This window comes from Mobula birostris, chromosome 6 (assembly GCF_030028105.1).
Source record: "Mobula birostris isolate sMobBir1 chromosome 6, sMobBir1.hap1, whole genome shotgun sequence".
Taxonomy (NCBI): Eukaryota; Metazoa; Chordata; class Chondrichthyes; order Myliobatiformes; family Myliobatidae; genus Mobula; species Mobula birostris.
Window position 1 is genome coordinate 110,886,490 of NC_092375.1, and position 143,794 is coordinate 111,030,283.

Consider the following 143,794-nt stretch of genomic DNA (forward strand, 5'->3'; position numbering starts at 1 on the left):
GATTTTACTGCTAATGTTGTAGGGCAGTGGTCCCCAACCTCCACGCCGCGGACCGATACCGGGCCGCAAAGCATGCGGGAGCGCAGCGGAATTAGGGGAAGGCTCTAGAGAACATTGGGCAGAGAGGTTTTGTGATGGACACTGAGGTGGGTCAAGGTCTTTTTTGATGGGAGATGGAGAGATAAGAAACTCGAAAGAACCGGCTGTAGGATTTGATCCAACTGGATTGTGCGACTCAATGGAGTCCAAGAGGGGAAATCCTGCCGGTGATTGGTGAATGGGAGTTGGCACCGTGAGTACATCGGATACATCAGCTTTTGGAAGATTTGACCTCCAACTTACGCACATTTGACTGTTTAATTATAATGGGCCCTTTTGTTTTTTTTTTCTTTTTTTTTATTTCCATGCAGTTTGATAGGGTTGTTAAGAATGTGTATGGCATGTTGGCCTTCAGTAGTCAAATTGCTGTCAAGGGCCGTGAGGTAATGTTGCAGCTCTATGAAACCGTAGTTAGACCATACTTAGAATATTGTATTCGGAGGAGATTTACCAGGATGCTGCCTGGATTAGAGAACATGTCTTATGAGGATAGATTAGTGAGCTGGGGCTTTTTTCTTTGGAGTAGAGAAGGATGAGAGGTGACAATAGAGTTGCCAACCTTTTAACCTACTCTAAAGTCAATCTGTCCCTTCTCTCCCACATAGCCCTCTGGTTTTCTGGGCCTACAGTACCTACTTTCCATGTGCCTACCTGAGAGTCTCTTAAATATCCCTATTGCATTAATCTGCCTGTACCACCACCCCTAGCAGGACGATCCAACACTCCCTGTGTAAAAAACACCTCTGACATCTCCCCATACTTTCCTCCAAACTCCTTAAAATGATGCCTCTTTGTATTAGCAATTCCCACCCTGGGAAAATGTCTCTGGCTGTCTACTCGAACTATGCCTCTTATCACCTTGTACATCTCTATAAAATTGTCTTTCATCCTCTTTCATTCCAAAGCGATAAGCCCTAGCTCGCTCAACCTATCCTTATAAGATGCGCTCTCACTTTATTTGAAGACAGCTGGCTAAGAGCTGCGTTGATATCAGGTGGGGATACTGCCAGTACAGCCTGAAGGAATGTCACACTCTCAGAGACACCATCTTCCAATGAGTCTTGAAACTGTGACCTCAACATGGGGCAGCATGGTAACATCGCGCTTAGCATAATGCTCTAACTCAGTGGTCCCCAATCTCCGGGCCGCCAAGCATGCAGGGGTGCAGTGGTAGCTGGGACGCACCCAGCACATCTTTAAGAAAAAAGCCAAAATAAACAAACTAATTAATTAGGTGCCATGAGCTTGTTCATTTGAGCTTTTTTCCTAAAGATGTGAAGATGTGCTGGGTGCGTCCCGGCTACCACTGCAAGCTTCGTGGCCCAGTATCGGTCTGCGGCCCGGAGGTTGGGGACCACTGCTCTACCTGTGTCAGCGAACCAAATTCAATTCCACTGCTGTCTGTAAGGAGTTTGCACAGTCTCCCCGCCACTGCACGGGTTTCCTCCAGATGCTCTGGTTCCTCCCACATTCCAAAAACATGCTGGTTAGTAGCTTTATTGGACACGTAGGTGTGATAGGGTGGCGTGGTCTCATTGGGCCAGAAGGGCTTGTTACCATATAATACCTTATTTATTACTCTGAGTAAATAAATAAATAACCTCCCATGTTATTTTTCATCCTGAACTTTAAACAATCAAAAGCATACTTAGAAGAAATTCCGCCAAATAATGACAATCATACGAAAAATTTACCAAGTAAGATCTGCAGTCGGAGACATTTCGAGGGGTGTGGTATGCAACTGGATGTCAGGGTGAATGAGTTATACAAAACTAATAGCTTGAATGTCTTCCTGTCAGCTTCAGATGTTTTTTAGATACGTTAAAGATTAAAGATAAGTTTCATTTATCAAATGCACATCGAAACATCAACCTATACAGTGAAATGTGCCGTTTGTGTCAAATCAAATCAGTGATGATGTGCTGGGAGCAGCCCACAAGTGTCACCACTAGCACTGATGTAGCATGCCCACAACTTCCTAAACCTAACCACACGTCTTTGGAATGTGGGAAGAAATTAGAACACCTAAGCGAAACCTACACTTGTACGTTCACAGGGAGAACGTGCAAAATCCGTACAGACAGCAGTAGGAATTAAACCCTGGTCATTTGCACTGTAAAGCGTTATGCTAACCGCTACACTCACCCTCAACAGAGAGGATACAGAGATCTGTCTCCAGTAGCAGAGGAACTCAGAATGGGGGAGCATTCTTAAAACTCAGGCAAAGGTGTTCAGGGGTGAAAGCCAAGAGCTATGTAGAAAGGAAGAATACAAGATCAGTTCATTTCACTTTGGAAGATGTACTACTGTAGAAGATCAGATTATTATTTAAACAGTGAAAGGTTTGAGCATGTTGTGACGTAGAAGGAATGGGGAGTTGTTGTCAATGAATTGTTAAAAGCTGGTTTGCAGGTGGAACAGGTTATCAAGAAGACAGATGAAATGTTAGCCTTTGTTGCTAGAGAAAATGAATTTAAGAGCAGGGAGGTTATACTGCAAGTGTACAGAGTACTGGTGAAGCCACATTTGGAGTACTGTGTGTAACTTTGGTCTTGTTACTGGAGGAAAAATATACCGACTTTGGATGTGGTGCAGAGGACGATTACAGAAATGAGGGGTTTAGGTTGGCTTCTCAGGAGAGATTGTGTCACCTGGGACAAAACTCACTGAAATTCTGAAGAATGAGAAAGTATCTTGTAAAAACATATAAAATTATGAAAGGGGCAGATCAGATAGAGGAAGGTTGTTTCCATTGGTGGCTGAAATTAGAACTTGGTGACATAGCCTCAAAATTTGGGAGAAGATCTAGGCCCGAGATAAGGAGAAACTGCGTTTCCCAGAGAGCAGTTTGTCTGTGGAATTCTCTATGACACAAAATAATCTGCAAATGCTGTTGTCAAAGGAACACTCACAATGCGCTGGAGGAACTCAGCAGGTCAGTCAGCATCAGTTGAAAAGATTAGTCGACGTTTCGGGCTGAAACCCTTCATCAGGACTGAAGGAAGGACTTTAGGGAGGGTTTGAAGAATGATGGTAGTTGAAAAAAACAGTAATTTGGAAGACAAAGGGGTCGGGGAGGGGAAGCAGGGAGGTGATTGGCAGGTGAACAATAGTAGAAGGAGGCGGAACTATGAGGGAGGTGATGTGAAATAGGAATAGAGGAAGGGAGGGGGAGGGAATTACCAGAAATTGGAAGTTGGAATTCTCTACCCAAGGAAGCAGTAGAGGCTATCTCGTTAAATATAAGCAGGGAAATTAAGGGTTATGGGGGAAGAGTCAGGTAGGTTCATGGGAGCCCACAGCAAATCAGCAATTAACTTATTGAAGGGTGGAGCAGGACTGCCAAGTCAGGTGGCCAACACCTACTCCTTTTTCTTGTGTTCTTATGTCCTTGGGGTTTGGGTGGAATCGAAAACCCTAATCTACTTCACAATGGACCTTGCACCTTTTGTCTGCATCTTGTTAATGAGAGGTCAGAGGAGAATGGCCAGACTGGTTCAAGCTGTCAGGAAGGCGACAGTAACTCAAATAACCACACATTATGACAGCATTGTGCAGAAGAGCATCCCTGAACGCATAACTCATCAAACCTTGAAGTCAATAGGCTAGAGTAACAGAAGACCACGAACATTCATTCTGTGCCCACTCTGTCGGGTGCAGGAGGTACCTAATAAAGTGGCCCCTGCTTGTATAGCACTTTATTCTGCAGTCTGTTGTCATTTTCCCTTGTTCTGCCTCACTGGATGGCATGTAAAACAAAGAGTTTTCACTGTACATTCGTTCATGTGACAATAATAAACCAATTTATCGATTTAATATGGAGATAGATTTCAATTACAGATCAGCTGTGTTCCAAGACAGACCAGGCTAAAAGATGCAAGCACAAGATGCTGGAAATCAAGAGCAACACACACAAAATGTTGGAGGAACTCAGCAGGTCAGGTAGCATCTGTGAAGGGGAATAAACAGCTGAAGTTTCAGGCCAAGACCCTTCACCAGGGCTGGAAAGGAAAGCGGAAGAAGCCAGAATAAGAAGGCAGCGGGAGGAGGAGTACAAGCTGACAGGTGATAGGTGAGTCTGGGTGGATGCATGGCCAAAGGGTCAAAGAGCAGCAGAGATCACAGAGGGCAAGCAGTGAGAGAAGGTCTCACAACTCCCAGTAAAGAAAAGATTTAAACTTCTAGGTTATATTCCTCAAAGATGCTTTGCAGTGGAGCAGCTAATTTTAAACACAAGAGATTCTGTGGACACCGGTAATCCAGAACAAGACACACAAAAACTGCTGGAGGAACTCAGCAAGCCAAAGGCAGTATCTACGGAGGATAAACAGTCCACTTTTTCAATTGAAAGGAATAACTGTGGCTTCTTGCTCTCCAGTCCTGATGAAGGATCTCGACCAGAAGCATCAAATGTTTCTTCCCTTCCATAGATGCCGCCTGACCTGCTGGGTTCCTCCAGCAATTTTCGTGTGTTTCTCTAAAAGGCATCTGCACGTGTTGATGTTCTCATTGGGGAAGAGGCTGCACAGCAAGCATGCCAGGACCACCAGGCTCATAAACAGTTCCTTCCCCTCCCAAGCCGATCAGGCTGATCAACACCCCCACCACCACTACATACAGATCACCTAGCATTGTTTTGTGTCTTCTCTGAGGATCGTTACCTTGTTTAAGTTCCTGAGACCCTGAGAGTAATGCCGTCTGGCACTCAGCTCCTGACAGGGTCACCGTTGGTGGGTAGGTCAAGGGGGATGTTCCAGACAAAGAGAGATCCAACCCAAGACCTCATCAGTGGAGCTGGTGGAAGATGATGACAAATCGCAATGACAGTGACAGAGAAAGGCTGCAGCAGTGAAAGGTCTCAGTCATCTTGTATTCCATGGCACTGGACCCTGACACTGATCTGTCAAGGACCGCATTGTGGCTGCCCATGAATCAGCTGTCCCATGTTAAACAAAGTCACATACGAGCATTCTCCATTTAGGGAACTTAGAACATCATACTCAACTTGAGTGAACACACTACCACTATTTTATGTTACATATGTAGAGAACAGTTGTATGTACATTTTGTTTTATAGTTTATCAATATATTTTATGTTTTTTTATCTTACTGCATTCTTTATGCTGCATTGGATCCAGAGTAACAATTATTTTGTTCTCCTCTACATTCACATTCTCAAATGACAATAAACAATCCTGAATCTTGAATCTTGTAGTGAACACAGATGATTACACATATGAAATTAATGTTGCCTTTTAAACCTCATCGTCTTATACAAGTTCAAATTCAAGTTTAATTGTTATTCGGCCATCCGCAAGTATACAGCTAAATGAAACAACGCTCCTCGGGGGGCAAAGATGCAAAACAGAGCACACGATATGGTTACAGTAGCACATACAGCCACCAAGTATAATAATAGCACCAGTCCCTGAGTGACATGGCCTGAAGGTTGTTGGTGCATTGGATATTGTCCTGGAGCCACGACTCTGCAGAAACAAGTATGCAGCAGTTCCTCATCTCCCACTGCGTCAGCTGCAGATGAAGGCAATCCAGCTTGTCTTCCAGGGAGCCAACAGTGGAGAGCAGCATCAACAGGAGAGCCAGCCTGCAGGGTCCAAACCCTAAACCAGCACAGATTCCAGCGCGCCCACCCACACCGCCTCCGGCGTTTCCTCCCCAAGGTGGCTGTAACAGGCACCGCTGCGGCATGAGGGACTGGTCAGCTGCCTGCCATTGGTAGGCTTTGCCAATGAGCCAATGAACCAGACATGCAGTGTGTTGTATTTATTACCAATGCCCAACAGGGTCTTGCAATGACAAGAAAAACGTTTAAGACAAACATAGTTGTATAGAACATGATGCTGTTTAATATTCACATTTACAAGCGCGTCAAGCAGTTGCTTTATACAAGGTTTAGGATACTGCAGACAAGAATCCAGAGACAGACATCAAAGAGAATAAAGCTCCAGACAGACAATGGGTGCTTTAAAGGGAAGGACACAGATTTGGTTCAAAAAGTAGAGAAGTCAGTTTGTCACCAGCCAATACCACAAGCATTTTGCAACTTCCAGAACATACATTATAAAACTGTGAGGATATAATGCTGAGGTTTTAGAGGGCTTTGGTCACGGAATACTTTGAGCAGTTTGGGGCCCCTTATGTGAAAAAGGATGAGCTGGCATTAGAGATGGTCCATAGGGAGTTCACAAGAATGATCCTGGGAATGAAAGGATTAACAAAGGGTGAACATTTGATGCCTCTATGCCTGTACTCATTGGCGCTTAGAGGAGTGAGCGAGGATCTCATTGAAACCTATCAAATATTGAAAGAGGATGATTCTTATAATGGGAGAGTGTAGGACCAGAGGGCACAGTCTCAAAATAGAAGGACTTCACTTTGGAACAGAGATGAGGAGGAATTTCTTCAATCAGAGGGTGGTGCATCTATGGAATTCATTGCCATGGACAGCCGTGGAGGCCAGGTCATTGAGTACATGTAAAGCAGAAGCTGATAGGTTCTTGATTAGCAAGGGTGATTAAGTCAGGAGAATGGGGTAGAGAGGGATAATAAATCAGCTCTGATGGAATAGCAGAGCCTATTCACTGGGCCAAAAGGCTCAATTCTGCTCCTAGGTCTTATGGATATGTGTACTCACATCTAGTTACACACACACACACACACACACACACACACACACACACACACACACACACAATTACTCATGCTCATTCACATGCTTGCTCTCAATTACACGCACACGCTTTCACATTTGCACACATCCGCACACATACATATGTACACATCTGTATTTGAGATTCTGTGACATCAGCCGGTTGTGTTTCCTTGAATGCTACATAATATAAAGCAGAAATGTAAAGATCCACAAAACACTTAAAATTCACAGTATTTGAATAAATTAAAAACATTCCCAATTCTTTCAAATCGCTTCTTTTCTTTCATTTCCAAGATACTTCATTTTTAAAGTGTCTCTTTCCTTTTTGTTCTTATTTTATACTCATTTTTTTGTCCATTAAGTCCTCAAACCAGCAGCCCTTCGTGGACCCAGAGATGTCTTCCCAAAATATAGTATATAATAATTCACATTAAATATGACAAAATAAAAAATAAATTAAATTAACTCAGTACAATATAATCTTCATGCCCAGCCAGTCCAGCATTGCCTCTCTTTTTTATTCAGTTTTCCTTTGCAGAAGTCAGAATTTTTTATTATTTCCCCTTGGCTGAATTTTAAAGAAATCTCAAACAGAGGAAGAGAGAGAGGAACAAACCAGGCAGGCACTAGGACCTATCATTTGGGCAGAGTGCACTTCTGGGAGACAGAAAGAAAGTAGGCTGTTCACGTTCATTAGGAAGTTGCACAAAGTAATTCACAAAGCCGGGGCCATTTTCACTTCCTTCCGGGTCACTTCGTCTTCTGAGCAGGAGCTGTTTGACGTGTAGCCCAGTTCTGTGTTGCACTGGAGAAATGTGGTGTGGGTGCTGAAATCCACACCCTCTGGCTCTGATCTGCTTTCGCCCCCAACTGCTTTCTCCAAGTACTTGCCACCCCGCTGTTTTTCAGCCTCCTGAGCCACCTGTTCCTTGACTTTCCGACTCCGCTTCCATTTCATCCGTCGGTTCTGGAACCAAATCTTCACCTGAGTGGAAAATGCAATTGAGAAGAGAAGGTCGTCATTGGACTGACATTCTTGTTGCTACAAAGACTTCATTTCTCATTACCACTGCAGCCCTCCTCCCTCCCCCGCATTCTTAGTGGGACCTTCCAAGAACTTTTTACATTGCAAAAATAAACTTTACTCGTCATATTAAAAAATACTGAAGAGCCAACAGTGCAAACGTTTCCATGAACACAAGAGATGCTGGAAATCCATAGCAACTCAGACAAAACGCTGGAAGAACTCAGCAGGTCAGGCAGCATCTATGGAGGGGAATAAGCAGCCAATATTTCAGGCTGGGACCCTTCATCAGGGCTGATGCTGCCTGACCTGTTCAGTTCCTCAAGCATACGTTGTGTGTTACTCAGAATTACAATCAGGTTATTATCATCGATCTATATCATGAAACTTGTCATTTTGTGGCAGCAGTACAGAGCAATACATAAAAAAATATTACTGTAGGGTCAGAACGTTGACTGTTTATTCCTCTCCATAGCTACTGCCTGACCTGCTGAATTCCTCCAGCATTTTATGTGTGTTAAACAAAACTTTTGCATTCATCATTATTACATTCCATAATGTCAACTTGTTTTTTTTATATCAAAATAAACTTACCTGTGTTACCTACAAAATTATTTACAAAAGTAAACCTTGCAGCCTTTTCATCCTTACAATCATAGCCAAAGCATTAAGTTGTGCTCTATTATATTCCTTACAACAAATAGCATTGTTGCCACTCATGTGGCCCCCAGAGCTGTTACACTACTACAGTAACTGAGGGGCTTCCTCACCCAATGTGGCCCCTCGCTGTCTAGCAGTGGAAGAACCCTATACCTTTGTCCTTCCCCTCCAAGCCCTTGTAGTGACTTAACTTAGTTTTAAAGACCATAGCATCTTTAACCATTCATGGTCTCCTGGGTGATTCATCCTTTCAGGATATAAGGGGGTCCCCACCTGCCTCAGCCTTCCATGTGTGGTAGTGGAAGGAGCCCCTGCAGAACCTTTCCGTTGTCTGCACCAAGACTCAGTGCATTGCTCAGCATGTCCTCCTGCAGCCTGACTGTGCCAGTCAGCGGCCTTCCTCCATGGACACCTCACTGTGCAGGATGGTCATAGAAACATAGAAATCTACAGCACATTACAGACCCTTCAGCCCACAATGTTGTGCCGACCATGTAACCTACTCTAGAAGGTGCTTAGAATTTCCCTACCGTATAACCCTCTATTTTTTCTAAGCGCCATGTACCTATCTAAGAGTCTCTTAAAAGACCCTATTATACCCACCACCACCACCATCACTGGCAGTGCATTCCACACACCCAGCACTCTCTGTGTGAAAAACGTACCTCTGACATCCCCCTTGTACCTACTTCCAAGTACCTTTAAACTATAACCCTTTGTGTTAGCCATTTCAACCCGGGGGAAAAGCCCCAGGCTATCCACACATCCCTTATCATCTTATATACCTCTGTCGGGTCACCTCTCATCCTCTGTCGCTCCAAGGAGAAAAGACCAAGTTCACTCAACCTATTCTCATAAGACATGCTCCCAATCCAGGCAACATCCTTGTAAATCTCCTCTGCACTCTCTCTATAGTATCCACATCCTTCCTGTAGTGAGGTGACCAGAACTGAACACAGTTCTCCAAGTGGGGTCTAGTCAAGGTCTCATATAAATGTAACATTACCTCACGGCTCTTGAACTCAATCCCACAGTTGATGAATGCCAACACAACATACACCTTCTTAACAACACTGTCAACCTGCACAACAGCTTTGAGTGTCCCATGGATATGGACCCTAAGATCCCTCTGATTCTCCATAGTGCTATGAGTCTTATCATTAATATTATATTCTGTCTTCAAATTTGACCTACCGAAGTAAACTACTTCACACTTATCTGGGTTGAACACTATCTGCCACTTCTCAGCCTAGTTCTGTATCCTATCAATGTCCCGCTGTAACTTCTGACAACCCTCCAGACTATACACAACACCCCCAACTTTTGTGTCATCAGCAAACTTACTAACCCAGCCTTCTACTTCCTCATCTAGGTCATTTATAAAAATCACAAAAAAGAGGGGTCCCAGAACAGATCCTTGCAGAACACCACTTGTCACCATCCTCCATGCAGAATACAAACCATCCACAACCACTCTTTGCCTTCTGTGGTCAAGCCAATTCTGGGTCCACAAAGCAAGGTCTGCTTGGATCCATCCTCAATACTTTCTGAATGAGCCTAGCATGAGGAACCTTATCAAATGCCTTACTGAAATCCATATACACTACATCTACTGCTCTACCTTCATCAATGTGTTTTGTTACATCCTCAAAGAATTCAATCAGGTTCATAAGACATGACCTGCCCTTGACAAAGCCATGCTGACTATCCCTAATCAGGTTATGTCTCTCCAAATGCTCATAAATCCTGCCCCTCAGGATCTTCTCCAATAACTTGCCCACCACTGGAAGGGAGGTTGTCCATTGCAAAGTTCAAAGTAAATTTATTATCAACGTACACACATGTTGCCAGATATGAGATTGAGATACGTTTTTACAGACATTTACAATGAATAAAAGAAATACTGTACAATAGAATTTGTGCAAGGCTTTGGAGAAGGTACAGAAAATGTTCACCAGGATGCTTCCTGGGTTAGAGAGTATGGGCTATAAGGAGAGGCTGGACAAACTTGGATGGTTTCTGCTGGAGCATCAGAGACTGAGAGACACCCTGACAGAAGTTTTTAAAATGATGAGAGGTGTAGACAGTCAAGGTGGAAGTGTTAAATACAAGGGGACATAACTTTAAGGTGAGAGGTTGAAAAATTCAAAGGAGCTCTACAAGGGTGGAAAATGTTTAGTATTTCACCAGGGGTGCCTGGCATCCTGACCATTCCTTTCTCTATCCTCTGCCTTCTGGAAGAAGATACGAGCTTGGTACCTCAATGACCAGACTCGTGAACATCTTCTTCCACACTGCTGTCAAATCCCTAAACCAGTCAGCTCTCTCATATCCCCTTCCTAATGGTGTTGCAACATTCTCATGCCCCTTGTAATTCTACATCTTCTGCCCAAAGGAAGGTGGGGAGAGTTGGTGGAGGAGAACACGTTCTATGTTCTGTTAAACAGCCAATAAAATCAAAGACCCTCCCTCCATCTGGACATTTTCTCTTCTCTCCCATCAACTCCATCCACCGTCCGTTGGGCAGAAGAAGTAGAATTACAAGGGTCTGCAAACATACAGAACAGAACAGGTCCTTCAGCCCACAATGTTGTGCTAACCTTTTAACCTACACCAAGATCAAGCTAGCACTTTCTACCCACATAGCCATAATCAGAATCAGGTTTAATATCGCAGGGATATGTCATGAAATTTGTTGTAATGCAGCAGCAGTACATTCAAATACATAATAATAAAAAAACTGTAAATTACTATATATAAGTTTCAAAAAGAGAGGAATAAATACTGAGGTAGTGTACATGGGTCCATTGTCCTTTCAGAAATCTGATGGCCGAGGGGAAGAAGCTGTTCCTGAAGCATTGAGAGTGTGTCTCATGTCAGATGAAGGTTTTTACACAGAGAATGATGGGGTGCATGGACTGCACTGCTGGGGGAAGGTGATAAAGGCAGATGCGTTAGGGAGATTTAAAAAAAATAGATTCTGCAGAGGCTCAAAATCTTGAGCAACCAACAGAAAACGCTGGAGAAGCTCAACAGGTCAGGCAGCATCTACAGAGAGGAGAAACAGTCAACATTTCTGTTATGTTTGTTCTTAATAAAGACAAACCACATGGGCAAAAATGTTAACCATAGAAACCATAGAAACTACAGCACAGAAACAGGCCTTTTGGCCCTTCTTGGCTGTGCCGAACCATTTTCTGCCTAGTCCCACTGACCTGCACACGGACCATATCCCTCCATGCACCTCCCATCCATGTATCTGTCCAATTTATCCTTAAATGTTAAAAAAGAACCCGCATTTACCACCTCGTCTGGCAGCTCATTCCATACTCCCACCACTCTCTGTGTGAAGAAGCCCCCCCTAATGTTCCCTTTAAACTTTTCCCCCCTCACCCTAAACCCATGTCCGCTGGTTTTTTTCTCCCCTTGCCTCAGTGGAAAAAGCCTGCTTGCATTCACTCTATCTATACCCATCATAATTTTATATACCTCTATCAAATCTCCCCTCATTCTTCTACACTCCAGGGAATAAAGTCCCAACCTATTCAATCTTTCTCTGTAACTGAGTTTCTCAAGTCCCGGCAACATCCTTGTAAACCTTCTCTGCACTCTTTCAACCTTATTTATATCCGTCCTGTAATTTGGTGACCAAAACTGAACACAATACTCCAGATTTGGCCTCACCAATGCCTTATACAACCTCATCATAACATTCCAGCTCTTATACTCAATACTTTGATTAATAAAGGCCAATGTACCAAAAGCTCTCTTTACGACCCTACCTGTGACGCCACTTTTAGGGAATTTTGTATCTGTATTCCCAGATCCCTCTGTTCCACTGCACTCCTCAGTGCCTTACCATTAACCCTGTATGTTCTACCTTGGTTTGTCCTTCCAACGTGCAATACCTCACACTTGTCAGTATTAAAATCCATCTGCCATTTTTTAGCCCATTTTTCCAGCTGGTCCAAGTCCCTCTGCAGGCTCTGAAAACCTTCCTCACTGTCTACTACACCTCCAATCTTTGTATCATCAGCAAACTTGCTGATCCAATTTACCACATTATCATCCAGATCATTGATATAGATGACAAATAACAATGGACCCAGCACTGATCCCTGTGGCACACCACTAGTCACAGGCCTCCACTCAGAGAAGCAATTCTCTACCACCACTCTCTGGCTTCTTCCATCGAGCCAATGTCTAATCCAATTTACCACCTCTCCATGTATACCTAGCGACTGAATTTTCCTAACTAACCTCCCATGCGGGACCTTGTCAAAGGCCTTACTGAAGTCCATGTAGACAATATCCACCGCCTTCCCTTCATCCACTTTCCTGGTAACCTCCTCGAAAAACTCCAATAGATTGGTCAAACATGACCTACCACGCACAAAGCCATGTTGACTCTCCCTTACAAGTCCCAGTCTATCCAAATGCTTGTAGATTCTGTCTCTTAGCACTCCCTCCAATAACTTACCTACTACCGACGTTAAACTTACTGGCCTATAATTTCCCGGATTACTTTTCGATCCTTTTTTAAACAACGGAACAACATGAGCCACTCTCCAATCTCCGGCACCTCACCTGTAGACAGCGACATTTTAAATATTTCAGCCAGGGCCCCTGCAATTTCAACACTAGTCTCCTTCAAGGTCCGAGGGAATACCCTGTCAGGTCCCGGGGATTTATCCACTTTAATTTTCCTCAAGACAGCAAGGACCTCCTCCTTTTCGATCTGTACAGTTTCCATGATCTCACTACTTGTTTCCCCTAATTCCATAGACTTCATGCCAGTTTCCTTAGTAAACACAGACGCAAAAAACCTATTTAAGATCTCCCCCATTTCCTTTGGTTCCGCACATAGCCGACCACTCTGATCTTCAAGAGGACCAATTTTATCCCTTACAATCCTTTTGCTCTTAATATACCTGTAAAAGCTCTTTGGATTATCCTTCACTTTGACTGCCAAGGCAACCTCATGTCTTCTTTTAGCCCTCCTGATTTCTTTCTTAAGTATTTTCTTGCACTTCTTATACTCCTCAAGCACCTTATTTACTCCCTGCTTCCTATACACGTCATACACTCCCTCTTCTTCTTTATCAGAGTTGCAATATCCCTTGAGAACCAAGGTTCCTTATTCCTATTCACCTTGCCTTTAATCCTGACAGGAACATACAAATTCCGCACTCTCAAAATTTCTGCTTTGAAGGCTTCCCACCTACCGATCACATCCATGCCAGAGAACAACCTGTCCCAATCCATGCATTTTAGATCCTTTCTCATTTCTTCAAATTTGGCCTTCTCCCAGTTAAGAACCTCAACCCTAGGACCAGATCTATCCTTGTCCATGATCAAGTTGAAACTAATGGTGTTATGATCACTGGAACCAAAGTGCTCCCCTACACAGATTTCTGTCACTTGTCCTAACTCATTTCCTAACAGAAGATCCAATATTGCATCCCCTCTAGTTGGTCCCTCCATATATTGATTTAGAAAACTTTCCTGAACACATTTTACAGACTCTAAACCATCTAGACCCCTAACAGTATGGGAGACCCAATCAATATATGGAAAATTAAAATCCCCTACCACCACAACTTTATGTTTCCTGCAGTTGCCTGCTATCTCTCTGCAGATTTGCACTTCTAATTCTCTTTGACTATTGGGTGGTCTGTAATACAGTCCCACTAAAGTGGCCATACCTTTCCTGTTTCTCAGCTCCATCCACAAGGAACAGTACAGCATGTATTTATTTACTGTAAAACGGCTCTAGCTCCAGACAATTGTTTTCGACCAGCTCGCTCTCACTTCCCTTCCGGTTCTGGGTGAACAGCCCGCATTGCACATTGGGAATTGAAGTTTTTAAAATTATGTACACATATAACACAGTTTTGAAGCGAACCCATCATTAGAAAGAAAGTTAGAAAGATTAGCTTTAATTGTCACATGTACAGTACATCAAAACATCGAAGCAAAGTGTGAAATGCAGCATTTGTGTCAACCAACACAGTACGAGTATGTGGTGGGAGCAGACTGCCAACACAGCATGCCCACAACTTACTAACCCTAACCCTTACGTCTAAGGAGTGTGGTGGGAAACCGGAGCACCCGGAGGAGAGTCGTGGATTACAAAATCCTTACAGACAGCAGCGGGAATTGAACTCTGAACACTGACCACACCCCTGGGTAGGAAAGAAAGGGGGCGGAGGGGGAATACAAGCTGGCGGGTGATAGGTGAGACTCGATGAGGAGGGAGGTGTGTGGAGGGTGATGTAGTAAGAAGCTTTTGAGGTGATAGGTGGAAGTGACTCTTAGATAATGGAGGGTTATGTGCTGTTTAGGAAGGAAGGGTAGGACTGATTGTGGAGTAGTTTTATATAGATTGGCACAACATTGCTGTACTGTTCCACGTTCTCTGTTTCCAATCATTTTTATTTAGTGAGTGGATTAACGTTGAGAATGCACCACCAGGGGGAGAAGTGGAGACAGATTCAATTATCGCACCCTGAGGAGGTACCTGAATATGTCACAGGATTTGGGGAGAGGGTGGGAAATGGGATAAGCTGGAATGTTCTTACATGTTGCTAGTATGGACTTGAAGGTCAAATAGCCTTAAGATGGAAGGCCACAAGTAAGCTAGCCAATAATATTAAAGAGGATACCAAAAGTTTCTTCAGATACTTAAAGTGTAAAAGAGAGGTGAGAATGGATATCGGACCGTTGGAAGACAATGCCAGAGAGGTAGCAATGGGGGACAACGAAATGGTGGATGAACTGAGTAAGTATTTTGTATCAGTCTTCACTGTGGAAGACACTAGCAGTACGGTGGAGTTCCAGGTGTTGGGGGCATAGTCTGTGAAGTTACCATAACTAGAGAGAAGGTTCTTGGGAAACTGAAAGATCTAAAGGTAGATAATTCACCTAAACCAGATGGTGCACGCACCAGGGTTCTGAAAGAGGTGGCTGAAGAGATTGAGGAGGCATTAGTAATGATCTTTCAAGAATCACTGGATTCTGGGATGGTCCTGGAATACTGGAATACTGCTAATTTTACTCCACTCTTCAAAAGGGGAGAGAGGCAGAAAAAAGGAAACTATAGGCCAGTTAGTCTAACCTCAGTGGTTGAGAAGGTGTTGGAATCGATTATTAAGGATGAGGTTTCAGGGTACTTGGAAGCACATAATAAAATAGGCTTTAGTCACCATGGTTTCCTCAGGGGAAAATGGTGCCTGACACATCTGTTGGAATTCTTTGAAGAAGTAACAAGCAGGATAAACAAAGGAAAATCTGTTGATGTGTTGGATTTCCAGAAGGCATTTGACAAGGTGCCACACATGAAACTGCTTAACAAGCTATGAGCCCACGGTATTGCAGGAAAGATTCTAGCATGGATAAATCAGTGGCTGATTGGCAGGAGGCAAAGAGTGAAAATAAAGGGAGCCTTTTCTGGCTGGCTACTGGTGACTAGTGGTGTTCTGCAGGGGTCTGTATTAGGACCAATCCTTTTTATGTTATATGTCAATGGTTTGGATGATGGAATTGATGGCTTTGTGGCCAAGTTTGCAGACAATATGAAGATAGGTGGAGGGGCAGGTAGTTTTGAGGAAGTAGGGAAGCCACAGAAGGACCTAGACAGATTAGGAGAATGGGCAAAGAAATGGCAGATGGAATACAGTGTCGGGAAGTGTATGGTCATGCATTTTGGTAGAAGAAATGAAAGAGTTCACTATTTTCTAAAAAGAGATAAAATACAAATAACTGAGGTGCAAAGGGACTTGGAAGTCCTTGTGCATGGCTCCCTAAAGCTTAAATTGTAGGTTGAGTGTCTGGTGAGGAAGGTAAATGCAATGTTATCATTCATTTCAAGAGGACTAGAATATAAAAGCAAGGATGTAATGTTGAGACTTTATAAAAAACTGGCGAGGCCTTACTTGGCAGTTTTTGGCCTCTTATCTTAGAAAGGATGTGCTAAAACTGGAGAGGGTTCAAAGGAGGTTCACCAAAATGTTTCCTGGATTAAATGGCTTGTCATATGAAGAGTGTTTGATGGCTCTAGGCCTGTTTTCACTAGAATTCAAAGAATGAGGGGTGACCTCATTGAAACCTATCAAGTGGTGAAAGGCCTTGATAGAGTGAATGTGGAGAGAATGTTTCCTGAGGTGGGAGAGTCTAAGATCAGAGGACACAGTTTCAGAAGAAAGAAGTGTCTTTTTAGAATAGAGATGAGGAGGAATTTCTTTAGCTAGAGAGTGGTGAATCTGTGGAATTATTTGCCATAGGTAGCTGTGGAGGCCAAGTCTTTATGTATATTTAAGGCAGAGGCTGATATATTCCTGATTGGTCAGGGCATGAAGAGATAGAGGGAGAAGGTAGGAAATTGGGGCTGAGAGAAAATTTGGATCAGCCATGATGAAATGGCGCAGCAGACTCTATGAGCCAAATAGCCTAACTCTGCTCTTATATGTTATGGTCTTATAGCCACTGCCTGTGTTTTAACCATTCAGTTATTGCAGAGAAGTGCGAGATATTTTACTTTTGGAGGTCATGTAAGACCATTAGATACAGGAACAGAATTAGGCCACTCGGACCATTGAGTCTGCTCTGCCATTTCATCACGGCTGATTTATTACCCTTCTCAACTCCAGTCTCCTGCCTTCTCCCCATAATTTTTGATGCTCTTACTAATCAAGAACCTGTCAATCTTCAATTTAAATATACACAATGGCTTGGCTGCACAACCATCTGTGACAATGGATTCCACGGATTCACCACCCTCTGACAAAAGAAACCTCTCCTCATATCTGTTCTGAGGGGCTGTTCTTTTGTTCTGAGGGTGATTAGATTAGATTAGATTATGAGGACACTCAGTCCTCGTTTATTGTCATTTAGAAATGCATGCATTAAAAAATGATACAATGTTCCTCCAGTATGATATCACAGAAACACAAGACAGACCAAGACTAAAACTGACAAAAACTACATAATTATAACATATAGTTACAACAGTGCAAAGCAATACTATAATTTGATAAAAGCAGACCATGGGCACGGTAAAAAAAGAGTCTCAAAGTCCTGATAGCCCCAACATCTCACGCAGATGGTAGAAGGGGGAAACTCTCCCTGCCATGAGCTTCCAGCGCCGCAAACTTGCCGATGCAGCATCCTGGAAGCACCCGACCACAGCCGACTCTTGAGTCCGTCTGAAAACTTCGAGCCTCTGACCAGCCCTCCGACACCGAGCACCATCTCTGCCGAACGCTTTGACCCCGCCCCGGCCGCCGAGCAACAAGCAAAGCCGAGGACTCGGGGCCTCCCCCTCCAGAGATTCCTGATCACACAGTAGCAGCAGCAGCGAAACAGGCATTTCAGAAGTTTCACCAGATGTTCCTCCGTGCTCTCACGTCTGCCTCCATCAAATCAGAATTGTGCACAGCACCCTACTTGACAGATAACAGATGTTCATCACCGGAGAGGCCACGCGCGCTGCGTCGCGCCGCTATCTTCTCCTCCTCCTGATGTACAGTAAAGGGCAGGACCCTTAGGACTACTAACGCATCAGTGCTGGGGTGCAAGTGCACAGCTCCCTGATAGTGGCAAGGCAAGGACACAGGATGGTCAGGAATGCGTATATTGTGTTTGTCTTCATCAGTCAGGGAAATTTGGGCTGCAGCTGTATAAAACATTGGCTAGGCCATGCTTGGAGTATTGCATGCAGTTCTGGTCATCCCCATTATAGAAACGATGTGGAGTCATTGGACATGGTGCAGCAGAGTTTCAGGAGCATACTTCTTGGATCAGATTCGGATCCATCTAATTATTTATCATGTGCATATTGAAACAGACAGTGAAATGTGTTGTTTACATTCACAAGCAGCACAGCTTAAGGAGAATTATGAGGAATTAGAGGAAGGATGTGGAAACTTTAGAAAGAGTGCAAAGGAGATTTACCAGGATGCTATCTAGGTAGGAGAGTGTGTCTTATGAGAACAGGTTGAGCGAGCTCGGGCTTTTCTCTTTGGAATCAAAGAGGATGGGAGGTGATTTGATCAAGTTTGCATTGCTCTCGCTAATGCACCTATGAATGACTATAGGGAGCTTGTTAAAATGACTAACAATCTACACTCAGCCAGGCAGAGTTGCATCATTCCACCTCCTTTCCCTGTCTCAATAAACCCGGTCAACAGGCCATCCAACATACACACACAGCCACGACTGCAAAACAGACAACGTCAGGTCTGTGCTTTTATCACGCTTGCTTTGGTGCGAATGCCAGGAAGTGCCACTGCCTTGCAGCTTCGACCGTGCCAGCATGTCGGGACACCAGAGGTCTGTGAACACCATGGGCTTCTGTTGACCTTTATTCCACCTCATTCGTTCTGTCTGCCATGATGCATTCCTACATCCCCTCATGCATTTTGGAATGAAGAGAAATGACTTATCATAGAGAGGAGAGATAAACCTGAGTGTATTTTAGTAGATCACCTTACACCGGCCCACCAAGATTTGGAGGGTTCCGCTGCTATGCCCCTGGCATCATGACGTGACCATGAGCATGTCAACATACCTCTGGGACAAGCCAGAGGCCTCTGTTGTTACTCCATCCATAGAACATGGGACCCAAGCTCCAGACAGGCTCACAATGCCAGGTTTGGTGAATTCTGGGGGGAGGGGGGTCTGCATAGCGTAATGTAATGGGTGGAAACAAGCATAATTCACATTGAGTTGGGGGTCACTTTAAGAGGCTGGCCTAACATGATGATGTGATTATATAAAGTGCTTTTACCACGCTCTATGTTCTGTGTTTGGTCAACAATAAAGTGAATTGTTACTGTTTCCCTGTAAAACGCCTCTGCCACTTTACTTATGAAAACCTGCAATATGTTAACCCTTTCATTCCCAGGATCATTCTTGTGAACTCAAAAGATCTGCAGTTGTTGGAAGTCCAGAGTAACTCACACAAAATGCCGGAAGAACTCAGCAGTTCAGGCAGCATCAATGGAGAGGACTAAAGGGTTGATGTTTCAGGCCAAGACCCTTCATATCTGGACCCTCTCCTATGCCAGCATTTAGACATGGGGCCCAAAGCTGCTCACAATAACAGAATGTAGAATAAAGTATTACAGTGCAAGCAGGCAATAAGGTGCCATGTTGCCCTCCCCATCCTGAAGGTTTCACAGCCTCCTTCTTACCTGGGTCTCTGTCAACATGAGGGACGTGGCAACCTCGAAGCGCTTTGGCCTGGAGAGGTACTTGTTGAGCTTGAACTGGTTCTCCAACTCTAGGAGCTGCTGGCTGGTGAAGGCCGTCCGTGGCCGCCGACACTTCCCCATCAGACCTGACTGAGGCTGGCCTGGAATGGTACACGCAGAGCAGGTTATTGACCACACCAGCTTACCGGGAGGAAAAGCCATCAAAAAAGTAACGTTATACAGCCCGGTCACTCGCAGGAAAAGCCCCCCCTCAATGAGTATATCTACATGGAGCAGCATCCAACATCAGAAAGTTTCTGAAAAGAACAGACCGTTTGGCCCAACAAAGCTTGCCAAATTCCTATTCACATAGTGTGTTGAAATAACTATTGCCTTTAGATTTGAAAGTTTCTAAGGTACTACTCTCAACTACAAACTAGGTAGCTTGTTCCAAGTGCCCACAATTCGCTGTGTAAAAGAAATGCTTCCTCACGTTAGTCTGAAATCTCCCCTTAACCAGTCTCCACCTATGGCCCTGTGTCTTTAACAATGGATTAACTTTGAAGTAGCAGCCTTACTTATACCCTTAATGATTTTGAACACTCCTACCATGTTTCCTCTCATTCTACACCTACGAAGGTTAAAAGGATTTAATTCCTTCAATCCTTCTTCATAGCTCATACCCTGCAGAGCTGAAATGAGTCTCAACACCCTTCTCTGAACCCTCTCCAGTGCCTTCACAACCCTTACATAACATGGAGACCAAAATTGTACGGAGTACTCAAGATGTGGCCTCACAAGCACATTATAAAGCTTAAAGAGAATATCTCTAGGCTTGAGCTCCACTGAGCGCATTATCCAGCCCTACATTCCATTGGCCTTCCTAGTCACTTCTGTGCATTGTCTAGATGTTGATGGTGATGAGTCTACCAGGACACCCAAATCCTTCTCACACAGTGCACTTTCTAACTCAAGACCCCCACACTGTATAGCTAATATTTCTACTTCTTATATGTAATACTTTACATTTACTTACATTAAATTTCATCTACCATTTATCTGCCTACATCTGGATTTTGTTTAAATCTATCTGTATTGATTCTGCTGCATGAATGTTATCAGCCCGTCCCCTCGATTTTGTGTCATCTGCAAACTCTACTAATTTATTTGTTATGTGCTTATCCAAATCATTAATGTAAATTAAAAATAGCAGTGACCCCAAACTGATCCTTGTGGAACCCCACTTTTAGAGCATCTTCTGGGTGTTCTTCTTACTCTATTACTGATGTTTTTCTTCCTATTTTGACCCAGTTTTATATTTTTGAAGCTTATAATTAGTTTATGTCCTAATACGTTATTCTCCACTAAGGTGTTTAAACAGTTGAGCCCGGTCTGTTCTAAGTTCCCTTCCTCCAACCCCCCCACCCCCTCAGTTCCCTAGGTTAAACAGTCCTTAACTAACTGAAGCATATGCCTGCCCAGTACATGAGTTCCCCTCCAGTTCAAATGTAACCCATCCCAGCAGTACAGGTTCCATCTGCCCCAAAAGGCGCCTGAATGCCCCATAAACCTACGTCCCTTTAACCTACACCATTATCAAGGACCCCTACCACCCAGGTCATTTCTCTTCTCACTGCTGCCATCAGGAAGGAGGTACAGAAGGTCCCACACCAGCAGGTTCAGGAATAGTAATTACCCTTTAACCAGCAGGCTCCTGAATCAGAGTGGATAACTTCACCCATCACAACTCTGAACTGATTCCGCAACCAATGGACTCGATTTCAAGGACTCTACAAATCATATTAGAAACATAGAAAACCTACAGCACAATACAGGCCCTTCGGCCCACAATGCTGTGCCAAACATGTACTTACTTTAGAAATTAGCTAGGGTTTCCCATAGCCCTCTATTTTCTAATACACACACACAATCCTGGTGGAACACAGCAGGTCAGGCAGTATCTATTGAGGGAAATGAATAGTCGATGTTTTGGGTGAACAAACTCCCCTCTATTATCACCCCAAGCTTTGTTTTCCTTCATTCTGGTGTCCCTCTCACACATTCTCCTCCCCTGGGCTCATGGCCTGTCCATCTTCTCACACTTGCTTCCCTTATTCTGTTGTCCACTGTCTTCTATCAGGGCTCTCCTTTAGCCCGTTACCTCCTGCACCCAGCTTCACACATCATTTCCTTCCACCCTCCTTCCCTCACTTACCTTCTCCCCCATCCTTCCCCTGGACCCACCTTGAGCTGCCAATCTGTGCTCACCCCACTCCCCGCGCCCCCCACCACCTTTTTATTCTGGATTCTGACTCGTTCCTTTCCTGTCCTATGAAGTCGAAGCAGTCAAAGTAAACGTGTCACCAAAGTACTTCACGTTACTATAGATTACCTTGAGATTCAGTTTCTTGCAGGCATTTACAAAAAAAAATACATATTCTCAATATAATCTATTTACTTATTTTTGTTTATTGTATTTGTGCTTTTTAATTGCACAACGGGTCTTCCAATGCATATTGGTTGTCTGTTCATTTTTGTGCGTAGTTTTTTATTGATTCCATTGTATTTATTATTCAAACACGTGTAGGTGTACGTCATCATATCAGGGCAGGATATGGCAACATACACGTACTTGAATAATAAATTTACTTTGCACTTCGGAAGGCCTGCAATTCTATAGCACCTTACAGCACCGTACCTTATTGCCTGCTGCCTGGATTGGAGGACAGGTTAGACCACACAGGAGCGTGAGCCTGGTGTCTGTGCTTGGGATTCTGCAGTGGGGCTCAAATCCTCAATCTTCTGGTAAGTGGAAAAACAGACTACTGACCCCAGTTTATCAGCTTAAATAAAGCATTGGATCAAATCTGTAATACATTACTCATCTGAGCACCAGGTGGCGCCAAATGCTTATCCTAGACGATCAGAAACAGAATCAGGTTTATAATTGACATATGTCATGAAATTTTTTGTTTTGCAGCAGTAGAACAGTGCAGTGCATAAAATATACAATAAATTACAATAATGCATACACTGTATACAAATAAAAGTAGTGCAAAAAAAGAGAACAAAACTTAGCAATACTCACAACAGGTTGGAGGAACTCAGCGGGTCAGGCAGCATCTGTGGAAAAGACTGGTCGATGTTTTGGGCCGGAACCCTTCGTCAGGACTGTAGAGGGATGGGGCAGAGGCCCTATAAGGAAGGTGGGGGGAGGGTGGGAAGGAGAAGGCTGGTAGGTTCCAGGTGAAAAACCAGTAAGGGGAAAGATAAAGGGGTGGGGGAGGGGAAGCAGGGAGGTGATAGGCAGGAAAGGTGAAGAAGGAATAGGGGAAAACACAATGGGTAGTAGAAGGAGGCGGAACCATGAGGGAGGTGATAGGCAACTGGGGGAGGGGGCAGAGTGAAACTGGGATAGGGGAGGGGAAGAGGAGAGAATTACCGGAAGTTGGAGAATTCGATATTCATACCAAGGGGCTGGAGACTACCCAGATGGTATATAAGATGTTGCTCCTCCAACCTGAGTTTAGCCTCATCATGGCGGTAGAGGAGGCCATGTATGGACATATCCGAATGGGAATGTCCCCCACCCCTTTATCTTTCCCCTTACTGGTTTTTCACCTGGAACCTTCCAGCCTTCTCCTTCCCACCCTCCCCCCACCTTCCTTATAGGGCCTCTGCCCCTTCCCTCTACAGTCCTGACGAAGGGATCCAGCCCGAAACGTTGACTGATCGTTTCCACGGATGCTGCCCAACCTGCTGAGTTCCTCCAGCGTGTTGTGAGTATTGCTTTGACCCAGCATCTGCAGCGTATTTTGTGTAGAACAAAAATTAGTCCCTTGAAGCAACTTACAGAATAAGAAAACCAGCAGCAGGACATTCATAGTGATTAGTCCAACACCATTAGAGCATCAACGACCTGGGTTCAATTCCCACTGCTGCTTGTAAGGAGTGTGTATGTTCTCCCTGTGACTGTGTGAATTTCCTCCGGGTGCTCCGGTTTCCTCCCACATTTCAAAGATATTTGGGTTACCGGTAATGCAACCCACGCCCCACCTGCCCTTCACCATTTTCCATCCCCTTTCCCTCTCTCACCTTATCTCCTTACCTGCCAATCACCTCCCTCTGGTGCTCCTCCCCCCTTTTCTTTCTTCCATGGCCTCCTGTCCTCTCCTATTAGATGCCCCCTTCTCCAGCCCAGTATCTCTTTCACCAATCGACCTGCCAGCTCTTTACTTCACCCTCCCCCCAGTTTCACCTATCACCTTATATTTCTTCCTCCCCCCAGCTTCTAACTCTGACTCCTCATCTTTTTCTCTCCAGTCCTGATGAAGGGTCTTGGCCTGAAATGTCAACTCTACTCTTTTCCATAGATGCTGCCTAGCCAGCTGAGTTCCTCCAGCATTTTGTGTGTGTTGTCGGATTTCCAGCATCTGCAGATTTTCTCTAGTTTGTGATTGGGTTAGCAGGTTAATTGGTCACACAGGTGTAATTGGACACACGGGTGTCATTGGTCAGATGGGTGTGATTGGTCAGATGGGTGTAATTGGTCACATGGGTGTAACTGGTCAGATGGGTGTAACTGGTCACACAGGTGTAATTGGTCAGATGGGTGTGATTGGTCAGATGGGTGTGAATGGTCACACAGGTGTAATTGGTCACATGGGTGTAATTGGTCACACGGGTGTAATTGGTCAGATGGGTGTGATTGGTCACACAGGTGTAATTGGTCACACGGGTGTAATTGGTCACATGGGTGTGATTGGTCAGATGGGTGTAACTGGTCAGATGGGTGTGATTGGTCACATGGGTGTAATTGGTCAGATGGGTGTGATTGGTCACATGGGTGTAATTGGTCAGATGGGTGTAATTGGTCACATGGGCGTAATTGGTCACATGGGTGTAATTGGTCAGCTGGGTGTAATTGGTCAGATGGGTGTGATTGGTCAGATAGGTGTAATTGGTCACATGGGTGTAATTGGACAGATGGGTGTAATTGGTCACATGGGTGTAATTGGTCACATGGGTGTAATTGGTCAGATAGGTGTGATTGGTCACATGGGTGTAATTGGTCAGATGGGTGTAATTGGTCACATGGTTGTAATTTGTCACATGGGTGTAATTGGACACACAGGTGTAATTGGTCACGTGGGTGTAATTGGTCACATGGGTGTAATTGGTCAGGTGGGTGTAATTGGTCACATAGGTGTAATTGGTCAGATGGGTGTGATTGGTCAGATGGGTGTGATTGGTCAGATAGGTGTAATTGGTCACGTGGGTGTAATTGGTCAGATGGGTGTAATTGGTCACGTAGGTGTATTTGGTCACATGGGTGTAATTGGGTGGCGTGGGCTGGTTGGGTTGGAAGGGCCTGTTACTGTGCTGCATCTCTAAATAAAAATGAAATATTACTGACCAACCCTGCCCGATTGTGTTATTTTGTAATGAAATAGGGAGATGTTAGCCACACAAGGGATTCTTCAGATGCTGGAAATCTTGAGCAACACACGCACAAACTGTTAAAGGAACTTAGCAGGTCAGGCAGCATTTGTGGAGGGAAATTAACAGACGGCAGCTCAGATCGAGGCCCTTCATCTGGGCTGAAAGGTAGAATGGAGATGGACTGAATGTCCATTTCCCCACCACAGATAGTGTCTGACCTGTTGAGTTCCCCTAGCATTTTCTTTGTTGGTAAATGGTTCAGGATCTACAGTCTCTCCAGTCTTGACTTAAACTCAAATATCTGCCTGTATTCTGGGTCCAGACCTTTAAAACATGTTTAGCTGATTGGAACCAGTTTTATATTAATGTCACAGTGTACACAATGTTACAAACTTGAGTTTTTCCTTTTTTTTTTGCTCTTTTTCAAAGGTTTTAAAGATTCAAAGTACATTTATTATCAAAGTATGTGTACAGTATACAACCCTGTGATTTATCTTCCCACAGACAGCCATGAAACAAGAAGAGGCATGGAACCCGTTCCAGTCCTGCACCCAGGCCATAGTCCTCCGTACCTCTCTCTTTCATGTACGTACCTGTTCAGACTTCTCTTACATGTTACAATCAAACCTGAATCCACCACCTCCACACTCTGTGTCAAGAAGTTCTCCCCTCAAGTTCCCCTTAAACCTTTTACCATTAACCTATCACCTTCAGTTCTAGTCTCACCCAATCTCAGTGGAAATAACCTACTTCTATTTATCCTATCTGTATTCTTCATAATTTCATACACCTCTTATAAACTCCCCTTCATTCTCCTATGCTCCAGGAAATAAAGTCTTAACCTATAACTCAGGTCCTCAAGACCCAGTAACATCCTTGTAAATTTTCTCTGTACTCTTGCAAACTTACTTTCTTTTCTTTCTTTATTAATTTTTTTATTGATTTGGATAGAGCACATATACAAACAAGAGGAGAATTATCTCAAATATATCAGTAACAATACAAACAGAAAGTGAAAATAGACATTATCAAAGTCATACATAGTATTAAGTAAATATGTAATACATAATAAAAAAAAGACAGACAACTAATTTTCCTCTTATCAATTGGTAGAAAGAAAAAAAAACTTTAAATTTTTAAAATGAGAAGAAGCCCCCCCCCCAGTACATGATAAGAAAAGAAAGGGAAAAAATGGGACTGGGCTGTCCATTCTGAGGATACAACTTTCTGATCAAATCTAAAATTTCAAAAAGAAATAATTGGAAGAGTAATAAATCAAATCAAATGAAAATATTGAATAAAAGGTGGCCAGATTTGCTCAAATTTAAAGGATGTATCAGATGTCTCTAAACTTAAAGCAAATTTTCCAGTAGGTAGGTGACATGGACAGAATAAACAGAGTGAGCAGGGTAAGATATATCATTTGAAGTTAATGGACAAATTTTAATGACTTTTAGGGATACTTAACTCTTTGCAAATTCAGTGAGACTGATTTGTAGCCTTCAGAGAGGGATTACTTTGTTGGAGATTTAGGATTAAACTCAATAAACAGAGTGGTTTGTGAAGGTAAGATTAAAAGTAAAAACACATTTAAAATGTGCAAAAGTGGTTTAGGACCAGAATAATTTGAGTTTCCACTCTGTGGCATATAGGGATAGGTTAGCAGTCTCTGTCAAGTGATTAGAAATCCTGGAGCCTAGTTAAAGAAGAGTAGAGGAGTTTCCATGTACCAACCATTGCACAGAGAGTTGTCGAGGCAGCTCAGCATATCACAGAAACCATGGACTCTGTCTACACCCCTCACTACCTCAGTAAAGCAGCCAACATCATCAAAGACCCTCCCATTGGGCAGAAGGTACAAAAACCTGAAAGCACATGCTACCAGGCTCAAGGTCACTTTTTACTGCATGGTAATAAGACAATTGAATGGTCCCCTAGTACAATAAGATAGACTCTTGACCTCACAATCTACCTTGCTATGATCTTGTATTTTGTTGTCTACTGCACTGCATTTTTTCTTGTTCTGCATTCTGTTACTCTTTCCCTTTGTTCTACCTCAATGCACTGATGTAATGATCCGATCTGTATGAACAGTATGCAAGTCAAGCTTTTCACTATATCCCAGTACATGCGACAATAATAAACCAATTCCAGTTCACCTAAGTATAGCGATAGGATTGGTTTATTATTGTCTCCTGCACCAAGATACAGTGAAAAGGTTTTGTGAAAGCCATTCAGAGAGATCATGCCACACATATTTATATCTAAAGAGGTAAAAAGAATACCAGGATGTAGAATATAGTGTTACAATTACAGAGAAAGTGAGGTGCAGGTAGACAAATAATGTGAAAAGGCCACAATGTGGCAGATTGAGAGATCAAGAATTCATTGTTAATGTAAGAGAGGTCCATACCAAACTCTGATTAAAGTGGGATAGAAGCTGTCTTTGAGCCTAGTGCTATCTGCTCTTAAGCGATGTACCTTCTACGCAATGGGAGGGGAGAGAAAAGAAATGACTATGTTGGCTGTTCTACCAAGGCAAAGGGAAGTGTAGAGTCCATGGAGGGGAGGCTGGACTGCCTCTGTTCTCAACTGTCTGTAGTTTCTTGTGGGCTTGGAAGAGCAGTTGCCTTAGTACCACTAAAATCAAATGAATGTATCATATACTGCATTACTGTTTCTGGGCAAAATAGCCACTTTACTGTGTTTCCCAAACTAATAATGATAGAACATAGAACATTACAGCACAATACAGGCCTTCAGCCCATGATGTTTTGCCAACCTGTTAACCTCCTCAGAGATCAATCTAACTCTTCCCTCCCTCATAGCCCTCAATTATTCTGTCGTTTATGTGCCTGTCTTTAATATCCCAAATGTATCTGCCTCTACTACCATCCCTGGAAGAGCGTTCCACACACCCACCACTCTCTGTGCTTCTGACATCCTCCCTATACTTTCCTCCAGTCACATTAAAATGGTGCCCCTATATTTATGCTTTCACTTTAATACTGCAGCCTTTGTTGTGAATTGCCACAACAGAAAATCATGAAAAGTTTTCCTGTTCTGTGATTTCCTTCCTTTGACCCCAATGGTCCTTTGAACAATGCCACCCACAGCATGGCTATTTGACACATTAGGCCCATGCCAGCTTGTTCCAATCAGTCTCTCTCCCCTAATGCCCTGAAAATTATTTCTCTCCAAGTATTTATTTACTTAGAGATAAAGTGTGGAACAGGCCCTTTGGGCTTTTGAGCCACACTGCCAGCAACACCCAATTTAATCTTAGTCCAGTCACAGGATCATTTACAATGTCCAATTAACCTACTGAGCAGTACACCTTTGGACTGTGGGAGGAGACTAAAGCATCCGGGGGAAACCTGTGCAGTCACACGGAGGATGTACAAAATCCTTACAGAGGACACCGGGATTAAACTCCAAACTCCAAAACCTGAGATGTAATAGCGTCGCGAAAACCACTACACTACCCTCCAAATGGAAAGTGTTTCTCTCCGATATAGAAAGGATGTGGGAGCTATAGAGAGGGTGCAGAGGAGATTTACTAGGATGCTGCCTGGATTAGAGAGTGTGTCTTATGAGGATAGGTTGATGGAACTAGGAGGGAAGAGGATTGGAGAAGACTTGATCGAGATCTACAAGATAATAAGAGGCATAGGTAGAGTAGAAAGGCAGAGACTTTTTTCCCAGAGTGGAAATGGCTAACAAGAGAGGAGATAATTTGAAGGTGATTGGAGGAAAATATAGGAGGAATGTCAGAGAAAAGTTTTTTTATACAGAGAGTGGTGGGTGCATGGAACACTGCCAGAGATGGTGGTAGAGGCAGATGCAATAAGGACATTTAGGAAAATCTTAGATAGACACATGGATGATAGAAAAATAAAGGGCAATGTAGGAGAGAAGGGTTAGATTGATCGTAGAATAGGTTAACAGGTCAGTACAACACTGTGGACCAGAGGGCCCGTATTGTGCTGTAACATTCTATGTTCTAAGTTATGTTATTTCCCTTGGGAACTATGTTCATCAAGTTGTTTTAGGCAGTGCATAAAGATAAGATTAGCCTTATTTGTCACATGTACATCGAAACATCAAAACGTACAGTAAAATGCCTCAATGACCAATACAGTCTGAGGTGACGGAGACAGTCTGAGGTGACAGAGACAGTCTGAGGCGATGGAGACAGTCTGAGCTGCCGGAGACAGTCTGAGGTGACAGAGACAGTCTGAGCTGCCGGAGACAGTCTGAGGTGACAGAGACAGTCTGAGCTGCCGGAGACAGTCTGAGGCGATGGAGACAGTCTGAGGCGACGGAGACAGTCTGAGGTGACAGAGACAGTCTGAGCTGACAGAGACAGTCTGAGCTGCCGGAGACAGTCTGAGGCGACGGAGACAGTCTGAGGCGAGGAGACAGTCTGAGGTGCCGGAGACAGTCTGAGGCGAGGAGACAGTCTGAGGTGCCGGAGGCAGTCTGAGGTGACAGAGACAGTCTGAGGTGCCGGAGGCAGTCTGAGGTTGTTGCTGGAGACAGTCTGAGGTTGTTGCTGGAGACAGTCTGAGGCTCCGGAGACAGTCTGAGGTGACAGAGACAGTCTGAGGTGACGGAGACAGTCTGAGGTGCCGGAGGCAGTCTGAGGTTGTTGCTGGAGACAGTCTGAGGCGCCGGAGACAGTCTGAGATGTCGCTACACTTCTGATGCCAACATAGCATGCCCACAATTCAGTTACCATAGCTGGTATGTCTTTGGAATGTGGGAGGAAACTGCAGCTCCGCGGGGAATCCATGCAGTCATGGGAGGTACATAAAAACTCCCAGCAGGCACTGAACCTAATCACAGTTGCTGGTGCTGTAAAGCATTACACTAATGGTTACGTTACTATGCTAAACTAATTAACTTCAGAGTTAATTTGTCACAAGGCACTGTTGTGAAAATTCAAGTTTCACTTTTATTTTCCTCCCAGTCCTAAGGAAATTTTCATGACGTGCTCAAAGAAAGTCTAGGTGCTGTTTAACACAGCAATTATACAGCCACTGCATGATTTTATTCACCCACTTAAAAGAGAAAACTGCCATTAAGTTTGTGTGCTAAAATGGACAGTAAAACTCTAATAGGTCAATTATAATGTAATTGAGTCCACCAATTGGATTTGGAGTATTATTATATTGCATTGGCAACCTCATTAGCTGTAAAGGGCATACTCGCACTGAGGGCTGATTAACAGATGGCAAAATAAGCAGCAAAGTCACCCTTGAACCTCCAGTAAATAGCTGGACTGGTGGCATCGTGAAGCTGAGGCTTAATAAGGTATTGGTCAGACTTCAATTTGAATATGGTGAGCAGTTTTGGGTCCTTTATCTAAAAAAGGATGTGTTGACATTGGAGAGTGTCCAGAGGAGATGCATGAGAATGATACTGGGAATAAAAGGGTTAACATATGAGGAGTGCTTGATGACTCTGGACCTGTACTCACTGCAGTTTAGGAAAATGAGGGGGATCTCACTGAAATTTATTGAATATTGAAAGGTCGAGACAGAGTGGAGGTGGAGAGGATGTTTCCTATAGTGGGGGAGTCTGGATCCAGAGACCACAGCCTCAGAGAATAATTATTTTCTTTAGGAAAGAGAGGAGAAGGAATTTCTTTAGCGAGAGGGTGGTGAGTCTGTGAAATTCATTGCCACGGATGGCTGTGGAGGCCAAGTCATTGGGTATATTTAAAGTGGAGGTTGATGGTTCTTGATTAGTGAAGGCATCAAAGGTAACAGGGAGAAGAAAGGAAAGTGTGGTTGAGAGGGATATTAAAACAGACATGCTGAAATGGCAGAGCAAAATTGATGGGCCGAATGGCCCAACTCTGCTCCTATGGTCTTACAGTCATTGTGGAGACCTGTGATTGGCTGAAATTAACAAAACTTTTAAAGTGTTAATTTGTAATTGACACCAAGGCAAGCAACCATATCAACTATTTATCTAGAATATTCATGGCAGAATAAATGATTGTAGGAGGAGACTATGGTCTCTTCATATTAAGGGCTACAGAGCAACTTAATTATTTTTAAAAATATACATTCAGTGACCACTGTATCAGGTACACCTGTATACCTGCCCGTTAATGCAAATATCTAATCAGCCAATCATGTGGCAGCAAATCAATGCATAAAAGCTTGCAGACATGGTCAAGAGGTTCAGTTGTTCAGAATGGGGGAGAAATGTGATCTAAGTGACTTTGACCATGGAATGATTGTTGGTGCTAGATGGGGTGGTTTGAGTATCTCAGAAACTGCTGATCTCCTGGGATTTTCACACACAACAGACCCTAGAATTTACAGAGAATGGTGTGAAAAACAAGAAAAAACATCTGGTGAGTAGCAGTTCTGTGGGTGAAAATGCCTTGTCAATGAGGGAGATCAGAGAAGAATAGCCAGATTAGTTCAAGCTGACAGCATGTTAACCGTAACTGCGTAACTTGCACTGCGGACCGGTTTAATATTGACAATATTCTTGCGGACCGGCCGACCCGGGGGGGTGGGTGGGTAGGGTAGCCAACGGACAAGAGTAGCAGTCAAATATGTTGTGTTTACCCCGAGAAAGACTACCATGACCATGAAGCCTTGCGCGGGCACCAGTGCGCATGCATGTATGTGCGGATTTTTTTCTACAAATGGTTTTTGGCGATTCTTTTGGGGGGGGGGATGTTAACCACGACCAGAATATCGGTGATAAGTGGCTAATACACTCAATTTTGTTTCTAAAAGGATTTATCTAACGAATTTAATATTAAACACACAGTGCATATCTTCCTCACATGAATATAGTGATAAGTCAATTATCAGGGGAGGACAGGGGAGCTTGAAGTAAGTGTTGAACGAACTTCCAGCAGAAGTGGTAGAGGCAGATTCAATATTATCATTTAACGAAAAATTTGGCAGCTATATGGACAGGAAAGGAATGGAGGGTTATGGGCTGAGTGCAGGTCAGTGGGACAGGGTGAGAGTAGCATTCGGCACGGACTAGAAGGGCAGGGATGACCTGTTTCTGTGCTGTAATTGTTATAAGTGTAAGGGGGTTTCGACTTTTATGTTATATAAATCACTTATAAGTCAATAGCATCATAACATTTTAAGTAACGTTTGGATATTAAACACACAGCACATATTTTCTTTGGATGAACATATAAAATCATTGCAACACACCAATATCGCCGAATCAGTGGGAGCCCTGGGCTTGTTTCCCTGTAACAAGATGGTCCCATCGAGGGGTGATGGGAGACAGCGATACTCAAAGGGGGTTCCTTATGTCCAGTGTATTCCCAAATTAATTTTCGTTGCATTCATTGCAGAGAAATGTTGGAAATGGAAGCAATGTTTTCAGTGCTTTTGTGGCTATCTCAGGATATTCAGCCTTGACTTTGATCCAGAATGCCGGCAGAGACGTTATGTCAGACATACTTTACAGCCCGTCATCATTTGCAAGCTCGAGGAGCTGATCTCTTTCCCGCGCTGACATGGATGACGCGCGGGTAATGATCTTGTGTACGTTCAAGCTCAACAGTGGGCGTGACAGGGAATGAGGAAAGGTGCAGCTGACTCATATCGTTTCCTCGTGGCCCGGTGGTTGGGGACCGCTGGGCTACAACAGCAGAAGACCAAAAAAGTACATGCAGTAGCCATTTTCTTGGGTACAGCAGGCAGGTAGTAAGTGCAGAGATGACAGTTTAGCAATAGCCTATGATTTTTCAATCAACGATCTGTTAACACAATCCATTCAGAAAGAGGTTGGACAGGCCAGAATGTTATTCCTTAGAGCATAGGAGGCTGAGAGGTGATCCCATAGAGGTGTATAAAATCACAAGGGGCATAGATAGGAAAAAATACACTCAGTCTTTTTCCCAGGGTTGGATAATTAAGATTTAAAGGGCGTAGAAGGAATGAGTTAATAAGAATTTGAGAGGCAGCCTTTTTTACACGAAGGGTGGTATCGATTGGGATGGTTATAGAGCTATTGAGTCATAGAGCACTACAGAATAGAAACAGGCCCTTTGATCCATCCAGTCCGTGCTGAACTGTTGTTCTGCCTTCACCTGCACCATAGCCCTCTGTATCCCTCTGATCCATGTGCTTATCCAGCAGGGATACAGGCTTTTCTGACCCAGCAAGCCCACACCGCTCAATTATACCCATGTGACCAATTAACTTACTAGCCCATAGGCCTTTGTTTTGGAATGTGGGAGGAAACTGGAGCACATGGAGGAAACGCACGTGGTCACAGTGAGAACGTACAAACTCCTTACAGACAGCAGGTGGCAGGAATTGAACCTGGCTGACTGGCACAGTAAAGCATCATGCTAACCGCTACACTCCCGTGTCACCGTGAACATTCTCTTAAATGTTGCAATCGAACTCACATCCACCACTTCCACTGGCAGCTTGTTCCACACTCTCGCCACCCACTGAGTAATGAAGTTACCTCTCAGGTTCCCCTTAAATATTTCACCTTTCACACTTAACCCATGACCTTTAGTACCACTCTCACCCAACCTCAGTGAAAGAGGCCTGTTTTCATTAATCATATCTGTGTTGTTGTCGCTGAGTGTCATCGAGTCATCATCAATTCATGGTGACCCTATGGACAGTGCAGTTATCCATAGGGTTTTCGTGGTAAGATACGGAAGTAGATTTCCAGGCCTTTCTTCCATATAGGTCCTGCTGCTGCCCAGGTGGGGACCTAGCTGGATTCGAATTCAGGACAATCGACCTCAAAGTCCAGTGCTGATGCCACTACACTATTGGCTGGCCCAAACCATATCCATACCCCTCATAAATTTGTATTTATGTACTTCGTTGAGGCAGGTATGTGGATTGGAAGGGTTTATTTATGGGCCAAATACTGGAAATAGGACTAACTTGGATGCGGCACCTGGGTCAGCATAGACCAGTTGGGCTGATAGGTCTCTTTATGTGCCCCATGATTCTATGACTCTACGTGAACATAAACAAGTCTAAGACGCTAACATTTAGATTGTCAAAGATTACACAATCATTGAATAGGTAGGCACTTGCTATTACATAGGAATTAAAGTTCATCTCTATTATACGTATACAGATTCTGTTTAAAAAACATATTACAGGCACTATTGCGTAATTAGATTGCCATTATTATGTAGAAACTTGATTAGAACTACAATACAAAGATTAGATTGTTTCTTCTACCAGAGACAAATAATATTGTATTCAGATCAAATACTGATTATAATACAAAGATTAGATAATCTCTGTGATAAAGAGACTAATGCGGTGGCAGTATTTTATGGAGTTTCTGTCATCTTTACTTAAATATTATTTTATTTTATTTATTATTTATTTAGAGATACAGCACGGAACAGGCCCTTCTGGTCCAATGAGCCGCACCCCCAGCAACCCATCCATTTAACCCTACCCTGATCACAGGAGAATTTACAATGACCAATTAACTTACTAACTGGTACGTCTGTGGATTGTGGGAGGAAACCGGAGCACCTGGAGGAAACCCATGTGGTTCATGTGACAACATGCAAACGCTTACAGACGGTGCTGGAATTGAAGTCTGAACTCTGGCACGCTTTGAGCTGTAATAGCGTTGCGTTAACTGCTGTACTACCGTGGTGCCCAGTACGCACAGGATAACATTGGATCAATGGTACTAGACCGTAAAACCATAAGATAGAAGAGTAGAATTAGGCCATTTGGCCCATCAAGTCTGCTCCGCCATTCTGTCATGGTTGATTTATTATCCCTCTCAACTCCATACTCCTGTCTTCTCTCCGTAACCTTTGACATCCTTACTTATCAAGAACCTGCCTTAAATGCAGGAAATGACAACATCCACAGCCATTCATATTAATTAATTACACAAATTTGCCACCCTCTGGCTGAAGAAATTACTCTTTATATCTGTTCTAAAAGGATGTCATCTTGTTCTGAGCCTGTGGCCTCTAGCCCTAGACTTGCCTCACTTTTGAAAACATCCTCTCCATATCCGGTCTATCTCGACTTCTCAATATTTGCTGGGTTGCTGTGACATTATCCCTCATTCTTCTAATCTCCAATGAATGCAGGCTAGGTTGCTGTGAAGATGCCTCTTAGAATTTGGGTTTAGCCAAAGGGAATAACGTAGCCATGAACCATTGGATCACTGGGTATGTGAGGAGGCACGAGATACACAAGGCAAATCATAGAAGCTAGCCTCCCCTCTATGGACTCTGTCTACACTTCTCACTGACTCAGTAGAACAGGCAGGACAATCAAAGACCCCACCCACCTTGAATATTGTCCCTCTCCCCTCTTCCATCAGGCAAAAGATGCAAAAGCTTGAAGGCACGTGCCACCAGGCTCAAGGACAGCTTCTCCCCCTCTGTATGACTATTAAATAGTCCCCTAGCTTAGCTAGCTTGAGATCAGCTTTTAGCTGTTTTTTGTCACATGTACATCAAAACAGTAAAATGTATCACTTGCATCAATGACCAGCACCATCCAAGCTGTACTGCGGGGCAGGCCGCAAGTGTTGCCATGTCTCCGGCACCAACATGGCGTACCCACTACTTACTAACCCTAACCCTAACCTGTAGGTCATTGGAATGAGGGAGGAAACTGGAGCACCTGGAGGAAACCCACACTATGGGGAGAACATGTAGACCACAGTGGGAATTTAACCCCCAATTGCTGATCACTGGCTCTGTGAAGCACTGTACTAAGTTTGATGGTTGACCTCACAATCTACCTCATTATGATCTTGTACCTTATTGCTTACCTGCACTGCACTTTTTCCTGTAGCTGTTACACTTTATTCTGTTATTGATTCAGAATCAGAACCTACCTCAATGCAAACATGAGGAAACCTGCAGATGCTGGAACTTCAAACAACACACATAAAAGTTGCTGGTGAACGCAGCAGGCGAAGGTCCTGATGAAGGGTCCCGGCCCAAAACATCGATTGTACCTATTCCTATAGATGCTGTCTGGCCTGATGTGTGTTGCTCTACCTCAGTGCACTGTGTAGTGATCTGATCTGTATGATCAGTGTGCAAGACATGTTTTTCACTGTATCTTGGTACGTGTGACAATATTAAACCAAACAGTATCCTTGCCGCTATCGAACATCCAATTACACTGATCCCATTTTTTTTAACCATCCTCAAATTCCCATGTCCTCAAATCCTACCACTCTCCTCCATACTAGGAGCAATTTGTAGTGGTCAGTTAAAGCTACATGTCTTGGGATGTGGAAGGAAACCGGAACACCTGGGAGAAACCCAAATGGACACAGGGAGAACGTGCAAACTCCACACAGATAGCACCAGAGGTCCAAGATTCCAGCTGGGTCTCTGGTGCTGAGAGGCCGCGGCTCTACCTACCACACCATTATGTCCATTGCCCGTGTATTTGCAGAAATGGAGGAGAACAATGATGTGCAGTGATTACGGACCAAAGTGTACTGGCTCCCCTTAGGTTGTTCCTGCCTCTGTCTGCTGTAGCAATATTCACCAACAGGTGCACTCGCTAAGGAGGCTGAAGAGAGCTGGACTATGCACATCTACAGTATACTCATGTCCTTCTGCAGATGCACAGTAGAGAGCATCCTAACACACTGCATCACTGCAATGTGCGGAAACTATCCTGTGGCGGACAGGAAGGCACTGTAACGTGCAGTCAAAACCGCCCACCACGTCACAGGCACTAATCTACCAGTCATCAAGGACGTGCAGTCAAAACCGCCCACCACGTCACAGGCACTAATCTACCAGTCATCAAGGATGTCCAGTATATACAGGAAGGTGCCAGAAAAGGGCCAGTAACATCATGAAGGATCCCACCCACCCTGCTCATGGACGGTTTATCCTACTCCCATCAGGGAGGAGGCTACGTAACAATCTTCTCCTCCCTGGAGGGGAGGAGAAGATGGCGGTGTGACGCAGCACGGGCGGCCGCTCCAAAATGATATCGTATTTGTTAAGTAGGGGTCATGCACAAATCTGATTTGATGGAGACAGACGTGAGAAGCACAGAGGAACATCTGGAGAAACTTCTGAAATGCCTGCTTCGCTTGCCGCTGCTACTGTGCGATCGAGAATCTCCGGAGGGGAAGGCCCCAGATCCTCGGCTTTGGGTATCACCTGTTGCCAGGGCCGAGGTCGAAGCACTCAGCAGAGATGGTGCTCGGTGTCAGAGAGCTGGTCGGAGGATCGAAGTTTTTGGACGGACTCAAGAGTCCGCTGTGGTCGGGTGCTTCCAGGGTTCTGCATCGGCAAGTTTGCGGCGCTGGAAGCTCATGGCAGGGAGAGTTTCCCCCTTCTACCGTCTGCGTGAGATGATGAGACTTTCGGGAGACTTTGGGACTTATTTTACCGTGCCCATGGTCTGCTCTTTATCAAATTAGAGTATCGCTTTGCACTGTTGTAACTGGATGTTATAATTATGTGGTTTTTGTCCGTTTTTTTAGTCTTGGTTTGTCTTGTGTTTCTGTGATATCATTCTGGAGGAATATTGTATCATTTCTTAAGACATGCATTACTAAATGACAATAAAACAGGACTGCGTGTCCTCATAATCCAAATCTAAAAATAGTTCTTTTCTTGAAGCAGTAAGGCTGATCAACACTCTGCTCACTAACCACCCCCCCCACCACATCCACACCAGCACTACTTTATCATTTCCTGCCAGTCACCTTATGTACAGACACACCTGTACCTACACTTTATGGACATGCAAATAATCTATGTATATACAGTAAGCTGTCTTATGTATTTATATTCATTGTGTTTTTTGTGCTGCATCGGATCCCGAGTAACAACTATTTCATTCTCCTTTACACTTGTTTACTGGAAATGACATTAAACAATCTTGAAATTTGTGAAAAGTGTTGACAATGCGAAACTAATTGGCCGCAGCATTAGGCTTCCCTCAGTAGACATTGCCATCCCTTTCATCCAGCTCCTTGTAAAATTTCCTTTATCTTTCATTAAGGCCGAAATCAACAGTAATTTGTAGCAACAGACACAATGACGGAGCTGAGTGATTTGTGGTGGCAGCTGATAAATTATGGCTCAGAGTTGTTCAGCAAGCGCAGTCACTGGGCCTTTCTTTTAATGTGGCGTTTCGGGACCCAAGCCAAGCTATGGAAATGGGCTGCAGCGTGTTAGAGCACTCACAGCGACATTACCCCATTGATTTGACTGCCTCATCTTGCTGAGTGGACCATCAACTAACACATTGTAAGCTATTTCGTATCCCTACAAAGTGTCATCGGAACAGGAGAAGGCCTTCTGGTTTCTGTCATTCAAATAGCTGATAGAGTCGTGAAATTAATCTGGTCATTTAGACCATAAATCCAGAAGGCGTAGGAGCAGAATTAGGACATTTCGTCCATCGAGTCATTTCCTTCATCCATCATGGCTCCATGATTAATCTAACCATTCCCTGCTACACAGCCCTTACCACTCCACTTTTCCTTCATCCCTGTGCCTATTTACGAGTCCCCTGAGTTCCGAATGCATCTGCCTCTGCCACAACCCCGGGCACCCACCACTCTCTGGGTGAAACAACTTACCTCTAACATCCCCCCTATACGTTCCTCCACTCAACTTTAAACAATGTCCCCTGGTATTAGTCATTGCTGCCCTGGGAAAAGTCTCTGGCTGTCCACTCTATAAGACCAAAAAATACAGGAGCAAAATTAGGTCATTTGGGCCATCAAGTCTGCCCCACCATTTCACCATGGCTGATTTATTATCCATCTCAACTCCATTCTCCTTACCTTCTCCCTGTAACCTTTGACACCCTTACTAATCAAGAAGCTATCGACCTCCACTTTAAATACACCCAATGACTTGGCATCCACAGCTGTCTGTAGCAATGAATTCCACAGATTCACCACCCTCTGCCTAAAGAAATTCCTCCCCATCTCTGTTCTAAGGAGGCATCCTTTTATTTTGAGGCTATGCCGTCTAGTCCTAGACTCTCCCACACCCACCTCATATCCACTCTATCTAGTCATTTCAATATTCGATAGATTTCAAAATGATCCCCCTATCCATTCTTCTAAACTCCAGTAAGTACAGGCTCAGAGCTGTTAAACATTCCTCATACATTAACCCTTTCATTCCTGGGATCATTCTCATAAACCTCATCTCTAGCCTCTCCCATGCCAGCACATTCCTTCTTAGATAAGAGACCCAAAACTGCTCACAATACTCCAAAAGTGTTCCAAATAATTTCTGAATTCACTCTTAGTGTAGAAAATTGTCTACACCCTTATTCCTTCTACCAAAGTGCATGACCATACATTTCCCTACACTATATTCCATCTGCCACTTCTTTATCCTTTCTCCTAATCTGTCTAAGTCCTTCTGCAGACTTTCTACTTCCTCAACACTACCTGCCACTCCACCTATCATTGATTAATTTGCAAACTTGGCACAAAGCTATCAATTCCATCAAAAAGATCATTGACATACACTGTGAAAAAAGCAGTCCCAACATCAACCCCTACAGAATACCTGCTAGTCACCAGCAGCCAACCAGAAAAGGACCCCTTTCTTCCCACACTTTGCCTCTGACCTGTCAGTCAATCTTCTATTTATACTGATATCTTTCCTGCAATACCATTGGCTCATATCTTGTTTAGCAGCCTCACGTGTGACACCTTGTCAAAGGCTTTCTGCAGACCCAAGTATACAACATCCGCTAGGTCTCCTTTGTCTATCTTGCCTGATGTTTCCTCAAATAACTCCAGTAGTCTTGTTTGGCAAAATTTCCCCTTTAGAGAACCATGCTGACTTCGGACTATTTTATTGTGTGCCTCCAAGTACCCCAAAACTTCATACTAGTTAATGAAGTCTAACATTTTGCCAATCACGAAAGTTGGGCTAACTGACCTATAATTTTCTGTTTTTTTTGCCTCCCTCCCTTCTTAAAAAGTGAACTGACATTTGCAATTTTTTAGTCCTCTGGAATCATTTCACGATCAAGTGACTCTTGAAAAATTACTACTAATGCCCTTACAGTCTCTTCAGCTACCTTCGTATTAGCAACTACACGCACTTCTGCCTCCCAATCCTCCACAATTTATGCAGTACTGCTGTTGACTTCCTGACACAAAATACTTATTTTATTCATCCACCATTTCTTTGTTCCTAATTACTACCTCTCCAGTGTCATTTTCCAGTGACACACTATCCATTCTTGCCTCTCTTTTTACTCCTTTTACATCTGAAACTCTTTTGATATCCTCTTTTATATTATTGGCTAGCTTATCTTCATATTACATATGAGAGTGAGATTAGTACAAGAGCAAAAAACCATTAAAAAGAGCATGTCTCGATTCGTGTGAACCAGTGAAAAGAAGTAAGCTGTAAGTGCAGTGGCCAGAGTTAAAGTGGGGGACATGAGATTTGACTCAGGGCCCGTAGGCTAGAAAGGGCAGAGCCCAAGGTCCTTGAGGGGAGAGAAGAGAAGTGATGAGACAAGATAAGAGGAGCGACCCTTTGGGCATAGGTGTGACACTTAGCCTGGTTGTAGGGTTAAGGGTCAAGGGTCAGCAGGGAAATCGGTGGGGAAGAATAAATGGACCAAAGGAACTGTATAGAGAGCCATCCCCACAGAAAGCGGAAAGGGGAGGGGAGGAGAACCTATGGTAGGATGCCATTTTTTATAAATCAAAACAAACTGTTTTCATAACAAAAAAAAACTATTTAAAAGAATAAACTGGGCACTTATCCTGAGAGCAGATGCAGCAGAGCCTGGAGTAACTGAGAGAAGAGAATTGCAGTTTTGAGTAGCATACACAAAATGCTGGAGAAACTCAGCAGGTCAGGCAGCATCGAACTGAGATTCTTCAACGGGACTGAAAAAGAAGGGTGAAGAAGCAGGATAAGAAGGTGGAGGAAGGGAAGGAGTACAAGCTGCCAGGTGACAGGTGAAACCAGGTGAGGAGGAAGGTAGGTGGGTGGGTGAGGTGTGATTAACCTGGGAGTTGAATGGTGGAAAAGCTGAAGGGTTGAAGAAGGAGGAATCTGATGGGAGAGTAGAATAGATCATGGGAGAGTAGAGTGGACCATGGGAGAGTACAGCGGACCATGGGAGAGTAGAATGGACCATGGGAGAGTAGAATGGATCATGGGAGAGTAGAGTGGGCCATGGGAGAGTAGAATGGACCATGGGAGAGTAGAATGGACCATGGGAGAGTAGAATCAATCATGGAAGAGTAGAGTGGATCATGGGAGAGTAGAGTGGACCATGGGAGAGTAGAGTGGACCATGGGAGAGTAGAATAGACCATGGGAGAGTAAAATGGACCATGGGAGATCAGGAAACAATAGAGGCACCAGAGGGAGTTATAGGCAAGTGAGGAGATGGAAAGGAGTAAGAGGGAACTAGAATGGAGAGTGCAAAAAGTGAGAAGAGTGAGGGGAAGAAAATACAGGAAGCCAGAGAAATCGATGTTCATGCCATCAGATTGGAGACTATCCAGATAGACCGACATGTCCGTTACAAGAGACAGGGTAAGAAGAGGTCTTGTCAATATGTCCCCATTCTGCATTCTATTTTCTTTTCACTACATCTGTATGGCATTTTTTGGATAGCATGTAAAGGTTTATCATTCTCCTCGAGACATGTGACAACAAAAACCAATAGCGACATATCAGAAGTGTCAGTGGTGATTTCATCCCCTTTTGGATGCTGTGTCCCTGGAAGGATTACACTGGGCGTCCAGTTACGCCGCAACATACCGCTTTTTACCCTTGATCTCAGGAATGAAAGCTTTAACATATTTGGAGTGTTTAATGGCTCTGGGCTGTACTCGCTTCTGTTTAGAAGGGCTCTTCATTGAAAAGCCGAGGTAGAATGATGGTAGAGAGCATGTTTCAATAGTGGGAGAGTCTGGCACCACGGGGAAAAGAAAATACAAGGAAATCACTTCAGAACAACGATGAGAAGGAATTGCTTCCCCAGAGACTGGTGAATCTGTGGAATTCATCACCGCAGATGGCTGCGGAGGCCAAGTCAGTGGGTATATTTAATATGGAGGTAGAAAAGTTCCTGAACAGTAAGGATATCAAAGGTTATGAGGAGAAGTTAGGAGAAAGGGGTTGGGAGGGATAATAAATCAGCCATGGTTGAATGGCGGAACAAGCTCGATGGGCCGAGTGGCCTAATTCTGCGCCTATGACATGATCTTATGGTGCTGTTCAAAGTGCAAATGAGTTAAGTACAGATAACGCACACACACAGGCGGACAGATAACATTTTATTATTTAAGACGAAATCCCGACCAGTTGGCCTGAGGATGGCATTTTCGCAGACTGCTAGGCACTGCAATATTGAAGCACCTTGATTCAAGAGGTCAACAGGGTGAAATACAGTGCGTATTGCGATGAAAATTTAGGTTAGATATTATTTTACAGATCTACTGTTGTGTGATTATCTTTCCCACCACCTGCCCAAAACCAGCCAGGGCCCGGTTGTCTTCAAGATTCAAGATTGTTCAATGTCATTCCCAGTACAGTACACATGTGTAAAGAGAATTAAATCATTGTTAACATGAGGAAATCTGCAGATGCTGGAATTTGAAGCAACACACATCAAAGTTGCTGGTGAACGCAGCAGGCCAGGCAGCATCTCTTGGCAGAGGTACAGTCGACGTTTCGGGCCTGGCCTGCTGCGTTTACCAGCAACTCTTATGCAAATCATTGCTACTCCGAACCCGGTGCAGCACAGAAAAAAACCCCAATAAATATAAATAGGTAAGATAGCTTATGTACGGATTAATTGTAAAGTGATGCTAGGTACAGGAATGCCTGTCCCTAAGGTGGCTGCAGGAAATGATAAACTAGTGAACACAAAATAACCTGCAGATGCTGTTGTCAAAGGAACACTCACAATGCGCTGGAGGAACTCAGCAGGTCAGTCAGCATCAGTTGAAAAGATTAGTCGACGTTTCGGGCCGAAACCCTTCGTCAGGACTGAAGGAAGAACTTTGGGGAGGGTTTGAAGAATGCTGGTAGTTGAAAAAAACAGTAATTTGAAAGACAAAGAGGTGGGGGAGGGGAAGCAGAGGGGTGATTGGCAGGAGAACAATGCGCAGTAGTAGAAGGAGGCGGAACTATGAGGGAGGTGATGTGAAATAAGGATAGAGGAAGGGAGGGGGAGGGAATTACCAGAAGTTGGAGAATTCTATGTTCATACCAAGGGGCTGGAGACTACCTAGACGGTATATGAGGTGTTGCTCCTCCAACCTGAGTTTAGCCTCATCATGGCAGTAGAGGAGGCCATGTATGGACATATCTGAATGGGAGTGGGAAGCAGAGTTGAAGTGGGTGGCTACCCAGAGATCCTGCCTGTTGTGGCGGGCGGAGTGGAGGTGCTCGACGAAGCGGTCCCCCAATCTGCGTCGGGTTTCACCGATGTAGAGGAGGCCACACCGGGAGCACCGGATGCAATAGATGACCCCAACAGATTCGCAAATGAAGTGTTGCCTCACCTGGAAGGACTATTTGGGGCCCTGAATGGTGACAAGAGAGGAGGTGTAGGGACAGGTGTAGTACTTACGCTTACAGGGATAAGTGCCCGGTGGGAGATCCGTGGGGATGGTCATGCGGATAAGTGAGTCACGGAGGGATCGATCCCTGTGGAAAGCGGAGAGGGGTGGAGAGGGAAAGATGTGCTTAGTGGTGGGGTCCTGTTGAAGGTGGCGGAAGTTGCGGAGGATAATGTGCTGGATCTGGAGGCTGGTGGGGTGGTAGGTGAGGACAAGGGGAACTTTGTCCCTGTTGTGGTGGTGGGAGGATGGGGTGAGGGCCGAAGTGCAGGAAATGGAGGAGATGCGGCTGAGGGCATCATTGATGACAGCAGAAGGGAAACCACGATCCTTAAAGAAAGAGGACATTTGAGATGTCCTGGAACGGAAAACCTCATCCTAGGGAATGGCATTTTTGCATGTGGCGAGGTGGGAAGAGGTATAGTCGAGGTTAAACTAGTGATTGGGGAGCGGGGGAGGGCGTGTGGAGGAGTGGATTATGGGTGGTGGTGTTGATCAGCCCTACGGCCTGGGGAAAGTAGCTGTGCTCGAGTCTGGTGGTGCTAGCGTGGATGCTACATAAAATCCTCCTTGTGGGAGAGTGAGAGAGTGAGTGAGTGAGTGTGAGAGCGAGAGAGCGAGTGAGAGAAAGTGAGAGCGAGAGTGAGTGTGTGTGTGTGAGTGTGTGTGTGTGTGTGTGTGTGTGTGTGTGTGTGTGTCTATATGTAAAATGCACGTATGATTGTGCCCATGTTTATTTATATAGAGAGTCAGAGACACTACAGCACGGAAACAGGCCCTTCGGGTCATCAAGTCCATGCTGAACTATTCTGCTGCCTAGTCCCTTCGACCTGCATCTGGACCATAGCTCTCCAACCCCGTGCATCTATATATCTGCGCATCTGTGTCTGTCTCTCTGAATAAGCATCTGTCTCTGCATGTGTGTGTGAGGGGCAGCGAAATCAGAAAAATACAGTCAAAGCACGTAAATATTACTACATACTGCCTTGAGGTTCACCTTCTATCAGACATTCGCGGAAAAATAAATACAATAGCATGCCTACAAGAAAATGAATCGGTTACAACATAGGATGAGGACAGAAATAGGGGAGAGAAAACTGGAGGCGGGAGAATCGATGAGACAAAGTTGTCTGTAGTAGCGACAGAGTGAAAGAAAGCGGGATTGCATCGGAGTGCTTGTGTTTACTGTTTATGCTTGTAGATGTGTATGAAAATAAATCCGACTGTATGTGTTTGCGTGCGTATGTCTGTGTCTGTTTCTATGTTTGCATACTTGTGCGTCTGTGTGTGAGCGTACCGGTATCTGTGAGTGTGAGTGTGCACACTTGTATCTGTGTGTGTGTCTTCTCGCCCTTAATTTGTTTCCGCCTGTCCCCCGTTCCAGTCCCACCGATTCTTCTCTCTCTCTCTCTCTCCCCCACCCCGTTTCTTCATTCGATTTTACTGAATCACTCGACTGATCTCCAAACAGTTTCGCGAGTTTTAACTGTGTGAAAGACATTAAAGTATGGGAAAGATTTTAAAACACTTCAGGGGCCTCGCGCTTAACGAAAGACTCCTTCATATTAACCACAAAGAGAATTTGTTTCCGACGGGAATCAACAGTAACTATCAAAGCGAAAAAAAGACGAAATTAAATTAGCTTTCTTTAATGCCAGCAACGGTTTTAATTTCCAACTCCGCGGGCCGGTGAAAGCATAGAGCCGATTATGGAACTTGTTTGAAATTGTTTCATTTTACTCCGCTCCCTGGCCGCAGAAATCCTGGGCCTGTCAACGCGATTCATCAGAACCAGATCGGCTTCTAAACAGCACTTGGAGGCAAAGAAAAATCTGCAGTTGGGACTCGGAGACGCCTGTGCGATTTGAATACAAGTCAAAACTTGGTCGATATTTATTTTGCAAAATAATTTATTTATAAATATAGGCTGTAATTAAATAATTTGTTTAATATATACCACGTGCTATAATGCTAATTCTATTACCATACTTGCTTTGTCAGAATCTGAATAAGAATCATTACCCACATATCTCGTGAAATTTGTTGTTTTGCTGCAGCAGTACAGTGCAATACACAAAAAACTGTAAAGTCCAATTTTATATATATATATAAATTATATATATATATATATTCATTAAGTAATGCAAAAAGAGAGGGAAATATTGCATAGTTTCATTGTCCGTTCAGAAATCTGATGGCGGAGGGGAAGAAGCTGCTCCTGAAACGCTGAGTGAGTGAGTGAGTGTGCATGTGTGTGCGAGAGAGAGTGTGTGTGTGTGTGTGTGTGTGTGTGTAATTAAAGTTCAATATTTGTAAACGCTACGTCTTAACGATATTTAATACACCTACCCCTGTTAAATTACAATGTTAACACTGTCACTGATTTAAATAAAACAAAGGGTAACAAAGGAAACGCGTAGAAACTAATTACATAAATTGACGCCTTTGGCTATGAACCGTGAAAGTTAAGCATGCTGTGTAAACAGAACAATAGCGTTAATACTTGGTTTGGATCCAGACGTGAGTGGGAGTCTTAATTTGAAAATCTACGATAGTTACATTAGTCAGTATTTGAACTTTTTGATGTAAGAAATACAAATTTTGAAAGGAAAACCTCGTTCTTTTCTCCTCCGGCGTCTGCAAGGTTTTTACGAGATAGATAGATGTGTGTTATTATTTACCTTTTACTATCTTCACTAGTGTTAACGGGGTAAATCACATTGTGTCGAGAGGTGCTGTCAACTACTTGAGAACGTGGACATGTTTTGTGTAAATTGGTGTATTGTTGTCGCATGTATCGAGCTACAGTGGGAAAACTTGTACAACTCTACACGTAGAGTTTTAGATGTAGGTTTTAGGCGTCTTCACCGTCAGGTTCAGGATTAAAGGTCTCGGCCTTATAAATGCCGCCTGACCTGCTGAGTTCCTCCAGCATTTTGTGTGTGTTGCTTCCGGCGTTAGTATTACGCTGGGAGTGTACACGTGTACACAGGGACTACATTTTGTCCGCGCGAGTTCAACACTAGTGCACAAATTAATCCAGTGTGGATTCTTATTCCAAAAACTGGAAGAGTGTGTAGGATGGGATTCCGGTTCAAATTCCTCCAACTCTTCGGAGAGTTTAGGGTTGGAGTTTATGCGGTGGAAGCTCTAATACAGTAGACATTGATGAGTTGGACCAAATGGTCTGCATCTAATACAAAGTTCCCCATACGTTGTAGATTAGCGGGACATGTTTATAAACTACCTGATGGCACCCTGAACTAAATTTAAATGCATTACGCAATACATTATTTGCCCGTTTTGTGAACCCTGTTTATATCACCCGGACGACTCCTGGTAATAATGTAACAAAAGCAGCAACCCCCGCTGTCTTTTTCTACCTCTCTACTGCCTACACATTCCAAACTAGTTAACAATTTTGATTTGATCCTTTAAAGTTCAAATTTACAATCTATAATATTTCATTGATAAATATATACGTATTTAATGTGCTAAAACAATGTTTATTAAAACATTATACGAAGAAATAAATGTTAATGTATATGTATATATTCTTTCTGACTCATGAAAGTGTAATGTGTAATCTGTAGTCGTTCATTAATAATAGGTACATATGGAATTTACTAAAATAAATATGAAGAATTAATCAAAACATATTCTTCACAACACAACGAAAGAGTAATTTTGTCATCTATAATTTTTCGTTGATAAATACCAAGTATCTATGAAATTTACTGAAACAATATATATTAAAGCAATATGTTAAGAAATAATTTTAAATGATCCTTTTAAAATATTGAAACTACATTTCTAATCTATAGTATTTCTTGACGTACAGAGTTTGCACATATACACATTTTTTTTAAAAAAACCCTCCAATTCAATGAAAGACTTGGTGTTAGAGGGCGTATTTATGATTTGTTCCATACAAATATACATATGTTTATACATAACGAAGTATATACTTTATAATTGAATGATCATAGATTATCAAATTAAACCTACACTTTTAAAAAAAGGAAGCGCTTTAACAAAATAATTATCAATGTAATAACGTTATTTTTTACCCAATACATCTTAATCAATACTATATTCTGGCGGGACTTGCATTACTTAATTGTGTTCCTACTCAATAGTTTCACGTTAAATTCAGCTCAAATATTTCAGATGCCATGATTCTATTTTGCTATTGTATGTTCAAGTTTAGTTTGACCGTTTGTAAATGTAAAGGGAACCTGGTGATAACGCAATGAAGAGAATGAAGAAGATTCAAGATTATATTATGTCATTCCCAGTATACATGTGTAAACGAAATAATTGTCACTTCAGATCCGATGCAACACAACAAAACAGTAAGATCAAGAACACAGTTATAAAACACAATAAATATAAATGCATAAAATGGCTTATATACATAGATTGATTGTATGTCCATAAAGTGGATTTATCCGCGCTGATCATACTGTGGCTGAGAAATTCGACTCGCCGACTGTTAAAGCAAATTATTAGCATGATGTTATTGCGAGGGAATGCGGGACATCATCATGAAATGCTCTCCGAAAGAGAATCTTACAGAATATCTTCTTACATTGCGACGGTGTCGCCTCCGTTCTTGTACCCTCTCTCTCTCACACACTTCATTTTATAATTTCTAATTACGATATAGAAAGTTTTCCCGTTCCACTGCGGCACAGCAGTAGAAATCCAGTCACACAGTATACTTGTCAGCAGTTGTGGGTAAAGGTGAATACAGAAAGGGTCGCTTGCTAAGTCTATGTCGATTGCACACTTCGTTCGGCCTCGAATTTCGCCTGTTCGCGGTTTGAACGACTATTCCCTCCACACACATCAAGCAACCAGAGAAATAAGATTAGCATTCACATAAACAAACAGTATCACACCAACAGCATGATTACAGCAACACAATACAGGGTCATATTATATACGCAGACAACTACCACAATAACCTCTCACTCAACATCAGGAAAACCCATTTCTGAGTATTGAAGAAGGAAATTGGAGGTCCACGACCCTGTCCTTATCTGGGGATCAGAGGTGGAGAGAGCAAGCAACTTTAAATTCCTCGGCATTATCATTTCAAAGGATCTGTACTGGGCCCAGCATGCAACTGAAGGCAGGACCACGCTTCTACCTTCATGCGCGATGCGGCATGTAATCTAAAACTTGGACAAACTTCTATAGATGCGCGGCGGAGAGTATGGTAACTGGTGCATCACGGCCCGGTATGGCAATGCTAAGGCTTGAACGCGAAAAAAAAACAGAAAGTAGTAGATACTGCTTAGTCCACCACAGGTAAAGCCTTAAAACGAGCAAATCTGCAGCTGCTGGAAATGCAAGAAACATACACAAAATGCTGGAAGAACTCAGCAGGCCAGGCAGCATCTATGGAAAAGAGTGGACGATTCGGGCCGAGACCCCGGGCCCTCGGCCTGGCCTGCTGAGCTACTCCATCATTTTGTGTGTGTCGCACAGGTAAAGCCCTCCCCACGGCTGAACGGTTTGACAGGGAGCGCTGTCGCGGAAAAGCAGCATCCACCTATCCACCTTCAAAGACCCCCACGATACAGGCCACGCTCCGTTCTCAGCCTCAAATCCCACATAACCAGGTTCAGGAACAACTATTACCCCTCAGCCACCAGGCTCTTGAACCGAAAGGCATAATTTCACTCACTCACGCCAAGACTGAACTGATTCTCTAACACTTTTAAGGATTCTACAACTCGTGTTCTCGATATTCATTGCGTATTAAGCAATTAATTAATATTATTACTTTCTTTTAGTATTTACGCTATTTGTTGTTTTTTGCTTGTCGACTTTTCGTAGATTCCATTGTGTTTCTTTCTATTTACCATGACTGCCCGCAAGAAAATGAATCTCACGGCAGTCTATGATGACATATACATACTTTGATATTAAATTTACTTTGAACTTTGGCTGTTCCAAACACACAAGTTCACATAGTAGCATGCGTATAGTTCTACACAATATTATTCAGATATCCATATTTCCTTTGATACATACATTAATAGAGTAACACACACATGAAATGCTGGAGGAACTCAGCAGGTCAAGCGGCATCTCGCAGGGGTTCCCAACCTGGGATCTACGGACCGCCTGCTTAATGGTATTGATCCGTGGCATAAAAAAAAGGCTGGGAACATCTGAAGGACAGAAATAAAGAGTCGACTTTTCGGGCCGAGACCTTTCATCATACCCCTCATCAGTCCCTTCCCTGATGAAAGGTCTTGACCCGAAACGTCGACTCTTTATTCCTCTCCACAGGTGCTGCCTGACCCGCCGACTTCCTCCAGCATGGTGTGCGTGTGTGTTGCTTGGATTTCTTGTATCCGCAGATTTTCTCTTGTTTGTGAGGTTACGAGTTTATCTTATTGTGCTAGAGGACCGTTTAATATTTTGCGTTTTCCGAAGGTTGGGGGAGGGGGTGCATAATTGGATCTAGTCTCACCATTACACATTGCACATCAAAAATGCTGGGGGAACTTATCATTACTTGTGACTTTTTGAAATAAGTTAGCGTCCCTGCCGGGGAAGAAATTCAAGAAACACAAGAGATTCTGCGGATGCTGGAAATTCATTGAAACATTTTAAGTTACCCTGCTGTAGCCTTGCACCTTGCTGGCTGCCTGTCTGCACTTCACCTCAACCGTAATACTTTATTCTGCGTCTTGTTATTTACCCCTTGCACGCACCATTCTAATGAAATTAACTGTACCAAGGGCATGCGAGGCAAGTTTTTCACTGCAGCTTGGCATGTGTGACAATAATAAACCAATTTACCGATTTAAAAGCATTCCAAAAGAGAGCAAACTATTTCGTTAAAAACAGTCAACTGAAGAAATGTTCGGCTGTACGTAAAATCTCACGACAGACGGGACGATTCCGCGGTAGTTTAGACGAGTGTCGATATTCATATAAGGGCCTGATACAAGAGATGTCCTCGTAATTCAACTACCTCAACGATTATATCATTATTTCTTTGTTTTGGGATTATTTATTTATTTGGAATAGTAATTTTACGTCTTTGCATTGGTAGTATAGCGGTTGGCAGAATCGCTTCCCAGCACCGGCGATCACCGATCGGGGTTTGATCCCCGCCGCTCTCTGTCCGATCTCACCGTGGCCATGTTGGCGTTCTCGGGGTGCGGGCGGGTTAGGGGTAGTCAGCTGTGGGCATGCTATGTTGGCGTGGAAGCGTGGCGACACCTGTAGCCACGTTAACCTAAAACCAAACACGTCACGGTATGTTTCGATATGCGTGTGACAAATTAAACTGAATCTTTAATGAAGTTAATTTTAACCGTAGTGCTGCCACAGAACAACAAATTTCACAATATACAAGACTGATAATAAATCTGATTCTGATGTGAAAATGATACTTAGCTAACGAACATTGACTGAAAATTCTGTTGGCACCCTGCAAAAATAATAATATAATCTTGATCGGATTGACAAACAACCGAAGATCTGCAGAAGCTGGAAATCCGAGCAACACACATAAAATGCAGGAGGAACTCGGCACGACGGTTCCATGGATGTTGCCCGGACTGCTGCGTTCCTCCTGCATTTTGTGCCTGTGTTGATCGCACTTACCGGGTAGATTAGAAACAGGGGTCTACCATACAAACATAGAACATAGAAATCTACAGCACATTACAGGCCCTTCGGCCCACAATGTTGTGCCGACCATGTAACCTACTCTAGAAGCTGGCTAGAATTTCCCTACTGCATATTTCCTTCTATTTTTCGAAGCTCCGTGCACCTGTCTAAGAGTCTCTTAAAAGACACTATTATATCTGCCTCTATCACCTTTGCTGACAAGGCCTTCCACGTACTCACCAATCTCTGCATGGAAAACTTATCTCTGATATCCCCCTTGTACCTACTTCAGTGCTGCCAGGATAATCAAGGACACAACCCACCCAGCCAACACACTTTTCGTCCCTCTTCCCTCTGGGAGAAGGCTCAGGAGCTTGAAGACTCATACGGCCAGATTTGGGAACAGCTTCTTTCCAACTGTGATAAGACTGCTGAACGGATCCTGACCCGGATCTGGGCCGTACCCTCCAAATACCCGGACCTGCCTCTCAGTTTTTCTGGACTACTTTACTTTCCATTTTTTCTATTTTCTATTTATGATTTATAATTTAAATTTGTAATAGTTAGTAATTTTTACTATTTTTTAATATTTAATATTTATAATCAAGGGAGAGGAAAGCGCAGAATCAAATATCGCTGTGATGATTGTACGTTCTAGCATCAATTGTTTGGCAACAATAAAGTATAAAGTCTAAAGTATAAACACTGTGCCTCCTCGTGTTAGCCATTTCAGCCCCGGGGAAAAGCCTCTGGCTATCCATACAATCAATGCCTCTCATCATCTTATACACCTCTATCAGGTCACCTCTCATCCTCCGTCGCTCCAAGGAGAAGAGGCCAAGTTCAACGCATTCTCATAAGATATGCTCTCCAAGCCAGGCAACATCCTTGTAATTCTCCTCTGCACTCCTTCTTGTAATGAGGTGACCAGAACTGAACACAGTACTCCAAGTGGGGTCTAACTATAGCTGTAACATTACCGCACGGCTCATGAACTCGTTCCAACGGTTGCTGAATGCCAACACACTATACACACCTTCTTAACAACACTGTCAACATGCGCAGCAGCTTTGAGTGTCCTATCGAAATGGACCCCAGGATCTCACTGATCCTCCACACTGCCAAGAGTCTTAGCATTAATATTATATCGTCTCTTCAAATTTGACCTACCGAAATGAACCACTTCACGCTTATCTGGGTTGAAATCCATCTGCCACTTCTCAGCTCAGTTCTGCATCCTATCTATGTCACTTTTGTTTCATCAGCAAACTTAGTCAGTGAATCGAGTCAGGCATTGCTTGGAGTAAACCTGATTGCATTGTAAGTCTGCTTCAAGATTCAAGATTCAAGTTTAATTATTACACGTACTTCAAAACATGCAGTGAAATGTGTCATTTGCATTAGCAACCAACACACTCGAAGGTGCCACCTGCAAGTGTCACCACACAATCTGGCACCAACATAGCAAGGTCACAATGTTTGGCAGAGCAACAGAACTCAACAAACAGAACAGAACAAGCAGCAAAACAACAACAGGAAAACAAGCCACATTCCTCCCTCCCACCCGAGCACAAACACAGTCTGGTAACCCCAAGACAGGCCATCTTTTTCAGTCTCCAGCCTTCAGATTCAGACTGGGACATGCAGGCATTGGGCTATTTTAGATTACTCAGCCAAATTATACTTAATTTTAGCAGGAGAGCCATTGGATGTTGTTTACTTGTAATTTCATAAGGTCTTTAACAAGGTGCCACACATGAAGCTGCTTAACAAGATAAGAACCTATGGTATTACAGGAAAGATTCTCGCATGGATAGAAGATTGACTGAGTGGCAGGAGACAAAGAGCGGGAATGAAAGAGGCCTTTTGTGTTTGGCTGCAGTGACTAGTGATGTTCCGCAGGTGACAGTGTTGGGACCACTTCTTTTTATGCTATATGTAAATGATTTGGATGATGGAATAGATGGCTTTGTGGCCAAGTTGCGGATGATATGAAGATAGGTGGAGGGGCAGGTAGTTTCGAGGAAGCAGAACGCCTACAGAAGGACTCAGATTAGGAGAATGGGTAACAAAGAAGTGGTAATTGGAATATAGTGTAGGGAGGTGTATGGTCATGCACTTTGTTAGAAGGAATAAAACCAGTAGACTGGGAGAAAATGCAACAATTAGAAGTGGGAAAGGCATTTTGGAGTCCTTGTGCAAGATTCCCTGCAAGCTAACTTATACATTGAGTTGATAGCTAGGAAGGCAAATGCAATATTAGCATTTATTTCGAGAGGACTTGAATGTAAATGCAAGGATTGAAGACATTGGCCAGTCCGCATTTGGAGTATTGTGAGCAGTTTTGAGCCCTTTATCTAAGGCTTTGGAAAAGTTCCAGAGGAGGTTCACGAGACTGATTCCAAAAATGAAATGGTTAATGTAAGCAGAGTGTTTGAAGGTTCTAGGCCTATACTTGCTAGAGTGTAGAAGAATGGGGGCGTCCTCGTTTAACTCTATCAAATATTGAAAGGCCTAGATGGAGTGGGCGTGGAGAGGATCTTTCCTATGGTGGGAGAGTCTAGGATGAGAGGACACAGCTTCAGAATATAAGACGTTCATTTAGAGAGAGATAAGAAGGAATTTCTTTAACCGGCGGGTAGCGAAACTGTGGGATTCATTGTCATAGGCGGCTGTGGAGTCCGAGACACTGAGTATATTAAAGCAACATTGATAGGTTCTTGATTAGTAAGGGCGTCAAAGGTTAACGGGGAAAACGCAGGAGAAAGGTGTTGAGAGGGATTATAAATCAGCCATGATGGAATGACAGAGCACACTTGATGGGCCGAGTGGCCTAGTTCTGCTCCTATGTCTCATAGTCTAATGGGAACTACGCAGAGAACATAGAAGATTCATGGCTGGGGGAATGAGCAGGCTTCGAGGACATTTCAAAGTGGGATAATTTTGAAGTCAGCACTCTGATTTAATGTCGCTTATACAGCGGCATGCAAAAGTTTGGGCACCCCGGTCACAATTTCTGTTACTTCATTTTAACTTCGTCAGTCCACAGGACTTGTTTCCAAAATGCATCAGGCTTGTTTAGATGTTCCTTTGAACCTTCTGAATGGAACTTTTTGGCCGCAATGAGCAAAGGTATGTTTGGAGAAAAAAGGGTGCAGAATTTCATGAAAAGAACGCCTCTCCAACTGTTAAGCACGGGGGTGGATCGATCATGCTTTGGGCTTGTGTTGCAGCCAGTGGCACGGGGAACATTTCACTGGTAGAGGGAAGAATGAATTCAATTAAATACCAGCAAATTCTGGAAACGAACATCACACCGTCTGTAAAAAAATCCGAAGATGAAAAGAGGATGGTTTCTACAACAGGATAATGATCCGAAACACACCTCAAAATCCACAATGGACTACCTCAGGAGGCGCAAGCTGAAGGTTTTGCCATGACCCTCACAGTCCCCCGACCGAAACATCATCGAAAATCTGTGGATAAGACCTCAAAAGAGCAGTGCATGCAAGACGGCCGAAGAATCTCTCAGAACTAGAAGCCTTTTGCAAGGAAGGATGAGTGAAAATCCCCCAAACAAGAATTAAAAGACTCTTAGCTGGCTACAAAAAGTGTTTACAAGCTGTGAAACTTGCCAAAGAGGGTGTTACCAAGTACTGCCATGCAGGGTACCCAAACTTTTGCTTCGGGCCCTTTTCCGTTTTTGTTATTTTGAAACTGTAAAAGATGGAAATAAAAAAAGTTTTCTTGCTTAATATATGAAAGAAATGTGTCATCTTTAACTTCATGCCTTTTGGAAGTCAGTTCATCCTTTACTCGCTTAGTTATTCACAGTAACAGAAGTTTTGACCGCGGTGCCCAAAGTTCTGCATGCCGCTGTATTTCGCACATTCTTCATTACATCGTTAGGCGCCCTTGAACAGCCACAAGGGCGCGGGAGTAATACAACCTTCCAATACACGTCCCCGCGTTGCTTACTTAACTTCATTCGAAAAGAATAAAACCGAGCCCCTGAGATTATATTGTAATAACTGAAGCGAGCGCGACGGATTCCGATTTTCTGCTCGATCGGTTAACAGAAAGCGCCTGTAACCAGCTGTTGCTGTGAACAGGTGGGCGGCCCCTGACCAGTTAGAAGTGACTCGCGGGAGCAACGAGGATCGAGAGGAGAGAAACTGATGGGAATGTGAAAGGATTTCACGGCAGCAGGGGGAGGGGATGTGGATTTAGTACATCAGCTAAATAACGGCTTTCCCGCCTCTTCTGAAAAAGTTCTGTCGCTAAGCAGAAATCAAATCCATTTCAAATCAAAGTCTCTACATTCTTAATAAGGGAGATAGATGATCGCATGTGAGTTACTGCCTACCGAGCGATCGGCAGTGAAATTACTACTTGGGCGGGGGGAGGGGAGAATGAGTGGAGTTTCTGCAGATTTCTGAACAGCGACAGTACGCTGTCAGGAGAGGTAATTATACCCTCCCCAACCCCACCTACAAACACACACCCACTCACCCCAACACACACACACACACACACACACACACACACACCTATTCACCCCAACATACACACACACCCATTCACCCCAACATACACACACACACATATACACACAAACACACACCCATTCACCCCAACACACACACACATGCATATCATCATCATTAGTGATCACTCGTAGTCAAGTATGATTCTTCTCCTGGTGGTTGATCTGGTCACTTGTGGGCCTTGAGATGACTGAAGAGGCTGATCCATAATCCGCAAGTCCTATTGTGGTGTTGGCAGGTGTAGGTCATTGAGGTGGTGGTGGATGTACCTGGTTGGGCCTTTCCCAGTCTCTCCTCACATTGAATCAGCTTAGTCTCAGCAGCACAGTGGAGACATTATTCGAGCTGTGCAATCCCCTCACAGACAGTCCTTCTCGAGCTTTCCCTAAGCTGCGCTAATTTCTCCCGTTCCCTCAGGTCAGGTTGATGTGGCACTTCCTCAGGTGGGTCTTGATATTGTCCTTGAACCACTTTTTCTGCCCTCCAGGAGTGCACTTTGCATCTTTGAGTTGGCTGAACAGTTGTTTTGGGAGGTAGGAGTCAGGGATACGGATAATGTGGTCGACCCATCACAATTGGTGTCGAGTCACGATTATGGCTATGGAGTTAATGTTAGCTTCCTCCAGGATGATGGAGTTAGTATGCCTGTTCTTCCAGCTAACTCTCAGAATCTTTCAGAGGCATGTTTAATGGTAAGTTTCTCGGGAGTTTATGTGCCTGCTGTATGTTGTCCATGACTCCACTCCATATAGCAAGGAGGGGAGGTCTATAGCTTTATAAACCAGAAGCTTAGTGTTGGTCTTGATATCCCGATATTCAAAGACCCTCTTCTCAGCCCGGCAAAAGTTCCACTCACGCAGCCTATTCTGTGATTTATTTCAAGGTCAATGTTGGCTCTTGAGGAAAGAAGGCTGCCAAGATGTGGGACATGACAAGTGTCCTCCAGAGGGATGTTGTCAGCTTGGATGGTTGCAAGTTTAGGAGCTTGATCTGGAGCAGGTTGGTGCAGGACTTGGGTTTTCTTGATGTTCAGATCAAGTCCCAGGAGCTTGTATGCTCTGGCAAAAACATCTATTAGGTAGATCCTCTTCAGAGTGAGCTGCGATGGTGGTGTCATCTGCATATTGGAGCTCCATGATGGAAGCAGTGGACACCTTGCTCTTTGCCTTGAACCTGTTAAGATTAAAGAGCCACCCCCCCCCCCCCCCACCTGTCCTATAGAGATTCTGGACTCCTTGTGGGAGGTCTTAGCCTGTGAGGTAAAGAGTGGTTGCAGTGAAAAGGACAAACAGAGTTGGGGAAGTGATGCACCCCTGTCTGACCCTGATCTCAAACCTTAAAAGGTGCTGTTTCAGAGCCGCTTTTGCTGATGACTGTTGCACTTATACCATTGTGTAAGAGCTGCAGGATCTTCATGTATTTCTCTGGACACCCAACTTTTGACAGTAAACACAAAATAATCTGCAGATGCTGGGGTCAAAGCAACACTCACAACACGCTGGAGGAAATCAGCAGGTCGGGCAGCATCAGAGAAATAAACAGTTGACGTTTCGGGCCGGAACCCTTTGTGACGAAGGGTTCCAGCCTGAAACGTCAACTGTTCATTTCTCTGATGCTGCCTGACCTGCTGAGTTCCTCCAGCGTGTTGTGAGTGCAACTTTTGACAGTAGCTGCCAAAGGTTAGGATGATGTACAGAGTCAAATGCTTTTGTAAGGTCTATAACCGCCATATAAAGCGGGAGATTTTGTTCCTACAATTGACATGCTGTAAAAATCATGTCAGACGTCCCTCTGGCTGGACGGAAGCCACACTGAGACTCAGGCAGATCTTCTGCCAGAAGTGAAAGCCGGTCACTTAAAATTCAGGTGAGTACCTTTCCTGTTGTAGAGAGGAGGGAGTTGCTTCTATAATTTCCGCAGTCACTTTTGTCACCCTTTTTTGAAGAGTGTGACAATCAGGGCTGGAATCTTCTCCTGGTCCCATATCTTGACAACAGGTCACAAATTTGATTTTAAAAAAAGTTCTGTGCCACCTTCCCTGAGGATTTCTGCTGGAATTCTATCAGTCCCAGTGGGAAGCCATCCACACTTCTTTGATATTAGGAAGCTTACTCAAGTCCTCCTTCATGAGTCGTTGTGGGAGCTTGTTGATGACTTCAGTGTCAACAGTGGTGTTACGATTAACTAGTTCCTGAAAGTGTTCTTTCCATTGAGAATTGATGTCATCATTGTCCTTTAGCAGACTTCGTTCATCTTTGGAGTAAAGGGGGTTTAGGCCACGATGATTTGGGCCATACACTGTTTTGGTGGCAATAAAGTAACCCCTGATACCACCAGAGTCAGCGAGCTGCTGCATTTCTAGGGTCCTCTCAGTCCACCGCTGATTCTTTATTTCCCTTACTCTAAGCTGGACTACAGTCTCAGCTTTAGATTGGGCTTTTCTTTTTGCCTTGCAATTGATGTCCTCCGCCAGGCACAAAAAGCTTCCCTTTTGTTGTTGATTAGCTCTTCTACTTCATTGTCATTTTCATCAAACCAATCTTTGTTTTTCCTGGTCTTGTATCCAGTGATGTTTTTACAAGTATCAAGGATGGTGGTCTTCAGTGCGATCCAGTGCACTTCAATGTCCTCAGATACTGCTTTGGGTTTCTTTCAGAAAGGGCAGCCTGGGGATGATGTACCGTCACTGTGTCCTTTAGGCTTTCGATGGCTCAGCTTCTTTTGCACTCTACTCCTCCGTATGATTTTGATGGTCATTTGTGAGCGAATAAGCTGGTGGTCTGTCCCACCATCATCAGCTCTGATCATGGGTCTTGTATTCTTTACACCTCTGCGAGCCCTCCTCCAAACAATGATGTGATCTATAAGATGCCAAGTCTTTGAATGGGGATACCGTCATGAAGTTTTCACCTTATTTCTCTGGTGAAGCAGGGTGTTGGTAATGGTCAGGTCACGTTCAGTGCGCGAGGTCGTTCAACGTGGGGAGACTGATGCACAAGCAGCCACCACATGATCCTTGACAGAGAAAGGGCCAAACTCCAATGGCATGGAGAACTAGACGACTGGTTTCAGATACTCCAGATAGCATTGCTCTCAGGATCACACAAGCCTCTTCTGCTGCAGCCTTCCTCTGCCTTTGCAGCCGTTGTGGTGGTCCTCATAGTTCCGAGAATCTGGAGACTCTAATTTGCCACCATCTTCCACCTGCTCCACCGTTGAGCTCTTGGTTGGACCCCTCCCTTGACGTTACTACTATGGGTGATCCTACCAGGAGCTGAGCTCCAGATGGCATTGCTCTCAGGATCACAACAAGGTGGCAGTGCCCTGGAGAGGAGACACAGACACGCGCGCGCGCACACACACACACACACACACACACACACACACACGCATACAACTATACACTAACACACACAAACTCTATGTACACAAGGGTGTGCTCACAATATTTGTACAAGTGTTGTTTGTATTTAGTTTGTAGTTTATTTTGCAGAGGTATATGTCCTGTATAGTTTATGCTAAATTATGTTCGTTATCTTATGTTTATTCTCATCCTGTAGTGTACTGTGCTGCCACAAAAGCTAATTTTCTATGATATTCATACCCTGTGTACATATGCCTCTGACAACGACAGACTTGAATCTGCTGTAGAAACAGAAATGTGAATATAAATGGTTCAGTGCCTGTTAAGAATCAAATATGTAAATATGTGTATATGTGTGTGTGTGTGTGTATGTGTGTAAGACTGTGTTTGTATGTGGCTGTGTATGTGTAAGTGTGACTGTGTGCGAGCGTGTGTGTGCACATGTATGTGTGCGCAAGACTATATGTATGTGACTGCATGACTTTGCATGTTTGTAAGAAAATGCATATTAGCGTAATTGTGTGGGTCTGTTTTGTGAGGGTAGGTTGATACACATATACATCAAGCAGAGTGGACATGGACTGAAAGTATCTTACAGAGGGCAAGTCCTGAACCAGAGGACACAGCCTCAGAATAGAAGGATGCCCCTTTCGAACATGATGAGGAGGAAATTCTTTTGCCAGAGGATGGTGAATCTGTGGAATTCATTGCCACAGATGGTTGTGGAAGCCAAGTCATTAGTTATATTTAAAGCAGAGTTTAATAGGTTCTTGATTAGGCAAGGCATCAAAGGTTATGGGGTGAAGGCAGGAGAATGGGGATTGGGAAGGATAATAAGTCAGCCATGATGGAGTGGTGGAGCAAACTCAACAGGCCAAATGGCTAAATTCTGCTCCCATGCCTTCTGGTCTTATACACACATTTGTTCTTTAGTGCGTGGAATATGCAGTATATAGATGCATTAGGAGATTCAGATTTGTTATCTTTAGCTTATATAACATGAAATTTGTTATTTTGTAGCAGCAATACAGTGCAAAAACATGAAGCTACTATAAATTACAAAAATTAATAGTGCAGAAAAAGGGGACAATGAGGTAGTGTTCATGGGTTCATAGACTGTTCAGGAACATGATGGTGGAGGGAAGGAAGCCATTTCTGAATCATTGAGTGTGGGTCTCCAGGCATTTGCTCTTATTCTCACATTTGTGAATAGATATTTCCATGCAAAAAAGTTGAGGGCTTTAGGGATGCATTAACTGGACAGCTTTCCATCCATTAAAAATGAAATATTCATAGTCAGGAAGATCTGGATTTTACACAATGGTCAACTAAACTTGTCCGCATATGCATGCTTACATACAAATGGGGCAAAGTCCATCTGATTTACCCTCATTCGTCTGTGGTAATGGATGGAAAGCAAGTCCTGATAAATCAATGCGAGGATATTTGAATAGGAACATACCATGGGGTTGTAATCTGTGCTTGCTCACTGAAAGAGCTGCCCAGTTGAAGTGATATTTTCAGGTACACAAGAGATCCCGCGGTTGCCAGAAATCCAGGGTAACACCTACAAAGAACAGAGGAACTCAGCAGGTCATCCAGTGCTATGGAGGGGAATAATCAGTTGATGTTTGAGGACAGGTCCTGATGAAAGATTTCAGCCCAAAGCATCAACTGGTCATTCCCCTCCATAGACGCTACCTGACCTGCTGAGTTCCTCTAACACTTTTTGTGTGTGTGACATTTTCAGGTTCTGTACTTCAGGTAATAGATACTTCGTTAAAAAAATAAGATTAGCTTTATTTGTCACATGTACAACAAAATATTGCCGGATATAGCAAAATGTGTCATTATTGCGTCAATGACCACACAGTCTGAGATGTGCTGGGAGCAAGTACCAGCAGGATAGCATGCCCACAACCTGCTAACCTCAACCTGTACATCTTCAGAAAGTGGGAGGAAACTCACCTGGTCACAAGTAGAAATTACAAACTCCTTACACACAGCGATGGGAATTGAACCCTGAACTTAGCATGTTATGAAGTGTGCTTGCATAATGTCTACAGGATAGAAATAAGCCCTTTGACCAAGAAATCTGTGTAAGTGTTTACATTCTACTATGACATAAAATCTCATCTGTTGATAATTCACTCATTCAATGTGTATTCCTTTCCACCTAATTGATATTTTTTTAGTTTAGAGATACAGCAAGGAGTGAGCCATTCCCACCTAATGAGCAAACTACTTATTTGTTGTTCTTCCTTTCCACGCCCTGTGGCGCATCGGGCAGCAATCTTGCCATTTCTTTAGCAGTTTTGTCTGTTTTTTTACGAGCTCGAGTTGCTAGCTCGACGATCGACCCAGCACGGAAGGAAAGCTGGCGAGGAGCCGGCCGGATTCGAACCTGGGACAGCTTGGCTCGAAGTCCGGTGTGGATGTTGCTACAGCACCAGTCAGCTTAACCTATTTATTTAACTCTAACAAATCACAGGTCGGTTTACAATGACTAATTAAACTACCAACTGTACATCTATGGACTGTGGGAGGAAACCGGGGCACCCGGAGGAAACGCACACAGTCAGAGGGAGAACAAACAAACTCTTTACAAAAGGCAGCAGAAATAAGCTCCCAGCTGTAATGGTGTTACAGCCCAATTTAGATATCTTATTTCTTGTTCAAAGTAGAAGCACTTTACCTCAATGTTCCACAATGACTACGTAAGGTATTTTTCCCCGATTACACAATGGATTTATTAGTGACTGTTTTATGTTCTATGTCGTATGCTGCATATACAGAATCTACTTCATTAAGCCCTGGCAACTTATTGCTCTCTTCCCATTACTAACTACAGTGAGGGGTACAGGAGGCTGCAGACACACTTCTTCCCCTCTACCTTTAGGTTTCTGAATGGACAATGAAACCATGTACATTCTCACTACTTTTTTCTGCTCTCTTTTTGCACTATTTATTATATATAATCGTAATTTATGGGTTTTATTACTACGTATTGCACTATATTGCTGCGGTAAAACAACAAGTTTCACAACATATATCAGTGATAATGAAACCTGACTCTGATCTACCTGCACTCTGTAACTGTTACATTTTATTCTGCGTTCTGTTTGTTTTCCCTTGTACTACTTTGATGCACCATGTAATGATCTGATCTGAATAAACAGACAATTTTTTCACTGTACCTCAGTGCTTATGACGATAATAAACCAGTTCCAATTCTGGGCCACAGAAATCTCCCCTGATCTCGAGAGACCGCTTATGATGAAGAACTTTTTGGGTGGAGAATTTCAAAGTTATGCAACTCTTATTTCAGTAGTTTGCCTAATTTACACAGAATAATCAGAAGGTAAACCACTCAGCTGGTTTTTACACTCAGTACATCCAGGATTATGAAAGGAATAATTGATTCTATCATGGGCACTATCCTCCCCACCATGGAGGACATGTTCAGTAGACAATGTCTCAAGAAGGCAGCATCCAACATTAAGGACCCCCATAATTCGGGACGTGGCCTCTTCTCTTTGCTACCATCAGGGAGGAGGTAGAGGAGCCTGATGGCACACACTCAATGACTTACTAACAGCTGCTTCCCCTCTGACTTCAGAATTCTGAATAGACCATGAACTTTTCCCTCTCCTTTTACATTACTTATTTATTTTAAGCATACTTCTTATTGCAACTTGCGGTAATTTTTACATATTGCACTGCACTTCTGCTGCAAAACACCAAAGTTCATGGCACATTAATTATCATTGTATGTGTACAATATTCAACCTAGAGATTTGCCTTTTTGCAGGCAGCCACAGAACAAAGGAACACAACAGAATCCACAAAAAGAAATACACAAAGACCTGCAAACATCCAACGTGTGAGAAAAGAACAAAGCGCACAAACAATACAAAAAGTAAACAAACCCCACACAGAACATGAACCTCTGAGCCCCTGAAAGTGAGTCCACGGCCATGACATTGGTCAGTGAATAACTCTTCCAGTTACACTGTCCCTTCATATTTTTATCAGTGAGGCGGCATGTGTTCCTTTTAAAAAGGCCTCCCCTTAACCATTTGTTTAAATAGATTAGAGATCTGTGTCATTTCTTGAATCTTAAATCTCCTTCCAGCTAATTCCCAACAAGATAAATCAATGCTTGGGCAGCTCAACGTGCACTGATCCCATCAGGATTGGTGGCTGTTAAGCCTCTTGCTTTGTGTAGAAGTGCTTCTCCATTCACTGGGAGGCCATTAAGCCGCTGTACAAAGACAGAGCAATGCTCATTTTTTTCTCTGCTTCACTGGAGTGAATGATCTGAAGTGGTGTTCCCTTTTGTCTTGTGTATCAAGTGCTTAACTAGCTCATAAAACCCGCTATGATTTCTTTATATCCTATTTATTGGCCTCTGCTGCATTCCATGGCCTTTTCTTCTTTACAGCCAGGCAATTTAGGAGCTATGACCAGCTGCAGAAGCCTTGAAGGTCCCAGTTACTCTGGAACTCTTGCAACTAATGACATTATGACCACTAGATGCAAAATGTTCCTCTACACAAGTCTTAGTATTGGGCCATAGACCATAAGACATAACAGCAAAATTAGGCTACTTGGCCCATCGAGTCTGCTCATGGCTGATTCAGTTTCAACAAGGCTCCTGGAACAGCACCTGCCAAACTAACTGATGTCCATAAGACATGAGCAGAACTGGGCTACTCAGTCCACTGAGTCTGCTCTGCTATTCCATCATGGCTGATTAATAATCTCTTTCAACCCCGCACTCCTACTTTCTCCTCCTTTGATACCCTTACTAATCAAGAACCTATCAACCACCACTTTAAGTATACTCTATGACATCCTCCACAGCCATCTGTGGCAAGGAATTCTGCAGATCCTCAACCCTCTGGCCAAAGAAAATCCTCCTCATCTCTGTTGTAAAGGGACATTTTTGAACTGAACGGTTACCCTCTGGTTTTAGACACCTCCATTATTGAAAACATCCTCTGCATGTCCATTTTATCTAGGCTTTTCAATATTTGGTAGGTTTCAATGAGAAACCTATCAAATAAATGCATTCTAAACTGGTCAGATCTCCAGGTGGTCCATATCCCTCTATAGGCCTGCCTGCTCATGCACCTACACTTCACTGTTGTAACGTATGGTTATTTGGGTTACTATCACCTTCTTGTCAGTTTGAAACAGTCTGACCATTCTGCTCTGACCTCTCTCACTAACAAGGCATTTTCACCCACAGAACTGCCGCTTACTGGATGATTTGTTTTATTTTTCCACACCATTCTCTGTAAACTTTAGAGACTGTTGTGCATGAAAATACCAGGAGATCAGCAGTTTCTGATATACTCAAACCTCCCCATCTGGCACCAACGGTCAAAGTCACTTAGATCACATTTCTTCCCCATTCTGATGTTTGGTCTGAACAACAACTGAAGGTCTTGACCGTGCCTGCATGCTTTTATGTGCAAGGGGTTTCTCAAACAGCAGCTACCGAGCGAGGGAATGAGGAAGAATACGATTCAAAGGATGATGTGCTGGACATGTGCCTTTTGCTAACTTCCCCATGATTGAGGAAGAGACCTTTGGCCCTTCTCCCACTGAGTCAGGTGAGTGGGGAGAGCTAGCTGTGGGCAGTCTCGGTTACAGCAGGACCAGGAAGGAAAAGAAACAGGGCCCCAGACACGGGACAGGGGCCTCCAAGTTGTAGTGGTGACATGAGTGAGAGAGGAGTTGGCAAGTAGACCAAGGTTATCCCTAGTAGTGTCCGAACCTTTAGGGTTTAGGTGAGGGGGTATGGAGGTCTCGGAGGATTAGGAAGCTCCTAGATAGGTTGGCTTATGTAGCGCCCGTGGACGGGCAGAAGATCCACTGATTGGGGAACAATGTCACTGTGTGTATCTGGATGGGTTTTTGTGTCTGTAGGACTGGTTGGCGTGCTATTTAGAAGTCATGAGGACATCACTTTATTTGGTAGGGGGAGAGTGTAAGAGGTTTCTTCTTTTAGGTTACTGCGTAGTCTAATTAAAATGGCTTCTTTGTTATGTTACAATTGAAATGGCTTCTTTGTTATATTAACTGCTGAGAAAGTCCTCCCGCTAGCAGTTTGTTTGGATCATGTTACTAATAAGAGGATATTACGAACCAATTGGGATAGTTGTTATGCTTTCTGTGTGTCTGTAAGATATTGTGATGCGCGGATATTTGGGGAGAAGGCGGGAGAGAGAGACAGAGGATGGACCAGGTGCTGTGAGTCTGCTAACAGGGTCGGACCCCGAGCAGGAGTCCGAGGTCCAGGGTGTTCAGCAAGGAGAGGAGATGGAGACGGACTCGTGTGGAGCGTCTGGTCGACCACTGTTGTTGGTCCCAGGTGGCAGGTCGAGTTGGTCCGAGGGGATCGCAACGTGAAGAAGGAGGGTCCTGAGCTCCAACTGTTTGTGCACGAAGAGATTGAACTTTGATAAGTGTGGCGCCTTTTATTTTCCTTTTATATTTTATTCTCTATTAATTATATAGTTCCAGAAATACCTATAAACTGTAAATCATGTAATCGTATCTGGTGTATTGTCTGTTATTTGGGCGGGGTGGGGTACATCACACAGCATCCACACAAACTATTACCCAGCTTGGCAGGGCCGAGGGCTGTTTCCCTAGACGACAGCGAGCTGAGCGACCCTGAGGCCGGCCAGGGGGGCTACATATGCATTCACATGACTAGTGGATTATAAAGTATATAATCTAATCAAATATCTATTTGTACTAACAAGAAGATATATGGGTGTACCTAATAAAGTGACCACTGAGTGTACGATTTGGGGGTCTTCGATGGTGAATGCTGCTCTGTTGTGGCATTATACCAGGAGAGCAAGCGGATGCAGAAAGTGTGGCCACCAGCTGCCTCACTGAGTGAGCAACCACGCTCGGCTGACCCAGTTCTGCCTGGCTCACCTGTTGAGGCTCAAGAGGAGTGGTTGGAGAGTTTGGAGGTATTGGATGAGAAGGTAGGGAGAAGTGTCCTGTTCCTACCTGGCAGAAGGTGCCTGTGGCCCCACAGTGGCTGGCAAATTCATCCCCGTCCATCCCACCGGCCTGCTAAACACCTGTTCGGACACTCAGAGGCCACTTTATTAGGCATACTTATGCACCTGCTCGTTAATGTAAGTATTTAATCAGCCAATCATGTGGCAGGAACTCAATACATAAAAGAATGTAGACATGGTCAGGAGGTTCAGTTTTTGTTCAGACCAAACATTAAAATGGGGAAGAAATGTAATCTAAGTGACTTTGACTTGGACGGGATGGTTTGAGTATCTCAGAAACTACTAATCTCCTGGGATTTTCACGCAGTAGCCTTTACCGTTTACGGAGAGTGGTCTACAGGAGGTACCTAATAAAGTGGGTAGAATGTATATGCAAAATGCCCATTAATTGTGTGTCTATAACCCAGGGAAGAACTGTACCCAACTGTAGACTGGCACTGAACTAAATAAACTAGAGGTACAGCCGACGTTTCGGGCCGAGACCCTTCGTCAGGACTAACTGAAGGAAGAGTTAGTAAGAGATTTGAAAGTGGGAGGGGGAGGGGGAGATCCAAAATGATAGGAGAAGACAGGAGGGGGAGGGATGGAGCCAAGAGCTGGACAGGTGATTGGCAAAAGGGTAATGAGAGGATCATGGGACAGGAGGCCGAGGGAGAAAGAAAAGGGGGAGGGGGGGAAACCCAGAGGATGGGCAAGGGGTATATTCAGAAGGACAGAGGGAGAAAAAGGTCCCCCTCATACCCCATCCGTTATTTATTTATATACTCCCCCTCGTACCCCATCAGTTATTTATTTATTTATATACACACATTATTTTTCTCTCTCTCCTTTTTTTCCCTCTGTCCCTCTCACTATACCCCTTGCCCATCCTCTGGGCTTTTTTCCCCCCTCCCCCTTTTCTTTCTCAATAGACAATAGACAATAGGTGCAGGACTAGGCCATTCAGCCCTTTGAGCCAGCACCACCATTGACTGTGATCATGGCTGATCATCCACAATCAGTATCCAGTTCCTGCCTTATCCCCATAACCTTTGATTCCGCTATCTTTAAGGGCTCTATCCATCTGTTTCTTGAAAGCATCCAGAGACTTGGCCTCCGCAGCCTTCTGAGGCAGAGCATTCCATATATCCACCACTCTCTGGGTGAAAAAGTTTTTCCTCAACTCCATTCTAAATGTCCTACCCCTTATTCTTAAACTGTGGCCTCTGGTTCTGGACTCACCAATCAGTGGGAACATGCTTCCTGCCTCCAGCATGTCCAATCCCTTAATAATCTTGATTGTTTCAATGAGATCCCCTCTCAGCCTTCTAAATTCCAGAGTATACAAGCCTAGTCGCTCCAATCTTTCGACATATAACAGTCCCGCCATCCTGGGAATTAACCTTGTGAACCTACGCTGCACTCCCTCAATAGCAAGAATATCCTTCCTCAAATTTGGAGACCTAGGTCTCCTGTCCCATGATCCTCTCATATCCCTTTTGCCAATCAACTGCTCAGCTCTTGGCTCCATCCCTCCCCCCTCCTGTCTTCTCCTATCATTTTGGATCTCCCCCTCCCCCTCCCACTTTCAAATCTCTTACTAGCTCTTCTTTCAGTTAGTCCTGATGAAGGGTCTTGGCCCGAAATGTCGACTGTACCTCTTCCTAGAGATGCTGCCTGGCCTGCTGCGTTCACCAGCAACTTTGACGTGTGTTGCTTGAAATTCCAGCATCTGCAGATTTCCTCGTGTTTGCGTAAATAAATTAGATTAGCTTTATTAGTCACGTGCATATCAAAACATACAGTGAGATGCATCATTTGTGTTAACAACCAACACACCCAAGGATGTGCTGGGGTCAGTTTGCAAGTGCCGGCACACATTCCTACACCAACATAGCATGCTCACAATGTTCAGCTGAACAACACAAACAGCAACAAACAACAACAGCAAAACAAGACCCTTCATCACCCTCACATGCATGTATTTGCATAATATTGTGTATTGTTCCCTAGTTCTGTAACCCTGAGAGGCCATCGTAGTCCTTTTTTTAAATGCTGTATTTATCTAATTACTACATCCAAGGGAGTAAAAATCTTCTGTTGCATCTCTGTCACAATGTACAAGCAACAAAGAGGGGAAATGTGGGAGGATTGCCAAACGCTAAAATTGTATACGTAATTGCTTTGGATACACGTGTGTACAGTCAGATGTACTTACAGCTAGTTCTAGCAATGATCAAATTTGGCTCCAACCAAATCTGCTCTGCTGTTATTTTTGCACACACATTGTTAATAGGAGCTGCCTAAAAATATCCACGTGGGAATGCAGTATGGGTGCCACAGAACAAATGGAACACCCACCTACCTCAAGAACATAGAAACGCAGAACAGTACAGCACGATGGTGAGCAATGTCTGTGCCGAGCATGATGCCAAAGTAAACCAAACCCCTTCTGCCTGCATATGATCCATATCCCTCTGTTCACTGCATAGTAGAGTCATGGACTCATAAAGCATGATTAGGTTCAAAGCTCAAAGTAAATCTATTATCAAAGTTATTAATTTTCTTGAAGGCATTCACAGTAGAACGAAGAACTACAATTGAATCAATAAAAACTGCACTTAAAGACTGACAAATAACCAATGTGGCAAAGAAGGCAAACTGTGCAAGTATAAAATATTAAAAAAGAAGTGAGCACATTTTGTGCACCACAGTCTCGAGGAGACACTGGATTGCTTGGTAGGAGAGAGAGCCTTGAGTAGACATTGGATTGTGCATAATTCGGCACTTGGCAAGGAATATAGACATGCTCGACCTTTCAATTCCTGACTTTGTATGACAACATCTTTCTCCACAACCACTACACTATCTGTTCTCGCACTCTGCTTCCCAACCCCCTGCAACTCCAGTTTAAACTCCTCTGTGCAGCATTAGCAAACCTTCCTGCGAAGGAATTGAACCTGCATCTCTGACACTATAATAGCATTACACTAAACGTCCTAGATTAATCTCTGCTATAAATACACCCTATGACTTGGCTTCCATCTGTGGCAATGAATTCCAAAGATTTATCAACTTCAGGCTAAAGAAACTCCTCTTCATTTCCATTTGAACGAGACTTCCTTCTATTTTGAGGCTGTGTTCTTTGGTCCTAGACTTCCCAACGTTAGACACACTGACTAATCAAGAACTAATTAACCACCACTTAAATGACTTGAGTATATCGGACTTCCAATTGCACACATTTTCGTCTCAGCCTGCCTTGCTTCATTGCTCCTGCACTGTAAATTGTCCAGCATGTACCATGCCTTACATGATTCAGTAAAAACATTTAATCCCACTGCACTGTTATCATTCTAGCTCCTGGAGAGCATCCAGGGCATGCTCTCTTCTTACTCTTGCCATTAGACAAGTAGTACAGGATCTTTAGGTCCCACACCACCAGGTTCAGGAACAATTACTACCTTGGGCTCCTGAACCAACATGGATAACTTCACTCACCTCAGCAATGAACTGATTCCACATCCTACAGACTCACTTTCAACTTAGGTTCTCAGTATTATATATTTATTTATTTTGCATTTGCTCAGCTTGTCTTCTTTTGCACATTGGTTGTTTGTCAGTGTTTGTCTGTGTCGTGTTATTCATAGATTCTATTTGTTTTCTTTGTTCTACACAGGAAAGCAGCAGTCATCATCAAGGACCCCCACCACCCAGGTCATGCTCTCTTCTCACTGCTGCCATCAGGAAGAAGGTACTCAACTTCACTTGCTGCATCATTGAAGTGTCCCCATGACCTATGGACTCACCTTCAAGGACTCCTTATATCATGTTCTGGATAATTATTGTTATTTATTTATTATTATTATTATTTCTTTCTCTTTGTACTTGCACAGTTTGTTGTCTCTTGCACTCTCGTTGAACACCCATGTCGGTGAGGTCTTTCACTGATTCTATTATAGTTATTATTCTATTATGGATCTGTTGAGCATGCCTGCAAGAAAATGTATTTCCAGGTTGTATATGATGACACGTACGTATTTTACTTTGAGAACTTCAAACTGTGAAGGAAGGTAAAGTGCACCAGGGCAGGTTAGCTTTTGTCCCCATTGAACACTGGAGCAGACTTCATCCTGTTCTCCTGTTTCTAATAACATCACATAGAACAGAGAACAACTCTGCCATGGACGGTCCCAAGTCCGGCTGCAACAGGAGGAGGATTGGGCATAAGGCTAGCAACCCCATCCCATAAAAACCCAGTGCTACAGAAACGCCAGCAGAAGTTCACCCTTGGGAGAAGGAGGATCTTCGACGGGCTACACCTTGAAAGACTGAAAGTCTGGCTCAGGACAGAGTACTCTGGAGAGCTGCTCTCGGAGGCCCATGCCCCAGTAAGGTGATGGGCTGAAGAGGAAGATTGAACAGCACAGCACAGTACAGGCCTTTTAGTGCATGATGTTGTGCTGACCTTCTAACTCACTCAAAGGTCAATTTGACTATTTCCTCACACATAGCTCTCTATTTCTCTGTCATCCATGTGCCTCTCTAAGAGACTCCTAAATGACCTGAATGTATCTGCTTCTGCCACCACCCCTGGCAGTGCCTTCCACGCAACCACCACTCTCTGTGTAAAAAAACCTACTGCTGACATCCCCCCCCCATACTTTACTCCACTCACCTTAAAATTAAAACCCCTTGGAGTTTCCATTTCCACCCTGGGAAAAATTCTTTTGCTGTCCACTCGATCTATAATTCTTATCATCATGTACATTTCTATCAAGTCATCTTTCATCCTAACTCGCTCCAAAGAGAAAAGCCCTGGGCCATTCATCCTCTCCTCATAAGACACCCAGGCAGCGTGCAATGTTCATCAGTTCTAGTGGGAAACTAAGGAGACACCCTTCTCTTTTGAGGTTGTGGTCATACTACATTAGGGCACCACGGTTAGTGAGACACTATTACAGCTTTGAGTTTAGAGTTCAATTCCAGCACCATCTGTAAGGAGTTAGTACGTTCTCTGGTAAACAGGTGAGTTGCTGGCTGGCACAACTCGCTGGACAGAAGGGCTGGTTCTGCACTGTATCTCTAAATAATTAAAATAAATACTCTACTATGTCCTAGAGCCAAGTTCTAACCGAGCAACATGACTCTCCTTATGTTGGTAATAGGAAGATCCAACTGGCTTTAGATGATCTGAGTCTGGTTTTGACCACATGTGGATATTTTAGAACGTGGAACAATACAGCCCAGGTTAGGCCCTTTGGCCCACAATGTTATGCTGATCTATATAAACCTACCTTATGATCAATCTCACTCTTCTCTCCCACATAGCCCAATAATTTTGCACATGTCTCACGGAGAGGGTCCATAAATATGACACATGAAATGGCAATATGTTCCAGTGTCTTGTCAACAATTAATAGTAGTCTGTCAGCAAAACCATCTTAGAGGCTGAACGAAATTTGGCATCTCACTCAATACATCTACAGATTTACGGCTGAAAGCATCCCGACTGACGGCTGAATTCAGTGATTCCAACACCCAATTATCTACACAGAAGGCTGCAGGGTGTGGTGGACACATTACTGACAGCATCTACTAGAGGTGCTGCCTCAGAAAGGTGGCTTCTAGCATCATGGATCCCCACCATCGGACAGGAGGTACAGAAGCCCGAAGTCCCACACAGCCAGGTTCAGGATCATCTATCGCCCTTTAACCTTTGGGGTCTTGGACTGAACTGCACAGCTCTAACCCTGCTCAGCAACAGAACACTAGTGCGTTCTGTTTGCAAAGTAAGACAATGGCAATTTTTCTATCCCAAATTTATTATCAGGTCATCTATAGTGTTGTCAGCAGCAGATAAATGTTTTGAAGGATCAAGAAACGAAGGGCTCTGGAGAACTAGCAGGGAGGAAGAGCTGAAGTCTGGGTTGACCAGGCATGATCGTTATCAGATGATCTGTCCTGGGAAGGCACATCAGCGTCTTTACTTTCTAAGGATGTTAAGGAGGTCTGGCATATCATCAAACACACCAAAGTTCTACAGATGTACTGTTGTACAGTAGTGTAGCCATTAGTGCAATGCTTTGCAGCACCAGCGATCAGTGAGCGAGGTTTAAGTGCCACAGTTGTCTGTAAGGAGTTTGTATGTTCTCCCCTTCACAGCGTGCTTTTCCTCCAGGTGCTCTGCTTCCCCCACACATTTCAAAAACACGTGGGCGAGGGCACGCTTTGTCGGCACTGGAAGCATGGTGACACATGCTGGCTGCCTCCCCAACACATCCTCAGAATGGGCTGGTCATTGAAGCAAATGACCCATTTCACTGTATTCTTTGATGCTTTGATGTACATGTGATAAAACAAAGTTAAATGTCCTGAGTGGTTGCATCATGGTCTCAAACAGCAGTCTGAATTCAGAGGAGTGCAAGAAGCTGCTCAGAGTTTTGGAGTCAGCCCGATACATCATGGGCACATCCCTTCCCACCACTGGTAGTGTTTACAGGAGGCACCTCTTCAAGAAAACAATATCCCCACCACCCAGGCAATGCTGTCTTCTTGCAGCTTCCATCGGGCAGGAGATACAGCAGCCTGAAGTCCCACACCACCACGTTCCAGAGCAGCTTCTGCCCTTCAAACCAGTCACTTCCTGAACCAACTGGCACAACCTTAATCACCACCTCAGTATAGCAACACTACGACCACTTTACACTAACGTCGACTTTTATTTGCTCCAATTGGTGTTTTCTTATAAATTTGTGTATAATTTACATTGAATTTGTTTTTCTTACGAATGCTGCTTATCTGATGCAGTGCCTGTGATGCTGCTGCAAGTAATTTTTTTTATTCTGTTTTATCTGGCCCAATAAGCCCACAGTGCCCAATTACACCCATGTGACCAACTAACCTGTTAACCAGTACATCTTTGGTATGTGGGAAGAGACCGGAGAACCTGGAGGAAACCCAACGGTTACGGGGAGAGCGTACAAACTCCTTATAGGTGGCAGTGGGAAATGACCCCAGGTCACTGGCGTAGCAATACATCATGCTACATCCTACCCACTTGTGCATATGTACTTTGTTACATTTAGTCAAGATTGACTAAACTGGTAACCAGGTTAACAATAGCTGTAATTATACTGATGCAATATGATTGCAGTATCTGTGTATGGCGGCTTACACGTCTGCTGCTAATTAACATTGAGCTCCAAGGAGGCACAGAGACACACTGTATCTCTGCAGGTGCTGGGATCTGCAGCAACACAAATTCTGCAGGAGGATTTGAGCAGGTCTATAGACATTGGAGGGTGAAACCCTGCATCAGGATTGAGAATGGAGAGATGAGAGAGGCAGTCTAAAGAGGAGAGGGGAGCAATGAGACTATTTTGGTGGATTGAAAGTTCAAAGTTCAAAATTAAATGTATTATCAATATATGTGATATACAATATTGACATTCATTTCCTTGCAATCAGTTACAGCAAAGTAAAGAAATCCAATAGAATTTATGAAAAAACTATACGTAAACAATATCCTGATGAAGGGTCTCAGCCTGAAACTTCCACAGTTTATTCCCCTCCATAGAAGCAACCTGACTTGCTGAGTTCCTCCAGCACTTTGTGTGTGCTCTGATATATAAACAAGGACTGACGAACAATTAATGTGCAAAAGAAGATAAATTGTGCAAATAACAATAAATAATGTTGAGAACATGAGGTTTAGCCTCCTTGAAAGTGAGTCTGTAGGTAGTGGAATGAGTTGTGCTGAGATGAGTGGAGCTATCCACGCTGCTTCAGGAGCCTGATGTCTGAAGAGCGATAACTGCTCCTGAACCTGGTGGTGTGGGACACAAGACCTCTGTCAAGCAGCTTGTGCTGGGCAGGGGAGGAGAGCGAAGGAGCGCAGGGCTGGACATGCTGGGTGGGGGTGGACAGTGAAGGTGGGTAGGGGTGGAGGACGAAGGTGGGTGGGGGTGGGGTTGCTGGGTGGGAGTGGACAGTGAAGGTGGGTGGGGGAGGATGGTGAAGGTGGGTAAGGGTGGGGCAGGAGGGTGAAGGTGGGTGGGGGTGGACAGTGAAGGTGGGTGGGGATGGGGTGAAGTTGCTGGGTGGGGGTGAACAGTGAAGGTGGGTGGAGGTGGGGTTGCTGGGTGGGGAGGAGGGTGAAGATGGGTAGGGGTGGGGTTGCTGGGTGGGGCAGGAGGGTGAAGGTGGGTGGGCGTGGAGGGGGATAGTGAAGGTGAGTAGGGGAAGAGTTGCTGGGTGGGGCAGGAGGGTGAAAGTGGGTGGGGGTGGAGGGGGATAGTGAAGGTGAGTAGGGGAAGAGTTGTAGCAGGTGAATGACAGAGGAGAGAGAGATAGGAAAAATGAAAACTAAATACAGATGAAGCAATTAGAATTGGAAATAAAGTGAAACTAATATCTAAGTCATGGTGATTTCTTTTCGAGATACAACACGGTAACCGCCCTGTCCAGCCCAACGAGTCCGCACTGCCCACTCACGCAAGTGTGACCAATTGACCTATTAACCCAATGTCTTTGGGATGTGGGAGGAAACCGGAACACGTGGAGGAAACTTTACGGGAAGAGTGTACAAACTCCTGACAGGCAGTGGCGGGCGGTGATCGTGTTACACTAACTGCCACAGTACTTTGCGTTCCCAATTCATCTCAGTACTAGAGGATCACACACAAAAGGCCGGATGAAACAAAATGTCGATGTTTCAGGCCGAAGACCCTTCATCAGGACTGGAAAGGAAGGGGGCAGGATCTGGAATAAGGTGGTGGGGGAAGGGTAATGAGAACAAGCTGGCAGGTGATAGCGAAACAGCTGGGGGGATGCGGAAGGAGGACGGGGTGAGGTAGATGAAATGAGAAGCTGGGGGGGGTGAAGATAAAGGGCGGAAGAAGAAGGAATCGATCTAAATACTAAATCTAGTGTAATAGAAAGATTAGTTATAATCACCTGAACACTAACTGTCAGACAAAAGCCTCTCAAACTGTCTTTTCCACCAAGCACGCTTTGAATTACTAAACCACTTAGAAAGCCAATCAACCATCAGCCCTCAAGTCTAGTCAATCACCCAGTAAACGCCTGGGTTTTATCGGGAATGAGAATGCAGGGAATTGGCTTCATTTTACACCTTACAAATCGCCAATAAGCACACATACAAAAAGGTGTAAACACATTCCCCTGTGCTGTTGATGCTATCAGTGAATATCTTTGCACAGGTGAAGGGCAATTGTTGAGGCGGAACTGATTGCATCTCCTGAGAGGAAAGTTGTTAAGTAATTGATTTGACTCGGGCAAAGCTGGGAAGAGGGTCAGTGGAATTCATTGTTACAGCAAAGAGTCCTGTGATACTCTGAATTGTTTATCCTCTGATATCGGTATGCTGATTTACTAAAACCATAAGGTATAGGAGCAGAATTAGGCCACTTAGCCCATCAAGTAACCACCCCCCCAACCCTATGATCAATAGTTCAAATCCTGGACCTCATTTTTCCCAGTTTTCAGTGCTGTTAGAGAACTCTCTTACCATCCAGACCCTGTCTTTCATGAAACACCACACCTGTGTTAACCGAATTTTTCAAAATACAGTACAGAAACAGGCCATTTGGCCCAACACATCCATGCCATCCAAGATGCCTATCTAAGCTACACCCATTTCAAGGTTCAAAGGTCAAAGTGATTTATTAGCACATGGATGGGAGGAATATGGAAGGCTATGGTTTAGGTGCAAGTCAATGGGACAAGGCAGAATAATAGTTCAGTACAGACTAGATGGGCCAAAGGGCTTTTTTCTGTGTGGTGGTGCACTATCACTATTATCAAAGTATGTACTGTATATGCTACCATGTAAGTATGCAAATCTTAGCTTGCAAGTCCATTGCAGGATGTAGGCTGGAGGTGATCTGTCCTAGGGCCTGTCTTTGTGTGTGGGTGAGAAATGGGCTCGTTATGATATTGTTGTTTTGCTTTGTCCTGTAGTTGTTGTTCTTCTTGTTGCTTGTGTTGCTTTGCTGAACCCTGTGGACACGCCATGTTGTTACCGGAATGTGTGACAACACTTGCGGCTGCTCCCAGCACATCCTTTGGTTGTAAACACAGATGGTGCATTTGACCATATGTCTTGCTATGTGTGTGATAAATAAATAAATCAGATTCAAATCGACAGGGGCCAATGGAAGTGGAGCCTATGCAGGAAATCAAAGAGACAAGAGACTGCAGATGAAGAGAATTGGCACATTGATCTTCATAAATCGGAGCATTGAGTACAGGAGGTGGGATGTTATGCTGATGTTATGTTGAAGTTGTATAAGACATTGGTGAGGCCTAATTTGGAGTATTGTGCACAGTTCTAGTCACCTACCTACAGGAAACATGTAAGTAAGATTGAAAGAGTACAAAGAAAGTTTACAGGAAGTTGCCAGGACTGTTAGTTGATTAGTTAGACTTGATCCTCTGGAGCGTAGGAGAATCAGGGATGATTTGATAGAGGTATACAGAATTATAAGGGATACGGACAAGGTAAATGTAAGCAAGCTTTTTCCATTGGAGTTGGGCGAGACCAGAACTAGAGATTATAGGTTAAGGGTGAAAGGTGAGGTGTTTAAGGGGAACCCGAGGGGGAAATTGTTCACTCAGATTGTGGAACGAGCTGCCAGAGGAAGTGGTGGATGCAGGTTCGATTGCACTATTGATGAGAAGTTTGGATAAGTACATGGATGGGAGAGGTATGGAGAGCCATGGACCTGGTGGATGAGGCAGAATAACAGGACTAGATGGGCCCAAGGAGCTGTTTCTATGCTTTATGACTCTATGTTGGAATCAGGAGCAGCAACTTGCTGAAGTAACTCCACAGATCAAGCAGGGCCTCCTCCAGGTGTAGAGGTGTTATAGGCAAATGGAGAAGGGGAGGGGAGGGGAGAAAGGATGCATTTTATTGTATACTTCAGTGAATATATCACAAATTGTCAGCACTGCTTAAATGTCCATCTGAGTGAAGGGATATGGGGAGAAGGCAGGAAAAGGGTACTGATTGTGAATGATCAGCCATGATCACAGTGAATGGTGGTGCTGGCACAAAGGGCTGAATGGCCTACTCCTGCACCTATTGTCTACTGTCTGAGATATTTATCAGAAGCACTGCATATGCAGGGACCATAGTAATGTCAATGATCCCTCCCATCCGTCCAACAATCTCTTTGACACCTTACCATGAGGCAGAAGGTACTATAGCTGTAAGACAAGGATGGGAAACAGCTCCTTTCCCCAAGCCGTGAGACTACTGAACTCCCTGGCACCACCAAGATGTCATCACTTTTGACGCACCAGTACCATTATACTGTTAACTTATTAACTTGCGTTGTAAATGCACCTTATGCTAAATGTCAATCTTCTGGAATAAATTTCATTATTTGTGGCAATATTACTTTGTGTTGTGTGTGAGTTACATTGTACTGTATTTTATGCCTTGGTCCAGAGGAACGTTATTTTGTTCGGCGGTATAAATTTATATGGTTGAACGACAGTAAACTTAAAGTTGAACTTGATAAAATAAATGAATCTGAATCTGAGTGGAATCTGGAGGTCTGGAAGGCATTGATACTGGCACATATTGGCACATACACACACATATATTGTCACATATACCGAGCTACAGTGAAAAGCTTATCTTGCATACTGTTCACACAGATCAGATCATTGCACAGTGCATTGAGACAGAATGCAGAACAAAGTGTAAAAGTTATCGAAAAGGGCCAGTTCAGGTAAACGATAAAGTGCAAGACTGGGTAGATTTTGAGACCAAGACTCCATTTTATCATACAAGAGGTCTTAAGAAGAGTCTGACACCAGTGGGATAAAGCTGTGTTTGAACCTGGTGACAGGTGGGGTTAACAGATGATGGAAGGTCATGAGTGGAACTAAATAAGGGAGGTGGGATGTGCGAATTATTACAGTAGGGAAGGGCACAGTGGCATGGTGATGGGTAAATGGAATACATAGAACATTACAGCACAATACACATCGTCCCCTCAACATTCAGCCTACTCATGTTCGCCATTCCCGCTCTGGAAAAAAGTCACTGACTATCAACTTGATCTACACTCACTGGCCACTTTATTAGGTATTTGTGGTCTTCTGTTGCTGCAATACAATCGCTTCAAGATTTGATGTGCTGTGCATTCAGAGACACTCCTCTGCACACCACTGTTGTAACACGTGGGTACTTGAGTTACTGTTGCCTGCCTGCAGCTTGAACCAATTGGCCATCCTCCTCTGACCTCTCTCATTAACAAGGCTTTTGCCCACAGAACTGCCACTCACTGGATATTTTTTGCACTATTCACTGTAAACTATAGAGACCTACGTAAACACTGTAAACACCTACGCTCTGTCTGCCAGAGGAAGCAGGATCTCCCAGTGGCCACACATTTTAATTCCACGTCCCATTCCCATTCTGATATGTCTATCCACGGCCTCCTCTACTGTAAAGATGAAGTCACGCTCAGGTTGGAGGAACAACACCTTATATTCCGTCTGGGTAGCCTCCAATCTGATGGCATGAACATTGACTTCTCAAACTTCAGCTAATGCCCCACCTCCCCCTTGTACCCCATCTGTTATTTATTTATATACACACATTCTTTTTCTCACTCTCCTTTTTCTCCCTCTGTCCATCTGACTATACCCCTTGCCCATCTTCTGGGTTTTCCCCCCCTTCCCCTTTTCTTTCTCCCTCGGCCTCCTGCACCATGATCCTCTCATATCCCTTTCGCCAATCACCTGTCCAGCTCTTGGCTCCATCCCTCCCCCTCCTATCTTCTCCTATCATTTTGGATCTCCCCCTCCCCCTCCCACTTTCAAATCTCTTACTACCTCTTCTTTCAGTTAGTCCTGATGAAGGGTCTCGGCCCGAAACGTTGACTGTACCTCTTCCTAGAGATGCTGCCTGGCCTGCTGCGTTCACCAGCAACTTTGATGTGTGTTGCTTGAATTTCCAGCATCTGCAGAATTCCTCGTGTTTGTGAAACTATAGAGACCGTTGTGCTTGAAAATCCCAGAAGATCAGCAGTTTCTGAGATATTTAAACCTCGCCATCTGGCACCAACAATTAATCCATGGTCAAAGTCACTTAGATTGCGTTTCTTCCCCATTGTGATGTTTGGTCTGAACAACAACTGAACCTCTTGACCATGTCTGCATGCTTTTATGCATTGAGTTGCTGCCACATGATTTACTGATTAGATATTTGCACTAATGAGCAGTGGTACCTAATAAGGTGGCCACTGAGTATATGCCTCAAGATATATCATCTTGTAGACAGCTGTCGATCCCGGGGATCATGGGTTTGCTCCTCTGCTGGACCGTGTCCTCTCTAAGGCGCAAGTCTGGGTGGGAAGATTTGAAGAACTGGCTGTTGCCCATGCAGCAGGTGCCCCCTCTCCACATCACTGACGTAGTCCAGGGGTAAGGCAAATACCAATCCAGCTTGGCACCAGTGTCATCACAGAGGTTGCCAGAGTTGTAAACATCTAACTGCCTTAGGAAACCCGGCTCTGGATTTCTTCCTCGGGGTTTACTGATGAAGCTTTTCCCATCGGTGGGTATAGTCGCAAGGCAGCGGAGGTTTAAAATCAGAGTTTTCCTTCTCCCAGGCAGGCTGCTGTCCAAGGCTGATGAGCCCCACCTGCCGAATATCATCTCGTACACCTCTAACAAGTCACCGCTCATCCTCCTTTGTTCCTAGATCGCTCAGCTTATCATAGTAAGACATACTCTGTGGACTGGGCAGGACCCTGGTAAATTTCTTCCACCTCTCTCAAACCTTCACATCCTTCCTGTAATGAGGCGACCAGAACTGAACAGTGTGGAGGGGAGGTGAAGGAACAGCGTGATGAGAGAATGGAAAAACAGTGAACTGGAAACGAGGAGTTTGCTCTGCTGAGTGCCAGCGTGGACCCGATGGGGCAAGAAAAAGAAAGATTAAAAGCAGGACGCTTCATACGTCCGCAGAGATCAACCCAGGAGTAACTGTAAGACATAGGAGCAGAATTAGGCTATTATGTCCACTGAGTCTGCTCCATCATTCATCATCCTTCTCAAACACATTATCCCTACCTTCTCCCCATAATCATTTAATGCCCTTACTAACCAAGGACCTATCAACTCTGCCTTAAATATACTTGGACTGCTCAGCTGTCTTTGGCAATGAATTCCACAAACTCACCACCCTAAGGCCAAACAAAATTCCTCCTTAAAGTTCAAAGTTTAAGTAAATTTATCTCAAAGTACATATACAGTATGTCACCATATACTACCCTGGGATTCACTTACTTGCGGGCATTCACAATAGATATTACAGAGAAACACAATAGAATCAATGAAAATGCACACTACAAATACAAACAACCAAAGTACAAAAGACAACAAACTTTGCAAATACTAAGAAGAGGGGAAAAATTTATAAATAGATAGATAGATAAGTATCAAGAACATGAGTTGTAGAATCCTTAAAAGTGAGTCCATAGGTTGTGAAATCAGTTGTGTTGGGTGAGTGAAGTGATCCCCTCTGTTTCAAGAGCCTGATGGCTGAGGGGTAATAGCTGTTCCTGAACCTGGTGGTGTGGGATTTGAGGCTCCTGTACAGGCTTCCTGATAGAAGCAGTGAGAAGAGAGCTCAAGCAACACACATCAAAGTTGCTGGTGAACGCAGCAGTTCTTCGTCCTGATGAAGGGTCTCGGCCCGAAACGTCGACTGTACCTCTTCCTAGAGATGCTGCCTGGTCTGCTGCGTTCACCAGCAACTTTGATGTGTGTTGCTTGAATTTCCAGCATCTGCAGAATTCCTCGTATTTATGAGAAGAGAGCTCATCTCAGTTCTAAAAGGATGTCCTTTTATTCTGAGGCTGTGCCCTCTGATCCTAGGCTCCCCCATGAAGGGAAACATTGGCTCCACATCCACTCTATCTAGGCCTTTCAATATTTGATAGCTTTCATTCTTCTAAACTCTAGTGAGTACAGACTCAAAGCCATTAAACATTCCTTATATGTTATTCCCTCAGACCCCCTTTGCTTGCGATAAGTTTAACCGACTGTTTTGAGTTGTTAAAGCCTCAGTCCTGCGTAAATCTTCCGCTTTCTCACTGGATCGTCCAACACCTGTGTTTGTATTACTTTTTGATTATGTTAACCTCAGAGGGAGGGGGAGAAAAGCAACCAAAATAAAGGATTAAGGTGTGTCTGGTGCTGAAACACATTTCCAGTAGAAGCTTGTGACCATAGTAATGAGTGAAGGATGGGTTTAGTTTAATGGATCTTTCTGTGTCAAGACTCCCTTCACTCAACTAGAATGGGCTGTTTAATTTTTGTCCCCCAAATTCTGGCTTCTGTTATCGTCACTTCAGCATTTTCATTTTGCACTACCTCAGTTTGCATACTTTTGGACCATTTTGTGCTTCGAACATAAAACAGTTCAGCACAGTATAGACCCTTTGACCCACAATGAGGTGGACAGATGGTGGTGTGTTTGGACGCAGCAGCCTCTCGGGGGCCATCCATAGGTATTTTTGTCTTTTTTATGATTACAGAAACATCAGGTACTGCAGTTCTATCCCATCAACGAGCCGCTCGTTAGCAGAGAATCTGGACGTGGTGCCAATCATGCTACTGCTTGCCACAGGAAGGCATTGGAGTCGGTGTGTGCAGGTGGTATGCAGTGACATTTCTCTTGTGTTTGCCAGACCCTGTTGGACATTGATAATGTAAAATGCTGCAAGTCCATTTCCATTCTTTATGAGACAGACAGCGGGGGACATGCGTGGCGAGGACTAGGGCTCATGCTGTGGGCTTGCCTGTTGCAGCAGTCCAGGAGAAGGGATGCTAGAAGTGGTGTAGCACAGTGTCCATGCTGGGATGAGGGCTGCTCTAACCCCACCCTCACCCACCCTCATCAGTGTTGCCTTCCAGTGTTCGATTTGTGGAATGACAAGCTGGATTGTGTACATGCATATGTTCATCTGCAGTCTGCTGAGAACTGCTTGGTCTTGCCAATAACACCATGTACTATCAATTTATAGGACATGTCACTCAAGGGTTTGGGGTATACAGATGTACAGTATTTTTTGCATAACTGTATGTTTGCTTGCTATCTTATATGTGCTATATGTAACTTGTGCTGTGTATGAATGTTGGTTCTGTGTTTTGTACCTTGGCCCTGGAGGAACACTGCTTCATTTGGCTGTATTCATGGGTATTTATGTATGGTTGAATGATAATTAAACTTGAACTTTAATGTTTTACTGATCTTTTAACCTACTCTTAGATCAATCTCCGCTTCCCTTCCACATAACCCTCCATTTTTCTATCATCCATGTGCTTCTCTAAGGGCATCTTAAATGCCCCTAATACGTTTGCCTCTAACACCACCCCTGGCGGTGTGTTCTACACACATGCCACTTCTGATCCCTCCCCCCCAGTACTTTTCTCCAATCACCTTACAATTATGACCCCTTGTATGGCTATTCACTCAATCTATGCCTCTTATCATCTCGTAAACCTCTGTGGTCACCTCTCATCCTCCTTCACTCCAAAGAGAAAAGCCCTACATCACTCAAATACTCTTCATAAGGCATGTTCTGTAATCCAGGCAGCCTCCTAGTAAATCTCCTTTGTACAGTCTCTGTCTTGTCACAGTATTCATTGCTGTATTTGTTATTTCCAGTATATGGAATGAGCTGTCAGAGGTAGTGGTTGAGGCAGGTACATTAACAACATTTAAAAGGTACTTGGACAGGTTCACAGACAGGTTTAGAGCAATATGGGCCAAATGCAGGCAACTGGGGCAAGCTTAGACGGAAATCTTGGTCAGCTGGAGGGCCTGTTTCTGTGCTGTATGACTATGTTTATTTTAAATCTGGATTAAAATGCCAATATTCACCTCTCCAAGTATCACTGCAAATTCAAAATGCACCCAGTTTAATCACCTGTTTCAGTCTACAAGGCCTCAAGATAGGACATGGTGCAGTGGTGGGTGAGAGGGGTTAGATCACAGACCATCTCAGGGATAGGATATGTTTCTCTTCCCTCCCAATGTCGATACAAACATGGATCAAAATACAGTACCTCAAGAAGGATCCTCACTATCCAGGACATGCCCTCTTCTCGTTCTTACCCTCAGGGAGCCTGGAGGCACACACTCAATATTCTATCCTTCCACCATCAGATTTCTGAGCAGTCCATGAACACAACCTCACTATCTCACTCACCTTATATTCTTTATTTTGAGATCCAGCACAGTAGCAGATCCTTCTGGCCCAGTGAACCCATACCACCCAATTACACCCATGTAAACAATTAACCCACTAACCTGAATGTCTTTGCAACGTGGGATGAACCCAAGGCACCTGAAAGAAACTCACTCAAATTGCACAGTTTTTATTATTTATCTATCCTTACTTTTAGTATTTTAATATTGCACTATACTGCTGCTGCAAAACAACAAATTTCACAACATATGTCAGGATACATGGTTCTGGTTCTGAAATTCAACTCAGCTGTGGTTTCCAGATATCACAGCTCGTTCTTTTGGCAACCTCTCCTGGTCCCTCCACATGGATGCAGTGATCAGGAAGTCACATCAGCACATGTAATTTCTTAGGCAGCTGAGAAGATTTGGCTTGCCCTTGAGGATTCTCTCGAACGTCCAGAGATTCTCGATGGAAAGTACCCTGATGGATTATATCTCAGCCTGTTATGGCAACTGCTCTGGGCCAGACCATGCAGAAAGTGGTAAACACTGCCCAGTCTGTCACAGGCTCATCATTTCTTTCTGTCCAGTCCATTTTCATGGTGTGTTGCTTCAGGAAGGCTAACAGTATCATTAAGACTGTCTGCCACCCGAGCCATTCACTTTTCTCTCTTCTACCTTCTAGCAGAAGATACAGTAGCTTGAAAACGTGGACAAAAGAACACTTCTTCCGCACTGCTGTCAGATTCCTGAACCAGTCACCTCTCTCACATCCCCTTCCCAGTGGTGCTGCCACGCTCTTGAAACCTTAATTTTACCTCTCTTGGCGTTGTCACTTCAGCATTTAATTTTACACTGCCCCAGTTTGCACCACAGTACATTGCACCAGCCTGTTGTTTTGTACAATTTGCTATGCTCATTATTGTATTTATTATTATTGGTTTCACTGTTTAAAGCAATATGTTTTTGGGTAACTTATGGTGTGTGTGAGTGAGTGTGAGTGTGTGTGTGGGCGTGTGCGTGCGCATGCACGTGTGTAAGGTTGGATGGATGTGTAAGAGGGTGGCTGGGTGTGTGTGTGCCTGAACAGATTAGATATGACAAAGTTATTTCCTATCATAGGGGAGTCCAGGACAAGAGGGCAGGACTTCGGGATTGCAGGACGTCCATTTAGAACAGAGATGCGGAGAAATTACTTTAGTCAGAGGGTAGTAAATCTGTGGAATTTGTTGCCACTAGTGGCTGTGGAGGCCAAGTCATTGAGTGTATTTAAGGCAGAGATAGATAGGTTTTTGATTAGCCAGGGCATCAAAGGGTATGGGGTGAAGGCAGGGGAGTGGGGATGACTGGAAGAATTGGATCAACCCATGATTGAACGGCAGAGCAGACTCAATGGGCCAAATGGCCTACTTCTGCTCCTATATCTTATGGTCTTATGTGTGCACAGGTGTGTGTGTGTGTGTGTGTGTATACATAAGAGAGCAAGTGTGGATGTGTATGTGTGTAAGGGCAGTTGGGTATGTGTATGAGAGTAGGTGTGTCAGTGTGTGGGGGTGGAGGTGGATGTATGTGGGTATGTAGGGGTGTGTGTGTGTGTGTGTGTGTGTGTGTGTGAGACAGTGATAGAGAGAGAGATTTTTCTTCAATTCACAGACAGCTGCTGCTTCATAGCTCACTCCACAATAAACACAGACAGCCTCACACAAAACATCACAAGTTCAAACCGTCTTCCCTTCTCAGTTTCTGTAGGTTTGATGGGAGGCTTCTGTGGAGTCATAGAGCACTCCAGCACAGAAACAGGCCCTTTGACCCATTTAGTCCATACTGACTATGCCTTCTGCCTAATCTCATCGGCCTGCATTTGGACCACATCCCTCCATACGCCTCCCATCCATGTACTTATCCAAACTTATCTTAAATTTTGCAGTCGCACTTTGCTGACAGCTCATTCCACACTTGCACCAACCCAAATTTCCCCTTAAGTATTTGACCTTTCACCATTTGTTCTAATCTCAATGAACCTCAGTGGAAAACCTGCTTAGATTTACCCTATCTGTTCCCCTCAATTTTATCATAAGACCACCTCTATAAAACTAGAGGGGGAAAAAGGAAGAGGTCCATGAGCTAGTCCTTATCAGGGGAATGGAGGTGAATGGAGGGCAACATTAAATTCCTTGGCAGTACCATTTCACAGATTCTGTCCTGGCACCTGCACTTAAGTGCCATTACAAAGACAGCAGAGCAGCACCTCTATTTTTTTCAAAGTGTGCACAGATTCAACGTCACCTAAAAATCTGACAAACTTCGTTAGTTGCACAGTGCAGAGTGGCTCCATGACCTGGTATGGAAATACCAAAGCCCAGGAATGGAATAGCCGACAAGAAGTGATGATTTCACCCCAGTCCATTGCAGGGAAAGCCCTCTCCACCACTGAGTGTATCTACAAGGAGCACTGCCACAAGAAAGCAGCACCCATCATCAAGGATACCCCACCTTCCAGGCCGTGCTGTCTTTTCACTGCTGCCTCCGGGAAGGAGGTACAGGAGCCTTAGGTTCCACACCACCAGGTCAATAAAAGTTATTACCCTTCACCTGTCAGGCTCCTGAACCAAAGTGGATAACTTCACTCACCTCAACACTGAACTGATCACCGAACACAATCTACCGACTCCTTGAGAGGACTCTACAACTCATGTTCTCTGTATGTACATGTGTACAAGTGTATGTATGAATGTATGCATGTACGTATGCATTTTGTATTTGCTCAGTTTGTCTTTCTTTGTCAGTCTTCATGCATAGCTTTTCATTGATTCTATTGTATTTCTTTTTCTCTCTGTGAATGTCTGCAAGAACCCCAGGGTAGTATTCAGTGACATATACATACTTCGATAATAAATTACTTTGAACTTTGAAGATCTCCCCTCGTTCTCCTGCGCTCCAAAGTCATTTCAGATGTGATGATTTATGCTGTGTGATGGTATGAAAGACAAGTTTTTCACCATATCTCAGTTCCTGTGACGATAATAAACTCATTCCTATCATATTTATGAACGGTTCATGAATCCTCTCTCTCTCTCTCTCTATTTCTGTCTACCTCTCGTTCTATTTTAGTTTCTCCCTGTAACCCTATCCGACTTTCAATTTTCCCTCTCGCATTTCTCTCTGACTGAACACGATGTGATTTCCTGTATAAATATTGTACGTGTGCGAGGTGTGAAGTCTCCCGCTTTGTGCTTCTGTTGTTGGCGTGCGCAATGCATCTGATCTCATCTGTACCCTACACACAACGATCTCTTCTTCATTGTGGCTAATGGGCCGTGAAACAGCCCTGGATCCAACTGCAAATTGATCCAATTATTTCAACAAGCAATTAGATTGAACGACAACTTCCTTTAACAACTTGACCTCCACACACAACCCGAGATCCCAATGAACCCCACAGAGAAAACTTAGTACCTATCGCCGAGTGCATTAGCGGGCCTAAATCTGGAGATCTTCATTTTGCATCAGAAAGCTGTTACGTGCAATATATAACGTGGTTATTTATTTATACAACGTATATGTATATGATACTAGCGCGTGATCTCCCTCTAAACCTCTCTCCACAACCCGCCCCCCGCACACATTCGCGCGCACACACACACACACACACACACTCACTCCCAAGAATAAGGTAATGACCATACAACTATTAGAAAAGACTGCAGGGGAGACTGATGTAACGAACATTTCCTACACGCCTGTAATATACATATATATAGCTGACGCGTAGATGAATAATTGGTAAATCGGTAAATTGGTTTATTATTGACACCTGCAGCTAGGTATAGTGAAAAAGTTTGTTTTGCACGCTATCCATGGAGATCAGTTCATTACAACAATGCATTGAGGTAGCACAAGAGGAAACCACAAGATTGTAGAATGAAGTGTTATAGTTACGGAGAAAGTGCAGTGCACACACACGCACACCGAGACACAATCCCCAGGATTCAAAACACTTCAGGGTACAGTATTTTGATGTAGTGACAATTTCTTTTTACGCCTGCAGTATATATATAACTCGTGCTTAGAAGAATAATACTCTCCTCTTTCCCTCTTTCATTCACCTTTTCTTCTCTCCCCCCTTCAGTCACTTTCTCTTTCTTTTCCTCTCCCTTCTATCTTCCCGTTTTACACACACACACAATCGCAGAGAGACACACGCATAGACAATTCTTAAAATGAAGATCATGATCGCACTCAAACCATTTTAGGGTATCCTAATGGAGTGATAATTTCCTCTCCATAGTTCATGCTTAGGTGGATATAAACAGATAGATAGATAGATAAATAGATAGATACATAGATAGATAGATAGATAATATTTATATAAAAGTGTCCTTCCACCCCACAGGAAACGAAAGAGAGCGGCATTTGCCATCGACCGATCCACGACAACTACTTCGGACCCAGAGAGGCTTACTGGCTTAATCCCGCTTCAGTCTCAGGGGCGAGTGACAAAGGGGATTTGCACTGTATCCTGGACTCAAACATTCCGACGAACTGCACAACACACAACTGTTCCTTCTCAAACATGGAACAGATGCCACGACAGAACAAAGCCGCACCGATATTCAGAAGAATCCTTTATTTTGTAACGACATTTGGAATTTATTACCCAATGAGCAGTTTCAACTGGACGTCCGGCCCTTGTCAAAACAGCCGCCACACTGAACGAACAATAAAACACGCTTTGAGGATGTCCTAGTGATAATTCAGTTAAAATATGAACTCTTAACAACTCTTCTGAATAACCTCCATTTTAAACTTAACTCTGGGATTTATTTTTCCTTATCTAGGTATCTTAGGGAACGATTATTCCCTCATAATGTTCCCAGGAAACAGAGTGAGATGCACACCACAACAGGGGAAAAACAGCAAGCGCAAACACGAAAAATATGAACAGCTTTTCTTTCTATTATGTTTTCAAAAGAAAGGTAACCTGTCCTGTATGTCAAGATTTGAGGAGCTGAGTTACAGGGAAAGGTTGAATAGGCTAGGACTAGTTATAGCAAAATTTATAGTTGTTATAGTTACAGGACTTCATTCCCTGGAGCGACGGGGATTTGATAGAGATATACAAAATTATGCAAGCAGGCTGGATGAGTCTGGAACTAGAAGGCATGAATTAAGGACGAAAGGTGAAATGCTTAAGGAAAACTTCTTCACTCAGAGTGCTGAAAGTATGGAACGAGCTGTCAGCGCAAGTGGCGGATTTCCACATTTGAGAAGTTTGGATAGGTGCAGGGATGGGAGGGGTGTGGAGAGCTATGGTCTGGGTGCAAGTCGATGAGTCTAGGCAGATTAATAGTTCGGCACGGACTAGAACACAGAATAGTACAGCACAGTACAGGCCCTTCGGCCCACAATGTTGTGCCGACCCTCAAACCCTGCCTCCCATATAAGCCCCCGCCTTAAATTCCTCCATATACCTGTCTAGATGGGCCGAACAGATTGTTTCCGATCTGTAGTTCTCCGTGACTCTCTATATACCGGACAACACGCCCACAAATGCTGGATTAACTCAGCAGATCAGGCAGCGTTTATGGATCGGAATAAACAGTGGACGTTTCGGACCGAGGCCCTTTATCTGGAATTATATGCATATATATTTATGCAACATTAAAGACACACACAGAACAAATAAGGGGACCGTTTGGTCAGTCATTCTCGCATAGATCTGGGAAAGAGTTATTCGGTTAGCCATAGAAGAGTGCTGCACAGAAACAAGCCAATCGGCCCATCTAGTCCACGCTGAACTCTTATTCTGCGTACAGTAGTCCCATCGACTAGCACCCTCCCATCCACGTACCTATCCAAACCTGATTAATGTTGACATCCTGTTCACTGTGGAGCCTGCAGATGCTGGAATCTAGAACAATAGCATGAAAAGGTCGTTGGCAAATCTCAGCGGGTCAGACAGCATCTGTGGAGGCAAACGGTGCAGCGTCATTTTAGGTCGAAGTACTGTACTTCAACAGAAATGATGTGGTGTCTCCACGGATGCTGGTCGACCAGTTGACTTGTCGAGTTCTTTTGCCTCTTTAACAACATCACTGTAGGAGCGGAAATGAAGCCCTCTTACAAAGTTCAAGGTAAATTTATTATGTACATGCAGTTTATGTTAGCCGGCCTGTGGTGGCATCAGCATCGGACTTCGAGGCGAGTGGTCCTGGGGTCGAATTCGGCCGGCTCCTGGCGCGCTGTCCATCCGTGCTGGGTTGAGCGTCCAGCTAGCAACTCTGCCTCGTAAAAAAACATAAAATGCTAAAAGAACGACAAGTTTGTCGCCCTACGGGCCACAAGGCGCGGAGAGGAACAACAATAGTATATATTACTATATACAATCTTGAGATTCGTTTTCTTGCGGGCATTCGCAGTAGATACAAAGGAACACAATAGAATCCACGAAAAACTGCACACGAAGGACAAGAAACCAATGTGCAAAAGATGGCAAACTGCAAATACAAAACCAATAACAACAGCAACAGATAGATACATACATACAAAGAGACAGACAGATAGATCCCCCCTCTAATGAGGTGACCTCAACTGAATACGCTACTCCAAGGGTGGTCTAACCAGTTTTCTACGTTCATCAGATAGATTCCTGAATTTAAAGTAAAATACTGTACACAAAATGCTGGGTGATCTCAGAGGGTCAGGCAGCATCTGTGCAGGGGAGTGGACGGCCTGCAGACGCTCTCTCTCCTGCTGAGTTCGTCCAACAGGTTGCTTCTGTATTTGTTCCAGAATCCAGCACCCGCGGTCTCCGGTGTTTCCGGCCCGTCACGTGGACAGAATTTAAACAGAGAGGAGCTATATTGTCCTGAGTCAAGAAGAGAATGAGGCGATCTCAGTGAAGCGTATAACACTTCTGTTGGGCTAAATAAAGTAGATGCAGTTTTGGTTATATTTCTGTCTGGACTACCGATGGCTCACAGCACGAAGTTCCGCGCAGAGTTGAGAAGAAATGTCTTTACCCCGAGTGTGGCGAATCTTTGGAATTTCTGGGAAGGGGTTGGGCGGGGGGTGGCTCGCAAAGTTTATTCAAGACAGCAATAGGTGCATTATTGGATACTTAGGAAACAATGGACGCCGGTTTAATACGGGATAATGGCACGAGGGTAATCGATCAGCTGTGATCTTATTGGCGGAGGAAGCGCAAGGGTACTATTCATTTCATAATTATACTTATATTTTTCATAGTTTTACCGAGGAAGAGTATTCAAAGTTCAAAGTAAATTTATTATCAAAGTACGTACTGTATACTATTCTGAGATCCATTTTCTTACAGGCATTCAGAATAAATGCAAAGGAAAACAACGAATTGTGGAAATGGAAAAAAGAAAATAACAATTGAACCTGCGCTGGCCCCCATACGATGCCATCAGCACTGCTCGCCCTCCTGTTGCACTGGAACCCACACTCCCTCTCTCAATGTCAAATCTATTACAAACTCTCCCACCCCAAATCTCTTACCGCTTCACCCACCCGTACTAGTGGTCAGTTACAGTGGTCAATTAACGTGGTTCTATGCTTTCAGTATTACTCCACAAGAAATATTACACTATTTATTATAATTTATAGTTTTCCATGTATTTCATTACTATTACCACAAAACAATAAATTTCACGACATATGTCGGTGATATCAAACATGATTCTGATTTTGGTAAATCTTTATCAAATGCTTCATATTGGAACAACTATTCTCAACTTCTCATGAACATAGATATGGAACAGAGAACAGTGCTGCTCAGGAACGGGTCATTGGGCCCACGACTTGTGTTGAACTAATTGCACTAGTAATCAAAAGTCCAACTGAACTAACCCCTTCTGCCTATATCATTCCATTGTCACCACATTCATGTATCTGTCCAAGAGCCTCTTCAACATCTCTGTCGTATTTGCCTCCACCATCACCCCTGGCAGGGAATTTCAGGCACCCACCCACCACTCTCTGTGTCAAAAACTTGCCCCGAACATCTCCACTGAACTTACCCCCTTTCACCTTAAGTGCATGGTATTAGTCATTTAACCCAGGGGAAAAGATGCCGTCCGTCTACGCGATCTACGCCTCTCATAATCTTATAAACATCTATCAGAACACCCCCCCCACCCCAGCCTCCGCCACTTCAGCGAAACCAAGTCAAGTCTCTTGTTACCGCACCCGCCCTCTGATCTAGACAGCATCCTAGTAAACCCTTTACTGCACCCTTTCCAAAGCCTCGAAATCCTTTCATTATACTGCAGACCAAAACTGAGAGCAGCTGAACTTCCCTAAACTGCACCGAGTAGTCTTTTTAGTAAGTTTCTAAGCATTACTTTTCTAGATTGTGAGGATTTTTTTCTCTAAAAATGGGAGTTTGCGTGACACATTTGGACTACAGTCAATAAATGCGAGTTCAGGCTGGGGGAATATTTTGCCCGGGGTGTAGGAGGCATAGGAGTGACCGTATAGAGGTCTATAAAACAGTTTTTTCCCCCCAGGGTAGGGGAGTCTCAAGCTAGAGGACAGGTTTAAAGTGAGAGTGGAAAGATTTAAAGGGGCCACGTTTACATTGAACGCGCTGCCAGAGGAAGTGGTCGGGGCAGGTACAATTCGGGTCAATTTTGGCCACTGCGTCCATGCCGACCATGGTGTCAGTCTTATTTGCCCGCGTTGGCTTCCTATCTCTTTCAACCCCTCAAATGTTTGAACAAGTACGCGAACAGGTAAGGGACATGGGACCCACGCCGCGAGGCATCTTGGTCGGCACGGACGAGTTGGGCCGAAGGGCCTTTTTCTGTTCTAGGTCGACGAAAGGCTGTAATTTCACAAATATTGACACAGGTTCACCGATTGTTATGAGCTATACAAAACTGTACACTTGTTAATGAAGTCAGGTACTCACTGTTGTAGTCGGGTAGTCTAGGTATCATCATGCCGGCGGCTTGAGCCCGGAGCCAGTGATCGAGCTGGAAAGAGCCCGCGGCGGCGGCCGCCTTGAGGTGTTCGGGGTGTGGCTGAGCGAGCTGCGGGAAAGGCCCGTACGATAGAGCTGGGTGGTGGGCTCCCAATGCCGGATAGGTGTAGACGGGATGCCCGTACATGGCGGGCAAACCGGAGTGGGACAGAGAGCCAAGTGCTGCAGGTTGCAGGTTGAGTAGACCCGGCTTGGGGATGATCCCACTAGCCAGAGATACGGCGCCCACCGTTCCCCGGGGAGACGGTGTGTCGGTGCGGATACAGGAGCCCGGGCTCCCCGCTGAACTCTCGGGCATCGAGTTGGGACTCAGCACCGGAGGAGAAGAGCTCGGCACCGCCCGGGCAGGCTCTTCGGCTAACAGAGCGTCGATTCTGAAGTTCTTAGACTTCTCCATGTTCCTGGAGTGACAAGTGCAGAAATTTGGAGATCTGGGGAGGTCCCTCTCACTGTGAGAAGAGCTCTCTCTACAATTCCTGGCCGGACGACCGCGTAGGACGGCACTGCCAGCCTATTACAGAGCCACCTGTAGATCACCTCAACTCCCCTCGCAGTTTCCAGGGAACTCTCGGCAGTAACACTCACTTTAGACTCACTCTCTAAAGGATTCTCCCTAGCTTGGGGGACAGGCGAGCAAGACCTGAGTGTCCCACAATTAAAAGCGTCCCCGTTTCTAATTACCTCTTCGGATCATTTTACAGTCTATGTCACTTTCTATCCTTCCGTCTTTACGAGTTTTGGTTCCGCTCCTGTTCTCTGTCTGTCTGTCTCTCCTGTCTTTCTCTTTTGCTATCGAAGTCTTCTCTGAGCACTCGGCCCCTCCTTTTTTTTCATTTATTGTGTCTACCCTTCTATTCTTTCCTATCTTTTGTCCCCGCTTCCTCTCCACTCTTTTTCTACCTTCGCCCACGTTTTCATGTGCCGCTGTTCCTGGAATCCCCCAACTTTCCCTGTGCCCGCTGAGCCTCACTCTCACCGCATTCCTTGGCGCACGGGTCTGTATGTGTGTGTGTGTGTGTGTATATATATTTTGGTCCCACAATGGGCTGCCGGTCCCTTGGCCCACGACTGCGCCGTTAGAGTGTCCGCCTTTCTAGGCGAGGGAGGAGCACCGTCTCTGTACCCGCCCCTCTCGACACTCTTCCCCCCCGGGGACGAAGAGTCTTTTCAAATGCAGTTTCGTTAACTAACTATCCCCTTACTGCCATGAAACTCCGCCAAGAAGGGACAGAGAAAACGCTGAAAGGGTTATCGGACCCCCGAGTCACGGGGAGCGCACGAAAGCCGGGCGGAATTGTTCAGTTTGGAGCCGGTTCTGCGCTTGTGATAATGGAGGGAACTGACATTAATTTCTCGTTCCAAGTTAGGGAATATGAGCGAAGCAGAAATCAAAATTCAAAGTGAATTTATGATCAAAGTACTTGTGTGTCGCCATGAGATCCATATAATGAAAAACTACACACAGACGAAGACAAACAACCAATGTCCAAAAGGCATATTGAACAAATACAAAAACACAAACACTGTAATAATAATAATAAACAAGCACATAATACTAAGAACATGAGCCGTAGAGACTTGAAATCACGGAACGAGTTCAATGTTGAGAAATGTGAGGTTCTCTCTTGTTATCGCCCATTTCGTTCGCTCGCTCTTCATCAGGAAATAGTTGTTTAGAAGCACGTTTTCGTTTCCGATTTTCAGGGTTTCAGGAGCATTAGCAACGCTGTCCATACACTTAAAGCCATCTCTTTCTCTCTACTGTTCCAGGACAAATCACTCACTCTCAGTCACAAGTTCTCGTTCATATTAAAATTACGGTATAGATCAACCGATTCATGGCGGCGATCTTCAATAACTACGGGGCGGGGGGGTGGGTGCGGGTGGTGCGGTTTATAGCAGAGGAAATATTGCAGGTCCTTTGAGCACAGCAAGATCCCAGGGTCAATAAAGCGTCTCAGGTAGACAGAGAAGTAAAGAGAGCTTGTGGCAGATAGGCCTTAATAAATCAGACTACTACTGTGTGAGTACAGAAATTCATGCAGAAGTTGTATAAGACGCTGGCGAGGCCAAGTTTGGAGTTTTATTTGCAGCTCTGATCACCTACCTACAGAAAAGATGGCAATAAGATTAAAAGAGTGCACAGAAAATTTACAAGGATGTTGCCAGGACTTGAGGACCTGAGTTATAGGGAAAGGTTGAATAAACTAGGATTTTATTCCCTGCAGTGTAAGAAAATGAGAGGAAATTTGCCAGAGGTATACTAAATTATGAGAGTAAATGCAGGCAGGCTTTGTCCACTGAGGATTGGTGAGACCAGAACTAGAGGTCATAGGTTAAAGTTGAAAAGTGAAATATATAAGGGAAACCTGAGGGTGAACTTCTTCATTCAGAGGGTGGTGAGAGTGTGGAACAAGCTGGCAGCAGAACTGGTGGTTGTGGGTTCAATTGCAACATTTAAGAGAAGTTTGGATAAATACACCGAGGGGAGGGAAGGGGTATCGAATGCAGATGGATGGGACTAGGAAGAATAGTAGTGCACTAACTGTGTGGTAGTGTTCTATGACTCTATAACACTGGGGGAGGGGGCAGATGTGGGCTTTTGGAGAAAGACCCTTCCCCATTCACTCAGCCCCTCACTCACAGGACAGGAGAGAAAAAAGCTACAGAGCAACAAACTATCTGCTGGAAGAACTCAACAGGTCGAGCAGCTTCTTGGAGAAGGGAGATTGTGATGGGAATTTTGATGTTTCAAATCAAAAACAGCATCAGTTCCTCTGGTGGATTGTTTGTTGCTCCAGATTCCAGATTCCAGCATCTGCAGCCTCTTGTGTCTCTATGCAGAATTTTTCAATTGCCATGACCACTCAATGGCCACATTATTAGACACACCAGTACATCTGCTTGTTCATGCAGATATCTAGTCAGCTAATCACGTGGAAGCAACTCAATGCATAAAAGCATGCAGACATGGTCAAGAGGTTCACTTGTTATTCAGACCAAACATGAGAATGGGGAAGAAATGTGATCCAAGTGACTTTTTTCCATGGAGTGATTGTTGATGTCAGGTCTTGGTCTTATGGTCTTATTAGGTTCTTGATTCATCAGGACATCAAAAGTTATGGGGGGAAGGCAGGAGAATGGGGTTGAGAGGGATAATAATTCAGTCCTGATGGAAAGGCAGAGAGATTCGATGGGACCAATGGCCTAATTCTGCTCCTATGTTAAATTGTCTTATGATTTTAGATGCTGCTGATCTCCTGGGTTTGCACGTACAACATTCTCTAGAATCTACAGAGCATGATGCAAAAAACAAAACAAAAGAAGCAAAAAAAATCTAGTGAGTCGCAGCTCTGTGGGTGAAAATGCCTTGTTAATGACAATGTCATGGTCTGGTCCGTAATTCCTTATTTCAGGGTTTCTCGTTTTCCCCAGTTTCTGTTGTAGGCACATGATTCACGTTTTGGGGCTGAGACATAAATACCTCTGCAAACCAGAGATTCCCTGCCTGACTGTCTGTTCCCCTCTTTCTCTTTTCCCCCTTGTCTGACTCTCTGCCTGGATACCTCGTCTGACTCTCTGCCTGCTCACCTAGCCTGGATACCCTGCCTGTATCACTGAAGTTTTACCACCGGAGCAAGATCGGAGCCTTGTTAGGTCAAGGTAAGGAACTGCCTTTCGTTGTGTGGAGTTGTCTCTCTGTGTCCACACCTTTGCTAGGTAGGTCTGGTCGTTTGGTCCTACCTAGTGTTAGGAACTGTCTCTGTGTCCTCGCCTTCGCTAGGTGGGTCTGGCCATTTGCCACCACCTTGGGTTGGGATCCATCTCTTCATGTTCAGCATTCTGTGTATGAGTCTCTGCCCTACATCCTGTTCCCAAGGAGGGGTCCAGGCTCTGTGTTATGTGTATGAGTCCTGGCCCTACATCCTGCTCCCAAGGAGGGGTCCCAGCTCTGTGTTCTGTGCCACAGTCTCTTCTATTCCAAGGCTCCGGGCTCCCGTCTCTTCTAATCCAAGGCTCCGTGCTCCTGAAGGCCCTCGTTCAGTCCGTGCCTAGTCCAGTCCTATCCGGGTCCTGACCATGTGCCTTTACCTGTCCTTGTGTCTCGTCCTACCAAGGAGTTACTCACCCAAGCCATGTCCAGTCCTGTAGCTTCATCTTCTCATTGCCTAGTTCGGGAGTCTGAGCCGAGTCAACTCCCAAGTTCTGGGTCCTTGCCCAGTCTCTGGCTTGCGGTCCATACCCAATCCTCGAAGTACCCTAGACCAAAGACCCAAGACTCCAAGCCTGTCTCCAAGCCTCAAGCCTCAAGACCCCAAGCCTTAAACCTCAAGACCCCAAGCCTATCTCAAGCCTCAAGCCTCAAGACCCCGAGCCTGTCTCCAAAACTCAAGCCTCAAGACCCCGAGCCTGTCTCCAAGCCTCAAGCCTCAAGACACCTAGCCTGTCTACAAGCCTCAAGCCTCAAGACCCCAAGCCTGTGTCCAAGCCTGAAGCCTCACGACCCCTAGCTTGTCTCCAAGCTCAAGCCTCAAGACCCCTAGCCTGTCTCCAAGCCTCAAGCCTCACGACCCCAAGCCTGTCTCCAAGTCTCAAGCCTCAAGACCCCAAGCCTGTCTCCAAGCCTCAAGCCTCAAGACCCCAAGCTCATCTCCAAGCTCCAAGCCTCACAACCCCAAGCCTGTCTCCAAGCCTCAAGCCTCACGACCCCAAGCCTGTCTCCAAGCCTCAAACCTCACGATCCCACGCCTGTCTCCAAGCCTCAAGCCTCAAGACCCCTAGACTGTCTCCAAGCCTCAAGCCTCACGAACCTCAAGCCCATCTCCAAGCCTCAAGCCTCATGACCCCAAGCCTGTCTCCAAGTCTCAATCTTCATGACCCCAAGCCTCAAGCCTCAAGCTCGCAAGCCCATCTCCAAGCCTCAAGACTCATGATACCTAGCCTGTCTCCAAGCCTCAAGCCTCAAGATCCCTAGCCTGTCTGCAAGCCAAAAGCCTGAGAACCCCTAGCCTGTCTCCAAGCCTCAAGCCTCAAGACCCCTAGCCCATCTGCAAGCCTCAAGCCTCACCCCTAGCCTGTCTCCAAGCCTCAAGCCTCAAGACCCCAAGCTCATCTCCAAGCTCCAAGCCTCACGACCCCAAGCCTGTCTCCAAGCCTCAAACCTCATGACCCCAAGCCTGTCTCCAAGCCTCAAGCCTCATCACCTCAAGCCTGTCTCCAAGCCTCAAGCCTCATGACACCTAGCCTGTCTCCAAGCCTCAAACCTCACGACCCCAAGCCTCTCTCCAAGCCTCAAGCCTCACGACCCCAAGCCTGTCTCCAAGCCTCAAACCTCACGACCCCAAGCCTGTCTCCAAGCCTCAAGCCTCACGACCCCAAGCCTGTCTCCAAGCCTCAAACCTCACGATCCCACGCCTGTCTCCAAGCCTCAAGCCTCAAGACCCCAAGCCTGTCTCCAAGCGTCAAGCCTCAAGACCCCTAGACTGTCTCCAAGCCTCGAGCCTCAGGACCCCTAGTCTGTCTCCAAGGCTCAAGCCTCAAGACCCCAAGCTCACCTCCAAACTCCAAGCCTCACGACCCCAAGCCTGTCTCCAAACCTCAAGCCTCGACCCCTAGGTTGTCTCCAATCCACAAGCCGCGCGACCCCAGGCCTGTCTCCAAGCCCCAAGCCTCAAGACCCGTAGCATGTCTCCATGCCTCAAGCTTCAAGACACCTAGACTGTCTCCAAGCCTCAAGCTTCAAGACCCCTCGCCTGTCTCCAAGCCTCAAGCCTCAAGACACCTAGACTGTCTCCAAGCTTCAAGCCTCAAGACCCCTAGCCAGACTCCAAGTCTCAAGCCTCAAGACATCTAGACTATCTCCAAGCTTCAAGCCTCAACTCCCCTATTGTGTCTCCAAGCCTCTAGCCTCAAGACCCCTAGCCTGTCTCGAAGCCTCAAGCCTCAAGTCCCGTAACCTGTCTCCAACCCTCAAGCCTCAAGACCCCTAGCCTGTCTCCAAGCCTCAAGCCTCACTCCTAACCTGTCTCCAAGCCTCAAGCCTCATGACCCCAAGCCTGTCTCCAAGCCTCAAGCCTCAAGACCCCTAGCCTGTCTCCAAGCCTCAAGCCGCACGACCCCAAGTCCGTCTCCAAGCCTCAAGCCTCGACGCCTAGCCTGTCTCCAAGTCTCAAGCCTGAGGACCCCTAGCCTGTCTCCAAGCCTCAAGCCTCAAGCCTCACGACCCCCAAGCCCATCTCCAAGCCTCAAGCCTCATGACCCCAAGCCTGTCTCCAAGTCTCAATCCTCATGACCCCAAGCCTCAAGCCTCAAGACCCCAAGCCCATCTCCAAACCTCAAGAATCATGACCCCTAGCCTGTCTCCAAGCATCAAGCCTCAAGATCTCTAGCCTGTCTGCAAGCCTCAAGCCTGAGGACCCCTAGCCTGTCTCCAAGCCTCAAGCCTCAAAACCCCTAGCCCATCTCCAAGCCTCAAGCCTCAAGATCCCAAGCTCAACTCCTAGCTCCAAGCCTCACGACCCCAAGCCTGTCTCCAAGCCTCAAGCCTCACGACCCCTAGCCTGTCTCCAAGCCTCAAACCTCACGACCCCAAGCTTGTCTCCAAGCCTCAAGCCTCAAGCCTCACGACCCCAAGGCTGACTCCAAGCCTCAAACCTCACGATCCCATGCCTGTCTCCAAGCCTCAAACCTCAAGACCCCTAGCCTGTCTCCAAGCGTCAAGCCTCAAGACCCCTAGCCTGTCTCCAAGCCTCGAGCCTCAGGACCCCTAGTCTGTCTCCAAGCTTCGAGCCTCAAGACCCCTAGCCTGTCTCCAAGCCTCAAGCCTCACGACCCCAAGCCTGTCACCAAGCCTCAAGCCTCAAGACCTCAAGCCAGTCTCCAAGCCTCAAACCTCAAGACGCCTAGCCTGTCTCCAAGCCTCAAGCCTCAAGACACCTAGCCTGTCTCCAAGCCTCAAGTTTCACGACCCCAAGCCTGTCTCCAAGCCTCAAGCCTCGACCTCTAGCCTGTCTCCAAGCCAAAAGCCTCACGACCCCAAGCCTGTCTCCAAACCTCAAGCCTCAAGACCCCTAGCCTGTCTCCAAGCCTCAAGCCTGAGGACCCCTAGCCTGTCTCCAAGCCTCAAGCCTCACGACCCCCAAGCCCATCTCCAAGCCTCAAGCCTCATGACCCCAAGCCTGTCTCCAAGTCTCAACACTCATGACCCCAAACCTCAAGCCTCAAGACCCCAAGCCCATCTCCAAGCCTCAAGATTCATGACCCCTAGCCTGTCTCCAAGCCTCAAGCCTCAAGATCCCTAGCCTGTCGGCAAGCCTCTAGCCTGAGGACCCCTAGCCTGTCTCCAAGCCTCAAGCCTCACGACCCCAAACCCGTCTCCAAGCCTCAAACCTCAAGACACCTAGCCTGTCACCAAGCCTCAAGCCTCAAGACCCTTAGCCTGTCTCCAAGCCACAAGTTTCACGACCCCAAGCCTGTCTCAAAGCCTCAAGCATCGACCCCTAGGCTATCTCCAAGCCAAAAGCCTCAGGACCCCAAGCCTGTCTCCAAGCCCCAAGCCTCAAGACCCGTAGCCTACCTCCAAGCCTCAAGCCTCAAGGCGCCTAATCTGTCTCCAAGCCTCAAGCCTCACGACCCCAAGCCTGTCTCCAAGTCTCAAGCCTCAAGACCCCTAGCCTGTCTCCAAGCCTCAAGGATCAAGACCACTAGCCTATCTCCAAGCCTCAAGCCTGAGGACCTTTAGCCTGTCTCCAAGCCTCAAGCCTCACGACCCCCAAGCCCATCTCCAAGCCTCAAGCCTCATGACCCCAAGCCTGTATCCAAGTCTCAATCCTCATGATCCCAAGCCTCAAGCCTCAAGACCCCAAGCCCATCTCCAAGCCTCAAGAATCATGACCCCAAGCCTGTCTCCAAGCCTGAAGCCTCACGACTCCAAGCCTGTCTCCAAGCCTCAAACCTCACGATCCCAAGCCCATCTCCAAGCCTCAAGAATCATGACCCCAAGCCTGTCTCCAAGCCTCAAACCTCACGATCCCACGCCTGTCGCCAAGCCTCAAGCCTCAAGACCCCTAGCCTGTCTCCAAGCCTCAAACCTCAAGACGCCTAGCCTGTCTCCAAGCCTCAAGCCTCAAGACACCTAGCCTGTCTCCAAGCCTCAAGCCTCAAAACCCCTAGCCCATCTCCAAGCCTCAAGCCTCAAGATCCCAAGCTCAACTCCTAGCTCCAAGCCTCACGACCCCAAGCCTGTCTCCAAGCCTCAAGCCTCACGACCCCTAGCCTGTCTCCAAGCCTCAAACCTCACGACCCCAAGCTTGTCTCCAAGCCTCAAGCCTCAAGCCTCACGACCCCAAGGCTGACTCCAAGCCTCAAACCTCACGATCCCATGCCTGTCTCCAAGCCTCAAACCTCAAGACCCCTAGCCTGTCTCCAAGCGTCAAGCCTCAAGACCCCTAGCCTGTCTCCAAGCCTCGAGCCTCAGGACCCCTAGTCTGTCTCCAAGCTTCGAGCCTCAAGACCCCTAGCCTGTCTCCAAGCCTCAAGCCTCACGACCCCAAGCCTGTCACCAAGCCTCAAGCCTCAAGACCTCAAGCCAGTCTCCAAGCCTCAAACCTCAAGACGCCTAGCCTGTCTCCAAGCCTCAAGCCTCAAGACACCTAGCCTGTCTCCAAGCCTCAAGTTTCACGACCCCAAGCCTGTCTCCAAGCCTCAAGCCTCGACCTCTAGCCTGTCTCCAAGCCAAAAGCCTCACGACCCCAAGCCTGTCTCCAAACCTCAAGCCTCAAGACCCCTAGCCTGTCTCCAAGCCTCAAGCCTGAGGACCCCTAGCCTGTCTCCAAGCCTCAAGCCTCACGACCCCCAAGCCCATCTCCAAGCCTCAAGCCTCATGACCCCAAGCCTGTCTCCAAGTCTCAACACTCATGACCCCAAACCTCAAGCCTCAAGACCCCAAGCCCATCTCCAAGCCTCAAGATTCATGACCCCTAGCCTGTCTCCAAGCCTCAAGCCTCAAGATCCCTAGCCTGTCGGCAAGCCTCTAGCCTGAGGACCCCTAGCCTGTCTCCAAGCCTCAAGCCTCACGACCCCAAACCCGTCTCCAAGCCTCAAACCTCAAGACACCTAGCCTGTCACCAAGCCTCAAGCCTCAAGACCCTTAGCCTGTCTCCAAGCCTCAAGTTTCACGACCCCAAGCCTGTCTCAAAGCCTCAAGCATCGACCCCTAGGCTATCTCCAAGCCAAAAGCCTCAGGACCCCAAGCCTGTCTCCAAGCCCCAAGCCTCAAGACCCGTAGCCTACCTCCAAGCCTCAAGCCTCAAGGCGCCTAATCTGTCTCCAAGCCTCAAGCCTCACGACCCCAAGCCTGTCTCCAAGTCTCAAGCCTCAAGACCCCTAGCCTGTCTCCAAGCCTCAAGGATCAAGACCACTAGCCTATCTCCAAGCCTCAAGCCTGAGGACCTTTAGCCTGTCTCCAAGCCTCAAGCCTCACGACCCCCAAGCCCATCTCCAAGCCTCAAGCCTCATGACCCCAAGCCTGTATCCAAGTCTCAATCCTCATGATCCCAAGCCTCAAGCCTCAAGACCCCAAGCCCATCTCCAAGCCTCAAGAATCATGACCCCAAGCCTGTCTCCAAGCCTGAAGCCTCACGACTCCAAGCCTGTCTCCAAGCCTCAAACCTCACGATCCCAAGCCCATCTCCAAGCCTCAAGAATCATGACCCCAAGCCTGTCTCCAAGCCTCAAACCTCACGATCCCACGCCTGTCGCCAAGCCTCAAGCCTCAAGACCCCTAGCCTGTCTCCAAGCCTCAAACCTCAAGACGCCTAGCCTGTCTCCAAGCCTCAAGCCTCAAGACACCTAGCCTGTCTCCAAGCCTCAAGCCTCAAAACCCCTAGCCCATCTCCAAGCCTCAAGCCTCAAGATCCCAAGCTCAACTCCTAGCTCCAAGCCTCACGACCCCAAGCCTGTCTCCAAGCCTCAAGCCTCACGACCCCTAGCCTGTCTCCAAGCCTCAAGCCTCACGACCCCAAGCCTGTCACCAAGCCTCAAGCCTCAAGACCCCAAGCCCGTCTCCAAGCCTCAAACCTCAAGACGCCTAGCCTGTCTCCAAGTCTCAAGCCTCAAGACCCCTAGCCTGTCTCCAAGCCTCAAGCCTCACGACCCCAAGCCTGTCTCCAAGTCTCAAGCCTCGACCCCTAGGCTGTCTCCAAGCCAAAAGCCTCACGACCCCAAGCCTGTCTCCTAGCCCCAAGCCTCAAGACCCGTAGCCTGCCTCCAAGCCTCAAGCCTCAAGACCCCAAGCTCACCTCCAAACTCCAAGCCTCACGACCCCAAGCCTGTCTCCAAGCATCAAGCCTCGACCCCCAGGCTGTCTCCAAGCCAATATCCTCACGACCCCAAGCCTGTCTCCAAGCCCCAAGCCTCAAGACCCGTAGCCTGCCTCCAAGCCTCAAGCTTCAGGACGCCTAATCTGTCTCCAAGCCTCAAGACTCACGAACCCAAGCCTGTCTCCAAGCCTCAAGCCTCGACCCCTAGGTTGTCTCCAAGCCACAAGCCTTACGACCCCAAGCCTGTCTCCCAGCCCCAAGCCTCAAGACCCGTAGCATGTCTCCAAGCCTCAAGCTTCAAGACACCTAGACTGTCTCCAAGCCTCAAGCTTCAAGACCCCTCGCCTGTCTCCAAGCCTCAAGCCTCAAGACACCTAGACTGTCTCCAAGCTTCAAGCCTCAAGACCCCTAGCCAGTCTCCAAGCCTCAAGCCTCAAGACATCTAGACTATCTCCAAGCTTCAAGCCACAACTCCCCTATCGTGTCTCCAAGCCTCTAGCCTCAAGACCCCTAACCTGTCTCGAAGCCTCAAGCCTCAAGTCCCGTAGCCTGTCTCCAAGCCTCAAGCCTCAAGACCCCTAGCCTGTCTCCAAGCCTCAAGCCTCACTCCTAACCTGTCTCCAAGCCTCAAGCCTCATGACCCCAAGCCTATCTCCAAGCCTCAAGCCTCAAGACCCCAAGCCTGTCTCCAAGCCTCAAGCCGCACGACCCCAAATCCGTCTCCAAGCCTCAAGCCTCGACGCCTAGCCTGTCTCCAAGCCTCAAGCCTGAGGACCCCTAGCCTGTCTCCAAGCCTCAAGCCTCAAGCCTCACGACCCCCAAGCCCATCTCCAAGCCTCAAGTCTCATAACCCCTAGCCTGTCTCCAAGCATCAAGCCTCAAGATCCCTAGCCTGTCTGCAAGCCTCAAGCCTGAGGACCCCTAGCCTGTCTCCAAGCCTCAAGCCTCAAGACCCCTAGCCCATCTCCAAGCCTCAAACCTCACCCCTAGCCTGTCTCCAAGCCTCAAGCCTCAAGATCCCAAGCTCATCTCCTAGCTCCAAGCCTCACGACCCCAACCCTGTCTCCAAGCCTCAAACCTCACGACCCCAAGCCTGTCTCCAAGCCTCAAGCCTCACTACCCCAAGGCTGCCTCCAAGCCGCAAACCTCACGATCCCACGCCTGTCTCCAAGCCTCAAGCCTCAAGACCCCTAGCCTGTCTCCAAGCCTCAAGCCTCGACCCCTAGGCTGTCTCCAAGCCAAAAGCCTCAAGACCCCTAGCCCATCTCCAAGCCTCAAGCCTCAAGACCCCAAACCCGTCTCCAAGCCTCAAACCTCAAGACACCTAGCCTGTCACCAAGCCTCAAGCCTCAAGACCCCTAGCCTGTCTCCAAGCCTCAAGCCTCAAGACCCCTAGCCTGTCTCCAAGCCAAAAGCCTCACGACCCCGAGACTGTCTCCAAGCCCCAAGCCTCAAGACCCGTAGCTTGCCTCCAAGCCTCAAGCCTCAAGGCGCCTAATCTGTCTCCAAGCCTCAAGCCTCACGACCCCAAGCCTGTCTCCAAGTCTCAAGCCTCAAGACCCCTAGCCTGTCTCCAAGCCTCAAGGCTCAAGACCATTAGCCTGTCTCCAAGCCAAAAGCCTCACGACCCCGAGACTGTCTCCAAGCCCCAAGCCTCAAGACCCGTAGCTTGCCTCCAAGCCTCAAGCCTCAAGGCGCCTAATCTGTTTCCAAGCCTCAAGCCTCACGACCCCAAGCCTGTCTCCAAGTCTCAAGCCTCAAGACCCCTAGCCTGTCTCCAAGCCTCAAGGCTCAAGACCATTAGCCTATCTCCAAGCCTCAAGCCTGAGGACCCCTAGCCTGTCTCCAAGACTCAAGCCTCACGACCCACAAGGATCTCCAAGCCTCAAGACTCATGACCCCAAGCCTGTCTCCAAGTCTCAATCCTCATGATCCAAAGACTCAAGCCTCAAGACCCCAAGCCCATCTCCAAGCCTCAAGAATCATTACCCCTAGCCTGTCTCCAAGCCTCAAGCCTCAAGATCCCTAGCCTGTCTGCAAGCCTCTAGCCTGAGGACTCCTAGCCTGTCTCTAAGCCTCAAGCCTCAAGACCCCTAACCCATCTGCAAGCCTCAAGCCTCACCCCTAGCCTGTCTCCAAGCCCCAAGCCTCAAGACCCAAAGCTCATCTCCAAGCTCCAAGCCTCACGACCCCAAGCCTGTCTCCAAGCCTCAAGCCTCACGACTCCTAGCCTGTCTCCAAGCCTCAAACCTCACGATCCCAAGCCTGTCTCCAAGCCTCAAACCTCACGATCCCAAGCCTGTCTCCAAGCCTCAAGCCTCACGACCCCATGCCTGTCTCCAAGCCTCAAACCTCACGATCCCACGCCTGTCTCCAAGCCTCAAGCCTCAAGACCCCTAGCCTGTCTCCAAGCATCAAGCCTCAAGACCCGTAGCCTGCCTCCAAGCCTCAAGCCTCAAGACGCCTAATCTGTCTCCAATCCTCAAGCCTCACGACCCCAAGCCTGTCTCCAAGTCTCAAGCCTCAAGACCCCTAGCCTGTCTCCAAGCCTCAAGCCTCAAGACCCCTAGCCTGTCTCCAAGCCTCAAGCCTCACGACCCCAAGCCTGTCTCCAAGTCTCAAGCCTCAAGTCCCCTAGCCTGTCTCCAAGCCTCAAGTTTCACGACCCCAAGCCTGTCTCCAAGCCTCAAGCCTCGACTCCTAGGCTGTCTCCAAGCCAAAAGCCTCATGACCCCAAGCCTCAAGCCTCAAGACCCCAAGCCCATCTCCAAGCCTCAAGACTCATGACCCCTAGCCTGTCTCCAAGCCTCAAGCCTCAAGATCCCTAGCCTGTCTGCAAGCCTCTAGCCTGAGGATCCCTAGCCTGTCTCCAAGCCTCAAGCCTCAAGAACCCTAGCCCATCTGCAAGCCTCAAGCCTCACCCCTAGCCTGTCTCTAAGCTTCAAACCTCACGATCCCACGCCTGTCTCCAAGCCTCAAGCCTCAAGACCCCTAGCCTGTCTCCAAGCATCAAACCTCAAGACCCCAAGCCCGTCTCGAAGCCTCAAACCTCAAGACGCCTAGCCTGTCTCCAAGCCTCAAGCCTCAAGACGCCTAATCTGTCTCCAAGCCTCAAGCCTCACGACCCCAAGCCTGTCTCCAGGTCACAAGCCTCAAGACCCCTAGCCTGTCTCCAAGCCTCAAGCCTCAAGACCCCAAGCCTATCTCCAAGCCTCAAGCCTGAGGACCCCTAGCCTGTCTCCAAGCCTCAAGCCTCAAGACCCCTAGCCTGTCTCCAAGCCTCAAGCCTCAAGACCCCTAGCCTGTCTCCAAGCCTCAAGCCTGACGACCCCAAGCCTGTCTCCAAGTCTCAAGCCTCAAGACCCCTAGCCTGTCTCCAAGCCTCAAGCCTCACGAACCCAAGCCTGTCACCAAGCCCCAAGCCTGTCTCCAAGCCTCAAGCCTCGACCCCTAGGCTGTCTCCAAGCCAAAAGCCTCAGACACCCCAAGCCTGTCTCCAAGCCCCAAGCCTCAAGACCCGTAGCCTGTGTCCAAGCCTCAAGCCTCAAGACCCCAAGCTCACCTCCAAACTCCAAGCCTCACGACCCCAAGCCTGACTCCAAGCCTCCAGCCTCGACACCTAGGCTGTCTCCAAGCCAATATCCTCACGACGCCAAGCCTGTCTCCAAGCCTCAAGCCTCAAGAGCCCTAGCCTGTCTCCAAGCCTCAAGCCTCACGACCCCAAGCCTGTCTCCAACTCTCAAGCCTCAAGACCCCCAGCCTGTCTCCAAGCCTCAAGTTTCACGACCCCAAGCCTGTCTCCAAGCCTCAAGCCTCGACTCCTAGGCTGTCTCCAAGCCAAAAGCCTCATGACCCCAAGCCTCAAGCCTCAAGACCCCAAGCCCATCTCCAAGCCTCAAGACTCATGACCCCTAGCCCATCTGCAAGCCTCAAGCCTCACCCCTAGCCTGTCTCCAAGCTTCAAACCACACGATCCCACGCCTGTCTCCAAGCCTCAAGCCTCAAGACCCCTAGCCTGTCTCCAAGCATCAAGCCTCAAGACCCTTAGCCTGTCTCGAAGCCTCGAGCCTGAGGACCCCTAGTCTGTCTGCAAGTCTCAAGCCTCAAGACCCCTAGCCTGTCTCCAAGCCTCAAGCCTCACGACCCCAAGCCTGTCACCAAGCCTCAAGCCTCAAGACCCCAAGCCCGTCTCGAAGCCTCAAACCTCAAGGTGCCTAGCCTGTCTCCAAGCCTCAAGCCTCAAGACCCCTAATCTGTCTCCAAGCCTCAAGCCTCACGACACCAAGCCTGTCTCCAAGTCTGAAGCCTCAAGACCCCTAGCCTGTCTCCAAGCCTCAAGCCTCAAGACCCCAAGCCTATCTCCAAGCCTCAAGCCTGAGGACCCCTAGCCTGTCTCCAAGCCTCAAGCCTCTAGACCCCTAGCCTGTCTCCAAGCCTCAAGCCTCGACCCCTAGGCTGTCTCCAAGCCTCAAGCCTCATGACCCCAAGCCTGTCTACAAGCCTCAAGCCTCAAGACCACTAACCTGTCACCAAGCCTCAAGCCTCAAGACCCCAAGCCCGTCTCCAAGCCTCAAACCTCAAGACGCCTAGCCTGTCTCCAAGCCTCAAGCCTCAAGACCCCTAGCCTGTCTCCAAGCCCCAAGTCTCACGACCCCAAGCCTGTCTCCACGTCTCAAGCCTCGACCCCTAGGCTGTCTCCAAGCCAAAAGCCTCACGACCCCAAGCCTGTCTCCAAGCCCCAAGCCTCAAGACCCGTAGCCTGCCTCCAAGCCTCAAGCCTCAAGACGCCTAATCTGTCTCCAAGCCTCAAGCCTCACGACCCCAAGCCTGTCTCCAAGTCTCAAGCCTCAAGACCCCTAGCCTGTCGCCAAGCCTCAAGTTTCACGACCCCAAGCCTGTCTCCAAGCCTCAAGCCTCGACTCCTAGGCTGTCTCCAAGCCAAAAGCCTCATGACCCCAAGCCTCAAGACCCCAAGCCCATCTCCAAGCCTCAAGGCTCATGACCCCTAGCCTGTCTCCAAGCCTCAAGCCTCAAGATCCCTAGCCTGTCTGCAAGCCTCTAGCCTGAGGACCCCAAGCCTGTCACCAAGCCTCAAGCCTCAAGACCCCTAGCCCATCTGCAAGCCTCAAGCCTCTCCCCTAGCCTGTCTCCAAGCTTCAAACCTCACGATCCCACGCCTGTCTCCAAGCCTCAAGCCTCAAGACCCCTAGCCTGTCTCCAAGCATCAAGCCTCAAGACCCTTAGCCTGTCTCGAAGCCTCGAGCCTCAGGACCCCTAGTCTGCCTCCAAGTCTCAAGCCTCAAGACCCCTAGCCTGTCTCCAAGCCTCAAGCCTCACGACCCCAAGCCTGTCACCAAGCCTCAAGCCTCAAGACCCCAAGCCCGTCTCGAAGCCTCAAACCTCAAGACGCTCGCCTGTCTCCAAGCCTCAAGCCACAAGACGCCTAATCTGTCTCCAAGCCTCAAGCCTCACGACCCCAAGCCTGTCTCCAGGTCTCAAGCCTCAAGACCCCTAGCCTGTCTCCAAGCCTCAAGCCTCAAGACCCCAAGCCTATCTCCAAGCCTCAAGCCTGAGGATCCCTAGCCTGTCTCCAAGCCTCAAGCCTCAAGACCCCTAGCCTGTCTCCAAGCCTCAAGCCTCAAGACACCTAGCCTGTCTCCAAGCCTCAAGCCTCACTACCCCAAGCCTGTCTCCAAGTCTCAAGCCTCAAGACCCCTAGCCTGTCTCCAAGCCTCAAACCTCACGACCCCAAGCCTGTCACCAAGCCCCAAGCCTGTCTCCAAGCCTCAAGCCTCAAGACCCCTAGCCTGTCTCCAAGCCAAAAGCCTCACGACCCCAAGCCTGTCTCCAAGCCCCAAGCCTCAAGACCCGTCGCCTGCCTCCAAGCCTCCAGCCTCAAGACGCCTAATCTGTCTCCAAGCCTCAAGCCTCACGACCCCAAGCCTGTCTCCAAGTCTCAAGCCTCAAGACACCTAGCCTGTCTCCAAGCCTCAAGGCTCAAGACCACTAGCCTATCTCCAAGCCTCAAGCCTGAGGACCCCTAGCCTGTCTCCAAGCCTCAAGCCTCACGACCCCCAAGCCCATCTCCAAGCCTCAAGCCTCATGACCCCAAGCCTGTCTCCAAGCCTCAAGCCTCACGACCCCAAGCCTGTCACCAAGCCCCAAGCCTGTCTCCAAGCCTCAAGCCTCGACCCCTAGGCTGTCTCCAAGCCAAAAGCCTCACGACCCCAAGCCTGTCTCCAAGGCCCAAGCCTCAAGACCCGTAGCCTGCCTCCAAGCCTCAAGCCTCAAGACGCCTAATCTGTCTCCAAGCCTCAAGCCTCACGACCCCAAGCCTGTCTCCAAGTCTCAAGCCTCAAGATCCCTAGCCTGTCTCCAAGCCTCAAGGCTCAAGACCACTAGCCTATCTCCAAGCCTCAAGCCTGAGGACCCCTAGCCTGTCTCCAAGCCTCAAGCCTCACGACCCCCAAGCCCATCTCCAAACCTCAAGCCTCATGACCCCAAGCCTGTCTCCAAGTCTCAATCCTCATGACCCCAAGCCTCAAGCCTCAAGACCCCTAGCCCTTCTGCAACCCTCAAGCCTCACCCCTAGCCTGTCTCCAAGTCTCAAGCCTCAAGACCCCTAGCCTGTCTCCAAGCCATAAGCCTCACGACCCCAAGCCTGTCTCCAAGCCACAAGCCTCAAGACCCGTAGCCTGCCTCCAAGCCTCAACCCTCAAGACGCCTAATCTGTCTCCAAGCCTCAAGCCTCACGACCCCAAGCCTGTCTCCAAGCCTCAAGCCTCGACTCCTAGGCTGTCTCCAAGCCAAAAGCCTCATGACCCCAAGCCTCAAGCCTCAAGACCCCAAGCCCATCTCCAAGCCTCAAGACTCATGACCCCTAGCCTGTCTCCAAGACTCAAGCCTCAAGATCCCTAGCCTGTCTGCAAGCCTCTCGCCTGAGGACCCCTAGCCTTTCTCCAAGCCTCAAGCCTCAAGACCCCTAGCCCATCTGCAAGCCACAAGCCTCACCCCTAGCCTGTCTCCAAGCTTCAAACCTCACGATCCCACGCCTGTCTCCAAGCCTCAAGCCTCAAGACCCCTAGCCTGTCTGCAAGCATCAAGCCTCAAGACCCTTAGCCTGTCTCGAAGCCTCGAGCCTGAGGACCCCTAGTCTGTCTGCAAGTCTCAAGCCTCAAGACCCCTAGCCTGTCTCCAAGCCTCAAGCCTCACGACTCCAAGCCTGTCATCAAACCTCAAGCCTCAAGACCCCAAGCCCGTCTCGAAGCCTCAAACCTCAAGACGCCTAGCCTGTCTCCAAGCCTCAAGCCTCAAGACCCCTAATCTGTCTCCAAGCCTCAAGCCTCACGACACCAAGCCTGTCTCCAAGTCTGAAGCCTCAAGACCCCTAGCCTGTCTCCAAGCCTCAAGCCTCAAGACCCCAAGCCTATCTCCAAGCCTCAAGCCTGAGGACCCCTAGCCTGTCTCCAAGCCTCAAGCCTCAAGACCCCTAGCCTGTCTCCAAGCCTCAAGCCTCGACTCCTAGGCTGTCTCCAAGCCTCAAGCCTCATGACCCCAAGCCTGTCTACAAGCCTCAAGCCTCAAGACCACTAACCTGTCACCATGCCTCAAGCCTCAAGACCCCAAGCCCGTCTCCAAGCCTCAAGCCTCAAGACCCCTAGCCTGTCTCCAAGCCTCAAGTCTCACGACCCCAAGCCTGTCTCCAAGTCTCAAGCCTCGACCCCTAGGCTGTCTCCAAGCCAAAAGCCTCACGACCCCAAGCCTGTCTCCAAGCCCCAAGCCTCAAGACCCGTAGCCTGCCTCCAAGCCTCAAGCCTCAAGACGCCTAATCTGTCTCCAAGCCTCAAGCCTCACGACCCCAAGCCTGTCTCAAAGTCTCAAGCCTCAAGACCCCTAGCCTGTCGCCAAGCCTCAAGTTTCACGACCCCAAGCCTGTCTCCAAGCCTCAAGCCTCGACTCCTAGGCTGTCTCCAAGCCAAAAGCCTCATGACCCCAAGCCTCAAGCCTCAAGACCCCAAGGCCATCTCCAAGCCTCAAGACTCATGACCCCTAGCCTGTCTCCAAGCCTCAAGCCTCAAGATCCCTAGCCTGTCTGCAAGCCTCTAGCCTGAGGACCCCTAGCCTGTCTCCAAGCCTCAAGCCTCAAGACCCCTAGCCCATCTGCAAGCCTCAAGCCTCTCCCCTAGCCAGTCTCCATGCTTCAAACCTCATGATCCCACGCCTGTCTCCAAGCCTCAAGCCTCAAGACGCCTAGCCTGTCTCCAAGCATTAAGCCTCAAGACCCTTAGCCTGTCTCGAAGCCTCGAGCCTCAGGACCCCTAGTCTGTCTCCAAGTCTCAAGCCTCAAGACCCCTAGCCTGTCTCCAAGCCTCAAGCCTCACGACCCCAAGCCTGTCACCAAGCCTCAAGCCTAAAGACCCCAAGCACGTCTCGAAGCCTCAAACCTCAAGACACCTCGCCTGTCTCCAAGCCTCAAGCCTCAAGACGCCTAATCTGTCTCCAAGCCTCAAGCCTCACGACCCCAAGCCTGTCTCCAGGTCTCAAGCCTCAAGACCCCTAGCCTGTCTCCAAGCCTCAAGCCTCAAGACCCCAAGCCTATCTCCAAGCCTCAAGCCTGAGGACCCCTAGCCTGTCTCCAAGCCTCAAGCCTCAAGACCCCTAGCCTGTCTCCAAGCCTCAAGCCTCAAGACACCTAGCCTGTCTCCAAACCTCAAGCCTCACGACCCCAAGCCTGTCTCCAAGTCTCAAGCCTCAAGACCCCTAGCCTGTCTCCAAGCCTCAAGCCTCACGACCCCAAGCCTGTCACCAAGCCCCAAGCCTGTCTCCAAGCCTCAAGCCTCGACCCCTAGGCTGTCTCCAAGCCAAAAGCCTCACGACCCCAAGCCTGTCCCCAAGCCCCAAGCCTCAAGACCCGTCGCCTGCCTCCAAGCCTCAAGCCTCAAGACGCCTAATCTGTCTCCAAGCCTCAAGCCTCACGACCCCAAGCCTGTCTCCAACTCTCATGCCTCAAGACCCCTAGCCTGTCTCCAAGCCTCAAGGCTCAAGACCACTAGCCTATCTCCAAGCCTCAAGCCTGAAGACCTCTTGCCTGTCTCCAAGCCTCAAGCCTCACGAGCCTTAAGCCCATCTCCAAGCCTCAAGCCTCATGACCCCAAGCCTGTCTCCAAGTCTCAATCCTCATGACCCCAAGCCTCAAGCCCCCAAGCCCATCTCCAAGCCTCAAGAATCATGACCCCTAGCCTGTCTCCAAGCCTCAAGCCTCAATATCCCTAGCCTGTCTGCAAGCCTCGAGCCTTAGGACCCCTAGCCTGTCTCCAAGCCTCAAGCTTCAAGACCCCGAGCCCATCTGCAAGCCTCAACCCTCACCCCTAGCCTGTCTGCAAGCCTCAAGCCTCAAGACCCCTAGCCTGTCTCCAAGCCTCAAGCCTCACGACCACAAGCCTGTCTCCAAGCCTCAAGCCTCAAGACAGATAGCCTGTCTCCAAGCCTCAAGTTTCATGACCCCAAGCCTGTCTCCAAGCCACAAGCCTCGACCCCTAGGCTATCTCCAAGCCAAAAGCCTCACGACCCCATGCCTGTCTCCAAGCCCCAAGCCTCAAGACCCGTAGCCTGCCTCCAAGCCTCAAGCCTCAAGACGCCTAATCTGTCTCCAAGCCTCAAGCCTCACGACCCCAAGCCTATCTCCAAGTCTCAAGCCTCAAGACCCCTAGCCTGTCTCCAAGCCTCAAGCCTCAAGACCCCTAGCCTGTCTCCAAGCCTCAAGCCTCAAGACCCCTAGCCTGTCTCCAAGCTTCAAACCTCACGATCCCACGCCTGTCTCCAAGCCTCAAGCCTCAAGACCCCTAGCCTGTCTGCAAGCATCAAGCCTCAAGACCCTTAGCCTGTCTCGAAGCCTCGAGCCTGAGGACCCCTAGTCTGTCTGCAAGTCTCAAGCCTCAAGACCCCTAGCCTGTCTCCAAGCCTCAAGCCTCACGACTCCAAGCCTGTCATCAAACCTCAAGCCTCAAGACCCCAAGCCCGTCTCGAAGCCTCAAACCTCAAGACGCCTAGCCTGTCTCCAAGCCTCAAGCCTCAAGACCCCTAATCTGTCTCCAAGCCTCAAGCCTCACGACACCAAGCCTGTCTCCAAGTCTGAAGCCTCAAGACCCCTAGCCTGTCTCCAAGCCTCAAGCCTCAAGACCCCAAGCCTATCTCCAAGCCTCAAGCCTGAGGACCCCTAGCCTGTCTCCAAGCCTCAAGCCTCAAGACCCCTAGCCTGTCTCCAAGCCTCAAGCCTCGACTCCTAGGCTGTCTCCAAGCCTCAAGCCTCATGACCCCAAGCCTGTCTACAAGCCTCAAGCCTCAAGACCACTAACCTGTCACCATGCCTCAAGCCTCAAGACCCCAAGCCCGTCTCCAAGCCTCAAGCCTCAAGACCCCTAGCCTGTCTCCAAGCCTCAAGTCTCACGACCCCAAGCCTGTCTCCAAGTCTCAAGCCTCGACCCCTAGGCTGTCTCCAAGCCAAAAGCCTCACGACCCCAAGCCTGTCTCCAAGCCCCAAGCCTCAAGACCCGTAGCCTGCCTCCAAGCCTCAAGCCTCAAGACGCCTAATCTGTCTCCAAGCCTCAAGCCTCACGACCCCAAGCCTGTCTCAAAGTCTCAAGCCTCAAGACCCCTAGCCTGTCGCCAAGCCTCAAGTTTCACGACCCCAAGCCTGTCTCCAAGCCTCAAGCCTCGACTCCTAGGCTGTCTCCAAGCCAAAAGCCTCATGACCCCAAGCCTCAAGCCTCAAGACCCCAAGGCCATCTCCAAGCCTCAAGACTCATGACCCCTAGCCTGTCTCCAAGCCTCAAGCCTCAAGATCCCTAGCCTGTCTGCAAGCCTCTAGCCTGAGGACCCCTAGCCTGTCTCCAAGCCTCAAGCCTCAAGACCCCTAGCCCATCTGCAAGCCTCAAGCCTCTCCCCTAGCCAGTCTCCATGCTTCAAACCTCATGATCCCACGCCTGTCTCCAAGCCTCAAGCCTCAAGACCCCTAGCCTGTCTCCAAGCATTAAGCCTCAAGACCCTTAGCCTGTCTCGAAGCCTCGAGCCTCAGGACCCCTAGTCTGTCTCCAAGTCTCAAGCCTCAAGACCCCTAGCCTGTCTCCAAGCCTCAAGCCTCACGACCCCAAGCCTGTCACCAAGCCTCAAGCCTAAAGACCCCAAGCACGTCTCGAAGCCTCAAACCTCAAGACACCTCGCCTGTCTCCAAGCCTCAAGCCTCAAGACGCCTAATCTGTCTCCAAGCCTCAAGCCTCACGACCCCAAGCCTGTCTCCAGGTCTCAAGCCTCAAGACCCCTAGCCTGTCTCCAAGCCTCAAGCCTCAAGACCCCAAGCCTATCTCCAAGCCTCAAGCCTGAGGACCCCTAGCCTGTCTCCAAGCCTCAAGCCTCAAGACCCCTAGCCTGTCTCCAAGCCTCAAGCCTCAAGACACCTAGCCTGTCTCCAAACCTCAAGCCTCACGACCCCAAGCCTGTCTCCAAGTCTCAAGCCTCAAGACCCCTAGCCTGTCTCCAAGCCTCAAGCCTCACGACCCCAAGCCTGTCACCAAGCCCCAAGCCTGTCTCCAAGCCTCAAGCCTCGACCCCTAGGCTGTCTCCAAGCCAAAAGCCTCACGACCCCAAGCCTGTCCCCAAGCCCCAAGCCTCAAGACCCGTCGCCTGCCTCCAAGCCTCAAGCCTCAAGACGCCTAATCTGTCTCCAAGCCTCAAGCCTCACGACCCCAAGCCTGTCTCCAACTCTCATGCCTCAAGACCCCTAGCCTGTCTCCAAGCCTCAAGGCTCAAGACCACTAGCCTATCTCCAAGCCTCAAGCCTGAAGACCTCTTGCCTGTCTCCAAGCCTCAAGCCTCACGAGCCTTAAGCCCATCTCCAAGCCTCAAGCCTCATGACCCCAAGCCTGTCTCCAAGTCTCAATCCTCATGACCCCAAGCCTCAAGCCCCCAAGCCCATCTCCAAGCCTCAAGAATCATGACCCCTAGCCTGTCTCCAAGCCTCAAGCCTCAATATCCCTAGCCTGTCTGCAAGCCTCGAGCCTTAGGACCCCTAGCCTGTCTCCAAGCCTCAAGCTTCAAGACCCCTAGCCCATCTGCAAGCCTCAACCCTCACCCCTAGCCTGTCTGCAAGCCTCAAGCCTCAAGACCCCTAGCCTGTCTCCAAGCCTCAAGCCTCACGACCACAAGCCTGTCTCCAAGCCTCAAGCCTCAAGACACCTAGCCTGTCTCCAAGCCTCAAGTTTCATGACCCCAAGCCTGTCTCCAAGCCACAAGCCTCGACCCCTAGGCTATCTCCAAGCCAAAAGCCTCACGACCCCATGCCTGTCTCCAAGCCCCAAGCCTCAAGACCCGTAGCCTGCCTCCAAGCCTCAAGCCTCAAGACGCCTAATCTGTCTCCAAGCCTCAAGCCTCACGACCCCAAGCCTATCTCCAAGTCTCAAGCCTCAAGACCCCTAGCCTGTCTCCAAGCCTCAAGCCTCAAGACCCCTAGCCTGTCTCCAAGCCTCAAGCCTCAAGACCCCTAGCCTGTCTCCAAGCCTCAAGCCTCACGACCCCAAGCCTGTCTCCAAGTCTCAAGCCTCAAGACCCCTAGCCTGTCTCCAAGCCTCAAGTTTCACGACCCCAAGCCTGTCTCCAAGCCTCAAGCCTCGACTCCTAGGCTGTCTCCAAGCCAAAAGCCTCATGACCCCAAGCCTGTCTCCAAGTCTCAATCCTCATGACCCCAAGCCTCAAGCCTCAAGACCCCAAGCCCATCTCCAAGCCTCAAGACTCATGACCCCTAGCCTGTCTCCAAGCCTCAAGCCTCAAGATCCCTAGCCTATCTGCAAGCCTCTAGCGTGAGGACCCCTAGCCTGTCTCCAAGCCTCAAACCTCAAGACCCCTAGCCCATCTGCAACCCTCAAGCCTCACCCCTAGCCTGTCTCCAAGCCTCAAACCTCACGATCCCACGCCTGTATCCAAGCCTCAAGCCTCAAGACCCCTAGCCTGTCTCCAAGCATCAAGCCTCAAGACCCTTAGCCTGTCTCGAAGCCTCGAGCCTCAGGACCCCTAGTCTGTCTCCAAGTCTCAAGCCTCAAGACCCCTAGCCTGTCACCAAGCCTCAAGCCTCACGACCCCAAGCCTGTCACCAAGCCTCAAGCCTCAAAACCCCAAGCCCGTCTCGAAGCCTCAAACCTCAAGACGCCTAGCCTGTCTCCAAGCCTCAAGCCTCAAGACGCCTAATCTGTCTCCAAGCCTCAAGCCTCACGACCCCAAGCCTGTCTCCAAGTCTCAAGCCTCAAGACCCCTAACCTGTCTCCAAGCATCAATCCTCAAGACCCCAAGCCTATCTCCAAGCCTCAAGCCTGAGGACCCCTAGCCTGTCTCCAAGCCTCAATCCTCAAGACCCCTAGCCTGTCTCCAAGCCTCAAGCCTCGACCCCTAGGCTGTCTCCAAGCCTCAAGCCTCATGACCCCAAGCCTGTCTCCAAGCCTCAAGCCTCAAGACCACTAGCCTGATTCCAAGCCTCAAGCCTCACGACCCCAAGCCTGTCTCCAAGCCTCAAGCCTCAAGACTACTAGCCTGTCTCCATGCCTCAAGCCTCACGACCCCAAGCCCGTCTCCAAGCCTCAAGCTTCAAGACACCTAGACTGTCTCCAAGCCTCAAGCTTCAAGACCCCTCGCCTGTCTAAACTCTCAAGCCTCAAGCCACCTAGACTGTCTCCAAGCTTCAAGCCTGAAGACCCCTAGCCTGTCTCCAAGTCTCAAGCCACAAGACCCCTAGCCTGTCTCCAAGCCTCAAGCCTCACGACCCCAAGCCTGTCACCAAGCCCCAAGCCTGTCTCCAAGCCTCAAGCCTCGACCCCTAGGCTGTCTCCAAGCCAATATCCTCACGACCCCAAGCCTGTCTCCAAGCCCCAAGCCTCAAGACCCGTAGCCTGCCTCCAAGCCTCAAGCTTCAGGACGCCTAATCTGTCTCCAAGCCTCAAGTCTCACGACCCCAAGCCTGTCTCCAAGCCTCAAGCCTCACTCCTAACCTGTCCCCAAGCCTCAAGCCTCATGACCCCAAGCCTGTCTCCAAGCCTCAAGCCTCAAGACCCCTAGCCTGTCTCCAAGCCTCAAGCCGCACGACCCCAAGTCCGTCTCCAAGCCTCAAGCCTCGACGCCTAGCCTGTCTCCAAGCCTCAAGCCTGAGGACCCCTAGCCTGTCTCCAAGCCTCAAGCCTCAAGCCTCACGACCCCCAAGCCCATCTCCAAGCCTCAAGACTCATGACCCCTAGCCTGTCTCCAAGCATCAAGCCTCAAGTTCCCTAGCCTGTCTGCAAGCCTCAAGCCTGAGGACCCCTAGCCTGTCTCCAAGCCTCAAGCCTCAAGCCTCACGACCCCCAAGCCCATCTCCAAGCCTCAAGACTCATGACCCCTAGCCTGTCTCCAAGCCTCAAGCCTCGACGCCTAGCCTGTCTCCAAGCCTCAAGCCTGAGGACCCCTAGCCTGTCTCCAAGCCTCAAGCCTCAAGCCTCACGACCCCCAAGCCCATCTCCAAGCCTCAAGCCTCAAGATCCCAAGCTCATCTCCTAGCTCCAAGCCTCACGACCCCAAGCCTGTCTCCAAGCCTCAAGCCTCACGACCCCTAGCCTGTCTCCAAGCCTCAAACCTCACGACCCCAAGCTTGTCTCCAAGCCTCAAGCCTCACGACCCTCAAGGCTGTCTCCAAGCCTCAAACCTCACGATCCCATGCCTGTCTCCAAGCCTCAAGCCTCAAGACCCCTAGCCTGTCTCCAAGCGTCAAGCCTCAAGACGCCTAGCCTGTCTCCAAGCCTCAAGCCTCAATACGCCTAGCCTGTCTCCAAGTCTCAAGCCTCAAGAACCCTAGCCTGTCTCCAAGCCTCAAGTTTCACGACCCCAAGCCTGTCTCCAAGCCTCAAGCCTCGACCCCTAGGCTGTCTCCAAGCCAAAAGCCTCACGACCCCAAGCCTGTCTCCAAACCTCAAGCCTCAAGACCCCAAGCCTGTCTCCAAGCCCCAAGCCTCGAACCCTAGGCTGTCTCCAAGCCAAAAGCCTCACGACCCCAAGCCTGTCTCCAAGCACCAAGCCTCAACACCCGTAGCCTGCCTCCAAGCCTCAAGCCTCAAGACGCCTAATCTGTCTCCAAGCCTCAAGCCTCACGACCCCAAGCCTGTCTCCAAGTCTCAAGCCTCAAGACCCCTCGCCTGTCTCCAAGCCTCAAGCCTCAAAACCCCTAGCCCATCTCAAGCCTCAAGCCTCACCCCTAGCCTGTCTCCAAGCCTAAAGCCTCAAGATCCCAAGCTCATCTCCTAGCTCCAAGCCTCACGACCCCAAGCCTGTCTCCAAGCCTCAAGCCTCACGACCCCTAGCCTGTCTCCAAGCCTCAAACCTCACGACCCCAAGCTTGTCTCCAAGCCTCAAGCCTCACGACCCTCAAGGCTGTCTCCAAGCCTCAAACCTCACGATCCCATGCCTGTCTCCAAGCCTCAAGCATCAAGACCCCTAGCCTGTCACCAAGCCTCAAGCCTCAAAACCCCAAGCCCGTCTCGAAGCCTCAAACCTCAAGACGCCTAGCCTGTCTCCAAGCCTCAAGCCTCAAGACGCCTAATCTGTCTCCAAGCCTCAAGCCTCACGACCCCAAGCCTGTCTCCAAGTCTCAAGCCTCAAGACCCCTAACCTGTCTCCAAGCATCAATCCTCAAGACCCCAAGCCTATCTCCAAGCCTCAAGCCTGAGGACCCCTAGCCTGTCTCCAAGCCTCAATCCTCAAGACCCCTAGCCTGTCTCCAAGCCTCAAGCCTCGACCCCTAGGCTGTCTCCAAGCCTCAAGCCTCATGACCCCAAGCCTGTCTCCAAGCCTCAAGCCTCAAGACCACTAGCCTGATTCCAAGCCTCAAGCCTCACGACCCCAAGCCTGTCTCCAAGCCTCAAGCCTCAAGACTACTAGCCTGTCTCCATGCCTCAAGCCTCACGACCCCAAGCCCGTCTCCAAGCCTCAAGCTTCAAGACACCTAGACTGTCTCCAAGCCTCAAGCTTCAAGACCCCTCGCCTGTCTAAACTCTCAAGCCTCAAGCCACCTAGACTGTCTCCAAGCTTCAAGCCTGAAGACCCCTAGCCTGTCTCCAAGTCTCAAGCCACAAGACCCCTAGCCTGTCTCCAAGCCTCAAGCCTCACGACCCCAAGCCTGTCACCAAGCCCCAAGCCTGTCTCCAAGCCTCAAGCCTCGACCCCTAGGCTGTCTCCAAGCCAATATCCTCACGACCCCAAGCCTGTCTCCAAGCCCCAAGCCTCAAGACCCGTAGCCTGCCTCCAAGCCTCAAGCTTCAGGACGCCTAATCTGTCTCCAAGCCTCAAGTCTCACGACCCCAAGCCTGTCTCCAAGCCTCAAGCCTCACTCCTAACCTGTCCCCAAGCCTCAAGCCTCATGACCCCAAGCCTGTCTCCAAGCCTCAAGCCTCAAGACCCCTAGCCTGTCTCCAAGCCTCAAGCCTCGACGCCTAGCCTGTCTCCAAGCCTCAAGCCTGAGGACCCCTAGCCTGTCTCCAAGCCTCAAGCCTCAAGCCTCACGACCCCCAAGCCCATCTCCAAGCCTCAAGCCTCAAGATCCCAAGCTCATCTCCTAGCTCCAAGCCTCACGACCCCAAGCCTGTCTCCAAGCCTCAAGCCTCACGACCCCTAGCCTGTCTCCAAGCCTCAAACCTCACGACCCCAAGCTTGTCTCCAAGCCTCAAGCCTCACGACCCTCAAGGCTGTCTCCAAGCCTCAAACCTCACGATCCCATGCCTGTCTCCAAGCCTCAAGCCTCAAGACCCCTAGCCTGTCTCCAAGCGTCAAGCCTCAAGACGCCTAGCCTGTCTCCAAGCCTCAAGCCTCAATACGCCTAGCCTGTCTCCAAGTCTCAAGCCTCAAGAACCCTAGCCTGTCTCCAAGCCTCAAGTTTCACGACCCCAAGCCTGTCTCCAAGCCTCAAGCCTCGACCCCTAGGCTGTCTCCAAGCCAAAAGCCTCACGACCCCAAGCCTGTCTCCAAACCTCAAGCCTCAAGACCCCAAGCCTGTCTCCAAGCCCCAAGCCTCGAACCCTAGGCTGTCTCCAAGCCAAAAGCCTCACGACCCCAAGCCTGTCTCCAAGCACCAAGCCTCAACACCCGTAGCCTGCCTCCAAGCCTCAAGCCTCAAGACGCCTAATCTGTCTCCAAGCCTCAAGCCTCACGACCCCAAGCCTGTCTCCAAGTCTCAAGCCTCAAGACCCCTCGCCTGTCTCCAAGCCTCAAGCCTCAAAACCCCTAGCCCATCTCAAGCCTCAAGCCTCACCCCTAGCCTGTCTCCAAGCCTAAAGCCTCAAGATCCCAAGCTCATCTCCTAGCTCCAAGCCTCACGACCCCAAGCCTGTCTCCAAGCCTCAAGCCTCACGACCCCTAGCCTGTCTCCAAGCCTCAAACCTCACGACCCCAAGCTTGTCTCCAAGCCTCAAGCCTCACGACCCTCAAGGCTGTCTCCAAGCCTCAAACCTCACGATCCCATGCCTGTCTCCAAGCCTCAAGCCTCAAGACCCCTAGCCTGTCTCCAAGCGTCAAGCCTCAAGACGCCTAGCCTGTCTCCAAGCCTCAAGCCTCAAGACACCTAGCCTGTCTCCAAGCCTCAAGCCTCAAGACGCCTAGCCTGTCTCCAAGTCTCAAGCCTCAAGAACCCTAGCCTGTCTCCAAGCCTCAAGTTTCACGACCCCAAGCCTGTCTCCAAGCCTCAAGCCTCGACCCCTAGGCTGTCTCCAAGCCAAAAGCCTCACGACCCCAAGCCTGTCTCCAAACCTCAAGCCTCATGACCCCTAGCCTGTCTCCAAGCCTCAAGCCTGAGGACCCCTAGCCTGTCTCCAAGCCTCAAGCCTCACGACCCCCAAGCCCATCTCCAAGCCTCAAGCCTCATGACCCCAAGCCTGTCTCCAAGTCTCAACACTCATGACCCCAAACCTCAAGCCTCAAGACCCCAAGCCCATCTCCAAGCCTCAAGATTCATGACCCCTAGCCTGTCTCCAAGCCTCAAGCCTCAAGATCCCTAGCCTGTCTGCAAGCCTCTAGCCTGAGGACCCCTAGCCTGTCTCCAAGCCTCAAGCCTCAAGACCCCTAGCCCATCTCCAAGCCTCAAGCCTCAAGACCCCAAACCCGTTTCCAAGCCTCAAACCTCAAGACACCTAGCCTGTCACCAAGCCTCAAGCCTCAAGACCCCTAGCCTGTCTCCAAGCCTCAAGCCTCAAGACGCCTAGCCTGTCTCCAAGCCTCAAGTTTCACGACCCCAAGCCTGTCTCCAAGCCTCAAGCCTCGTCCCCTAGGCTGTCTCCAAGCCAAAAGCCTCACGACCCCAAGCCTGTCTCCAAGCCCCAAGCCTCAAGACCCGTAGCCTGCCTCCAAGCCTCAAGCCTCAAGACGCCTAATCTGTCTCCAAGCCTCAATCTTCACGACCCCAAGCCTGTCTCCAAGTCTCAAGCCTCAAGACCCCAAGCCTGTCTCCAAGCCTCAAGCCTCAAGAGCCCTAGCCTGTCTCCAAGCCTCAAGCCTCACGACCCCAAGCTTGTCTCCAACTCTCAAGCCTCAAGACCCTAGCCTGTCTCCAAGCCTCAAGTTTCACGACCCCAAGCCTGTCTCCAAGCCTCAAGCCTCGACTCCTAGGCTGTCTCCAAGCCAAAAGCCTCATGACCCCAAGCCTCAAGCCTCAAGACCCCAAGCCCATCTCCAAGCCTCAAGACTCATGACCCCTAGCCTGTCTCCAAGACTCAAGCCTCAAGATCCCTAGCCTGTCTGCAAGCCTCTAGCCTGAGGACCCCTAGTCTTTCTCCAAGCCTCAAGCCTCAAGACCCCTAGCCCATCTGCAAGCCTCAAGCCTCACCCCTAGCCTGTCTCCAAGCTTCAAACCTCACGATCCCACGCCTGTCTCCAAGCTTCAAGCCTCAAGACCCCTAGCCTGTCTCCAAGCATCAAGCCTCAAGACCCTTAGCCTGTCTCGAAGCCTCGAGCCTGAGGACCCCTAGTCTGTCTGCAAGTCTCAAGCCTCAAGACCCCTAGCCTGTCTCCAAGCCTCAAGCCTCACGACCCCAAGCCTGTCACCAAGCCTCAAGCCTCAAGACCCCAAGCCCGTCTCGAAGCCTCAAACCTCAAGACGCCTAGCCTGTCTCCAAGCCTCAAGCCTCAAGACCCCTAATCTGTCTCCAAGCCTCAAGCCTCACGACACCAAGCCTGTCTCCAAGTCTGAAGCCTCAAGACCCCTAGCCTGTCTCCAATCCTCAAGCCTCAAGACCCCAAGCCTATCTCCAAGCCTCAAGCCTGAGGACCCCTAGCCTGTCTCCAAGCCTCAAGCCTCAAGACCCCTAGCCTGTCCCCAAGCCTCAAGCCTCGACCCCTAGGCTGTCTCCAAGCCTCAAGCCTCATGACCCCAAGCCTGTCTACAAGCCTCAAGCCTCAAGACCACTAACCTGTCACCAAGCCTCAAGTCTCAAGACCCCAAGCCCGTCTCCAAGCCTCAAACCTCAAGACGCCTAGCCTGTCTCCAAGCCTCAAGCGTCAAGACCCCTAGCCTGTCTCCAAGCCTCAAGTCTCACGACCCCAAGCCTGTCTCCAAGTCTCAAGCCTCGACCCCTAGGCTGTCTCCAAGCCCCAAGCCTCAAGACCCGTAGCCTGCCTCCAAGCCTCAAGCCTCAAGACGCCTAATCTGTCTCCAAGCCTCAAGCCTCACGACCCCAAGCCTGTCTCCAAGTCTCAAGCCTCAAGACCCCTAGCCTGTCGCCAAGCCTCAAGTTTCACGACCCCAAGCCTGTCTCCAAGCCTCAAGCCTCGACTCCTAGGCTGTCTCCAAGCCAAAAGCCTCATGACCCCAAGCCTCAAGCCTCAAGACCCCAAGCCCATCTCCAAGCCTCAAGACTCATGACCCCTAGCCTGTCTCCAAGCCTCAAGCCTCAAGATCCCTAGCCTGTCTGCAAGCCTCTAGCCTGAGGACCCCTAGCCTGTCTCCAAGCCTCAAGCCTCAAGACCCCTAGCCCATCTGCAAGCCTCAAGCCTCTGCCCTAGCCTGTCTCCAAGCTTCAAACCTCACGATCCCACGCCTGTCTCCAAGCCTCAAGCCTCAAGACGCCTAGCCTGTCTCCAAGTCTCAAGCCTCAAGACCCCTAGCCTGTCTCCAAGCCTCAAGCCTCAAAACCCCTAGCCCATCTCCAAGCCTCAAGCCTCACCCCTAGCCTGTCTCCAAGCCTCAAGCCTCAAGATCCCAAGCTCATCTCCTAGCTCCAAGCCTCACGACCCCAAGCCTGTCTCCAAGCCTCAAGCCTCACGACCCCTAGCCTGTCTCCAAGCCTCAAACCTCACGACCCCAAGCTTGTCTCCAAGCCTCAAGCCTCACGACCCTCAAGGCTGTCTCCAAGCCTCAAACCTCACGATCCCATGCCTGTCTCCAAGCCTCAAGCCTCAAGACCCCTAGCCTGTCTCCAAGCGTCAAGCCTCAAGACGCCTAGCCTGTCTCCAAGCCTCAAGCCTCAAGACACCTAGCCTGTCTCCAAGCCTCAAGCCTCAAGACGCCTAGCCTGTCTCCAAGTCTCAAGCCTCAAGAACCCTAGCCTGTCTCCAAGCCTCAAGTTTCACGACCCCAAGCCTGTCTCCAAGCCTCAAGCCTCGACCCCTAGGCTGTCTCCAAGCCAAAAGCCTCACGACCCCAAGCCTGTCTCCAAACCTCAAGCCTCAAGACCCCTAGCCTGTCTCCAAGCCTCAAGCCTGAGGACACCTAGCCTGTCTCCAAGCCTCAAGCCTCACGACCCCCAAGCCCATCTCCAAGCCTCAAGCCTCATGACCCCAAGCCTGTCTCCAAGTCTCAACACTCATGACCCCAAACCTCAAGCCTCAAGACCCCAAGCCCATCTCCAAGCCCCAAGATTCATGACCCCTAGCCTGTCTCCAAGCCTCAAGCCTCAAGATCCCTAGCCTGTCTGCAAGCCTCTAGCCTGAGGACCCCTAGCCTGTCTCCAAGCCTCAAGCCTCAAGACCGCTAGCCCATCTCCAAGCCTCAAGCCTCAAGACCCCAAACCCGTTTCCAAGCCTCAAACCTCAAGACACCTAGCCTGTCACCAAGCCTCAAGCCTCAAGACCCCTAGCCTGTCTCCAAGCCTCAAGCCTCAAGAGCGCTAGCCTGTCTCCAAGCCTCAAGCTTCACGACCCCAAGCCTGTCTCCAACTCTCAAGCCTCAAGACCCCTAGCCTGTCTCCAAGCCTCAAGTTTCACGACCCCAAGCCTGTCTCCAAGCCTCAAGTCTCGACTCCTAGGCTGTCTCCAAGCCAAAAGCCTCATGACCCCAAGCCTGTCTCCAAGCCCCAAGCCTCAAGACCCGTAGCCTGCCTCCAAGCCTCAAGCCTCAAGACGCCTAATCTGTCTCCAAGCCTCAATCCTCACGACCCCAAGCCTGTCTCCAAGTCTCAAGCCTCAAGACCCCAAGCCTGTCTCCAAGCCTCAAGCCTCAAGATCCCTAGCCTGTCTGCAAGCCTCTAGCCTGAGGACCCCTAGTCTTTCTCCAAGCCTCAAGCCTCAAGACCCCTAGCCCATCTGCAAGCCTCAAGCCTCACCCCTAGCCTGTCTCCAAGCTTCAAACCTCACGATCCCACGCCTGTCTCCAAGCTTCAAGCCTCAAGACCCCTAGCCTGTGTCCAAGCATCAAGCCTCAAGACCCTTAGCCTGTCTCGAAGCCTCGAGCCTGAGGACCCCTAGTCTGTCTGCAAGTCTCAAGCATCAAGACCCCTAGCCTGTCTCCAAGCCTCAAGCCTCACGACCCCAAGCCTGTCACCAAGCCTCAAGCCTCAAGACCCCAAGCCCGTCTCGAAGCCTCAAACCTCAAGACGCCTAGCCTGTCTCCAAGCCTCAAGCCTCAAGACCCCTAATCTGTCTCCAAGCCTCAAGCCTCACGACACCAAGCCTGTCTCCAAGTCTGAAGCCTCAAGACCCCTAGCCTGTCTCCAAGCCTCAAGCCTCAAGACCCCAAGCCTATCTCCAAGCCTCAAGCCTGAGGACCCCTAGCCTGTCTCCAAGCCTCAAGCCTCAAGACCCCTAGCCTGTCCCCAAGCCTCAAGCCTCGACCCCTAGGCTGTCTCCAAGCCTCAAGCCTCATGACCCCAAGCCTGTCTACAAGCCTCAAGCCTCAAGACCACTAACCTGTCACCAAGCCTCAAGTCTCAAGACCCCAAGCCCGTCTCCAAGCCTCAAACCTCAAGACGCCTAGCCTGTCTCCAAGCCTCAAGCCTCAAGACCCCTAGCCTGTCTCCAAGCCTCAAGTCTCACGACCCCAAGCCTGTCTCCAAGTCTCAAGCCTCGACCCCTAGGCTGTCTCCAAGCCCCAAGCCTCAAGACCCGTAGCCTGCCTCCAAGCCTCAAGCCTCAAGACGCCTAATCTGTCTCCAAGCCTCAAGCCTCACGACCCCAAGCCTGTCTCCAAGTCTCAAGCCTCAAGACCCCTAGCCTGTCGCCAAGCCTCAAGTTTCACGACCCCAAGCCTGTCTCGAAGCCTCAAGCCTCGACTCCTAGGCTGTCTCCAAGCCAAAAGCCTCATGACCCCAAGCCTCAAGCCTCAAGACCCCAAGCCCATCTCCAAGCCTCAAGACCCCTAGCCTGTCTCCAAGCCTCAAGCCTCAAAACCCCTAGCCCATCTCCAAGCCTCAAGCCTCACCCCTAGCCTGTCTCCAAGCCTCAAGCCTCAAGATCCCAAGCTCATCTCCTAGCTCCAAGCCTCACGACCCCAAGCCTGTCTCCAAGCCTCAAGCCTCACGACCCCTAGCCTGTCTCCAAGCCTCAAACCTCACGACCCCAAGCTTGTCTCCAAGCCTCAAGCCTCACGACCCTCAAGGCTGTCTCCAAGCCTCAAACCTCACGATCCCATGCCTGTCTCCAAGCCTCAAGCCTCAAGACCCCTAGCCTGTCTCCAAGCGTCAAGCCTCAAGACGCCTAGCCTGTCGCCAAGCCTCAAGCCTCAAGACACCTAGCCTGTCTCCAAGCCTCAAGCCTCAAGACGCCTAGCCTGTCTCCAAGTCTCAAGCCTCAAGAACCCTAGCCTGTCTCCAAGCCTCAAGTTTCACGACCCCAAGCCTGTCTCCAAGCCTCAAGCCTCGACCCCTAGGCTGTCTCCAAGCCAAAAGCCTCACGACCCCATGCCTGTCTCCAAACCTCAAGCCTCAAGACCCCTAGCCTGTCTCCAAGCCTCAAGCCTGAGGACCCCTAGCCTGTCTCCAAGCCTCAAGCCTCACGACCCCCAAGCCCACCTCCAAGCCTCAAGCCTCATGACCCCAAGCCTGTCTCCAAGTCTCAACACTCATGACCCCAAACCTCAAGCCTCAAGACCCCAAGCCCATCTCCAAGCCTCAAGATTCATGACCCCTAGCCTGTCTCCAAGCCTCAAGCCTCAAGATCCCTAGCCTGTCTGCAAGCCTCTAGCCTGAGGACCCCTAGCCTGTCTCCAAGCCTCAAGCCTCAAGACCCCTAGCCCATCTCCAAGCCTCAAGCCTCAAGACCCCAAACACGTTTCCAAGCCTCAAACCTCAAGACACCTAGCCTGTCACCAAGCCTCAAGCCTCAAGACCCCTAGCCTGTCTCCAAGCCTCAAGCCTCAAGAGCCCTAGCCTGTCTCCAAGCCTCAAGCCTCACGACCCCAAGCCTGTCTCCAACTCTCAAGCCTCAAGACCCCTAGCCTGTCTCCAAGCCTCAAGTTTCACGACCCCAAGCCTGTCTCCAAGCCTCAAGCCTCGACTCCTAGGCTGTCTCCAAGCCAAAAGCCTCATGACCCCAAGCCTGTCTCCAAGCCCCAAGCCTCAAGACCCGTAGCCTGCCTCCAAGCCTCAAGCCTCAAGACGCCTAATCTGTCTCCAAGCCTCAATCCTCACGACCCCAAGCCTGTCTCCAAGTCTCAAGCCTCAAGACCCCAAGCCTGTCTCCAAGCCTCAAGCCTCAAGAGCCCTAGCCTGTCTCCAAGCCTCAAACCTCACGACCCCAAGCTTGTCTCCAACTCTCAAGCCTCAAGACCCCTAGCCTGTCTCCAAGCCTCAAGTTTCACGACCCCAAGCCTCTCTCCAAGCCTCAAGCCTCGACTCCTAGGCTGTCTCCAAGCCAAAAGCCTCATGACCCCAAGCCTCAAGCCTCAAGACCCCAAGCCCATCTCCAAGCCTCAAGACTCATGACCCCTAGCCTGTCTCCAAGACTCAAGCCTCAAGATCCCTAGCCTGTCTGCAAGCCTCTAGCCTGAGGACCCCTAGTCTTTCTCCAAGCCTCAAGCCTCAAGACCCCTAGCCCATCTGCAAGCCTCAAGCCTCACCCCTAGCCTGTCTCCAAGCTTCAAACCTCACGATCCCCGCCTGTCTCCAAGCTTCAAGCCTCAAGACCCCTAGCCTGTCTCCAAGCATCAAGCCTCAAGACCCTTAGCCTGTCTCCAAGCCTCAAGCCTCACGACCCCAAGCCTGTCACCAAGCCTCAAGCCTCAAGACCCCAAGCCCGTCTCGAAGCCTCAAACCTCAAGACGCCTAGCCTGTCTCCAAGCCTCAAGCCTCAAGACCCCTAATCTGTCTCCAAGCCTCAAGCCTCACGACACCAAGCCTGTCTCCAAGTCTGAAGCCTCAAGACCCCTAGCCTGTCTCCAAGCCTCAAGCCTCAAGACCCCAAGCCTATCTCCAAGCCTCAAGCCTGAGGACCCCTAGCCTGTCTCCAAGCCTCAAGCCTCAAGACCCCTAGCCTGTCTCCAAGCCTCAAGCCTCGACCCCTAGGCTGTCTCCAAGCCTCAAGCCTCATGAACCCAAGCCTGTCTACAAGCCTCAAGCCTCAAGACCACTAACCTGTCACCAAGCCTCAAGTCTCAAGACCCCAAGCCCGTCTCCAAGCCTCAAACCTCAAGACGCTAGCCTGTCTCCAAGCCTCAAGCCTCAAGACCCCTAGCATGTCTCCAAGCCTCAAGTCTCACGACCCCAAGCCTGTCTCCAAGTCTCAAGCCTCGACCCCTAGCCTGTCGCCAAGCCTCAAGTTTCACGACCCCAAGCCTGTCTCCAAGCCTCAAGCCTCGACTCCTAGGCTGTCTCCAAGCCAAAAGCCTCATGACCCCAAGCCTCAAGCCTCAAGACCCCAAGCCCATCTCCAAGCCTCAAGACTCATGACCCCTAGCCTGTCTCCAAGCCTCAAGCCTCAAGATCCCAAGCTCATCTCCTAGCTCCAAGCCTCACGACCCCAAGCCTGTCTCCAAGCCTCAAGCCTCACGACCCCTAGCCTGTCTCCAAGCCTCAAACCTCACGACCCCAAGCTTGTCTCCAAGCCTCAAGCCTCACGACCCTCAAGGCTGTCTCCAAGCCTCAAACCTCACGATCCCATGCCTGTCTCCAAGCCTCAAGCCTCAAGACCCCTAGCCTGTCTCCAAGCGTCAAGCCTCAAGACGCCTAGCCTGTCTCCAAGCCTCAAGCCTCAAGACACCTAGCCTGTCTCCAAGCCTCAAGCCTCAAGACGCCTAGCCTGTCTCCAAGTCTCAAGCCTCAAGAACCCTAGCCTGTCTCCAAGCCTCAAGTTTCACGACCCCAAGCCTGTCTCCAAGCCTCAAGCCTCGACCCCTAGGCTGTCTCCAAGCCAAAAGCCTCACGACCCCAAGCCTGTCTCCAAACCTCAAGCCTCAAGACCCCTAGCCTGTCTCCAAGCCTCAAGCCTGAGGACCCCTAGCCTGTCTCCAAGCCTCAAGCCTCACGACCCCCAAGCCCATCTCCAAGCCTCAAGCCTCATGACCCCAAGCCTGTCTCCAAGTCTCAACACTCATGACCCCAAACCTCAAGCCTCAAGACCCCAAGACCATCTCCAAGCCTCAAGCCTCACGACCCCTAGCCTGTCTCCAAGCCTCAAACCTCACGACCCCAAGCTTGTCTCCAAGCCTCAAGCCTCACGACCCTCAAGGCTGTCTCCAAGCCTCAAACCTCACGATCCCATGCCTGTCTCCAAGCCTCAAGCCTCAAGACCCCTAGCCTGTCTCCAAGCGTCAAGCCTCAAGACGCCTAGCCTGTCTCCAAGCCTCAAGCCTCAAGACACCTAGCCTGTCTCCAAGCCTCAAGCCTCAAGACGCCTAGCCTGTCTCCAAGTCTCAAGCCTCAAGAACCCTAGCCTGTCTCCAAGCCTCAAGTTTCACGACCCCAAGCCTGTCTCCAAGCCTCAAGCCTCGACCCCTAGGCTGTCTCCAAGCCAAAAGCCTCACGACCCCAAGCCTGTCTCCAAACCTCAAGCCTCAAGACCCCTAGCCTGTCTCAAGCCTCAAGCCTGAGGACCCCTAGCCTGTCTCCAAGCCTCAAGCCTCACGACCCCCAAGCCCATCTCCAAGCCTCAAGCCTCATGACCCCAAGCCTGTCTCCAAGTCTCAACACTCATGACCCCAAACCTCAAGCCTCAAGACCCCAAGACCATCTCCAAGCCTCAAGATTCATGACCCCTAGCCTGTCTCCAAGCCTCAAGTTCAAGATCCCTAGCCTGTCTGCAAGCCTCTAGCCTGAGGACCCCTAGCCTGTCTCCAAGCCTCAAGCCTCAAGACCCCTAGCCCATCTCCAAGCCTCAAGCCTCAAGACCCCAAACCCGTTTCCAAGCCTCAAACCTCAAGACACCTAGCCTGTCACCAAGCCTCAAGCCTCAAGACCCCTAGCCTGTCTCCAAGCCTCAAGCCTCAAGACCCCTAGCCTGTCTCCAAGCCTCAAGTTTCACGACCCCAAGCCTGTCTCCAAGCCTCAAGCCTCGTCCCCTAGGCTGTCTCCAAGCCAAAAGCCTCACGACCCCAAGCCTGTCTCCAAGCCCCAAGCCTCAAGACCCGTAGCCTGCCTCCAAGCCTCAAGCCTCAAGACGCCTAATCTGTCTCCAAGCCTCAATCCTCACGACCCCAAGCCTGTCTCCAAGTCTCAAGCCTCAAGACCCCAAGCCTGTCTCCAAGCCTCAAGCCTCAAGAGCCCTAGCCTGTCTCCAAGCCTCAAGCCTCACGACCCCAAGCCTGTCTCCAACTCTCAAGCCTCAAGACCCCTAGCCTGTCTCCAAGCCTCAAGTTTCACGACCCCAAGCCTGTCTCCCAGCCTCAAGCCTCGACTCCTAGGCTGTCTCCAAGCCAAAAGCCTCATGACCCCAAGCCTCAAGCCTCAAGACCCCAAGCCCATCTCCAAGCCTCAAGACTCATGACCCCTAGCCTGTCTCCAAGACTCAAGCCTCGAGATCCCTAGCCTGTCTGCAAGCCTCTAGCCTGAGGACCCCTAGTCTTTCTCCAAGCCTCAAGCCTCAAGACCCCTAGCCCATCTGCAAGCCTCAAGCCTCACCCCTAGCCTGTCTCCAAGCTTCAAACCTCACGATCCCACGCCTGTCTCCAAGCTTCAAGCCTCAAGACCCCTAGCCTGTCTCCAAGCATCAAGCCTCAAGACCCTTAGCCTGTCTCGAAGCCTCGAGCCTGAGGACCCCTAGTCTGTCTGCAAGTCTCAAGCCTCAAGACCCCTAGCCTGTCTCCAAGCCTCAAGCCTCACGACCCCAAGCCTGTCACCAAGCCTCAAGCCTCAAGACCCCAAGCCCGTCTCGAAGCCTCAAACCTCAAGACGCCTAGCCTGTCTCCAAGCCTCAAGCCTCAAGACCCCTAATCTGTCTCCAAGCCTCAAGCCTCACGACACCAAGCCTGTCTCCAAGTCTGAAGCCTCAAGACCCCCAGCCTGTCTCCAAGCCTCAAGCCTCAAGACCCCAAGCCTATCTCCAAGCCTCAAGCCTGAGGACCCCTAGCCTGTCTCCAAGCCTCAAGCCTCAAGACCCCTAGCCTGTCTCCAAGCCTCAAGCCTCGACCCCTAGGCTGTCTCCAAGCCTCAAGCCTCATGACCCCAAGCCTGTCTACAAGCCTCAAGCCTCAAGACCACTAACCTGTCACCAAGCCTCAAGTCTCAAGACCCCAAGCCCGTCTCCAAGCCTCAAACCTCAAGACGCCTAGCCTGTCTCCAAGCCTCAAGCCTCAAGACCCCTACCCTGTCTCCAAGCCTCAAGTCTCACGACCCCAAGCCTGTCTCCAAGTCTCAAGCCTCGACCCCTAGGCTGTCTCCAAGCCCCAAGCCTCAAGACCCGTAGCCTGCCTCCAAGCCTCAAGCCTCAAGACGCCTAATCTGTCTCCAAGCCTCAAGCCTCACGACCCCAAGCCTGTCTCCAAGTCTCAAGCCTCAAGACCCCTAGCCTGTCGCCAAGCCTCAAGTTTCACGACCCCAAGCCTGTCTCCAAGCCTCAAGCCTCGACTCCTAGGCTGTCTCCAAGCCAAAAGCCTCATGACCCCAAGCCTCAAGCCTCAAGACCCCAAGCCCATCTCCAAGCCTCAAGACTCATGACCCCTAGCCTGTCTCCAAGCCTCAAGCCTCAAGATCCCTAGCCTGTCTGCAAGCCTCTAGCCTGAGGACCCCTAGCCTGTCTCCAAGCCTCAAGCCTCAAGACCCCTAGCCCATCTGCAAGCCTCAAGCCTCTGCCCTAGCCTGTCTCCAAGCTTCAAACCTCACGATCCCACGCCTGTCTCCAAGCCTCAAGCCTCAAGACGCCTAGCCTGTCTCCAAGCATCAAGCCTCAAGACCCTTAGCCTGTCTCGAAGCCTCGAGCCTCAGGACCCCTAGTCTGTCTCCAAGTCTCAAGCCTCAAGACCCCTAGCCTGTCTCCAAGCCTCAAGCCTCACGACCCCAAGCCTGTCACCAAGCCTCAAGCCTCAAGACCCCAAGCCTGTCTCGAAGCCTCAAACCTCAAGACGCCTAGCCTGTCTCCAAGCCTCAAGCCTCAAGACGCCTAATCTGTCTCCAAGCCTCAAGCCTCACGACCCCAAGCCTGTCTCCAGGTCTCAAGCCTCAAGACCCCTAGCCTGTCTCCAAGCCTCAAGCCTCAAGACCCCAAGCCTATCTCCAAGCCTCAAGCCTGAGGACCCCTAGCCTGTCTCCAAGCCTCAAGCCTCAAGACCCCTAGCCTGTCTCCAAGCCTCAAGCCTCAAGACACCTAGCCTGTCTCCAAGCCTCAAGCCTCACGACCCCAAGCCTGTCTCCAAGTCTCAAGCCTCAAGACCCCTAGCCTGTCTCCAAGCCTCAAGCCTCACGACCCCAAGCCTGTCACCAAGCCCCAAGCCTGTCTCCAAGCCTCAAGCCTCGACCCCTAGGCTGTCTCCAAGCCAAAAGCCACACGACCCGAAGCCTGTCTCCAAGCCCCAAGCCTCAAGACCCGTCGCCTGCCTCCAAGCCTCAAGCCTCAAGACGCCTAATCTGTCTCCAAGCCTCAAGCCTCACGACCCCAAGCCTGTCTCCAACTCTCAAGCCTCAAGACCCCTAGCCTGTCTCCAAGCCTCAAGCCTGAGGACCCCTAGCCTTTCTCCAAGCCTCAAGCCTCACGACCCCCAAGCCCATCTCCAAGCCTCAAGCCTCATGACCCCAAGCCTGTCTCCAAGTCTCAATCCTCATGACCCCAAGCCTCAAGCCCCCAAGCCCATCTCCAAGCCTCAAGAATCATGACCCCTAGCCTGTCTCCAAGCCTCAAGCCTCAATATCCCTAGCCTGTCTGCAAGCCTCGAGCCTTAGGACCCCTAGCCTGTCTCCAATCCTCAAGCTTCAAGACCCCTAGCCCATCTGCAAGCCTCAACCCTCACCCCTAGCCTGTCTGCAAGCCTCAAGCCTCAAGACCCCTAGCCTGTCTCCAAGCCTCAAGCCTCACGACCACAAGCCTGTCTCCAAGCCTCAAGCCTCAAGACACCTAGCCTGTCTCCAAGCCTCAAGTTTCATGACCCCAAGCCTGTCTCCAAGCCTCAAGCCTCGACCCCTAGGCTATCTCCAAGCCAAAAGCCTCACGACCCCAAGCCTGTCTCCAAGCCCCAAGCCTCAAGACCCGTAGCCTGCCTCCAAGCCTCAAGCCTCAAGACGCCTAATCTGTCTCCAAGCCTCAAGCCTCACGACCCCAAGCCTATCTCCAAGTCTCAAGCCTCAAGACCCCTAGCCTGTCTCCAAGCCTCAAGCCTCAAGACCCCAAGCCTATCTCCAAGCCTCAAGCCTGAGGACCCCTAGCCTGTCTCCAAGCCTCAAGCCTCAAGACCCCTAGCCTGTCTCCAAGCCTCAAGCCTCGACCCCTAGGCTGTCTCAAAGCCTCAAGCCTCATGAACCCAAGCCTGTCTACAAGCCTCAAGCCTCAAGACCACTAACCTGTCACCAAGCCTCAAGTCTCAAGACCCCAAGCCCGTCTCCAAGCCTCAAACCTCAAGACGCCTAGCCTGTCTCCAAGCCTCAAGCGTCAAGACCCCTAGCCTGTCTCCAAGCCTCAAGTCTCACGACCCCAAGCCTGTCTCCAAGTCTCAAGCCTCGACCCCTAGCCTGTCGCCAAGCCTCAAGTTTCACGACCCCAAGCCTGTCTCCAAGCCTCAAGCCTCGACTCCTAGGCTGTCTCCAAGCCAAAAGCCTCATGACCCCAAGCCTCAAGCCTCAAGACCCCAAGCCCATCTCCAAGCCTCAAGACTCATGACCCCTAGCCTGTCTCCAAGACTCAAGCCTCAAGATCCCTAGCCTGTCTGCAAGCCTCTAGCCTGAGGACCCCTAGCCTGTCTCCAAGCCTCAAGCCTCAAGACCCCTAGCCCATCTGCAAGCCTCAAGCCTCTCCCCTACCCTGTCTCCAAGCTTCAAACCTCACGATCCCACGCCTGTCTCCAAGCCTCAAGCCTCAAGACGCCTAGCCTGTCTCCAAGTCTCAAGCCTCAAGACCCCTAGCCTGTCTCCAAGCCTCAAGCCTCAAAACCCCTAGCCCATCTCCAAGCCTCAAGCCTCACCCCTAGCCTGTCTCCAAGCCTCAAGCCTCAAGATCCCAAGCTCATCTCCTAGCTCCAAGCCTCACGACCCCAAGCCTGTCTCCAAGCCTCAAGCCTCACGACCCCTAGCCTGTCTCCAAGCCTCAAACCTCACGACCCCAAGCTTGTCTCCAAGCCTCAAGCCTCACGACCCTCAAGGCTGTCTCCAAGCCTCAAGCCTCAAGACCCCTAGCCTGTCTCCAAGTCTCAAGCCTCAAGAACCCTAGCCTGTCTCCAAGCCTCAAGTTTCACGACCCCAAGCCTGTCTCCAAGCCTCAAGCCTCGACCCCTAGGCTGTCTCCAAGCCAAAAGCCTCACGACCCCAAGCCTGTCTCCAAACCTCAAGCCTCAAGACCCCTAGCCTGTCTCCAAGCCTCAAGCCTGAGGACCCCTAGCCTGTCTCCAAGCCTCAAGCCTCACGACCCCCAAGCCCATCTCCAAGCCTCAAGCCTCATGACCCCAAGCCTGTCTCCAAGTCTCAACACTCATGACCCCAAACCTCAAGCCTCAAGACCCCAAGACCATCTCCAAGCCTCAAGATTCATGACCCCTAGCCTGTCTCCAAGCCTCAAGTTCAAGATCCCTAGCCTGTCTGCAAGCCTCTAGCCTGAGGACCCCTAGCCTGTCTCCAAGCCTCAAGCCTCAAGACCCCTAGCCCATCTCCAAGCCTCAAGCCTCAAGACCCCAAACCCGTTTCCAAGCCTCAAACCTCAAGACACCTAGCCTGTCACCAAGCCTCAAGCCTCAAGACCCCTAGCCTGTCTCCAAGCCTCAAGCCTCAAGACCCCTAGCCTGTCTCCAAGCCTCAAGTTTCACGACCCCAAGCCTGTCTCCAAGCCTCAAGCCTCGTCCCCTAGGCTGTCTCCAAGCCAAAAGCCTCACGACCCCAAGCCTGTCTCCAAGCCCCAAGCCTCAAGACCCGTAGCCTGCCTCCAAGCCTCAAGCCTCAAGACGCCTAATCTGTCTCCAAGCCTCAATCCTCACGACCCCAAGCCTGTCTCCAAGTCTCAAGCCTCAAGAGCCCCAAGCCTGTCTCCAAGCCTCAAGCCTCAAGAGCCCTAGCCTGTCTCCAAGCCTCAAGCCTCACGACCCCAAGCCTGTCTCCAACTCTCAAGCCTCAAGACCCCTAGCCTGTCTCCAAGCCTCAAGTTTCACGACCCCAAGCCTGTCTCCCAGCCTCAAGCCTCGACTCCTAGGCTGTCTCCAAGCCAAAAGCCTCATGACCCCAAGCCTCAAGCCTCAAGACCCCAAGCCCATCTCCAAGCCTCAAGACTCATGACCCCTAGCCTGTCTCCAAGACTCAAGCCTGAGGACCCCTAGTCTTTCTCCAAGCCTCAAGCCTCAAGACCCCTAGCCCATCTGCAAGCCTCAAGCCTCACCCCTAGCCTGTCTCCAAGCTTCAAACCTCACGATCCCACGCCTGTCTCCAAGCTTCAAGCCTCAAGACCCCTAGCCTGTCTCCAAGCATCAAGCCTCAAGACCCTTAGCCTGTCTCGAAGCCTCGAGCCTGAGGACCCCTAGTCTGTCTGCAAGTCTCAAGCCTCAAGACCCCAAGCCTGTCTCCAAGCCTCAAGCCTCACGACCCCAAGCCTGTCACCAAGCCTCAAGCCTCAAGACCCCAAGCCCGTCTCGAAGCCTCAAACCTCAAGACGCCTAGCCTGTCTCCAAGCCTCAAGCCTCAAGACCCCTAATCTGTCTCCAAGCCTCAAGCCTCACGACACCAAGCCTGTCTCCAAGTCTGAAGCCTCAAGACCCCTAGCCTGTCTCCAAGCCTCAAGCCTCAAGACCCCAAGCCTATCTTCAAGCCTCAAGCCTGAGGACCCCTAGCCTGTCTCCAAGCCTCAAGCCTCAAGACCCCTAGCCTGTCTCCAAGCCTCAAGCCTCGACCCCTAGGCTGTCTCCAAGCCTCAAGCCTCATGACCCCAAGCCTGTCTACAAGCCTCAAGCCTCAAGACCACTAACCTGTCACCAAGCCTCAAGTCTCAAGACCCCAAGCCCGTCTCCAAGCCTCAAACCTCAAGACGCCTAGCCTGTCTCCAAGCCTCAAGCCTCAAGACCCCTACCCTGTCTCCAAGCCTCAAGTCTCACGACCCCAAGCCTGTCTCCAAGTCTCAAGCCTCGACCCCCTAGGCTGTCTCCAAGCCCCAAGCCTCAAGACCCGTAGCCTGCCTCCAAGCCTCAAGCCTCAAGACGCCTAATCTGTCTCCAAGCCTCAAGCCTCACGACCCCAAGCCTGTCTCCAAGTCTCAAGCCTCAAGACCCCTAGCCTGTCGCCAAGCCTCAAGTTTCACGACCCCAAGCCTGTCTCGAAGCCTCAAGCCTCGACTCCTAGGCTGTCTCCAAGCCAAAAGCCTCATGACCCCAAGCCTCAAGCCTCAAGACCCCAAGCCCATCTCCAAGCCTCAAGACTCATGACCCCTAGCCTGTCTCCAAGCCTCAAGCCTCAAGATCCCTAGCCTGTCTGCAAGCCTCTAGCCTGAGGACCCCTAGCCTGTCTCCAAGCCTCAAGCCTCAAGACCCCTAGCCCATCTGCAAGCCTCAAGCCTCTGCCCTAGCCTGTCTCCAAGCTTCAAACCTCACGATCCCACGCCTGTCTCCAAGCCTCAAGCCTCAAGACGCCTAGCCTGTCTCCAAGCATCAAGCCTCAAGACCCTTAGCCTGTCTCGAAGCCTCGAGCCTCAGGACCCCTAGTCTGTCTCCAAGTCTCAAGCCTCAAGACCCCTACCCTGTCTCCAAGCCTCAAGCCTCACGACCCCAAGCCTGTCACCAAGCCTCAAGCCTCAAGACCCCAAGCCTGTCTCGAAGCCTCAAACCTCAAGACGCCTCGCCTGTCTCCAAGCCTCAAGCCTCAAGACGCCTAATCTGTCTCCAAGCCTCAAGCCTCACGACCCCAAGCCTGTCTCCAGGTCTCAAGCCTCAAGACCCCTAGCCTGTCTCCAAGCCTCAAGCCTCAAGACCCCAAGCCTATCTCCAAGCCTCAAGCCTGAGGACCCCTAGCCTGTCTCCAAGCCTCAAGCCTCAAGACCCCTAGCCTGTCTCCAAGCCTCAAGCCTCAAGACACCTAGCCTGTCTCCAAGCCTCAAGCCTCACGACCCCAAGCCTGTCTCCAAGTCTCAAGCCTCAAGACTCCTAGCCTGTCTCCAAGCCTCAAGCCTCACGACCCCAAGCCTGTTACCAAGCCCCAAGCCTGTCTCCAAGCCTCAAGCCTCGACCCCTAGGCTGTCTCCAAGCCAAAAGCCTCACGACCCGAAGCCTGTCTCCAAGCCCCAAGCCTCAAGACCCGTCGCCTGCCTCCAAGCCTCAAGCCTCAAGACGCCTAATCTGTCTCCAAGCCTCAAGCCTCACGACCCCAAGCCTGTCTCCAACTCTCAAGCCTCAAGACCCCTAGCCTGTCTCCAAGCCTCAAGGCTCAAGACCACTAGCCTATCTCCAAGCCTCAAGCCTGAGGACCCCTAGCCTTTCTCCAAGCCTCAAGCCTCACGACCCCCAAGCCCATCTCCAAGCCTCAAGCCTCATGACCCCAAGCCTGTCTCCAAGTCTCAATCCTCATGACCCCAAGCCTCAAGCCCCCAAGCCCATCTCCAAGCCTCAAGAATCATGACCCCTAGCCTGTCTCCAAGCCTCAAGCCTCAATATCCCTAGCCTGTCTGCAAGCCTCGAGCCTTAGGACCCCTAGCCTGTCTCCAATCCTCAAGCTTCAAGACCCCTAGCCCATCTGCAAGCCTCAACCCTCACCCCTAGCCTGTCTGCAAGCCTCAAGCCTCAAGACCCCTAGCCTGTCTCCAAGCCTCAAGCCTCACGACCACAAGCCTGTCTCCAAGCCTCAAGCCTCAAGACACCTAGCCTGTCTCCAAGCCTCAAGTTTCATGACCCCAAGCCTGTCTCCAAGCCTCAAGCCTCGACCCCTAGGCTATCTCCAAGCCAAAAGCCTCACGACCCCAAGCCTGTCTCCAAGCCCCAAGCCTCAAGACCCGTAGCCTGCCTCCAAGCCTCAAGCCTCAAGACCCCTAGCCTGTCTCCAAGCCTCAAGCCTCAAGACCCCTAGCCTGTCTCCAAGCCTCAAGCCTCAAGACCCCTAGCCTGTCTCCAAGCCTCAAGCCTCACGACCCCAAGCCTGTCTCCAAGTCTCAAGCCTCAAGACCCCTAGCCTGTCTCCAATGCCTCAAGTTTCACGACCCCAAGCCTGTCTCCAAGCCTCAAGCCTCGACTCCTAGGCTGTCTCCAAGCCAAAAGCCTCATGACCCCAAGCCTGTCTCCAAGTCTCAATCCTCATGACCCCCAAGCCTCAAGCCTCAAGACCCCCAAGCCCATCTCCAAGCCTCAAGACTCATGACCCCTAGCCTGTCTCCAAGCCACAAGCCTCAAGATCCCTAGCCCTATCTGCAAGCCTCTAGCGTGAGGACCCCTAGCCCTGTCTCCAAGCCTCAAGCCTCAAGACTCCTAGCCCATCTGCAACCCTCAAGCCTCACCCCTAGCCTGTCTCCAAGCCTCAAACCTCACGATCCCACGCCTGTATCCAAGCCTCAAGCATCAAGACCCCTAGCCTGTCTCCAAGCCTCAAGCCTCATGACCCCCAAGCCTGTCTCCGTCTCAATCCTCATGATCCCAAGCCTCAAACCTCAAGACCCCAAGCCAATCTCGAAGCCTCAAGAATCATGACCCCCAAGCCTGTCTCCAAGCCTCAAGCCTCAAGATCCCTAGCCTGTCTGCAAGCCTCTTGCCTGAGGACCCCTAGCCTGTCTCCAAGCCTCAAGCCTCAAGACCCCTAGCCCATCTCCAAGCCTCAAGCCTCAAGACCCCAAACCCGTCTCCAAGCCTCAAACCTCAAGACACCTAGCCTGTCACCAAGCCTCAAGACTCAAGACTCCTAGCCTGTCTCCAAGCCTCAAGCCTCAAGACCCCCTAGCCTGTCTCCAAGCCTCAAGGCTCAAGACCACTAGCCTATCTCCAAGCCTCAAGCCTGAGGACCCCTAGCCTGTCTCCAAGCCTCAAGCCTCATGACGCCCAAGCCCATCTCCAAGCCTCAAGCCTCATGACCCCAAGCCCTGTCTCCAAGTCTCAATCCTCATGATCCCAAGCCTCAAGCCTCAAGACCCCAAGCCCATCTCCAAGCCTCAAGAAACATGACCCCTAGCCTGTCTCCCAAGCCTCAAGCCTCAAGATCCCTAGCCTGTCTGCAAGTCTCTAGCCTGAGGACCCCTATCCTGTCTCCAAGCCTCAAGCCTCAAGACCCCTAACCCATCTGCAAGCCTCAAGCCTCACCCCTAGCCTGTCTCCAAGCCTCAAGCCTCAAGACCCCCAAGCTCATCTCCAAGCTCCAAGCCTCACGACCCCAAGCCTGTCTCCAAGCCTCAAGCCTCACGACTCCTAGCCTGTCTCCAAGCCTCAAACCTCACGATCCCAAGCCTGTCTCCAAGCCTCAAGCCTCACGACCCCAAGCCTGTCTCCAAGCCTCAAACCTCACGATCCCACGCCTGTCTCCAAGCCTCAAGCCTCAAGACCCCTAGCCTGTCTCCAAGCATCAAGCCTCAAGAACCTTAGCCTGTCTCGAAGCCTCGAGCCTCAGGACCCCTAGTCCTGTCTCCAAGCCTCAAGCCTCAAGACCCCTAGCCTGTCTCCAAGCCAAAAGCCTCACGACCCCAAGCCTGTCTCCAAGCCCCAAGCCTCGACCCCTAGGCTGTCTCCAAGCCAAAAGCCTCACGACCCCAAGCCTGTCTCCAAGCCCCAAGCCTCAAGACCCCTAGCCTGTCTCCAAGCCTCAAGCCTCGACCCCTAGGCTGTCTCCAAGCCAAAAGCCTCATGACCCCAAGCCTGTCTCCAAGCCCCAAGCCTCAAGACCCGTAGCCCTGCCTCCAAGCCTCAAGCCTCAAGGCGCCTAATCTGTCTCCAAGCCTCAAGCAAGTCTCACGACCCCAAGCCTGTCTCCAAGCCTCAAGCCTCGACCCCTAGGTTGTCTCCAAGCCACAAGCCGCACGACCCCAAGCCTGTCTCCCAGCCCCAAGCCTCAAGACCCGTAGCATGTCTCCAAGCCTCAAGCTTCAAGACACCTAGACTGTCTCCAAGCCTCAAGCTTCAAGACCCCTCGCCTGTCTCCAAGCCTCAAGCCTCAAGACACCTAGACTGTCTCCAAGCTTCAAGCCTCAAGACCCCTAGCCAGTCTCCAAGCCTCAAGCCTCAAGACATCTAGACTATCTCCAAGCTTTAAGCCTCAACTCCCCTATCGTGTCTCCAAGCCTCTAGCCTCAAGACCCCTAGCCTGTCTCGAAGCCTCAAGCCTCAAGTCCCGTAGCCTGTCTCCAAGCCTCAAGCCTCAACACCCCTAGCCTGTCTCCAAGCCTGAAGCCTCACTCCTAACCTGTCTCCAAGCCTCAAGCCTCATGACCCCAAGCCTGTCTCCAAGCCTCAAGCCTCAAGACCCCTAGCCTGTCTCCAAGCCTCAAGTTTCACGACCCCAAGCCTGTCTCCAAGCCTCAGGCCTCGACCCCTAGACTGTCTCCAAGCCAAAAGCCTCACGACCCCAAGCCTGTCTCCAAGCCCCAAGCCTCAAGACCCGTAGCCTGCCTCCAAGCCTCAAGCCTCAAGGCGCCTAATCTGTCTCCAAGCCACAAGCCTCACGACCCCAAGCCTGTCTCCAAGTCTCAAGCCTCAAGACCCCTAGCCTGTCTCCAAGCCTCAAGGCTCAAGACCACTAGCCTATCTCCAAGCCTCAAGCCTGAGGACCCCTAGCCTGTCTCCAAGCCTCAAGCCTCATGACGCCCAAGCCCAGCTCCAAGCCTCAAGCCTCATGACCCCAAGCCTGTCTCCAAGTCTCAATCCTCATGATCCCAAGCCTCAAGCCTCAAGACCCCAAGCCCATCTCCAAGCCTCAAGAAACATGACCCCTAGCCTGTCTCCAAGCCTCAAGCCTCAAGATCCCTAGCCTGTCTGCAAGTCTCTAGCCTGAGGACCCCTATCCTGTCTCCAAGCCTCAAGCCTCAAGACCCCTAACCCATCTGCAAGCCTCAAGCCTCACCCCTAGCCTGTCTCCAAGCCTCAAGCCTCAAGACCCCAAGCTCATCTCCAAGCTCCAAGCCTCACGACCCCAAGCCTGTCTCCAAGCCTCAAGCCTCACGACTCCTAGCCTGTCTCCAAGCCTCAAACCTCACGATCCCAAGCCTGTCTCCATGCCTCAAGCCTCACGACCCCAAGCCTGTCTCCGTCTCAATCCTCATGATCCCAAGCCTCAAACCTCAATACCCCAAGCCAATCTCGAAGCCTCAAGAATCATGACCCCTAGCCTGTCTCCAAGCCTCAAGCCTCAAGATCCCTAGCCTGTCTGCAAGCCTCTTGCCTGAGGACCCCTAGCCTGTCTCCAAGCCTCAAGCCTCAAGACCCCTAGCCCATCTCCAAGCCTCAAGCCTCAAGACCCCAAACCCGTCTCCAAGCCTCAAACCTCAAGACACCTAGCCTGTCACCAAGCCTCAAGACTCAAGACTCCTAGCCTGTCTCCAAGCCTCAAGCCTCAAGACCCCTAGCCTGTCTCCAAGCCTCAAGGCTCAAGACCACTAGCCTATCTCCAAGCCTCAAGCCTGAGGACCCCTAGCCTGTCTCCAAGCCTCAAGCCTCATGACGCCCAAGCCCATCTCCAAGCCTCAAGCCTCATGACCCCAAGCCTGTCTCCAAGTCTCAATCCTCATGATCCCAAGCCTCAAGCCTCAAGACCCCAAGCCCATCTCCAAGCCTCAAGAAGCATGACCCCTAGCCTGTCTCCAAGCCTCAAGCCTCAAGATCCCTAGCCTGTCTGCAAGTCTCTAGCCTGAGGACCCCTATCCTGTCTCCAAGCCTCAAGCCTCAAGACCCCTAACCCATCTGCAAGCCTCAAGCCTCACCCCTAGCCTGTCTCCAAGCCTCAAGCCTCAAGACCCCAAGCTCATCTCCAAGCTCCAAGTTTCACGACCCCAAGCCTGTCTCCAAGCCTGAAGCCTCGACCCCTAGGCTGTCTCCAAGCCAAAAGCCTCACGACCCCAAGCCTGTCTCCAAGCCCCAAGCCTCAAGACCCGTAGCCTGCCTCCAAGCCTCAAGCCTCAAGACGCCTAATCTGTCTCCAAGCCTCAAGCCTCACGACTCCTAGCCTGTCTCCAAGCCTCAAACCTCACGATCCCACGCCTGTCTCCAAGCCTCAAGCCTCAAGACCCCTAGCCTGTCTCCAAGCATCAAGCCTCAAGAACCTTAGCCTGTCTCGAAGCCTCGAGCCTCAGGACCCCTAGTCTGACTCCAAGCCTCAAGCCTCAAGACCCCTAGCCTGTCTCCAAGCCTCAAGCTTCACCACCCCAAGCCTGTCTCCAAGTCTCAAGCCTCGACCCCTAGGCTGTCTCCAAGCCAAAAGCCTCACAACCCCAAGCCTGTCTCCAAGCCCCAAGCCTCAAGACCCCTAGCCTGTCTCCAAGCCTCAAGCCTCGACCCCTAGGCTGTCTCCAAGCCAAAAGCCTCATGACCCCAAGCCTGTCTCCAAGCCCCAAGCCTCAAGACCCGTAGCCTGCCTCCAAGCCCTCAAGCCTCAAGGCGCCTAATCTGTCTCCAAGCCTCAAGTCTCACGACCCCAAGCCTGTCTCCAAGCCTCAAGCCTCGACCCCTAGGTTGTCTCCAAGCCACAAGCCGCACGACCCCAAGCCTGTCTCCCAGCCCCAAGCCTCAAGACCCGTAGCATGTCTCCAAGCCTCAAGCTTCAAGACACCTAGACTGTCTCCAAGCCTCAAACCTCAAGACCCCTAGCCTGTCTCCAAGCCTCAAGCCTCAAGAACCCAAGCCTATCTCCAAGCCTCAAGCCTGAGGACCCCTAGCCTGTCTCCAAGCCTCAAGCCTCAAGACCCCTAGCCTGTCTCCAAGCCTCAAGCCTCGACCCCTAGGCTGTCTCCAAGCCTCAAGCCTCATGACCCCAAGCCTGTCTCCAAGCCTCAAGCCTCAAGACCACTAGCCTGTCAACAAGCCTCAAGCCTCAAGACCCCAAGCCCGTCTCCAAGCCTCAAACCTCAAGACACCTAGCCTGTCTCCAAGCCTCAAGCCTCAAGACCCCTAGCCTGTCTCCAAGCCTCAAGCCTCACGACCCCAAGCCTGTCTCCAAGTCTCAAGCCTCGACCCCTAGGCTGTCTCCAAGCCAAAAGCCTCACGACCCCGTAGCCTGCCTCCAAGCCTCAAGCCTCAAAACGCCTAATCTGTCTCCAAGCCTCAAGCCTCACGACCCCCAAGCCCATCTCCAAGCCTCAAGCCTCATGACCCCAAGCCTGTCTCCAAGTCTCAATCCTCATGACCCCAAGCCTCAAGCCCCCAAGCCCATCTCCAAGCCTCAAGAATCATGACCCCTAGCCTGTCTCCAAGCCTCAAGCCTCAATATCCCTAGCCTGTCTGCAAGCCTCGAGCCTGAGGACCCCTAGCCTGTCTCCAAGCCTCAAGCTTCAAGACCCCTAGCCCATCTGCAAGCCTCAAGCCTCACCCCTAGCCTGTCTCCAAGCCTCAAGCCTCAAGACCCCAAGCTCATCTCCAAGCTCCAAGCCTCACGACCCCAAGCCTGTCTCCAAGCCTCAAGCCTCACGACTCCTAGCCTGTCTCCAAGCCTCAAACCTCACGACCCCAAGCCTGTCTCCAAGCCTCAAGCCTCACGACCCCAAGCCTGTTTCCAAGTCTCAAACCTCATGATCCCACGCCTGTCTCCAAGCCTCAAGCCTCAAGACCCCTAGCCTGTCTCCAAGCATCAAGCCTCAAGAACCTTAGCCTGTCTCGAAGCCTCGAGCCTCAGGACCCCTAGTCTGTCTCCAAGTCTCAAGCCTCAAGACCCCTAGCCTGTCCCCAAGCCTCAAGCCTCACGACCCCAAGCCTGTCACCAAGCCTCAAGCCTCAAGACCCCAAGCTCGTCTCGAAGCCTCAAACCTCAAGACGCCTCGCCTGTCTCCAAGCCTCAAGCCTCAAGACCCCTAGCCTGTCTCCAAGCCTCAAGCCTCACGACCCCAAGCCTGTCTCCAAGTCTCAAGCCTCAAGACCCCTAGCCTGTCTCCAAGCCTCAAGTTTCACGACCCCAAGCCTGTCTCCAAGCCTGAAGCCTCGACCCCTAGGCTGTCTCCAAGCCAAAAGCCTCACGACCCCAAGCCTGTCTCCAAGCCCCAAGCCTCAAGACCCGTAGCC

General features: G+C 48.6%; 1 protein-coding gene across 2 annotated transcripts; it reads right to left on the minus strand.

Moving 5' to 3' along the window:
* Positions 1-6,754: 6,754 nt before the first annotated feature.
* mnx2b (motor neuron and pancreas homeobox 2b) lies at positions 6,755-92,900 on the minus strand. 2 transcript variants are annotated; one of them, XM_072262375.1, is made up of 3 exons: positions 92,432-92,900; positions 19,649-19,809; positions 6,755-7,757 (listed from the first exon to the last, which is right to left on the minus strand). In XM_072262375.1, the coding sequence occupies exons 1-3, from the start codon at positions 92,898-92,900 to the stop codon at positions 7,488-7,490; spliced, it is 900 nt and encodes a 299-aa protein (XP_072118476.1). In that variant the 3' UTR covers positions 6,755-7,487. The 2 variants fall into 2 exon arrangements, 1 of the variants encoding a protein (XP_072118476.1); XR_011886509.1 differs by lacking the exons at positions 19,649-19,809; positions 92,432-92,900 and adding an exon at positions 14,162-14,266 and having other exon boundaries at positions 7,671-7,757.
* Positions 92,901-143,794: the final 50,894 nt, after the last annotated feature.

Excerpts from the sequence above, each read along its gene's own strand:
- mnx2b (XM_072262375.1), bottom strand. The coding sequence starts at position 92,900 with ATGGAGAAGTCTAAGAACTTCAGAATCGACGCTCTGTTAGCCGAAGAG. Across the intron at positions 19,810-92,431 it reads TAGACTACCCGACTACAACA|GCCAGCCTCAGTCAGGTCTG; the intron begins GTGAGTACCTGA and ends GTACCATTCCAG. Across the intron at positions 7,758-19,648 it reads TCATGTTGACAGAGACCCAG|GTGAAGATTTGGTTCCAGAA; the intron begins GTAAGAAGGAGG and ends TTTTCCACTCAG.